This window comes from Alnus glutinosa, chromosome 11, assembly GCF_958979055.1.
Source record: "Alnus glutinosa chromosome 11, dhAlnGlut1.1, whole genome shotgun sequence".
Taxonomy (NCBI): Eukaryota; Viridiplantae; Streptophyta; class Magnoliopsida; order Fagales; family Betulaceae; genus Alnus; species Alnus glutinosa.
The window spans coordinates 23,972,604-24,099,375 of NC_084896.1; the positions used below are offsets into that span (position 1 = coordinate 23,972,604).

At 39.1% G+C, this 126,772-nt stretch overlaps 6 protein-coding genes, 1 long non-coding RNA gene and 1 pseudogene across 7 annotated transcripts in view; 4 read left to right on the forward strand and 4 right to left on the reverse strand.

The window, feature by feature from the left end:
* Positions 1 to 1,510, forward strand: part of LOC133882479 (transcription factor RSL2-like) — a 1,688-nt gene extending 178 nt beyond the window's left edge. The window contains exons 1-5 of the mRNA XM_062321667.1: positions 1 to 335; positions 422 to 625; positions 794 to 859; positions 953 to 1,018; positions 1,116 to 1,510. The exon at positions 1 to 335 is cut by the window's left edge and continues 178 nt beyond it. Of these exons, the coding sequence (XP_062177651.1) occupies positions 1 to 335; positions 422 to 625; positions 794 to 859; positions 953 to 1,018; positions 1,116 to 1,214 (770 nt within the window). The 3' untranslated portion in view covers positions 1,215 to 1,510. The remainder of the gene's footprint in view (positions 336 to 421; positions 626 to 793; positions 860 to 952; positions 1,019 to 1,115) is intronic.
* A 3,214-nt stretch (positions 1,511 to 4,724) lies between these two features.
* Positions 4,725 to 15,388, reverse strand: LOC133881581 (vacuolar-sorting receptor 3-like). The gene is made up of 12 exons (XM_062320533.1): positions 14,738 to 15,388; positions 12,559 to 13,251; positions 12,382 to 12,470; positions 12,151 to 12,220; positions 11,996 to 12,079; positions 11,809 to 11,885; positions 11,360 to 11,441; positions 9,027 to 9,109; positions 8,845 to 8,911; positions 5,950 to 6,078; positions 5,735 to 5,844; positions 4,725 to 5,298 (listed from the first exon to the last, which is right to left on the reverse strand). Exons 1-12 carry the CDS (start codon positions 15,042 to 15,044, stop codon positions 5,200 to 5,202), a joined length of 1,890 nt encoding a protein of 629 aa, XP_062176517.1. The 5' UTR covers positions 15,045 to 15,388; the 3' UTR covers positions 4,725 to 5,199.
* A 16,889-nt stretch (positions 15,389 to 32,277) lies between these two features.
* LOC133882185 (uncharacterized) lies at positions 32,278 to 45,294 on the forward strand. Its single transcript, XR_009902638.1, has 3 exons — positions 32,278 to 33,011; positions 33,721 to 34,006; positions 44,773 to 45,294. It is a non-coding gene; the product is annotated as an uncharacterized LOC133882185 (long non-coding RNA).
* LOC133882183 (uncharacterized) lies at positions 34,745 to 44,410 on the reverse strand. Its single transcript, XM_062321297.1, has 3 exons — positions 43,684 to 44,410; positions 43,485 to 43,545; positions 34,745 to 35,968 (listed from the first exon to the last, which is right to left on the reverse strand). Exon 3 carries the CDS (start codon positions 35,958 to 35,960, stop codon positions 34,905 to 34,907), a length of 1,056 nt encoding a protein of 351 aa, XP_062177281.1. The 5' UTR covers positions 35,961 to 35,968; positions 43,485 to 43,545; positions 43,684 to 44,410; the 3' UTR covers positions 34,745 to 34,904.
* Positions 45,295 to 46,421: 1,127 nt separating the features above from the next.
* On the reverse strand, positions 46,422 to 49,550 carry LOC133882182 (uncharacterized). Its single transcript, XM_062321296.1, has 3 exons — positions 49,398 to 49,550; positions 49,199 to 49,259; positions 46,422 to 47,667 (listed from the first exon to the last, which is right to left on the reverse strand). Exon 3 carries the CDS (start codon positions 47,657 to 47,659, stop codon positions 46,604 to 46,606), a length of 1,056 nt encoding a protein of 351 aa, XP_062177280.1. The 5' UTR covers positions 47,660 to 47,667; positions 49,199 to 49,259; positions 49,398 to 49,550; the 3' UTR covers positions 46,422 to 46,603.
* A 1,482-nt stretch (positions 49,551 to 51,032) lies between these two features.
* LOC133881249 (RNA polymerase II C-terminal domain phosphatase-like 4) lies at positions 51,033 to 52,068 on the forward strand (annotated as a pseudogene).
* Positions 52,069 to 88,818: 36,750 nt separating this feature from the next.
* LOC133881250 (uncharacterized) lies at positions 88,819 to 90,979 on the forward strand. The gene is made up of 2 exons (XM_062320179.1): positions 88,819 to 89,251; positions 89,394 to 90,979. Exons 1-2 carry the CDS (start codon positions 88,819 to 88,821, stop codon positions 90,977 to 90,979), a joined length of 2,019 nt encoding a protein of 672 aa, XP_062176163.1.
* Positions 90,980 to 100,306: 9,327 nt separating this feature from the next.
* Positions 100,307 to 101,140, reverse strand: LOC133881251 (uncharacterized). Its single transcript, XM_062320181.1, has one exon. The coding sequence runs from the start codon at positions 101,138 to 101,140 to the stop codon at positions 100,307 to 100,309; it is 834 nt and encodes a 277-aa protein (XP_062176165.1).
* Positions 101,141 to 126,772: the final 25,632 nt, after the last annotated feature.

Genomic DNA, 126,772 nt, shown 5'->3' on the forward strand with positions numbered 1-126,772 from the left:
GTGAAGAAGAAGGTTCATACCATTATTCAGATCTGTCCAATTCTAATCTTTACAGTTCTTCACATTTTAGTGTTGGTTGTTTGAGCCAACAAAGCTACTACATGAGTGAATCCATGTCCATGGATTTGTGTATGGCAGAAGTTGATAACAGCAGCTCGTTTCTCGTTAAAGGAAATGACTGCTTGAGCCAAGAAATGAATGATGGGAATGCAGAAGAAGAGTCTGCTGGATTTGGATACATCCCTGAAGCTGTTTTTCCTGACAAGGATTCAGACCTCATAAGATGTAACAACCCATCTGAGAAACCTAAGAAAAGATGTCGGATTTCAGAAGATGTGAGTATGATAAGCATGTGTTTACTGTTTTTTCAAGTGAAACTAGTTATTTCCTTTTCCTCATGAAATCTTGATTCATAATGCAGGTCCGAAAGAACACAAGAATTCAGCAATCAATGAAGCTTGCTTCGACTAGCAACAATGAAGACGATAGTAATGCTGACCTTAATGGGCAAAGCTCAAGCGGCTGCTCCTCGGAGGATGACTCCATTAATGCTTCTCAGAAGCTGAATGGAAAAACCAAATCCAGGAGGGGATCAGCCACTGGTCCTCAGAGCATTTATGCAAGGGTAAGTCCCTACAAATGCTAGCAAACTGGCCCAACTTTATCGAGAGTTTGTTGTTTATGAAGGATTAGGATCCACAGCAATTACCTGTCCGAATCCGGACAGGTAATTGTTGTGGATCCCAATCCGTCTAGGAATGAGGTTAATGGATCTTTCCTTTGTGTCTTGCAGAAAAGAAGGGAGCGAATAAAGGAAAGGATGATAATTCTGCAGAACCTTGTCCCTAATGGAACAAAGGTACGCAGCAAGCATGCTCTATCTGCACAATATTGTTCTGATCAGTATGAGGTGTACCTGAAATCCTCAGAAATTTGTTCTTTGGTAATACAGGTTGATATTAGCACAATGCTTGAGGAAGCTGTCAATTATGTGAAGTTTTTACAGCTCCAGATCAAGGTATTAGCCAAAGGGACTTCCTCTTTGTACACATATTGAAAGATCAGCTAACTTTAGCCCAATCTAATCCTTTTGTTTTCTTGTTGGGACTTTGTAGCTTTTAATCTCTGATGATCTATGGATGTATGCCCCCATCGCTTACAATGGATTGGACATTGGGCTTGATCTGAAAATTACCCCACTGGGAAAATTGTAGAAGATGGCATTCCATAGAGTAACAATACAACGTAGATGAAAAAGGGGCTTATTTCTATCAGCAATTCTGAAATCCTATTATCAAGGCTCTTAAGGGAAACTGTCATGAATAATCCCTCAAATCAGGCTATTTCTATCATTTTTCCTTCATAATACGACAGACTTTATGAACAGAACTTCTGTAATCCTGGCTGGTGGTTCTGGCAAGGCCAACCAATTAAGAATCCAAGCCAAATAGATGGTTGTAATTGTCAATCCAACTGCCAATATGACACAAAAAGAACATGCTTTTGCCAATGGCTGGTGACTTAAAGCTAAGATTTTGAGAGTCACTTTCTGCAAGGGTTGTATCTTTCAGTAAGAGTTACCATTTGGCAGAGTGGTATATTGGTATCTCCATCAGACGTCTCTTTCAGCAGTTGTTCCATCTATTGTGGCACTGGTTGAAAAGGAAGTGACCCTAACTAGTACTTTTTTGGTCAATACGTGATCACATGGTTTCTTTGAACAATTAGACTTTCTGAAATCGATATTGAACCATACGTGACCAAAGGGACGACAATTTGTTTTGACAAGTCGAGTTGAGATCTTGTAATGCATGAATATAAGACTATATAAGTCAACTATAACCTGACCTAATTAATCAAACGGGTTAGATCGGTCAACTCTAACCCGCTAATTTTATGTTAAGTTCATAGGTCATGTCAAAAATTGTCACCCTAAATGTCGTGTATCGAATTCAGGTCGTGTCTTGTCAAAGCATGAGTACTATAGAGGTCAACCATAAACCGACTCATTTAGTTAAACGGACAAACCCCTCAATCCTAACCCGTTATTTTTTTTTATTAGGTTCATATCAAGTTTGCAAATCATATCAAAAATTAACAACCCTACCCCAAACAAACTTGATGGATAGATAAATTGACTTCGTAAACCGCCTCTATTATATGTTACGGCAAAAAATTGTTGCCATTACACTCAAATTAGACTTCTTAAAACCCTTCGGAGATGACTGCCTATATTTGGATCAATTCTAAACAAAATGAGGAAACCCAGCTTCCTTCTAAACTTGGCAACAATTGAGATTGCTAATTTAGAGTAAGTACCAAATTCTTTCATCTCTTTATTCTGCTATCTCTATTTGTTATATCAAACCCCTTCACTTTGTTTTGCCCCCGACTTGTTCAGAATATCAAGTCTCTTGCACAACGCCAAAAGACTCTTAATCAAACCAACTGAACTTCATAAATATCACCAAAATCAAACATCACTATATATGTTACTACAAACCACAGTTGCACCCCCACCACCATAACAACTATAAGACCACCATCATTGGTGCAATAATTCCATCGCCACCCCGACACAAGCACCACACCACCATTTTCTGACCATCTTGCCGTTGCCATCATGTAGTCTGTAACAGTACCAAATTGATACTGAATTTCTAGGGTTTTGATTTAGGGAGTTTGTAATGAAATTGGAACGAAATAGAAAGGAATGATGAATTATGGAAGAAATGGAAGAACTGTAAAATCGTTTAATGGAAACTATATTAATTTGACCACATTCTAGAGGGCCAATCTCCTAGAGCATTCGAGGTGCTCAAACCTCCAAAAGTCCAAAGACCTTACAATCCAATTCGATAATCCTACTATTAGAATATTGGGCCTTATATAGACATAGCCCTAATCTAAAGACTATCAATTGGAATGGGCCAAGCCCATTCAGCCCTCTACTAAACCCAGCCTATCTACTATTAATGGGACCATTACATAGTCACTAAACATCACCTCCTCCATCAAAACCAATTCACTACCAAACATATGCCCAGTTCCTAATTAATGAAAACACCAAGAAAAAAGGCTTCTTCTAGTCTTTTGGAAACGCCCAATGAACCTAAATGAGTAAAAAAGTTGAGCTAAGAGAGGCATAAATGAGTAAAAGATTTACATTTAAGAGTAGGTGAAGTAATTATGTCACAAGGAACTAGGGTTACGAAATGCTACAGCCTAAGCATTTCTTTTTTTATTTTTATTTTTTAACAAGTACTTCAACAAAAATTACAACAAAGAAAAATATAGGGCTGTGCAACCCAACAAAAAACCCCGAAATAACCACATCAATGTAGGTAAACAAAAAATAAAAAGGAATACAACAAATAAATGATACGGCCCTATATATCCTTAATAAAAAGACGAAGAAAAGTGATCCCCATTAAAGACAATTTTGTAAGGTACATCACGAATAGCGCAACCAAAAGGCATAAGAAACAACTACAATTGCACATCCAAATGTGAGCCACCACAGCAGAGAAAACACTAATGAAGGTTAAAACAAAGCCTAAGGTAAAAATAGTTTTAACAGCCCAAAAAAAATTTACGAATAACAAATAAAAACAATGAGCAAAACATCGACATCTGGCGTGGCGGAGTAGGGAGGAGAGTGGCGGCGGGTGAAAACCAATTGTCGGCGCGTGAAGACCAAGAGCCAGCGAAGATCACTAATGGAGAGAGGACCACCACATGAAGTCGATTGTAGCGGTGAAAAACAGCGGAGGAGGAAACAAGAGGTAGCATGCACGGTGGAGGGCTATCCACACGGAGCATGTACAACACACGCCAGCAAGTGAGATCCACTTCAAGCGCGTGCAAGTTACGCTCCAGTGAGAGGAGGTCCGATGGAGGCACAGCTGGTGTTGGCGAAGGCAAAAGACAACGGGAAACACACTAATGTCACACGTGTCAAGCAAGATCTGGCGGAGGAAAGTAGAACTCACTTCAAAATATTCAGTCCAAAATCCTTGACAAATCCAACTAGAGACATGGTGAAGGAGGGAGATAACCAGTGATGATAGTAAGGAAAAGGTAATCAAAGCTTCCAAAAATGTAAACATGATCTTTGAAAGGACAGATAAAACCTCCAAAGAGGTAAATAAAGCAAAAGAAAACACTAGCATGATAAGAACCTCAAAGGAGGCGTTAGCATAGGGGAAATGGAGGGTAAAAGAGAAAAAAGGAAGAAGGAGAAGGGGGAGAGAAGCTTTGAGCTTCCCTCCTCCCATGGCTTTTGGTGCAAAGAGCTTATCAGGAAAGAGAGAGCAGAAGTTTTTAGGTTTTTTTAGCCTAAGCATTTCTTGACAATGCCCAAAAGCCCTATACCACTTAAGACTAAGGCATGACCAAAGGATCAAAGAGTGTCGGAATGAGCTGAGGACGAGATGTGGTGTCCGGTCGGATAGGGCAAATTTTTCATTAAAAAAAAAAATTCATGTACACCAATTCCACCAGAGAGAATTCAACCATGAATAAAGTATGGCAGAAGCAAAGACTTACTAACAAAAGTTTGCAATCTACGCATCTGGTAGACTTCCAGTGATACTTCGATGTTCATAGCTTCAAATACTTCTGGATGAAGCACTGTTGTCAAATTATCCAAGTGAATTTGAGAATATCTGATGACATTAATCATCTTATAATCAATCTGCACATAGATTTACTTGAGACATAACTTGGTAGTGTTAAACACCCTTGATATAAATAACAAATATGTGAGCAAAGTCAGTGATCTAATTGCTTTAGGTAAAAGGTCATTTCCTAACGAATCTGAAACTACAGGCTAAACTTGGAGAAACTTGCATGCTACACAGGAGCAAACTGAAGTGCTACATCGTAAAAACAGTGAATTATAAGACCTGCCTTAAAGGTATAAACAAATTACAGAATTGCTATTTAAATTCGGGGGCAAGATTTTTCAGGATGGGAAACGGACTTTCTAGATGCTTTGCAATCGGCTTCCAACCCGGCTCTTAGTGTTCAGCATGTTGCACTGCTAACAAATAACAGGACAATCTTTACTCTGCATTCTTTTATTATCTAGCATATTTTACAAGAATAAAAGATCCACTCCTCAAAATTCGCTAGAGGATAACGATGGGTGTAATGATGCGCTAGCACCTGAAATCCTCAAGAAAAATGAACTCCATTTTATGCACGTTCATCATTGACATGATTTGGTACTTCAGCTTGACTGTCTAGAGGCATATACTGTGCCATTATAGCTCTGATTTCTGAATCCATGTATGACTGCAGAAACAACAATAAAAACATCAACAATCTGAATATGTTAACCCAATAGAAAATAAAGCTTTATAGCCTCAAATTGTATCCCCTTGAACCATCTAAGAATTATTACACTCTAATGCTCACTTTACACCTAGTTTCTAAAAGGAATAATTGAATAATCATCATCAAGTATAAAAGAATATAAGTACAACTATTTTCGAGTTCAAATATTGAATATCAAAATTATAGAACTTTTCAAAAAGGAATAATTGAATAATCCAGAGGCCAACAACAGAACCTATTTCTCTACAACATTGCTTCCAAACATCTCCTACTATATGTAATACTAAGCATTTTACTGATCTCACGTCGTCGCAGTCAACAGAGGTAGAAACAAATGCTAACACCAAAAAGTACAGGCTCCTTAATCAACATGAATATAATGCAACAAGCTTACCCGTAATCTATATTTGTACACAAGATATGCCCCACCAGCAGCCATAGCCAAGCCTATCAATATGACCCAAACAGCAGCCCAAGCAGATTTTGTTTCCCTAGCACTCTTACCTGCAGAATAACCAAAGAGAGGTATTTATACAAGACAATAGTATTAAAATACTTCAGGTGTAATTGCAAATATTTGAGTCATAAATGATGAGTAGCTGGACTCACTAATGCAGGTATCATGGTCCCTGATATACAAAAGATCTCCACTGCAAGTGCATTCGTAGCTCCCCCAGCTATTCTGGCAGCTACACTCAGGGCACTGACAGGCTTTCTTCTCTTTACATTCATCAATATCTGTATGGAAAGAAAGAACATTAGAAAACACATATTTATTAAATAAATATAAATATATATATATATATATTCTGTTTGACGACATGCTTGACCTGGTATTAGTTTTCTTCATCCCAAACAGTGTTTCAAAACACACAAGATTAGTGAGGTAGTCACCCAATGTTTAGGTGCAATCAGGCTTTCTTAACTCGCATTTTGGTGATATCCTACAACTCACTGTTTTAAAAGGTTGATGTTCTCACCTGATTAGGGTACTGGCTCACAACGGATCAACTATTTAGTTATTCAGGTTTCCTAGGAAAACCGGTAATATTTCACTCACTCGTCAAGTAATATTTGGAAAAAAAAAAAAAAAAAAGAGAGAGAGAGAAGAAGAAGACCATACACCTAGAAATACCCTTATTTGAATCAACTGCACTGTTTTGATCCAATCAAGTAGTCTGACTACACCAGGATTCTAAATAAACCAGTGTAGAGTTTAACCCAACTAAAGAGACGTTCAAAACACTGGTTGTAAGTTTGACCACCCTTTCTCTCATAAAGTAATAAGTGATTTTATTAAAAAAATAATGATAATAATAAGTACAGGAAGCCACACAAAGTAAAACAGTTTACAATGAAAATTCAGGTGGCCTAGGAAATCTAAGAAGACGTGGACAACGCATAAGCCAGTCACAAAGATATCAAAAATACAGTTTTAGGTTCCAGAGTACATTTCAACATCATTAGAAGTACAATTATTTTTCTCTCCAAATAATCCACACGAGGCAAAGAGGAGTTGCATTTTTCATAACAAGCTACTCTTATGCTGCCCAAATAGTCCCTTCCAACCAAAATATTTTTGATAAGAAAAAAACATATATATATTTTATGCATCAATTATCTTCTTGGACATCATCCAATGAACCCCGAATAGAAAGAAGATAAAAGACCACAACTCATTAGCAACTCAGCGATGAAGCAGTAACTGATTAACTGGTTCCTTGTTGGGTTTACACATACAGCACCATGTCACTAGCGTGATGTTCCTTTTGATAAGATCATCCAAAGTTAGAATTTTGTCCCAAGGCAGCTGTCCAGACGAAAAAAGGTGACCATTTCAAGAACTCTTTTACACCATATACTCTTCCATGGAAACTCCATATCACCATACCCTCTCAAAACCTCATACAAAGATCAGGTATCAAATATACCGTTCCAGTTAGGCTTCCAAAACAATCTATTAGCCCCTTTACCCACTGGATAAGATTCCAAGAACGGATACCCATCTTCTGAGTATTCCAAATCATAATTAACGGAAGCATCCTTATCTACAACTATTATAAACAAATCAGGAAATAGTTTTTTGAGCACCACCTCCCCAACCACATGTGCCAAAATTGAACCCTCCTCACATCCCCTACCATAAATTTTACAAACCTAGAAAATCTCTCCCACCTGTCCTAATATTTTCCTAAATACTACAACCATGAGGCATCGTCAGCAAATATATTACATCTACTGGATTTGACATTACCATCAATTTCTGTTATGCAGAAATCTGCTGTCCAGTGAACCTCAGAACCCCATATTTCACCCAAATTAGATGCCTCCAAGGTGATTTCTTTCCTCCACAAAATGAAATGGCCATTTGCCCAACAAAACTTGGTTAAAAATGGTAAGCTTCCTCATCCCTAATACCCTGTTCTCCATTTTTGAAGGGAGAACAAAACAAGTTTCCAACCCACCAAATGAATTTGAACTCCACGTCCATCCCACTCCATAAGAAATCCTGCTGTAAATTTCCAATCTATTTTCTACTTTGGAAGAATTTTGAAAAGAGAAAGGAAATAAGTACGTAAACTGGATAAAGTACTCTTACTAAGAGTGAGTCTATCTCCCTTTTCCAACCTGTCAAACATCTTTCCATCTTTTCTAGAACCGAGTTCCAAACCACATTTGCCTTGTAATGGGACCCTAGAGGCAAACCAATTGTTCATAGGTATGGACCCCACTTTACAACAAAGAATTCATTCCATGTTTTCAGATCCTCCTTTAAAGCTTTCAACTTCCTTGCCAACACATAAGAGCATTCTTAGTAGCCTCATCAAATTTTACTAGCCAAAATAGCCAAAAACCACTTTTCTCTATTTTAGCTATCCATTTTTTTAGAGCACCCCCAGCAACCTCACAATTTTAGCTATCCACTATCACTATTCCATTTAAATAAAATCTTTTTCAAAAGGAAGGTTGTGTGTGATGCATGAGAGAATTTTTTTTTTAAAAAAAAAAAAAAAAAGAAGAGAGAAAATTTTAATAGTATTTTATTAATTTGGTAAGCGAACAGTGGTCACTATTGTTAATGAGTATTGTTCACCCACCAAAACTTTTTTGTTATAGTAGTGAGGCTGTTCGGGTGTAGTTTTGAATAGACCATGAAAATCATAACCCTTCCACCATCCTCGTACTCATTCCACAAATCCCTCCTCTTTTAGCCACATATTTTCATGCTTCAAATGAACTGTTGAGGTTTACCTTCGAAGTTCTTTGGTTCCAAGCACTAGTGAAGTTGTACCGTACCATGTATACGAGTCTGATATATTTTAAACTCATGCATGGCCTACTGACTACAATAAAACATAAACCATGTGTGCGCGCGCGTGTCATGTACCACTCTGTTATGGACAACTAAGGCTCTTAGACATTGAATTTCCTTCTGATTATGACTTTAGTTTTTATCATGGGAGGAAATTACAGACAACATCAACCAATATATCTGTCTCTTACCTTCACAACTTTTGACACCATCACCCTTAAATCCTGGAGGACAATGGCATTTAACCTCCCCATTATCCTGTTCACACAAATATAAAAAAATTGAGAATTTGAACCACAAGCAAGGAGGCACCCGCAGAGGGGCGGCGGGAAAGGCAACGACAAAAAACTTGCAAAACTTGCAGGTCACTAACCGAACAAGCAGAGAACGTGTGTCCATCTTTGGAGTCATGCCAACAATCTCCATTATTTATCTTGCACCTCCCAGGCCCATTTGCTGAAAGACAAAAAAAAAAAAAAAAAAAAAAATAGAATACTTTTAACAAAGAAAACTCAGAATTGTAAGATGTTTAGAAACTAAAAGAATCTTCAGACATTCTCTTGAATAGAAACTAAAATAATTAAAAAAATAAAAATAAAAAAAAAAAACTAAAATGGAAACACATGAACTGCCTCTATGTAATGTGTGACGCACAACTAACATTTGCTTCCAAGTCTCTAGCCTGAAGATGTCTGTCACAAACCCTAACTTCTCACTTGCCACAATTAAAGAACTGCTTTGTTAAATGCAAATGCTTGCTAGTTCAATATTATGATCCTATCTTATGATCCCACCATGATCCTACCAGATTGAGTTTTAGGACACATTCAGATCATTTGTTAAATTGTGATCACACAATTCTACCATCCTGTGATCCAGATCATTATTTTAACCACCATGGCCATACTAAAGAAATAAAAATACCATAGAATCACAGTTGCAGATAAAAATCAAGAAGGGCTTGTGGCATAAATGGTGCAATCTAGCCTGGAAACTTTCTGTAGCATATCTTTCCCCAAATGACTGGATTCTTATGACCAACTTTTGTGGTGTATACACACAAATATAGGTCTCAGTGAATTATATGTGAAGTATGTGAGGTGCTCTTATGGGGGGGCTGAAACTCTAAGTTGGGGAATCAAAATTTTCCCATAATTAGGGCAATACTAACAATTTTGGCTTCCACTCGTTTTCCTAGATATTTTTTCTGTAAGCAATGAATCAAGATTATCAACCCAATGTTTGAATGCAGTAAAACCCAATCAAAAAGCACTTCTAAATTACAAATGACCAAAAGGTTCACAGACAAATCAAACTGACAGTTTATCAACCATGGCATTTTGGGTTAGGCCAGCACAGGTCTGATTAGTTCCAGGCTGGGGAATCAATCAAATCATCTCCTAAAAACCAAACAGTTACAATTTCTGCAGTAGGCTAGCAGACAAGTCCTTTGGATAGTTAAGACACAGCAATTGAGAAAGGAAGTGCCTAATACAAACTTAACATAAACACCCTCCAAACAAAAGGGAAAATTGAGAGTTCAAAAATTGCCAGAAAGCAACTGGGAAGTGAGAAGCTTTCCCATACAGAAGTTTCAATTCTTAAAGTTAAACTCTGAAAGCTACTAGTCCCCAACCATTGACCATCCACAAACATTAACTGACTTAATTAGTAAAAAACTTTCTGTTTGCTTGATTCCTGTCTCCCTAGATGGGTAAAGCAACATATCTACTGATGTGGCCCTTTCTAATTGAATAAGAAACACGGACTCCCAATTCTCACCCACCCCCACCCCCTTTTATAATGTGGCCCTTTCTTCAAACCCAGTATTTCTATCAAATCCTCCCTCAACCCCCAATAAAACCTAACCCCCCCCCCCCCCCCCCCCCCCACCCAAAAAATAAAATAAAATAAAAATTATACAGCCCCAATATTATCGATATCAATATTTGAAGGTAGTAACCTTCGTCAAAAGTAATTTTTGTGGACTTGTGTATGTAAATTTAATAATAACTGACTGTTACTTATGGAACACAAAGTAAAAGCCAATTATTACTAGGACACCATTCATTCACTGATACATTATGCAATATACACAATGAAATATATAGGTTTATTACAATAAGAACAAAAGTATTAAAACGTTACAATCAATAACAACCAAATTTTCATTAAAAAGTTCCACTAAACTTGCAAAAGCATCATATATATATATATATATTTTATAAGTAAGAATTCATTAAAAAAGCGCAGAGGGGCGCAACCCTAGTACACAGGAAGTATACAAAGGAGCCCCTAAAAAGAGGACTGAAACGAACAAGAAAGTAAAAAATCAGCGTACGGCATACTACCCAAGCTATGCGCCGACACCCAAAGATATAACATATTAAGCACCTTTCTACAAAGAGCCCCAACCTGTACCTCCACATCCTCAAAAAGCCTAGAATTTCTCTCACGCCACAAGCCCCACAAGACACATAGAGGAACCTGCTTCCACATACGATGAACAGGACCACGACCCAGCAAAGTGCCCCAAGCACGCAATAAATCCAACACTACTAGGCATAACCCTCTTTATATTATTGTGTCCACACTCCACATGTTTGATAAGTCATTAGATTACCCTCTTTCCCCCACCCTGCAGTGTTCGGAAGTAGCATTCTAGTTAAGTTCTATGCAAAGAAAAGCTACAGCATATAATTTCACCTTCACAAGCGGTATAACCATCTCCTTTGAACTGCACACCATCCACCAAGGGGCATTCACACACCCTCCCACGAAATGTATCCTGAGCACATAAACACTACTGTCAATTGGAAGATAAACTTCAACCAAGAACAAAAAAGTTGGAACTGAGAATCCAAGAAACTCAACTTAAAAGAACACAATAACCCTTGCTGTATAATCTGATTTACCATGCTCATCTAAGTGAGCTTTAATTGATATATATATATATATATATATATATATAGCATATACAATATATAAGATTAACCACAACTCTACTAATACAACTCAACTTAAACTCCAATCAGAAAGGGAGGAAAAAAGAAAAACAAAACAGAGCAAATGAAACAGAAAAGTTTCTCTCTTTCAGTTTTTTCATAATAAGTATCAAGTAGACACCAGATTGGTCAGTAGATTTCGATTCATACCTTGCAGGCTGTGAGATTGGCTGCTTTGTCTTGCCAGCAACCACCATTATTGTCCAAGCACTCGTTTGTCTCCACATCTAGCACAATTTAGCTCAATCATAAAACTCATGTCCAGAATAAACAAGTCAAGACACCTAAGCGATCTACTTATTTGAAATTTAGCACCAAACTAACAAGAAAGACTTACCACTACTCAAACAAACAGCTGGTTCAGTAGTTTCCTCAAAACCAGCACAGATGGCCCTAAGAACTGCACCTTTGTCCAACTTCCCTGCAGGAACATATTTTAGAAAGGGATAACATCCAGGTTGTTGACTAAGAAATAGGAGCCCACAGACAAACCTCGATACTGTCGGTTATTAACAACAAGGGTTGGCAATATGGTTACATCACCTCTGGTTCCTTTCCCAACCTACAAAAATTATTCTTGTCAACCAGGCAAACATAACTGAACGAAGATCATCAATTTCAAAGGATTGCCTAAAGTCACTGCAAGTGCCAAAACGCAGTTAAAAGATTTCAATGAAACACTTAAAGCTGTTAAACAAGAATGTATAGATAGGGAACAAATACTTGAGCATCTTGCTCTTCTTTTAGAACAGGATTTTCAGAATCAGCATTTGGATCCCCCATGCACTTCTCAATCTTTTTAATTTCGAGACCTGTACAGAAATCACATAACATTTTAAAAATCATTCATCATTAAGTACTAGTATTCTTTAGATATATGATGATTGATAAATCCTTTACCAAGAGATTTAATAACAGCATCGGCACAGTCCTTCTTGTATTTTTTCTCTTTCATAGGACATCTAATTTGAAAATCAGTTACGTAGTCCCACCACACCCAAGGCTTTTTGGTCTCATTTGCCACTCTAAAAACACATAGCTGCCTTAAGTTCTCAAGAACCACATCTTTCCCTTCATAACCTGTGCTGAAGTCCTGTTCGGGATCAGGAGCACAATACCTTCCATGATTAATGCACTGGGACTTGCACTGTTTGCTTAAGGTGAATGCCAGGGGACAGTACCAAGTTATATAATGGGGTGTGAATTGAGTGTAACCACCTTTCTCAAGTATCTGTGCTGCACCCTTGAAATCCTTCACAAACTCCATCAACATGTCACATTTAACCCCACATTCATCATTGCTGTTGGTCCACAATTCATATTCCACACGATCATCTGGATGCGGAACAGCTTCTCTCCAGTCAAGATTCACATTGACCATTTCCCCAGCATTGAATGCTTTCTTTAATGCTTCCCCAAATCTTTTTTCAATGAGTGCAGATGGTATTGTTATGTTTTCAATGTATTTTGCGGAGGAAACATCCTCTTCAGGAGAGTCCATGGTTATCAATGCTTCCTCAACGTCATCTGCAACAAGAACTGCAGCAGCCCCAGCATTCTGGGCATTCGAGACCTTCAAAGCAAAGAAGCAATCTGGAAAATAACATAAAAAAGAGTAAAGAATAGTTTTAAAAAGAGCATGTTTGAGTCCAACCAAATTAAAAACACTAGAACTCAAGGTTTAGGACATCAATGAACAAGATATCAAACAACCAAAGGAATCAAATTTATAAAAAGGCTGCACCCTCCTCAAGCATCATAGTATAAAAAAAAAAATTATCATAATTAGCAAAGTATTCCTTCATAAAGCAAAATAATTCAAATTCTAGAAAGGTGCCTCGCCAATGAACCAGGTCGAACCAACTAAACCTCATAGCTCATTATGAAAAGTTACCTCTTGATCCACCAAAAAATATTATACCTCATCGTACCAAAATATTCTAGTTTAAATGACTACTTTCCAGACTACGCAGTTTCAAACTAATTCTACAATTTTTTTGTCAATGCATGTAATATTAGTTAACTCCCGGATTTTTTATTGCAAATTGATCCAATTTCAAGAACAACCTGAAATTACAGTTTTGATGGACTTATTCACTATGGATTTTGACCTCATAGCACAACATAGCATGCTGAGGACAGGTGCTTATGTAACTCCTTTGTCAATTAGTTATAGTGTTTTCCTTACTCTTTTTGCTTCTTCTGGTATGTGCCTTACGCTTTTAATGTTATTCTTGATTACTTGTATATATATATATATATATATATATATATATATATATGTATATATATAATATAGCATGCTGAGGGTCAGAGCATAGAACAAACAATTCTATGTGCTGAATCCATGATCAATTTAAAAGGGCTAAAAGTAAGGATATCTAAATTAACAAAAGAGCAACCTCTCAACCAACTGAAACAAACTAATTGAAGCTGAAGGCTCATAATAACAAGCGAAGTAACCATACTAACGAAAACTGTAACCGGTATCAACCCAAAAAAAAAAAAATTAGAAGGGAAATTTATCCCAGATGTACCTACTCAATCGCCAAAACAAACTACTTGAAATTCAGAACACATAATTACAATCGGTATGTATGAATAAAGGTAGCTCTCCGAATCAACCAAAAAAGGGCTCCAAAGAGCAATTGATCCGAAGTACCACAACGGCACCTCCTCAATAAAACCACAACAAAGCAATTTTTTTGATAAGTAATAAAGGTTTTATTAATAACAACACAACAAAGCAATTGAACCTCAAACCTAACAATAACAAGCAAATTAGTCGAAACTACGAAAAATTTGCCTCTCCAATCAACCAAAAAGAGCTAAAGAGGACAAATTGATCCAAATTACCAAAAGGGATACCTCCTCAATCAACCAAGACTGACCAAATTATTTCTATAACAGTAACAAGCATATTAACCAAAACAATCGAAAGGGTCTATCTGCAACAAACCAAAAAGAGCTTAAAAAACAGAAATTGATACAAATCACCAACAGAGTACCATCCAATCACAAATTGAACCTCAAACCTCACAATTAACAACCAAATTACTCAAAACCGCAAAAAGCGTACCTCCACGATCGAGCACAACGAAGGTCGGGAGAGCTCCGGGCTTGGCCTTGAACGAAATCCCAAAGTCATCGAAGACTTTACAACCCTTCTTGTTATCCTTCGGGTACACCACAACCCCAGCCATGCTGCCCCCATACTGAGGTATCCCAAAGTTCCCAATGGCACTGTCATGCGTGCCTTTGATGCTGTCCGGCGATGTCACCCTCAAGCTGTTCTTCTCCACCACAAATCTCGCCATTGATGAGGGTATCAAAGACACCACCAGAAACCCTAGTAGCAGTGCCGCTGCTGATCTCTGGAGCTTCATTTTTTGGGACTATCAAAGAAAACGAAAAAATGGGTTTTGGTTTTTCGGATCAGTCGGTCGAAAACACAGAAGAAAAAAGGTTGTTCCTTTGAAACATGAAATCCCCGGGTTCTGAAATTTTCTCTTTCGAGGAAAACAAAACAAAAACAAAAACCAAAAAGTTGGGGTTGTTTCTGTGTTTCTTTTGGAAAAAGGGTTGCTTCTGTTGTCGTTGTTGATTCCTGTTGAATCGTTGGTGGCGTTGGATCTGCGCGCGTGTGTAGGAAAGAACTTGGAAAAGGACGAAGAGATGTCTATCAGCCCTGGAGTATCAACGTCTTCATTTCCTACTGAGATGCTATAATATTTTTTTCTTTTTTCCTTAATAAATCCCCCAACAGAGATAAGGAATAAGAAAATTAGAAATAAATTATTAGTAAATAAAAATGGATAAGGCTAAATCTAGAGCATTGGGAGTTATTTTTTGTTGTGTTACTTTCCAAAATTGACCACAAGATTTGTTTTTCTTTTTCTTTTTTTTTTCTTTTTAAATATTTGAAGAGAATAATGGCTGAATATAAAATTAAGATATATTATCTAACTTTCTACGCCTAACAATATCCCAGTCAACACTTTGTACCATACATTTGTTTCTCTATTTCTTTCTCTTAATAAAGACAAGTTTTTTTCAAATTGAATGGGAATAAATTTTTATAATTTTTATTTTTAAAATATGTAATTTTTGCATATATATTTTTAATAAAATTGATAAAACATGTAATTTTTATACACATGATTAAAAATATTTTTAAAAATTGCGTGTTGTTAAAAATATATGTAAGTATTAAGAGACTTTTTAAACCCACTTTAGAAAAAATAAATAAAAATAAATAAAAAAATAAATAAAAAAGAAAGAAAAAAAAAAGAGGAAAAGAGTTTCATACTTTTAATTAAAGTGTAACAAGTGTTACATTTTTGTCTCATAAAGCTTAGACTTTTTCTTCTGTCAGAAAATAGAGGGCTTGTCAAAAGAAAGACTTTGTTGAATTTGGAACAAACTTTTGATCATTTATTAAGCATTTTAAATTGTTGAGCAACACTTAAAACCCTTGGAGTCCTCGAATTTCAAATAATTCTCGAGATTCTTATAGCTATGAGAAATTATTTTTTTCCCTTTTTTTTAAAAAAAAATAATTATTATTAAATTAATAGAATTCAAGCACCTAAAGTTTCTTGTTTCTGTAATAATATCATATATTGACTTAAAAATAATATCCATAGTCTTTTTTTTTCTTTCTTTTTTTTTTATAAACAATCTGTTATGCTAGAAGGACGTAAAAAGATACATAAATGGTCTTTTTATTGCAATAAAAAGAATTTTTTTTTTTTATTATTATTATTAATTTGTCCCCTTCCCTGCTTTGAATAGGGAAAGAAAATGGTAGTTTTGTTGCTAAATATAGAATTTATACTTGGGAATTGAAAGGAAGGACGTTAATTTCTTGGTTATATGGAGCTTAACTTGAATAATTCTAACCAAGAATCCGGAATCCCCTACAACTTGGATACAAAGAGGGCTGCAGAGCCCACCTTCCAGTAAACAAATCTCACATCTTTGGCTGCCTAAAAGTAGATAAGCCCCTCTTTAGAAACCCTAACTGTGCTAAACATTAAACATTTGAAAAAAATAAAAAATAAAAAACAATGATACTGAATTTGGTATGATTGCTCATAAAAGTTAGGTGTGGTATGTTTAAGGCCCTTCTGAGTCAATCATTCTTTTTAGTTTTTATGAGTGAATCATTCAATTCATCCAAAATTTAACCAGCTAATTTAGTACATTTTCAATAGATTATCTATCTCTCAATTTTACTTAGAATAGGTAAGCAAAATTTTATATATAAAAAAATAAAAAATAAAAGAGAGAGAGAGAGAAAAAAAAAATACAATTTAATCCTCCAAACTACCAGTCATTCTCCGGATAGTCTCTCAAACTACTAAGGTTTTGACTCTGGCCCTCTAAACTACCAAAACGTTTGAAAAATACCCATTTTGGCGAAATATCCTCATAATACCCTTGTCACGTGTCATTTTTCAATTCAAAAAAGTAAAAAATAAAAAATAAACTAAAATTTTATTTCATATTTTATTTTAAAAAAAAGATGGGTGTTTGGAGTGGCGTTATTTTCCCACCGCCACCTGATCTTCCTGATACCTCTCCGGTCACTGTCCGTTTGCAATCCCGTGATGACCGATTTTATAGCCCGGCTCGGCGAGTTCGGTTCGCAATCATCAGCTCGCTGATCTCGCCAAGGCTAAAGCTCACTCTGCTATCCATTTAAGAGAAAAGCTTGTGATCCTTAAGCCCCAGGTAGCTATTGGCCAATGTTTTGAATGCCAAAAAATCACAGAGAGGAAAATGGATATGAAAATCGACGAACAAGCTCACGACAGTTGATTTCTCCGTTAGAAACCGATCGAGGTCTTCCACAATGATGATAGCTCGTCATTTGTAACAAAAAAAATTTTAGATTGGAATCGTTCATAACCTTCGAAAGATCAATATCATAGACATCGAAGGATAGGAAATTAGCCATGTCCGTGTTCGGAGAGGCGGGGACGAGTTCGCCAAGCTGCAAGCGTGCATCGTGCCCAACGACGATGTTGGAAGAAAGCAGTACATTCTCCAATTGATCGCAACATTTTCTTAAAAATTAAAAAATAAAAAAAAAAAAAAAAAAAAAAAAAAAAAAAAAACAAAAAAAAAAAAAGAGAAAATTTTAGTTTTTTTTAGTTTTAATTTTTTTCAAGTTTTTTAAAAAAATATAAAATTTTTAAAACTTTTTTTTTAAAAAAAAGTTAACTGAAAAGTTACATGTGATAGGATATGGGCATATTTCGTCAAAAATTACATTTTTCAAAGGTTTTGGTAGTTTGTGGGACCAGAGTCCAAGCTTTGTTAGTTCGGGTGGCTATCCGGATTATAGCTGGTAGTTTGGGGGCTAAATTGTATTTTTTTTTTAAAAAAAAAAAAAAAAAAACCCTTCCATCCCACTATCTGCTAAAGATGCAAAATAAATTTGTCTTGGATTTGTGAATAGTGGAGTTACGCTATTCACAAATGCATCTTTTTTTAAATATATCTTTTGGGCCTCTCTCCTTCTCTCTCTTTCCCTTTTTTTCCCTTCTTTTTTTTTTTGTTTTTTTTTTTTTTCCTTCTTTTCTTACGGTTGCTTGTGATTATAATTAATTATTAATTATTTTCTACTTCTTCACCAAAAAAAAAACTCGTATTGGCATTAACAGCTTTTTCCAATTTTAATTTCGTTGCAAGCAAAGCGGAAACCACCACCAGAGAGTTGCCCTCCAAGATGACCCGACTTGTCCCCATTTCTCGACCAAACTCCACTGTACGCCACACTGCCATTATTTCAGCAGCAGTGGGCTCTACGATGTAAGGGATGGTCGTTGCCTTTGTTGCAACTACACGACTAGCTGCACCTAGGATAACTATTCCCACCCCCATTTTTATCGCTTCCTTAGCAATAGCCGCATCCCAATTGATCTTCCAACTGCCCTCCGGAGTTTTTTCCATACTAGGTAATGCATTGGCAAAGCTTTGGGAGATACTACTTCACTGCTAGCTGCTTAGGAAAACCCTTCCAAAGAAGACTTGGTAGCAAACATAAGCTGGGCAGGGGAAGTAAATCCTCTATTAAAGACAAAATCATTCCTCCTACTCCATATCATACGGGCCACTGTCAATGCCTCTACCAACTCCTCGGGATCGAATCGCTCCATGAAACACATAAACAACCCCTTTCCATCAGTAGGTGCACCAACCAGGTCTAGGTTCCACCAACCAGTTGCAGGATCTATCAACATGCTAACCTTGGAATCCGGCAGCAAGACTAAAGGAGGAGGGAAAAGCCGAACCTAATGGAGTGGGAGCCAAGCATCCCCCCAAATTTTAATGTTTTCTCCATTGCCTACTCTTCATCCCATTCCATTCTTCAAAAAATGCTTGGCCTTGAGAATGCTACTCCAAACAAATGATGGTCTTCTACCCAATTTAGCCTACAGAAAACCCTCCCTCGGGTGGTACTTTTCTTTCAAAATACACGCCACTAAAGAGTTCGGGTTGATGAGAAGTCGCCGTCCTTGTTTTGTGAGTAGCGCTAGGTTAAAAACATTTAGGTCTCTCAAGCCCATACCACCCCTATTTTTTGGCGCACCCAACCGTACCTAACTCATCCATGGAACACGCCCTTGATTAGATTTATGCCCCCACCAAAACCGACTCATAAAAGAGTTAAGGGTTTTACATAAAAACTGTGGCAACCTGAAGACGCTCATACAGTAGGTAGGCAATGCTTGGACAACTGCTTTTATTAACATTTCCTTTCCCGCCTGGGAAAGGAACTTTTCCTTCCACCCATCCAATTTAGCCTTTACCCGACCACAAATACTAGCAAAAGTCTGCCTTTTAGATATTCCCACCAAGGCTGGAAGGCCCAGGTACTTCTCAAAGCCTGTAGAAATAGTAACTCATGTAGTGTTGCTTATGAAGTCTCGAAAAGCAGCTCGAGTGTTTTCACTAAAAAAATGGAGGTTTTTGCGGCATTCAATTGTTGTCCGGAAGCTCTCTCATAGGTATTAAAAACCTGAAAAATATTAGTTCACTCCAAGAAAGTGGCCCTGCAAAAGAGGAGTGAATCATCCGCAAAAAAATAAGTGGCTTAATCTAAAGCCACCTGCTGCAATAAGAATACCAGAGATGCGTTTTTCAGATTCTGCCTTAGCTAATAAAGAGCTTAAACCCTCCGCCACAATTAAGAAAAGATAAGGCCGAGTCTCCTTGCCTCAAGCCACGAGAGGGGGAAATCTTCCCAGAAAGTTGGCCATTAACCAATACTGAATATGTCACACTCCTCACACAAGTCATGATAAGAGTGATCCACCTTTCTTCAAATCCCACCGTCCACATCATAGTCTCAAGAAAAGACCACTCCACCCTATCATAGGCTTTCCTCATATCAACCTTAACCGCCATAAAACCTTTCTTCCCACTCATTCTCGAATTCATAGTATGAAGGGCTTTGAAGGCAATCAAAATGTTATCCGTAATTAGCCTACCTGGCACAAAAGCACTTTGGTGTTGAGAGATAATAGAAGACAACACTACCTTCAACATGTTGGCAAGCACTTTAGCCACAAGCTTATACATCACATTACAGAAGCTAATTGGCCTAAAATCAACCACAGTAGCCACATTGGCCAGTTTTGGAATCAAGACAATAAAGGTTTCATTAATGGAGGGGATAAAGTTACACCCATTAAGAAAGTCCAGAACTGCTCCGCGTACCTTGGCACCAATAGATTCCCAGTGATGTTGATAGAAGCTGACTCCAAAACCATCTGGACCCAGGGATTTGAGGGGGTGCATTTGGGATAGGGCCAAGTTGATCTCTTCGTGTGAAAATTCGGCAGACAACATGGCATTCATCTCTGGCTTGACCCGGACGTGAACAACAAAGGCGCACTCATCTATTCCCGCAACTCCTTTAGTTTCGAACAAGGTCTAAAAATATTGAGTGAACGCACTACCAACATCTTCAGTCTAGTTCCACAAGTGTCCATCCAGGTTTCTGATTGATCCAATAAAATTGGATTTCCGGTGTTGGTTGGCCCATGCATTGAAAAATTGCGTGTTACGATCTCCATCCTTAAACTAATTCCTTTTAGCTCTCTGCCGCCATTTCACATACTCCATTTCAAGGAGTTTATTAAGTTCTCCTTGAACTTCTCTAATTGTAGCCAAGGTCCCTGATTGTTCTTCCCTCTACAATCCTTTGAGCCTTTTAGACTGTGAGTTAATAGTTCTAGTCGTACCTCCAAATTTCAGCCTACTCCATGCACTGAGAGAGGCTTTACATCGAACAAGATTTTGCAAGACTGCTCCCATCTGATCCCTCCCTATCTCACCCTCATTCCAGCTCTGTTGGATAACCGAATAACACTCCTTATCAAGGTTCCACTTGGCTTCATATCTTAACAGCCGAGAGGGCATTCTGTATTCAGCATCAAAGGTAAGCAGAAGAGGTTTGTGGTATGAGTTGCTAACAGGGAGAACTTCAACAACAGCATTCGGGAATTTTTCACACCATCTCGATGTCTCAACTGCCCAGTCCAGACGCTCATTGATGAACTCATCCGAGTCTCTCTTGTTACTCCAAGTATACTTTGATCCATGAAAGCCCATATCTCCCAAATTACATTCCTCAAGAGTGGACCTAAATCAATCCATCTGTGCTTCACTCCGTATCGCTCCCCCAACTTTTTCACTGTGATCGACAATTTCATTGAAATCGCCCATGCACAGCCATGCAACTTGACTCAGGGAACTCATATGGGAAAGGAGTGCCCATCAACCATCAGGTAAGCTCCGGTCAGGGTGACCATAAAACCCGGTAAAGGTCCATGAAAAGGGAGGCTCAATTGTATTGATGGTTGCAGAAATGTGCCTTTGAGAGAAATGCATAACCTCCACCCCTACGTTAGATTTCCAAAAGAAAGCCAAACCACTACTCCGTCCCACCGGGTCAACCTGTATCATTCCTTCAAAGCCTAGCGCACTCCTGAGTCTTTGCAAAGCTCCAGAAAACACTTTTGTTTCAATGAGAAACAAAAAGTGGGGTTTCTTAGTCTTCACTAGCTTGTGAAGCTCCTGAACTATCCAAGGATTCCCAAGCCCTCGACAGTTCCAACACAATGGATTCATGATGAGTGGCGGGGTTGCTCAGCAGCCGCTGCCGACACATAAGCACACACAGAAGAATTCAATTAATACCTTGTTGGAAAGGCAAAAAATTGAGTCTTCGTGGGTGGATAATCTTCCATCTTCACAGTCACACTTCCTTCCACTTCGTAAATAGTGGCCTTTCGAAAAAAAAGAGGAGTCCTTTCGGTCCTCTTCCTTCTACTCCTTCCTAGCATCCTTGTTACCTCAGAGTGTCGTCACATTCACATCCCCTCGAGCCATCTTCTTCCAACTCCTAACTCCCCCTCCTGAACCAGGCCTCTCCATAAGACTTAAAGATGACTTCTCCCTGTCTGCCGAAAGCTCTCTATCCTTTCTCTCCCTATACATCTAGTTTGGTGGAGGAGATGGAGTCTTCTGGAAGAGGTGCTCACATGTGGAATTGTCTGGATTTTTAGTTTTTGCATGAGAATCCAGAGCTGGGCCAATGGCGTGAGATCCCTCTCCACATGGACCTTGGGATGTCCTCAAGCTAGATTTTTCTTTGCTCACCCGATTGTCACGAACGGGCCTATAGGAATGCCTGGGCTGACCCAAAGGAATTATGGGCCTGCTCGCTTCTCCCCCTTGGCCTTTACTTGAATTTTGGGTGCCCTGTTCGAAATCCAATCCCGCTTATTCCTGACTTACTCCTTATTCTTTCCTTTAACACCCCCATTAATGTCATCTTTATTCCCTTTTTCAGGGATTTCTCCCATGTCATATTGCCTTACTTGCACATTTAAATCAGAGACAGTCATCACAGGATTTAGATGATCTTCCCCCATTTTCATATTCTTTCCACTATCTCCCCTTTATTTTTGCCTCCTTTCCATTCTAGTTGGGCATGGAGTCAGTCGTTATGCATAAAGTGCGACTTTCCAAAATGGCCCAAAAATTTGGCTCATCGTTATTCTTCGGATTTTTCGTGGTTTGCGGTCTTTCCTTTTCGGGATCAGCTTCCTTCGGAACCTCTTCCACTTGGACATGATCAGAGCAGCCAGAGAAGAGGGAGGTTCAGCCTTCTTTCCCTCGTAGCCCCCCAGACGTTTTGAAAAGTCATCAGCACACAGCCATAATCCCCAACCTTTGTACCCCTCTCTATGGTTCTGTTTTCTTGTTGTGACCTCATTATAGCCTTTGGGGCCATGAATGATACAGGCACACCGATAGCAAAAGACCGGCAACTTTTCATATTTGAAGGATACCCAGCAGGAGTTACCGGATATGAGCAGTGTTCTACCTCGCTCAAGAGGCTGATATAAGTTGATTGCTACTCGGACTCGGAGGTAGCGCCCTTAACCCACATCATCCTTTGCCACCGCAACATCTTCCACCACTCCCATAGTTTGACCTATTTGGGTGCCCACCGATCGATTCATTCAACCTAACGACATATTATAAATCTGAATCCATATAGCGGAACACGAGAAATCCATCTGGGATGGTGCAAGCCTCCCATCGAACTCATTTAGGATAAGAAGAGTACGATCATAGGACCATGGCCTTCCAACCATAATTTTCCGTTTGTTATTTTCCTCTTCAAACTCAAACAGCCACAAATTTTCATGCACCTCATTGAACAACACTCTATCGGCTGGTCGCCAAATATGCATAAGGATGGCTTTGAAAGCCTCCTTATTGAGTTTTTTAGGTACCCCCATCCGTCCCACAAGGCACTTGGACCCCTTAACCTGAAGCTCCTGGATCGTTTCCTCAACAATCTCAATTCTTTTTTGTTCCCCTTTCGTCAAGGGAAATCCATCCAAAGCATTCCCATTGCTTGCTGCCATTATCTCCTTCCTCTAGGAGAGAAGATTAGTTAGATGAATGGGACTGCACCACCAAAATTCTTACGCCAGCTACCGGAAGGAGAAAAAAGCTGATACTAGTGCAAACTACTCTTAGGTATACTATTTGTATAAAAATTGAGTAATGTTATTCTTTACACTCATTTATATATCATACATGTGGACATAACATGTATTTAGTGGTTTTTCTTTTTTTCTTTTTTTTTTTATTTTTCCAAAGTGGCTAACATGAGAAGTCATTTGAAACACGTCACAAGACATGCTAGCGGTATAGAAAGTGAAACATTCTTTCTTTTCATTCGACAAGCAAAAAGAGTCGTTACATCAATTGGTGTAAAATGAATATGGAAAATAGAATTACTCTTAAAGGATTATACTAGTCTACAGTAAGGACACTATACTAAGAAGCACAACAAATGCTAGGCTATTTTGCAAAGTGGAGATTTTGTCTTAATCTTATAAATATAGATAGATGAAAATTTTGATCATAAAGGCCTACAAATCTATGACTCAATTTCCCTTTCTTGCCAAACCGTACCACTCCTTTCATTGGCGATACCTTTAGCTACACGAGGTCACCATATTAAATTCTAGTTGGCGGCGGTGTCTGTCTGCATAGCTCTTTTGCCGGCTTTGTGCTGTCAACATCCTTCTCCGAATAATAGAGATTTTGTCCTTCATGTCTTGTATCATCTCTGGCCCGATGATGTATTTTTCTCCCACTTCATCCCAATATAGTGGGGATCTACATTTCTGTCCATACAACGCCTCATATGGTGCCATTCTAATAGTTGCTTGAAAACTATTGTTGTAGGCAAATTTGACTAAAGGTAAATATTTAATCTACTTACCTTTAAAGTCGAGTACATATAACCTCAACATGTCCTCCAAAATCTGGATGGTTCTCTCTGATTGACCGTCGGTTTGAGGATGATAGGCAGTGCTAATATTCAGCTTTGTTCCCAATGCGTCTTGTAAGCATTTCCAGAATCTGGAAGTAAAATGAGAATATCTATCATATACAATAGAAGCAGGCACTCCAAGCAATCTGACGATGTCTCTAATGTACATTTCAGTTAGCTTGGGCACAGAGTCGATGATGCAGAATGGAATGAAATGAGCACTTTTGGTAAGCCTATCAATCACGACTCAAATGGAATCTTGGCCACCGGGTGCTTTTGGCAAACCCACCACAAAGTCCATGGCAATTTGATCACACTTCCACTCAAGAATATTTAAAGTTGAAGAGGTCCCGTAGGTCTCTGATGTTCGGCCTTCACTTGCTGACAAACATGACATTGAGCCACGTATTCAGCAACATCTCGCTTCAAGTCATGCCACTAGAATTTCTTCTTCAAATCTTAGTGCATCTTAGTGCTTCCCGGATGAATTGTATATCGAGTTTTATGAGCTTCATCTAGAATATCTCTTCTTAACTCCACATCGTTAGGTATGACAATCCTAGCATCTCTCATTCTTAGCAAACCGTCATATGTGAGATGAAATCCAAGAGCATCGCCGCGATTAGCCTTCTCTATCAATTCTTGTAGTTCAAGATCATTTTCTTGGGCTATTTTGATCCTTTCAAAAATTAATGGATGGATAACTAGAGTTGCTAAAGCTACTTGTTCTTCTAATACGTTCAACTGGATCTCCTCCATATGCTGAGCAAGTTGATCTGGTGTGGTGATAGAATTTAGAACTCCACTGCGTGACTTTCTGCTTAACGCGTCTACTACGGCATTTGCCTTTCCCGAATGGTACATGGTGTAGCAATCGTAATCTTTGATCAGCTCCAGCCACCTTCGTTGTCTCATATCCAGTTCCTTTTGCGTGAATATATACTTAAGGCTCTTGTGGTCAATATAGATTTCGACTGTCTCTCGAAATAAGTAATGTCTCCAAATCTTCAAAGCATAGACAATTGCTGCAAGTTCTTAATCATGTGTAGGGTAGTTCTTGTCATGGTCCTTCAATTGTCTAGATGCGTAAGCGATTACCTTACCTTGCTGCATAAGCACACAACCTAGTCCTTGGAGGGATGCATCGCTATAGATAATGAATTTCTCCGATTCCCTGGCAAGGTTAGGACAGGTGCAGATACTAGCCTCTGCTTTAGCTATTGGAAACATTCTTCACATTCGTCACTCCAGATGAAACGAGCATTCTTCTTTGTTAGAGCGGTTAGAGGGCCTGAAAGCTTGGAAAAGCCTTCAACAAATCTTCGGTAGTATCCCACAAGTCCTAGGAGACTCCGAATCTCATTTACATTCGATCGTCGCTCCTAATTCATCACTGCTTCAATCTTGCTTGGGTCAACCACTACTCCATCTTTTGAGATTACGTGACCTAAGAATGAGACTTCCTTCAGCTAGAACTCGTACTTCTTGAGTTTGGCAAAGAGCTTCTTTTCACTTAGAATACTCAGCACTGTCTACAAATGCTCTTTGTGATTATTGTGGGTAGCAAAATAAACCAAGATGTTGTCTATAAACACCACTACGAACTGATCGAGGTACTTGTGAACTACCCGATTCATTAGATCCATGAACACAGAAGGTGCATTGGTCACTCCAAATGGCATAACCAGGAATTTGTAATGACCATAACGCGTACGTATCGCCGTTTTTGGTACGTTTGCTTCTTTCACCTTGAGCTGGTGATATCCCGATTGAAGGTCGATTTTAGAGAAGACAGTAGCTTCATCAGTTGGTCGAAGAGATCATTGATCCTTGGCAATGGGTACTTGTTCTTGATCGTCACTCAGTTCAGTTCACGATAATCAATGCACAAACGCAAAGATCCATCCTTTTTCGTTACAAACAAAACTGGTGCTCCCCATAGTGAGACACTAGTATGAATAAAACCCCAGTCTACAAAGTCTTCAAGTTGCTTCTTCAAGTTGCTTCTTCAACTCCTTCATTATAGAGGGAGCCATGCGGTATAGTGCATTATGGATGTGTTGAGTCCTTGGCATCAGATCGATAGTGAACTCAATTTCTCGATCAGGCGGTAATCCAGTTTTGTAACCTCCGCGAAAACGTCTGGATAGTCGCGCCCTACAGGTATATCTTCTAGCTTACGTTCTCTCTTTGGTTCAGCCTTGATATAAGCTAGAGATGCTTGCGCACCACTCCTAATGCTTCGTCTTACTTGAATTGCAGAAAGACGAGGTGGAGTGGCTCGTACTCGAGATCCACAAAATTTGAATTCTTCTTCACTTGGTGAACGAAAAATAACTTATTTCTTTCTACAGTCAATGTTAGCATAGTACTTTAACAACCAATCCATTCTTAAAATGATATCAAAACCTAATATTTGAAATACTGTTAAGTTTACACTCGAATCAATCGAGACACATGCAACACCTCCGAACAAAGGAAGAGGTCTTTGTCTAGGTGGCATGGCTTTGTCTAGACAGAACTATGCCATGTAAACAACACAAATCATATTAGGTGCATTACAAGAATCATGCAATGCACACAAGGAATTTTGTTTTAAGTCTTCTTATCTTTGTTGAAGCTTTTAGAATCCTAAATTGTTATCCTTAGACTCCAACACAAACCTAGACTTCTGAATTTCCTAACAATCCTAAAGCTAACTGCTCTAATACCATTTGTTGTGACAACCTTTTTTTTTTTTTAAAAAAATATATATATACAAACATAAAACGAGTCATCACAGTGGCACGACTACTTATCTCTCAGCCAATATATGGTACAAATCCCATAATATGTACCTGGTCAATCAGAGAAACGTCTATTTAACTATGCAGCGGAAACATAAACCTGAATAGCGAAAATCACATTTTATACATCTATCACAAAATAATTACAACAAGAGCCATTTAACATCTATCTGTTTAAGTCTTAATAACATAATATTTACATAACAAGAATGACTTACAAAGAATAAGTGACATAGGTGTCACAAGCCATATACCAAACCTATAAAACAGTGGACACCCGTGGTCCAGCAATTACGACCTGGACATGGAAGGAGGGACTTGGTTATTGGACAAAGTAAAAGAGCCACCAGTCAAAGGGAGATCCAGCAAACCAAGCTCACAAATAAAGTCTGAGAAATCTCCCATAGTAAGCGTGGAACGAGGAACACCAGCGAGCTCATTCATGAAGCGAACAACATTAAAGTCACCTCCAATGCACCATGGAATATCCCACAAATGTGAAATCCTAGATAATTCTTCCCAAAGCAGAGATCTCTCAAAGTTATCATTGGTGCTGTAAACCCATGTGAAAGCCCAAACAAATTGGTCCAAAACTGACTTGAACTTGCATGATAGCGAGAACGTGCCTATTGCCTTATCAATACATTCCACAACACGTTTGTCCCACATCAAGAGAATGCCACCAAAGGTTCCAAAAGCTGGAAGAACCACCCAACCAGTGAAAGGGCCATCCCATAAACTCCGAATAGTACCCACAGAAATAGACTCCATCTTCGTTTCTTGAAAACAAACCACATCCGGCTTCCAACTTTTCAGAAGATTGCTAATACTAGATCTCTTCCCTGCATCATTAATACCTCTAGCATTCCAACTAATAATTTTTAAAGACATAACGGAGATGAGGCCTTACCACGAGAGCGGGGTTTGGGATGTTTACTGCTGGAGTCGTAGTTAACTGAGCAATACAGATTGTTGAGTTCTCTAATACCTATGATAGAATTACAGAGTACTGGTGTAGCAATTTAAGACTTTCTTCATATCATTCTCAACATAATGGATTTGTAAATTATAGAATAACATTGGTTTGTCGATTGTCTGTAATGAACCATGCATATGAAATCAATATGCTTCTTGTTTGATGGATAAGATGCTAGAACTAAGTCCAAATGAGATTGTGAAATTTGAGTGATAGAAAGTGCGTGGTCCGAACACCAAATTCAACGCACAAGACCAAGCTTGAAAGGTGGATCGGGATCCAAGTTGTTAAAAATTACTAAACTACTAACTAAAGTAGTCCGCTGCAATGTCCAAGAGTACGAAGAACTACCAAGTTAATTGACAAATCAATTAAGAAAGAGCCATTAGAAGATTCAGAACTACGTCATGGGAATGATTTGAGTCAAATGCTTAACAAGTTTAGGAATTAAAATTCTAAGAAGAAATACACATGATGCCCCAAAACCAAGAAACCATATTTCTCTTAAAAAAATTACACCTGAAACCACTAAACTAAACCAGATCCAAAATTTACAAGACATGAAAATTCAGTAAGCAATCTGTCCTGCTTTCCATAAGATGCTACTTCCACTCATTTCTCTTCCACTTCTTTCTCTGAATTTCCATCACCCTGAATAAGAAACCGAAACATGTCTGTCCAGCCTTATTCATGATCAAATCCTAAACGACATGCATAAAAGCAACAATAGTTCAAGCTTGCCATAATCAAAACCATTCATGATACTTAAAACAAGGGAAAATTGCTGCTTCTAATGTAAGCATATGCATTGAGATAACCATGTTTATCACCTGAAACATATAAGATAACGTTAGGCAGTAAAAACAATTGAATATCAACTTTGCTACATAAGAGGTCCAAACAGTTGTTGTATACAACATTAAACTGACTTATTTTTTTAGTTTTCTTTGTACTTTTTTCAGGTATGCCATAGCTAAAATTAAGAACAACAAAATGAAACAAACAAGTTACAAAAAGTACAGCCAGCAATGCACAAAATCCAAAGATTAATTATCTCTTACAAAAAAATTTCCAAATTTTAAGCCAATAATTACCAAGCCAATATACCATAAAGGAAAGTTTACAAATTTCTGCTCCTATATGAGAAAACCAAAGCAATCTAGATAGCACAACTTTGCTGGAACCCAATGCCTAAAAAAGCCATCAAGCACCAGAGTATGAACTAGTTACACAAATTTAGTAATATTTCATGCATATCCTGAAAATTCCGCTTATATCAAACACCACCAGGATAAAGTTCAACTCGTTTAATTGTTGTACATAGATGTTGTCTTGAAAATTTCTGTGTCATACAACAAAGAGTTTCTATGGATGTACAAAAATGAGATAACATTGAATTTGGACAGAATGGAAGATCCTATATATTTTGTGCAAGGACAAGGAATCCAATTGAAAAATAGAGCACACACAATCTCATTGTCAACAAGCAACATAAGATCCATTACATCAAGCAAATATCAATTAAATATCAAATATTTAATTGATGAAGATAACTAATTTGACTAACTTCAATCTAAAACAAGACCTGTTTACCTAACTACTTAAAAACATGTGTCTTATCAAATCTAGTACCTTCCACAAATGAGCCAAGAATCCACAGGATATCAAGATCAATCATCACAGTCAAAATGATCCTCCAATCACCCTTGCCAAATTTCTGTAGCGCAATCAAAAATAATCTATTTTGCTAACAAAAAAAGTAAACCAGCTACCAAAGCCCGCAATAGATCCAATCAGATAATAGAAAATCAACGGAAAATTCAATACCCAATTTTCAACTCTTTTCTCCCTCCATTTTCCCACCAACCAAACTAAGGATAAAAAGAATCATTTTATAGTACCAAAGAAATCAAATAAAAAAGGGATAACAAACTAAAGTCATAAGCAAGACTCTTAAAGAGAAAAGAAAAACAGGAACATAAAAAACACAAATTCTGTGTTTTTCTTTCATCTTCCCCCATTTTCTCAACCATCTAATGAGGAGTAAAGAAAATTTTATTTCTTTAATGAAAAAAAAAAAAAAAAAATCTTTCTTAAAACCCTACCCTGTTCTTAGTTTAATTCAATTCTCATATGTAGATTTTGGCCAACCCCCTTTCACGGTTTATCCAAGGAAATGACAAAAATGCCAGCAACATTGAACAGAGTCTTGATCCTTGAAAAAAAATTCAGTACCCTTTTTTTAACCCACAAATTTACAAACGTTTAAACTTCTATAGAAACCAAGTGAAGTTGCATTTCTCCAAGTTGACCCAGATAACTTGCATAGTTGTTTAAATAAAATGTCCTTAGATACATCTGAGAAATAATACTTTGTTTCATTATCAACAGAACCACAATAGAATTATTTCAAATACTTGAGAAGAAGACAGTCACTCACTCAGTTTTCCCAGGGTGTCCAAGTCTCCAACATAAGTGACACAGAAGATTTGGTTTCTAGAAAATTTTTCATGTTACCATTTTGTCATGCAAACTTCCAAAAGAGAAAGAAATGAAGCAAACTTGATGAAAATTACGGCAGATCCATGTTCTAAATCTGCCTTACAGTAGATCCAACAGAAAATGACTCATAAACTAAAGGTAGAAACTTTGAAAAATCCAAAGGCTAAACTAAAACCCAACATATAAAAAATACAACAAAAGACTAAACTTTAGCACCAAACAACTATATATGGTGCTCTGATGGGTGGCGAAAATCATGAAAAGAGAGAAGCAGAAAACTTACAACAAGAAAACGGCGAGAGAGAGAGGGGGGGGGGGGGGGGGGGGAGGGTGCTCCGATGGCTGGCGGTCGGTGGGTCTTGGTGGCCAGCGCTTCTTCGATAGAAAAGATAAATGAAGCCGGTGCTCTGATGGGTGGGGGTAGCTACCGATGCTAGAAATGGGGGAGATTTAGGTCAGAAATGAGGGAAATGGTCACCGGAACTGTGGGAGCCCAAATCTCAGCCAACTTTGTCCTTCTAATTTTACAGAAAAAAGGCATAAACTCACACCATTATTTGCATTTTCAAAAGGTAAGATAAAAAAAATACAAAAAAAAAAAAAAAAAAAAACTAAGAAAACCTTACGGTGGATGGGCTCATCGGTGGTGGTGGTGGTTCGGCTGGGGCTGCTCGTGGCGGTACGGTGGTTGAGTCGTCGGATTCGTCGGAGCCGAACCGGAGATAGAGAACGCACGGTGACATACTGGTGGCGGGCTTGCAGTTGATTTCACGGTGGGGTTAAGGAGAGGAGATGGAGAGAGGCAGGGAAATATTTGGAAGGAAAATGATTTGGGGAAGAAAATGAGTATAAACATCGGACGCTGGATAGTTTTCAAAATTGTGATTTTTTTTATTATTAAAAGCCAAGAAGCCCTTTCCACGTAGGAAAGGGCCGGGCAGGGAACGGTTAAACGTCCCCTGCCTATCATTACTCCAACGGATTAGGCTTAGTTAAGCGAGTAATGATAGGCAGGGGATTCTTACGTGGAAAGGGCCTTTTGGCTTTTAATAAAAAAATGTCGAGAAGGAGGAGTCCGAACTTAGGAGAGCCTGGGATTCGAGAACTTGCGGGCCAGCGTCACTAGAAGGACGGGCCTATTCCAGGATGGAAGGACAGCTCTGAAGAGGGGAAGAAGCAGGAATAAAACCCAAAGCAGAAGGCTGGCCCAAAGAAGAAGAGCCAGTTCTAAAATCAGTGGGAGCCCAAAGTTGTGCCTGGCCCAAGGAGAGGCCACGGTTTGATCCAGAAGAAACCACCGAAGCCCTCTTATCAAACCCACGCGCCTTTTTTCTCCAGATTTGGGTTACACGTGGTGTTTTCCAGCTCACGTCTCTCACACCCCGCCCATCCACAATAATGCGTAAATTGCTACCAAGGAGAGGTCGACAGCTGTCCTTGAGGGACTTGAGGATTTTCCAAGCAGGAAAAAAGACTGCCCCAACCTTTTTGCTACCTCCCCAATTGTCTCTATGCCGACGCTGGTTCCAGCGAATGTGTGATATGGGCGAGAATGAGAATTTGAACGGTAAGCCACGTTCTTCTTGCTCATACCGAATTGTGTACGTTGATTTGTCCTCACGTCTGGTGCTGGTTTTGTCCTGTTCTGGCCATCCTCCATAGAGGCTGCATACGAGCTTGGCATCGCACCAGAACCAGTAGCAAGAGCTGCCGGAGGGAACTGAGTTCCGGTGCTAAGAGTTAGCACTGCCGCTACTGTTTTATACTTGGAAAGCTTTCCAACCGCCATAGACGCTGTAACTGAGCTCGTAGTAGAACCAAGGGCAGAAGTGCATGTGGTTTAACCGCCGGAATAATCTGAGAGACTGACTTGCCAATGCAGGGATCTCCATGAAACGTCGGAGGAATCTATTTCACGGTGAGATATGGTGCCAACAGGAAACGAAGCACCTTCCCAAAGCCACACCATCCCCACTTCTCTTTGCCTTCAGGGAGTAGAATAAACCCCCGCCTCCCTCCTCCACTGCACTCTTCGATAGCCAAGTCCCATGGATGTTGAAGCTACTTTGACAGAGGAAGACACTGCATGCGGTCCTGATTTTCCGAAAGAAGCCCTTGCTATTAACTGAGCTTGCCACCTCCTCTATCGTCAACAGGAGCCAGAAAATGCCTTCATGACCCAAACGAACAGAGCGGACAGAGCCTAACCTGAGTATGTTTAAGGAAATTTTTGTGCTTTCAATTTGTCAATGGGATATTCTGATTTCTATTGAAAGGTTAAATTGTTGAAAGAAATTGAAAGGATGTAATTAGCTGCTTGTGCTTGAGACGAGCTTATGCAGTCTTATGTTGTTTTATCACCATAGCTTGAAAGTTTTGTGGAATGTGGTGAGGGAAGTTTTTGATTTGCCAGTAGAATGTCGTGGCTTCTAATTAAAGCTAGGCTTTGTGTGTATGGGGTTTGGCTTTCTCTCTCTCCCTCTCTACAAGAAGACTGGTAGAAGTTATATGATGTGCTAATGGCGAGCTTTGTTTCACAATGAAATATTTTTTCGTGAACTGCAGATATGATAGTTTTGGAAGTTGTCAGGCAAAATTTGTATCATGGGATTTATTTTGTGTAATGTAGAATATTCAGAACCTATCATATAAAAGCAAATATTTAAGAATAATGACTGTCTTACTGTTTGCATCCCTGTCCCCATTGGACCTTGCAAACTAAATAGAGTCCCTTATTAATTTTGATTGGTTATGAGTTGGCTTTTGCTTTATCCCAATAGATGAGTGATAATTTTTTTAAATTATCATCTAATACTTTTGATTTTGTTGCACCAGTTAATTTTCTGATATTCTTCACACCTTTAGTGACTGACTAAACGTTTTTGTTGCCTTTTTGTGTTTAAAAATTATGAAATGGATAGATGTCTCAAGAGGCAGCCTCTTCATGCTGGAATGGATTTTATGCATATGATGACCAAGTTAAGGCCCATTGTTCACACATTTTTAAAAGAAGCAAGTGAGATGTATATTTATACAATGGGTGACCGGGCCTATGCGTTGGAAATGGCTAAGCTGCTTGATCCTCAAAGAGAGTACTTCAGTGCTAGAGTGATTTCACGAGATGATGGCACCCATAGACATCAAAAGGGTCTTGATGTCGTGCTGGGGCAAGAAAGTTCAGTTCTGATTCTTGATGATACAGAAAATGTAAGTACATTTGCAATCAGCTTACCTTTATATTTGCTTAACCAGACTACTTATAGTTGTTTATGGTCAACGATGCACTGTTAAAGAAATCAGCTGTTAGAGGGTTTTAGGGACCGAAAAGTGGTATGTTAACCTCGATGAGGTAGTATGATTTTAGTTGAAGAGTGTTGCACACAAAATTCACTGTCCAAAGATAAAAAGTAAAAGTTTTAACAAAGATAAGGAAAACTACTTATCTGCATATGAGCAGCTATACCATATTGATCTTCCTTTTCTGAATGAGGACAGCTATGCCTTGCGCTGCAATCGTGAGCTGTAGCTTTGAATGCCCCATTGTGATCTTTCCTTTCCTTTCTTGATAGTGAACTAGCTGTGCAATCACAGATTGATGTATCACAATCTGTGATTGCGTAATTGCTGGAGTGTTGCTGTACCAGTGTATGATATGGACTAGTGTCATGAGCTATCATGTTGGCTGGAATACATGTGGCCGTGTCTCTTGTCTTTAACTCTAAGTCAGTGACACGGGGAGCACATGTGGCAGCATCTAATTGAATCTAGACTTTAACTCCTTTTCATGCCTTACTAATTGAGCTCTATAAAATAATTAAAGGATTAACTTAGCTCAGATAGTACTTAATGGGTGGCACAGTAATTACTTTCTTTTTTTTTTTTTTTAAAAAAAAACTATTTTTTTACTAGCCAAGATTTGATGAAAGAATCAGTCTTCTCTTTGTTTATTATAGAAGTAAGAAATCAAGTCTATTACAGAGTCGAGTTTATATGACTATCTGCTCTATCTTCCGTATTAGAAATCAAAAATCAAGTCTATTACAAAATTGAGCTTATAACTATCTGCGCTATCTTCCTTCTTGTAAAACTCGAATCAAGTACTCTATTACAGAGTTGAGCTTCCCAGGATCCCCTTTCCTTTATCCTTCATTCTCCCCTGCAGTGCATTATGGCCTGCCCTTGAACTTTTAAGACAGACAGACAGCTCGTCCTTCCCCACTAGCTCCATTACGTCACCCATCTTCGTGAAAAGATTTCTGAGCGTGAATACACCATACTCTTCTACATTAAGAGACCGCTCGAAACGCTTCTGGTACTCAGACTTAACTTGTTTCAGGGACAGGCGTCCTTCTGAGCCTTCCAGCATTTTTACTAACTGCCCCTTTAGACCATTTAGGTCTCCCGGTTGTACCCGCATAGTAGATTCCATCTGATCATCAGAAGAAACAGTATCGACCCTCGGGTTCAAAAAGATTTGTGACATCCCCCTCTCCCTAAATGAAAGTGCATCCTTATCATTCAAACCTGCAACGTCGGCTGCTCCTCCAACCTTGGTGGGGCTAACGAGGCCTCGCCCACAAGCCACACTAGGCCAGTCCCAAACAAACTTAGCAGCATTAGTGAGGGCAGCTGAAGCACCTTCTGGTGTAACAAGGATTATATTATATCCACGTTGATCAAGTATGTGAAGAGCCGCAGAAAAATCTACATCCCCAGAGATCAACATGATCGAAGAAGGTGGAGGGTTGTCAAGGGCAAAAAGAAACATGTCGACCAAAATAGCTCTGTCAGCAGCATCCTTTCCCACATTTGGAACATCTATGAGTGTGACACCACTTTTCTGAAGGCCCTTTGTGTGTCGCTGGGGTAATTCACTAAAATTCCCATAGGCAGAAAACGTTATAACTTTTTTAATTTGAGGGTTAGTCCGCAAAGCTGCCCTCTTAATATTAACTGCTACGGCTTCAGAGGAGAGTCTTCTAGGAAGACAACAATTCTCAATGTCCCAAAGGATAGAGACAGGACCATATGAGGTGATTAGACTTTGATGGCTTAGAGAAAGTTCAGACATATTCATGTTTAAATCCGCTATATGTGTGGCCTTTTCTTCAGAGGATTCTGAAGAGACTATCGATGTTGATGAGTTTGGATTAGCCATCATTAAGGTTCCTGCACATGGTGGAAAGCAGAAAATGTAAGTGAATACATATGGAAGTATCTCAAAACAACTCTAGGCAGCACTAGTGCACATGTCAGGGGAAAAAATCGATGTGGCCATTCAAACATCTAAAAATCAGTGCTGCTGAACCAGTCACTTGACAAGGCTTACACCGAATGGCTGAGCTCAATTCTACTACACAACACCACAGAAAAATCTGGCAAAAAAAAAGAAAGCTACTTGCTTTACTGCAGATATAGCAACTACGTTACCAACATAAGAAGATCAAGGCTTAGATACTTTTATATCACTCCGGACAAATACTTATACGTCCCTAATTCAATTAATTGCCTCGATCCTCAATAAGCACACCAACAACTTCAGAATGAAGGAAAAAGATATCAACATGTGATTTATTCACAGAATCCCAATTGACATAGATTTGATGTCACAGCCCAAGTGTTTTTTTTTTATTGTTTTATTTTATTGAGATTCCTTGCATTTGCTTACCAAATTTAGTTAAGTTTAATGGGTTGGGTTACCAAAGTAGATAAGAGAAGCATAATTATTCAATTCACTAAAATTCATGTTTCTCCACCACAATAAACTTTTAACCAAATTAGAAAATCTCAAATCACTGTATAATTGGAAACAAGGATGCTGAATACCTGGAAATTTCAAGCCATTAAAAAAATTAGATAAATAAATACTACAAAGAGATTCAAAGATGGCATTTTCAACCCAAACAATACGTAGACAACTAGCTTTTATTCTTTGATACTAAATTGAAAACTAGGAAATAAAGTCCAATTAAGAAATTATTATTCAGCAAATACCTTAGAATAAAAGAACATACAAATTTAGGCTCGTGGCTAAAGGGCATTTCAAGAACCTCAGAAATTGTTTGTTCCTTGTTTCTAGATGAAATCTGCATAATTTGTTGTAATGTGTTCTGTTTTGTTTGATTGGTTGAGTTACTGATCTGTAGCTGATGTCCTGTGTTCGAGTGCTTGGTTTTATTTTGCTGAGACTTGGGCCTTGGTTGGTTTGTTGGTTGGTCTTTTTTGTTTTCTGCCCCTTTTGAGGTTGCAGGTTGGTTGTTGGGGTTTGCCTTGTATTCTGGCCTTAGGTGTTGTTTTCTGGTTGGGATGGTGTTCCAGTTTTGTTTTCTGGAGTGTAGCTTGATTGTTGGTGGATGAAAGCTTTTATTCATCGAAAAAACAAAAAAAATTATGTAATAGTTCATGTCGATTTCACCAAAAATATTGGTAAAAAAACCTATTTATTTATTAAACCCAATTCGTCAATTACTCAAACTACACAACACAAGTCTAGATTCTAAAACTTCTCTTTTTCTTATTGCGTTTTCTCAGCAAACAAAACAATCCCACAAAACAACAAGATAGGATACAGTCCTTCCCTCTACGCGTTTTCTCTCTGAAAACCTACGGGTGAAGTTGTTGACCTCTAGTCCAGTTTCGTGACTGAATTTAGAGTTTTTCTGGTTTCTCGGTGTCATATTGGGTAAGGAATACAGTTGTTTGACGATAGATGGCGGAGGAGTTGTCGGAAAGGTGGGGAAAGTTCTCTCTTATTGAGATAGAGAATGAAGGGGTATCAATGCAGATCTCGGAAACTGCACCTATGGTGCATAGAGGGAAGGTGTGTTTGGTAGGCAAACTGTTGGCGGATCGTATAGTTCCTAAATATTATTTTCGGGCTCCGTTGATAAGGATATGGTGTCCAGTGGGCGCTATAACTTTTCAGATTATTGGTGGTAACATGTTCATTGCAGAATTTGAGGAAGAGGGTGATAAAATAAGAATCCTGGGGGTAGACCATGGATCTTTGATGGAAATTGGTTGCTTTGGCTGAGTTTGATGGTTTCACTCCCCCGGCGGAGATGCAGTTCGAGCATGCGTCATTTTGGGTGCGTATGTATAACCTTCCATTGGCGTGCATGGGAAAGGAAGCCGGGGAGAAAATTGGGGCCTTGGTGGGAGTCGTGGAGGAAGTTGACGTCCATGACACGGAGCCGGGATGGGGAGAATATCTCAAAGTCAAAATCCGAGTGAATCTTACTACTCCATTGGCTCGTGGAAGCATGCTGCATGTCACCGGGAGGTCAATATGGATAGCGTTCAAATATGAAAAGTTACCCAATTTTTGCTTCAGGTGCGGGGTTATTTTGCATGGACGGAGAGGATGTGATAATGAAGGAAACCGTCGTAGCCCTGGACCGGAGGGGGATCCTTATGGGCCCTGGTTACGAGTTTCTTTTCCTATTCGACGAGGGAGCTGGAGGGATGCATGGTCTGATAGAAACCGTTGGGGAGGTGATGACGGCGATAGTCAGAAAGTAAGCTGCCAGGAATATTGGGATGGAGAACCTGGTGGAGGAAGGGTCGACGGGAGGCGGTGCATCCGGTAGTACGGGCGAAAACCCTAGCATACAGGGGGAGAAGCCGCTCATGAATTCAGAGCAAAAATCACGGAATGGAGTTAATGACAAAGGTAATTCCCATGTAGAGCCATTGAAGTCGGCTAACGGATCCCATATGGTGCGGCATGAGTTAAGGGAGCCGTTTCCTTTGGAAGGTTGGGATGAGACGGACCCGTTGGGAATCAAAACATTAAATGGCCCGGTCTCGAGTGAAAATGGAAATTTGGCTATAAATGGAAGTGTCGCTGAGAAGGAACGGAAGTTGGGGAGTGGGTCCGGAATGGAGATTTTCTATTTTGGAAAGTCAGTGTTTGGGGGATATGGTGAGTCGACAAAGTCTAAATCGGGTAAGTTACCCCAAAAGTACATGGGCCAATGGGATTCGGGCTTGAACAAGATGGTATGGACTAGCCTGCAGGTGAGTGAAGCTATCCAGCTTGAGAAGGACCCGATTACAAACACGTACTTCCCACTGTCGAAAAAGAAGACATGCAGAGTGAGAATGTGGAGGATTATCATCCACAGAAGGGAGCATTGACAAAACATGCACGACTGAGGGCAAAGAAGAATCAAATTCAGATTTCTGAAATTAAGAAGCCGGTAACTAAACGTACTCGGGCTTCACCGGGACTGGGAAAAGCTACTGAATCCCGTAGCGGGGTGATTGGAAAGCGGAAGTTGGGGGATGAAGATGAAGATGTTATGGAGGAGCAGACAAAGAAGGGTAGGAAAGCTATTCTCCATATCCAAGATGATCATATGGTCCAGGCGGAGGTTGGTTGCCAGCCCCGCCGTCCGCAATGATAGCCCTAAGCTGGAACTGCCGGGGGCTTGGGAACCTCCGGACAGTTCGGTCCCTTCGCCATTTGGTGAAGATAAAGCGTCCAAACTTGGTTTTTCTTATGGAAACCAAGATTATGTAGGGGAAGGCTGATGCTATTCGAATAAAGCTTGGGTTTGATCACTGTTTTGTGGTGGATTGCCACGGCAAGAGTGGGGGATTAATGCTGTTATGGAAGAAATCTTCGATGGTGGAAATTCAAAACTTCAGCCGTAGACACATTAATGCTGTGATACGAAGCATGACTGATTCCTCCCAGTGGAAATTTACTGGTTTCTACGGTCACCCGGAGACTGCTAAGCGGGGGGAGTCGTGGGCGTTGCTTCGACATTTGGCCAAGCTTGATCCAGTTCCTTGGATGTGCTTAGGTGATTTCGATGAAATCACCTTAGCTGCCGAAAAAACTAGTCAGACAATCAGACCTCGAGCCCAGATGAGGGCTTTCTAGAGTGCCTTGACAGATAGCAGGTTGGCTGATTTGGGGTATGTGGGGCCAAAATATACGTGGAGGAACGGGAGGCAGGGCAATGAATTCTCTAGAGAACGGCTAGATAGGGCGGTGGCAAACGTGGAGTGGTGCACTATGTTTAACATGGTACAGGTGGAAGTACTGGTGCAACCTGTCTCAGACCACAATCCGGTCACGGTTACTATGTCTCATTCCAATGATCGAATATGGAAGAAAAATAAGGTGTTCCGTTATGAAGCTGGTTGGGCCAAGAATAAGGAGAGGGAGGCGTTATCAAACAAGTTTGGAGAGCAAAGCAAATTACAGAATGTCCACGGCAAACTGTTAAAGGTAACCTTAACGGTTGTAGGAGGGCTCTAAAACAGTGGGTGCGCAAACAAACGAATTCAGGGGATCTTTTGATTCAGGAAAAGTTGCAGGAGCTCCACCATCTACAAATGTTTGGGAACACCGAGTCCCTGGAAGCTGGACATCCACTAAAAGAGGAGTTGCACGCTCTCCTTGAACAAGAAGATATGAAGTGGAGACAAAGGGCAAAAGAAACTTGGTAGCAGTTGGGCGACAGAAACACAAAATACTTCCATTCCTGTGCCACTCAGAGAAATCAAAGGGCTCAAATAATGAAAATAAAGATAAGGCTGGGAGGTGGTGCTACTCCCAGGAGGACATTGAGGCTGCCTTTATAGGCTACTTTACGGAGCTTTTCATAGCAGGGAAAGATATGGATATGGATGACTGCTAGCAGCTATTGACAAGAAGGTGACTCAGGAGATGAACCAGACCCTAATGGCAGAATTCACAGTTGAAGAGATTTCCTCTGCCATGAATTAGATGCCCCCGGGACCAGACGGATTCTCAGCATGCTTCTACCAATCCAACTCGGCCACGATCCATGTTGATGTATGCTCGGCTGTACTTAAATTTTTGAACACTGGAGTGATGGATACCATGATCAATTCTACTCATATTGCACTTATTCCTAAGGTGCAAAGCCCGGTTAGTGTGATTGAGTTTAGGCCAATAAGTTTGTGTAATGTGATTTACAAACTGATCTCAAAAGTGCTAGCTAACCGGCTCAAGGTATTTTTGCCAAATATTATTTCATGTGCGCAGAGTGCATTCATTCCGGGTAGGCTAATTACTGATAACAACATTGCTGCCTTTGAAACTATGCATACGATGCAGACAAAAATGTGGAGCAAGGCGGGGTATATGGGCGTTAAGTTGGACATGAGCAAAGCCTACGACAAGATTGAATTCCAATTCTTGGAGGCAGCAATGATCAAATTGGGCTTTGAAGCACGTTGGGTTCATTTGGTGATGAAATGTGTTACATCTGTGCGGTATTCTGTGATAGTTAATGGCCATCCAGTGGGGAATATAACACCGTCAAGAGGCATAAGACAAGGGGACCTGATATCACCGTACCTCTTCTTATTGTGTGCAGAAGGCCTTAGTGCTTTGCTTGGTAAAGCTGAGGAGAAAGGTGTTATTTCGGGAGTGCCAACCTCCCCAAAAGGCCTAAAGATAAGTCATCTTCTATTTGCGAATGACAGCATCCTTTTCTGTAAGTCAAACTTAGTGGAATGGCGAAGGCTAATGCAGCTTCTCGGGAGATATGAACAAGCATCGGGGCAGAAAATAAATATTCAGAAAACGTCAATTTTCTTTAGCCGGAATACAAGCCAAGATCGAAGGCAGGAAATCCTCTAACTTTCGGGCTTAACAGAAACTCACCGTATTGATGCATATTTGGGACTGCCTACTTTTGTGGGAAAATCACGAAACCAAGCCTTCTGTTATATTAAGGATCAGGTACAGAAACGTTTGACAAACTGGAAGGTAAACTTCATTTCTCAGGCAGGCAAAGAAGTCTTGTTGAAGGCGGTAGTGCAAGCCATCCCTACATATTGTACGGGTGTCTTCTAGTTACCCGTGGCGCTTTGTAAGGAGATCAATGCTATGATGCAAGGCTTTTGGTGGAGTCACATGTCCAAGACGTCCAAAATTCATTGGATGAGCTGGGAAAGGATGGGACGGTCGAAATCAAATGGCAGATTAGGCTTTGGAGACTTGGTTATTTTTAACCAAGCTCTTTTAGCAAAACAAGGGTGGCGCCTTATTCAGCACCCTAATTCGTTAATTGCTAGGATCATTCAAGCAAAATACCATCCAAACTCCTCTTTTTTGGAAGTCCAGGTGGGTTCTCGAGCCTTTTTTGTCTGGAGAAGGCTCTGTAATGCCAGGGAATTGCTAAATCAGGGCCTAATATGGAGAGTTGGAGATGGTCGATCGATTACAATGTGGAACACTCGCTGGTTGCCAACCCCTATAACGCATTCTGTACAATCTCTCCCGCGGTTGCTAGACAAAAACTCTATGGTAGTGGAGTTAATAGATTACAGACATGGAGTTTGGAAGAGGGAGATTATCTCGGAGATTTTCATGCCCGAAGAAGCTCAGGTCATCGAGAATATTCCTCTGAGTCCATGCCTCCCCCCGGATAGACTGATATGGGAGGAGACCAAAGATGGCCAATTTTCCGTTCAAAGCGCTTATCACCTGGGAATACAAATGCGCGGAGTATATGGAGGGCAGAGTTCAATAAAGGCCAAGGATACGGGTCTGTGGAAGTTCATGTGGTCATTGAATGTTCCAAATCAGGCAAAAATTTTCACTTGGCGAGCATGTCATGACATTTTACCTACCAGAGTGAACCTTCACAAGCGGAAAGTGGTGGAGGACAACCTATGTCCTTGCTGTAAGATAGAGACTGAAACGGTCATCCATGCTCTTTGGTCCTGCCCGGCAGCCCAGGATGTGTGGGGGAACGCGGGGTCAAGGTTCCAGAAATGTAGCAATGCATCTAATTCTTTTGCTATGTTACTAGATGAATTTATGTATCGATTTTCCAAGGAAGAGGTGGAGGTTTTAGTCGTTACTGCTAGACGAATTTGGCTCAGAAGAAATGCTTTGATTTTCGAAGGGATCTTTCGGCATCCTGCAGAAGTATTTATAGGGGCCGTGTCAACTTTGGAGGAGTTTAAAAGATGTAATCGTATGGAGTTGACGGCGATGGATAGTAATAATCTGCCCTCTATGGCAATACAACAAAAATGGCAACCCCCTCCATCTGGTATCATCAAGATAAATTGGGATGCAGCTATCAATGTTAAGGAGGGCTGTATTGGCTTGGGAGTTGTAGCAAGAGACTGTAGGGGTGTGTTCCTTGGAGCGCAATGTGGCAAACCATAGTTGTGGATGCAAAGACTGCTGAAGTAATGGCAGCCCTTTGGGCGGTTCTGTTTAGCAAAGCAGAGGGCTTCCAAGAGGTTATTTTTGAGGGGGACTCAGCACAGGTGGTTGCAAAAATCTCCTCCTCCCCCCCATACTTATCCAAGAATGGCCAATTTACGGAAAGCATATACCAGGAAATCCAAGGGTTCCGGATGGCTAAGATTGTCCATGTCAACCGGGAATGCAATAGTGCGGCGCATGTGATAGCAAAGGAGGCAGCAAACCACAAACTGGCAGAGATTTGGTTACAGGAAAGTCCAGAATGTATTTCTAGTATCATTGTTTGAGAACGCCTGTGTCCCTAGATTCCAGTTTTTTGGGTTCAAGTTTATGTTTGTTTTGACCATGTCAATGAGATGATAAGTACTCAATCCCACAAAACAAAAGCGTCTAAAATCCCAAGAACCAATTTCCCAGTTGGAAATTTTGATTCGAAATATAACATCAAAGAGAAATAAACAATCGAACGAAAGGTACCCAATATGAATCCAGCGCTAGCTCCTCCGCTCCAGTCCCAGAACACCACGACACTTAGATCCTGAAGAACAAGCAAAAGGGTTAGTGATCTAATCAAAGAGAGATCTAATTTAACAAAAGAGAATAGAAAATAATTTAATGGTGCGAGACACACACCCACAGAGAGAGAGAGAGAGAGAGAGAGAGAGAGAGAGAGAACCTGGGCAACAAAGGAAGAAGCTTTTGATTACGGTGTATCTGGGAATTTTCCAGACAAAAAAGTGAGTCTTTGGAACTGAGCGATTTTACTAGATTAGGGACTAAACTTTGAAGCTGAAGCCCGAGAAGAGAGAAAGAGAGAGAGACAGAGACAGAGAGAGAGAAATATGCGCGTATGTATAATTTCAAAACGAATGAGTCGACCGTTGCTTGTTTTAAATTTTAGAGTTTTAGGACAGAGTTTACCAATATGCGCTTACCTAAGCCTAATCCGTTGAATGGAACTAATTTATAAGCAAAGCCAAACACAGCCGTGAGCATATTCTACCAATCCTTTACAAACTATCCATCCCTACACTCGTGAATATTTCATAACATATTGCGACCCAATCACGTATCGCCATGTCGCTGGAAAGAATAGGCCAAGAAAAGCAAATATTTAAGAATAATGACAATTTGTCAATGGGATATTCTGATTTGAAGTGATTTCTATTGAAAGGTAAAATTGTTCATAGAAACTGAAAGGATGTAATTAGCTGCTTGCCCCTTTTTTCTTTTTGAGGTTAGTTTTTGATTTGCCAGCAGAATGTCGTGGCTTCTGATTAAAGCTAGGCTTTGTGTCTCTGGGGTTTGGCTTTCTCTCTCTCCCTCTCTACAAGAAGACTGGTAGAAGTTATATGATGTGCTAATGGCGAGCTTTGTTTCACAATGAAATATATTTTCGTGAACTGCAGATATGATAGTTTTGGAAGTTGTCAGGCAAAATTTGTATCATGGGATTTATTTTGTGTAATGTAGAATATTCAGAACCTATCATATAAAAGCAAATATTTAAGAATAATGACTGTCTTACTGTTTGCATCCCTGTCCCCATTGGACCTTGCAAACTAAATAGAGGCCCTTATTAATTTTGATTGGTTATGAGTTGGCTTTTGCTTTATCCCAATAGATGAGTGATAATTTTTCTAAATTATCATCTAATACTTTTGATTTTGTTGCACCAGTTAATTTTCTGATATTCTTCACACCTTTAGTGACTGACTAAACGTTCTTGTTGCCTTTTTGTGTTTAAAAATTATGAAATGGATAGATGTCTCAAGAGGCAGCCTCTTCATGCTGGAATGGATTTTATGCATATGATGACCAAGTTAAGGCCCATTGTTCACACATTTTTAAAAGAAGCAAGTGAGATGTATATTTATACAATGGGTGACCGGGCCTATGCGTTGGAAATGGCTAAGCTGCTTGATCCTCAAAGAGAGTACTTCAGTGCTAGAGTGATTTCACGAGATGATGGCACCCATAGACATCAAAAGGGTCTTGATGTCGTGCTGGGGCAAGAAAGTGCAGTTCTGATTCTTGATGATACAGAAAATATTTGCAATCAGCTTACCTTTATATTTGCTTAATCAGACTACTTATAGTTGTTTATGGTTCTTGATTTGAGTTGAAGAGTGTTGCACACAAAAGTCCAAAGATAAAAAGAAAAAGTTTTAACAAAGATAAAGAAAACTACTTATCTGCATATGAGCAGCTATACCATATTGATCTTCCTTTTCTAAATGAGGACAGCTATGCCTTGCGCTGCAATTGTGAGCTGTAGCTTTGAATGCCCCATTGTGATCTTTCCTTTTCTTTCTTGATAGTGAACCAGCTGTGCAATAACATACTGATGTATCACAATCTGTGATTGTGTAATTGCTGGAGTGTTGCTGTACCAGTGTATGATATGGACTAGTGTCATGAGCTATCATGTTGGCTGGAGTACATGTGGCCGTGTCTCTTGTCTTTAACTCTAAGTCAGTGACACGGGGAGCACATGTGGCAGCATCTAATTGAATCTAGACTTTAACTCTTTTTCATGCTTTACTAATTGAGCGCTATAAAATAATTAAATGATTAACTTAGCTCAGATGGTATTTAATTATTTAATGGGTGGCACAGTAATTACTTTCTTTTTTTTTTTTTTTTTAAAAAAAAAAACTATTTTTTTACTAGCCAAGATTTGATTAAAGAATCAGACCTCGTTTGGTTTGCGGAATGGTCATTCCATAAGGAAATGTAATAGTTATTCCTGGGAATAGAAGGTAGCGGAATGGAATAACTGTTCCTATTCTTTTGTTTGGTAATAACTCACATATTTTAAACGGGATTAAAAGAAAATTACTAAAAAAACCCTACATTATTTATTTATTTTTTTTAAAAAATCAAACTAAAAAAACTAAAAAAAAAAATTGAAATAAATTGGTGGGTGGCCGGCCACCCATCGTTGAACCGCGGCCACCCCCAAAAGCTCATCGGGGGTGGCCAGCTACCTCCAACGAGAACTGGGAGTGGCCTGTGCCACCCCTAATTGCTCCGGGGGTGGTCGCACCACCCCGTGAAATGCTTGGGGGGGGGGGGGGGGGGGGGGGTGCGACCACCCCTGGCCAACCACTTGGGGTGTAGTTTTTCTCTTTCCTTTTCTTCTTCTTCTTATTTATTTTTTTTTTTTTAAAAAAAAAAACAAAAGATTTGAAAGAAAATAAAAAATAATTTTTTTTTGAGAAATTGTATTCTTTACCCCAAGGAATACCTATTCCTCTAATTTTTTAGAGGAATAGATATTCATCTTCGTAAGGGAATAGCTATTCCATTGAGAATAGCTATTCCATAGAATAGGCCCCTACCAAACAAAAGAATGGCTATTCCATATGAATAACCATTCCAATTTCAGGGGTGTATTATGCAAACCAAACGGAGCCTAAGTTTTCTTTTTGTTTATTATAGAAGTAAGAAATCAAGTCTATTACAGAGTCGAGTTTATATGACTATATGCTCTATCTTCCGTATTAGAAGTAAAAAATCAAGTCTATTACAAAATTAAGCTTATAACTATCTGCGCTATCTTCCTTCTTGTAAAACTCCAATCAAGTACTCTATTACAGAGTTGAGCTTCTCAAGATCCCCTTTCCTTTATCCTTCATTCTCCCCTGCCGTGCACTATGGCCTGCCCTCAAACTTTTAAGACAGACAAACAGCTCGTCCTTCCCCACTAGCTCCATTACGTCACACATCTTCGTGAAAAGATTTCTGAGCGTGAATACACCATACTCTTCTACATTAAGAGACCGCCCGAAACGCTTCTGGTACTCGGACTTAACTTGCTTCAGGGACAGGTGTCCTTCTGAGCCTTCGAGCATTTTTACTAACTGCCCCTTTAGACCATTTAGGTCTCCAGGTTGTACCCGCATAGTAGATTCCATCTGATCATCAAAAGAAACAGTACCAACCCTCGGGTTCAAAAAGATTTGTGACATCCCCCTCTCCCTAAATGAAAGTGCATCCTTATCATTCAAACCTGCAACGTCGGCTGCTCCTCCAACCTTGGTGGGGCTAACGAGGCCTCGCCCACAAGCCACACTAGGCCAGTCCCAAAGAAACTTAGCAGTGTTAGTGAGGACAGCTGAAGTATCTTCTGGTGTAACAAGGATTATATTATATCCACGTTGACCAAGTATGTGAAGAGCTTTAGAAAAATCTACATCTCCAGAGATCAACATGATCGAAGAAGGTGGAGGGTTGTCGAGGGCAAAAAGAAACATGTCGACCAAAATAGCTCTGTCAGCAGCATCCTTTCCCACATTTGGAACATCTATGAGTGTGACACCACTTTTCTGAAGGTCCTCTGTGTGTTGCTGGGGGAATTCTCTAAAATCTGCATAGGCAGAAAACATTTTAACTCCTCCTTTAATTAGAGGGTTAGTTCGCAAAGCGTTCCTAATATTAACTGTTACGAGTTCAGTGGAGACATTTCTAGGAACACAGCAATTCTCAATGTCCCAAAAGATAGAGATAGGACCATATGAAGTGATTAGACTTTGATGGCTTAAAGAAAGTTCAGACATGTTCATGTTTAAATCCGCTATATGCGTGGCCTTTTTTTCAGAGGATTTTGAAGAGACTATTGATGTTGATGCGTTTGGATTAGCCATCATTAAGGTTCCTGCACATGGTGGAAAGCAGAAAATGTAAGTGAATACATATGGAAGTATCTCAAAACATCTCTAGGCAGCACTAGTGCACATGACATGGGAAAATCGATGTGGCCATTCAAACATCTAAAAATTAGTGCTGCTGAACCAGTCACTTGACAAGGCTTACACCGAATGGCTGAGCTCAATTCTACTACACAACACCACAGAAAATCTGGCCAAAAAAGAAAAAAAGAAAAAGAAAGCTACTTGCTTTACTGCAGATATAGCAACTACGTTACCAACATAAGAAGATCAAGGCTTAGATACTTTTATATCACTCCGGACAAATACTTATACGTCCCTAATTCAATTAATTGCCTCGATCCTCAATAAGCACACCAACAACTTCAGAATGAAGGAAAAAGATATTAACATGTGATTTATTCACAGAATCCCAATTGACATAGATTTGATGTCACAGCCCAAGTGTTTTTTTTTTATTGTCTTTTTATTTTATTGAAGATTCCTTGCATTTGCTTACCAAATTTAGTTAAGTTCAATGGGTTGGATTACCATCATTACAGCAGAATGTTGAGTATAAGAAATTTGATACAAAGTAGATAAGAGAAGAATAATTATTCAATTCACTAAAATTCATGTTTCTTCACCACAATAAACTATTAACCAAATTAGAAAATCTCAAATCACTGTATAATTGGAAACAAGGATGCTGAATACCTGGAAATCTCAAGCCATTAAAAAAATTAGATAAATAAATACTACAAAGAGATTCAAAGATGGCATTTTCAACCCAAACAATACGTAGACAACTAGCTTTTATTCTTTGATACTAAATTGAAAACTAGGAAATAAAGTCCAATTAAGAAATTATTATTCAGCAAATACCTTAGAATCAAAAAGAACATACAAATTTAGGCTCGTGGCTAAAGGGCATTTCAAGAACCTCAGAAATTGTTTGTTCCTTGTTTCTAGATGAAATCTGCATAATTTGTTGTAATGTGTTCTGTTTTGTTTGAGTGGTTGAGTTACTGATCTGTAGCTGATGTCCTGTGTTCGAGTGCTTGGTTTTATTTTGCTGAGACTTGGGCCTTGGTTGGTTTGTTGGTTGGTCTTTTTTGTTTTCTGCTCCTTTTGAGGTTGCAGGTTGGTTGTTGGGGTTTGGCTTGTATTCTGGCCTTAGGTGTTGTTTTCCGGTTGGGATAGTGTTCCAGTTTTGTTTTCTGGAGTGTAGCTTGATTGTTGGTGGATGAAAGCTTTTATTCATCGAAAAAAAATAAATTGTGTAATAGTTCATGTCGATTTCACCAAAAATATTGGTAAAAAAACCTATTTATTTATTAAACCCAATTCATCAATTACTCAAACTACACAATACAAGTCTAGATTCTAAAACTTTTCTTTTTCTTATTGCGTTTTCTCAGCAATCAAAACAATCCCACAAAACAAAAGCGTCTAAAATCCCAAGAACCAATTTCCCAGTTGGAAATTTTGATTCGAAATATAACATCAAAGAGAAATAAACAATTGAACAAAAGGTACCCAATATGAATCCAGCGGTAGCTCCTCCGCTCCAGTCCCAGAACACCACGACACTTAGATCCTGAAGAACAAGCAAAAGGGTTAGCGATCTAATCAAAGGGAGATCTAATTTAACAAACGAGAAAAGAAAATAATTTAATGGTGCGAGACACACACCCACACAGAGAGAGAGAGAGAGAGAGAGAGAGAGAGAGAGAACCTGGGCAACAAAGGAAGAAGCTTTTGATTATGGTGTATCTGGGAATTTTCCAGACCAAAAGGTGAGAGTCTTTGGAACTGTGCGATTTTACTAGATTAGGGACTAAACTTTGAAGCTGAAGCCCGAGAACAGAGATACAGAGAGAGAGAAATATGCGCGTATATATAATTTCAAAACGAATGAGTCGGTTAGGGAATATTAGGTTAAGGGATATTACGTTAGGCCTTTGGGCTGAGTTGTTAGGAACTTAGGGTTGTTAAAATCAGTTCTGGGCTAGTGGATTGGGTTTGTTTAGTAGTTGAGAATGCAAGCCACTATATAACCCGAAGCCCATGAGTTCTTTTCAGTTTAGTCTTGATCAATTTTGTTAAGGGTCCGTTTGAGCTTGCGATTTCAAAATGTGCGATTTAAAAAAAGTAATTTTTAAAAACGCAGTTAAGTGTTTGGCAAAATTGCAGTTTAGCGTTTAAAATCGCAAATTAGCCTTTAAAATCCGGCGTTTTAAAAAAAATACAATTTTACCTGCGATTTAAAAAAAAACAGATTTTCTGCGTTTTCAAATCGCAATTTTTAAAAACGCAGTTCCTAAACGATTTATGTTTTGCGATTTGGTTTAAAATCGCACTTATTGTCTACGAAATTACAATTCTAAACGCACCCTAAACAGTTCTTGAATTTAAACTTTCTCTAATGAAGCGTGGAGGTCCTGGAATCCTTGAAGGTCCATCTTGCCTTTCTTCTTCCATTTCTATTATCTTCCATATTTCTATCCATTCTTTACATTTAGCATTACAGAATCCATTACAGAAAATATAAGTACATTACAAGTGGTATCAGAAGTCTACGGTCCTCTAATGGCGGATGGAACCCGAGTTTTACAATTGGCGGAGTCGGTGAAGGCAACTCAGGAGCAGTTGAAGTCTACTCAGCGCTAGTTTCAGGATGTTCATGAGGCTACGTTGGAGTTGCGGAAGGAGCTTCAGACTTCTCAGTCTCAGTTGGAATCACGGTTGGAAGCTCGGTTTGCAGAGGTTTGCTTGTGCTTGAGACAAGCTTATGCAGTCTTATGTTGTTTTATCACCATAACTTGAAAGTTTTGTGGAACGTGGTGAGGGAAGTTTTTGATTTGCCAGTAGAATGTCGTGGCTTCTAATTAAAGCTAGGCTTTGTGTGTATGGGGCTTGGCTTTCTCTCTCTCTCCCTCTCTACAAGAAGACTGGTAGAAGTTATATGATGTGCTAATGGCGAGCTTTGTTTCACAATGAAATATTTTTTCGTGAACTGCAGATATGATAGTTTTGGAAGTTGTCAGGCAAAATTTGTATCATGGGATTTCTTTTGTGTAATGTAGAATATTCAGAACCTATCATATAAAAGCAAATATTTAAGAATAATGACTGTCTTACTATTTGCATCCCTGTCCCCGTTGGACCTTGCAAACTAAATAGAGGCCCTTATTAATTTTGATTGGTTATGAGTTGGCTTTTGCTTTATCCCAATAGATGAGTGATAATTTTTTTAAATTATCATCTAATACTTTTGATTTTGTTGCACCAGTTAATTTTCTGATATTCTTCACACCTTTAGTGACTGACTAAACGTTCTTGTTGCCTTTTTGTGTTTAAAAATTATGAAATGGATAGATGTCTCAAGAGGCAACCTCTTCATGCTCGAATGGATTTTATGCATATGATGACCAAGTTGAAAAGAAATGAGTTTGAGAAACTTGTACTTGAAAGTGAGACTGAAGGAGCACTTGCTACTGTTCTTAAAGTTCTCAAGCAAATCCACAAAATGTTTTTTGATGTATGTCCCTCTTCGTTCCGCTCAATTGATAATAGTTAATATAGTTTGTTGTGTTATAAATTCTAATGTAGGGGGACCTTCTTGCAGGTACTGGAGGACAATCTTGTTGACAGAGATGTGAGGCAGGTAATCATTTTCTTGACAACTGAAACATGACTAAAACTTTTATTCTAAGCTTTGTTTCACGTGTTCTACTTTTGTCGTCCTGACCTGGTCCCCCAGTGGCAAGCGCCTATACATTTTGTAGTGACAAGGATGATTTCAAGTTTTTCCTATATTATGGGTTGGAAAAACTGTGCAAAAAATGATTTTTTTTGTTTTGTTAATATATTAAACCATGAATCAGTTTTAAACTGCTGTATGTTAACTTCAGTAATGTATGTTTTCTGGTTCCTTCATCCTTGTAATAAATTGTTGAATGCCTTCCCATTAATTCTTCCTGGTAAAATCTGAGGAGGAGAATTTTTGCATAGTTGGTTTTCCTATATGGAGATTTGTATTAATCAAGATTTTTTGTGTATGTCATTTTCTGCAGGTTCTGAAAACGATTAGGAAAGAAGTCCTGAAAGGGTGTAAAATTGTCTTTAGCTGTTTGTTTCCCACAAAATTCCCTGCAGATAATCACCATCTCTGGAGGATGGCAGAGAATTTGGGAGCTACTTGTGCAACAGAGCTCGATTCATCCGTCACGCACTTGGTCTCTATGGATGCTGCAACAGAGAAATCTCGTTGGGCATTGAAACAGAACAAGTTTTTGGTCCACACAGGTTACGTGGCTAGAAGCTGCAAATTATTTTTGGCAAAAGCAACCTGAAGAGAACTTTCCTGTCAACCAAACGAAGAGCCAATAACACTAACCTTTGTATGTCAAAAGGTTAGTACTTGGCTACTCTCCAGCACTGTAGACCAAAGAGGATCTAAACCTACCATTTTGTAAAACCTCTGACTGGTTATATTGTTTCATAGAAAAGGTAGATTTGGGTTTGATGTTTTTAAATCAACTAATAGGTTGAAAAAATTAGTCAATTTTTTTTTTTTTTTTTTTTTTTTTTGTATATAAATTTTCCCGACGCTGGTAGAGAGATTTGACGTAATAAGTCGGCCTTAAATTACTGGAGTTCAGTTATTTTCTTGTTTGGAATTGGATGTTCTTTTATTTATCTTCGTTTTCTTTAATTAATTTTTAGTTTTTATTCTTAAATATATAGTTGGCTGTGGTTATGTTATGCTCCTAGCTAATTTTTTAGAGAAATGTTTGGTTCTCACCTTTTTTTTTTTTTTTTCATATCTCTTGTCCATCTCCATATAAGTGATAGACAAATTACTCTCTCTCTCTTATTAGGGAGTTTCTGCACGAAAAGGGGAATTCGAAACTGGATATGACAGAGGTGGACAGACCCGTGAACATGTTCAGCTTGCAAAAACCCTGGGCGTGTCTAAGCTGCTTGTAGTTCTGAATAAGATGGATGAGCCTGCCGTCAATTGGTCAAAGCAAATGTGCTTCTCCTCTCTCTCTCTCTCTCTCTCTCTGTGTTTGTGTTTTCTGCTGTACGCTCGTGTTCTCCAGTAGTTTCTTCATGTTGCATTTCTCCCAGGTATGATTACATTGAGTCGAAGATGATACCATTTTTAAGGTCTTCAGGATACAATGTCAAGAAAGGTATTGGAAGACTTTTCATGCCTTACATGGTTTTTGGCTTTCATAAACCTTATTATTATATTGCATTTTCTATTAGCTTATAGAGAATGAGTATGAATGTTACAAGTTTCTTCTACCTTTACATTAACAACTATAAATCATCTTGTAACTCTCGTCTCTTGAGTGCTTGTAACTCGTCTCTTGAGTGCCTGTAACTCTTGTGACATTGTCTTTTGAGTTCTTGTAACTCTTGTCTCAATAGAGAGATCTTGGGAATCATACCCAAGTGTAAACTTTTCTTTAAGGAGTATTTGAGGTTTATCTGATATGGGTGGATACACGAAGTGATTCTCCTTTAGAGGGGTTCCTTTTTTTTTTTTTTTTTTTTTTTTTTCTTTTTTTTATAAGTAAAATATATTCAAAAGGACGTATACATGAAGCCCCTAATTCAAAGAAAAAAGAAAACACCTATCTATAAATTCAAAATAAGAACACTCATGTATAAACTGAAATTTCTCTCTCCACACAAACAACGTTTGTAGCATCATTTTCTTCAATTTCATCAAATCGGTCTCACAATTTTTGACGACCTTTATATATATATATATATATATATATATAAAACGTAAAATGAGTCATCGCAGTGGCACGACTACATTTTGCTCAGCCAACATATGTCACATGCCTCATAACATGCACCAGATTATCAGAGTTACATCTAACAGCAGAATATAATAATCAATGTGTAGCGGAATACATATCATAAGCGAAAATACATTTAATACATAACAGTTGATTACAACAAGAGCCAATTACATGTCTAACTGGTTAAAGCTTATAAAACATATTACTATAATTACATACTCAAAATACAGGCTCAGCAAATATATGTCCAATAGGATACGAGCTATAACAAAATACCCAAACTGCGGACTACCCATAAGTCCGACGTATGACTGTCGCGATATGCTCCAATCATAACATTCCATATGCTAAGCAAACTGTTCATCATCTACATCCGTAGTACCTGCAACCAAGAAACCTCATCTATACGGTTGTGGTGGTATCCACATTCGCATAGGTGAAAGAATAAATCCACCGTCTCAGTATAAAACATACTAAGACCTCAGTGATATTAAACTAACTGAGTTTTCACAAAGAACCAACCTTTATTTTATTTTTAGTCACGCGAGCACTATATCAGCCACAATTTACCAATAGCTAATACAGCAAACACCGATTATTCAAAAAACATTTAAGACATACTATATAGCTCTGAACATATGTAGAAGTTTCAATCTACCGCTTGGAAGATTCTACATTATAATAATACTTTTCAACGGTGGCTCAGACATATGTGCACACGATTACTCCATCACAGATATCACGCCTACACATAGGTCTTAAGTAATAAAACATGACATCTTACTCTTCCATACTAGGATATCATCCTTCAACATAATACTCGCAACACCATCTCTAATCATATTTCAGCTTCATGCCTTAAACGTCAGTAGATCATGTGAGCAATAGAGTTAAACTCAATTATGTTAACACGTTTTTCCTGAAGAACAATAACAGTCAACATTCTTACTCATAGACATGTTATTACTCGCACCTGGGCAGTCATGAATCCATGTATATTCAAGTTCAATATATGGCATCTTACTCTTCCATACTAGGATATCTTCAACATAATACCCGCATCACCATCTCTAATCGTATTTCAGTTGCATGCCTTGAATGTCAGTAGATCATGTGAGCACTAGAGTAAAACTCAGTTATGCTAACACGTCTTTCTTGAAGAACAATAACAATCAACCTTCTTACTCAGAGACATGTCATTACTCACACCTGAGCAGTCATGAATCCATGTACATTCAAGTTCAATGTTTTTTAACACATACAACTATTCGATAGAAATATACATAAATGCTTTTCATTTAAGACACTTATGCATACCAACACGTCTAGTAAAAGCTACTTATAACATAAAAACATCACTCATGTAACAATGCTATACATGATATGCATGAAATTGGGTCTACTAGGGTTTAGGTCGCCCACGATGCTGATAACTGTTGTTTAACTGTGTTTACTGCGTTCTGTTACTGCTGTACTGTTGTTGTATGTATGCTCTATACTACATGCTCTATGCTCTGTGCTTGACTAGTATATGTTTCAATACTGTATCATGCTGTAAAATCATATTGTTACTAAATCATGTTATTTTAAAACTAAACAAATCCAATATTTCGTCAAACACTTTGAAATCATTAAAAACATAGTTTCTTCATAAAACATAAACAGTTTCAACATGACATGTTCTTGAACAATTTTGCATAATTTAAATCCCAACCGCAGCACACACTTAAACATTTTAAATCAATTTAACACTCTTCGCTCATGCATCAATTCTTAAACATCATTGATGTAATTGACACAATCAAACTAATCAAATTATCCAAAACATATATTTCATCATATGGTCAATTCGGTTGCATAAACAATATATATATTTTTATCAATCTATTACATATAAAAATATATATTTTCTCAGTGAGTAGAATACTCACCTTGGCTGCATTAGACTCTTGACTCGAACTTCCACTGGATTCTAGTTACTTGAACTCTACATTGAAGAACCAATTAAAGTCTCCAATCCGAACACGATATTGAAAACATTGGTAACATTAGACTATGCTATTGAACTCTATACTTTATGACACAAAAGCTACCCGTTTGCTCACACGTCGCGTCACTCGCTTCTAAAGCTAGTTGGTCCCCTCTATACACCGGAGCCCTTATCTTTCATTTAATCAAGGCTATTGTTAACTTGTACAGTTCACACTCTTTGGCTCTACCCATGAATTATCCAGTAATCAGTCTTTCACAACGAGATCCACCTATACAGTAACGATATTTAATTATGAAGATTAGCTGTGTAGCTGACCCTGTTAGTCCGTTGTCGCAAGAGTAAGGGCATAATCTTTGTGCCTTTTAATTTAAATAGTACCTTAAGCTATTATTAGATTAGTCATTGGTTATAGGTTTGTATCTTATCTTGTTTATTTATTATTATTATTATATCCTATTGTCATTGTTAACTCATTAATGGTTAGTTACTTATTTATTAAGTTAACAATATATATTTAACCTATTTACATGCATATGTATATATACATTTATATATATATATATATATATATACACATACATACAATGCTTAACCTAATCCGAGGACACATAAATATCATGTGTGCATGTATAGGTGGATTAGTTATTACGTTGCCATATAATGGATTCATATTACATTTATACGTTCCTATAAACTTACTAACTTATACTTATTAACTTAGGGTTATTTGGGTAATCTATAACTCTTTGACATTCTTACTAGATTGTTCCCTTTGATATAAACCTTAGGCTCTAGATTTACAACTACTAATATACTTAGTACTTAATCTTTATTAACTACTAACCATCTAGGTAATTTAAATTAGAGGACATTAATCTTATATAACATATTAATCTAATAACTCTTATTGAACTAACTTATAATCACATTTTGTAATATCCATTATTTTATTATACTTTGTCAATTTATTTATTAAAGCTTGAGGCATATATATAGATTTTTTTTTATCAAAATTACATAAACACATACATTCCCCAAAACTACATGCTCCATTGACTTTATACACAAACCCAAATAAAATGCTCTCAACCAAAACTACATATAATCGACCACTACAAGGAATAACCAAATCCATCTTATAAAATACAATCCCATATACCATTGAACTCAATTAATTACATAATGACAATGGTATATTTTTCCTCCTAAAACCTCCACATAACTAACCAACATCCTCAAATTACTAACCCAAAATCAAATTTGGGTTCCACTTAAAACACCCATCAAAATCGCTCATTAACTCGATCAAAGCCGGTAGCCATAAACTCCATCAAAGTCCCTCCAAATCAGCCCATCCAAATTACTCCAAAATAGACCCTAAGATGCCACTCTTAAGCCCATCAAAACAACACTAATCAGCCCACCAACCACCAAAAATCACCAATACTCAAGAATCCAACCAATCCAAACAAACCCAAATACTCATAAAAACAACACAAATAGAACATCAACTTAACAACATAGCAAAAGCCCCAAAATTCCCAAACAAAACCCTAGATTTAGACTCAACTAGAAACCCCGCAAAGTAATATGATTTCAAGCTATAAATCTAATGGGTATGATGGAATATCAACAATAATCTCTCTAAAATCGGAACCCATTACTATTCACATGATTTCTATGCTCTATAAACAATGGGTAACAAGAAAGTACCAAGAAAGGTTAGGGATTTACCATTTTGTTCCCAAATACCGAACCCCCGTGGACCAAAATCTCAGTTTTCTTCTCCTCCAGTCCACAGGTCCCTGCATCTCTCACAATCTCAGTGTCTGACCCTCTCGGTAGCGCTCTCTCTCTCTCGATCTCTCACGGCTGGATGGGTGTGCGTGCGTGGCAGTGAGACGAAGAGAGGAAGAAAATGGAAGAGAAGGAAAAAGGGAGAGGGAGTCGGGTGCTGGAACAGGGGAGGGGCGGCAGTGTGCGTGCGTGGGAAGAGAGGAGAGGAGAGAAGGAAGAAAAGAAGAAGAAAGAAGAGAAGGAGTCATGGAAGAGAAAAAAGAAAGAAAAGAAAAGGAAGAGGGAAAGAGATAAGGGACACGTGGCAAGCTGTGAGTGGGTGGGAAGAGATTATAAAATCCTCCACAGCCAACCGAGTTGTGACATGTGGCAAGGATGAGATCCCCTTCATTTAAAGCCTCCAACTTATATAAATTAAAGAAAGACCCTGTTTTATTAAAATCATATCGTTTATTAATTAACATTTGATCCCCGCATATATTTAAACTAAACTTTAATCAGTGTATTTAATTAGGACCTACTATAATAGTTATCAATCTTAACCCTATTGTATTTTATTTTCATAACATGATTATTATTACCTAGCTAGAATATAATTACTAATCTCATCCATTTAATAAACATAATTTATTAAATTGCTAAATTCCCTATTTATTTTCTTGGTCTTTACACAATCTTTAAAACAATATGCATTTCGTTCTCTCCATACATACCACATCAAACACAATTAATGGAGCCATGCACCAAATCCATATCAACGTCCGATTGCCCTTTTGCCCCCTCCAACTCCCCAACATATCTTTCACCAACCGCAGCATTACCCACTCCACCCCAAACATTTGCAGTATTGTTCTCCACAATTCTGTAGCAACCATATAATGCAGAAACAAATGGTCAGTGGAGTCTCTAAAAATCTTACACATATAGCACCATTCTATCACAATAATGAGAGGGGTCCCTAATCATTAAAAATGAGAGTATTTTAGTGAAGGATCACTAGTGGCATTTAATTAATTAATTTATATTTTATTTTTTAATTTTATTTTTTTCTGAGTTGGTTTTACGCCGAAATCTTTTAAGCTTTCAATTGAAGAGGGGCATTTTGTGTTGTGTATCGTCGAGAGAAGGAGAGGGGTCTCCTGAGCATGGTCATAGGCAAGGTTAGCGTGGAGTGGCTGTTGGCTACTGTGGAGGTGGAGGCACTGGTCCAAGGGGAGGGGTTGAGGGAGTTTTTCAAATATTCTAGGGTCGGTACTCGGTAGCAAAGCTTTTCTCGCACAAAGGTGCTTGAATAATCATGGTCGGTTCTTAGTGCTGGTGGAGTACGGGGATGGTAGCTGGAGGGGCTTCATTGCCATCCCGAAGGGTCGTGAAGAGAGGGGACAGAAATACCGTGCCGCCAGGTTGCGAAAGGTGGTAACTTTTCTCGAGTTGTCTTTCAGCGAAGGAAGGTCGCAGTCCCATAAGTGCCTCGGTGGTCCTTAGTCAGTCGTTTTGGATGGCTCTCCCTCGGTGCCTGTGTTTAAGGCTCTTGTGACGACCCATTTTTTTTTTTTTTTTGTATAAAATATTTATAAAACATAAAAGGGTCATCACAGTGGCACGACTACGTGTCGCTCAGCCAACATACATACATGCTCCATATTATGTACCTGATATTCAGAGTAATATCTAACAGCGGAATAATCATAACATTACATCTCATAACGGAAAGCACATCTAAATATACATGTGATCCATACAAAAGAGCCATATATCTGTCTAACTGTTTAAGGCTTACAATTCCACTAATACAAAAGAATGGCTACACAAAAAAATATGTGACACCTACGTCACTAGCCATATACAAAATACCCCAAAAGAGTGAACTCCATAGTCCAACTCAATACGACTGTCGCGGTGTGCTTCAATCGTAATATCCCAAATACGCAGCTACGAGGTCCTCCTCTAAGTCAGGTGTACCTGCAGTCAAATGGACATCATCTATACGGTTGTGGGGGTTTGCCACATCCGTATAGGTGAAATGATGAGTTCACCGCCTCAGAGATATTAAACTAACTGAGTTTTCGCAAAGAACCAACTTTTCTTTTTAGTCTCACGTACACTATAACAGCTACCAATTTATAAAATTTTGTTTGAAAACCCCCATAGCTGATATAGCGAACACCGACTATCAGAACACATTTAAAACATACTATGTAGTTGGACCCATACGTAGAAGTTCCATTAGCTTGGAAGCAACCACGTATAAACCCACCTACAATAATACTTTTATGATGGTAGCTCAAATGCACATAGGTCTAACGTTATTAACTGTGATAACACTGTGCCTCAGGGCATTACAACTTCATGTCAAAGCACATAGTTGTCCATGCGGTTACTAAAGTAAGACTCTAATATCCAAACACTTCTTACTGATGTGCAACGACAATCCATCTACCTACTCCCAAGCCACACTGATATTGCAACCAATAGCGTCAAAACCAAGCACACTAAGCTTAAAATATGCCATCTCACTCTTTAGTACAAGCTTACTATCATTTTCAGAACATGGTTAACACGGAATCCTAGGGCATTACAACTTCATGTCGAGCACATAGTTGTCCATGCGGTTACTAGAGTAAAACTCGGGTATCCAAGCACTTCTTACTGATGTGCCACGACAATTCATCTACCTACTCCTAGGACGCTGTATTACTCATACCGAACCATGACAATATTCTTGTTTGTCCAAGCTCAATGTTCTAAAATTATGCAACTAGACGATAGCAGTATACATAAGCTCTTTTGCCATTAAAACTCTCAGGCATACTAAAACGTCTAGCATCAAAACTACAGTATTCTATATCATGAAAACACCATATAATTTAAATCATGCTATGTATGCTATGCATGCTGATGTGCTGCTGATAAACTGCTGAACTGAACTGTTACTGGGCTGCTGCTGGGTTACTGCTGGGTTACTGTATGCTCATGCTCTATACTACATGCTCTATACTCTTTGCTTGACTAGTAAATATTGCCTTACTGTACCATGCTGATAAATCATACTTTTAAACATTTTAATATTTCATCCAAGACATGCAACACACTATACTTTACTCTGAAACTATCCTTGATATATTTGAACATACTCTAAAGTACTCAAATCAAACAAAACAGATATATTTAACATACAGTTGGTTCGGGTTTATGAAACAACATATATATTTTGCAATTCTATAATATATAAAAATAACAGTTTCTCAGTGAGTAAAATATCACCTGACTGCTTGCACACCAACACTAATCAGTCCTAGGCTCAATCCACAAAGTGCTGCTGTTCATAACATATTGCATCTATTTAGTTTCCATCCAATAATTACACTAATTTTCACTTTGAATCGCTCAATAACTATTTTACCCATCAATTGCCTAAGCTCATACCTAATAATAGTTCTAGGCTTATAAAATCCTCAATTTATACAAATTACTAACATTAAAACCTAACCCCACAAATATTTATTTATTTTATAATACTCATGGTTAATTTAGGGTTAATCATCACTACCACCACAATTAGCCCATAAATTAACAATTTAATTTTAAATAATTAAAAACCTCAAATTAATTTCATCCATTAAATTAGGGTTTTCCCAAACTTAACCCCAATAACAATATTTATTAACACAATGACATTTACTAAATGTTAATCTCCTAAAATCCTACAAATATCAAATACCCAAAAATTAAGGCTTGAGGAAAACTTACCCAAATTCACCAAACTTCAACCCAAAGTTTGAGTAGCCTCTAGTAAGCTCCAATAAGCTCAAATACCTAAAGAATATAGAGGATTAAACTCATATTTAGGATTTTACCCAAAAATCACGAAATTATGAGTTTAGTGTTTTACCTTAAAGACAATCGGTAAGAACGTAGATCCGAGTGCAAGGATCACGTTTCCGAAAACAGATTGAAGATCCAACCGTTGGATCTTTGTAGATCTAGACTTTTGTATGAAAACCCTTAAGAAAGTCTCCTTCCTATTCCCTTTTCTCTTTGCTGGGCAGAAGGGAATGAGGCACTACCTCATTCCCGTTTTCACATAAGTGAGGCGCATGTGCGCCTCACGTATTTTTTTTTTTTTTTTTTTTTTTTTTTTTTTTTTTTTTTTTTTTAAACTGAAGGGCTGAATGCCCTTCAGTTCATGAAATGGCCATTTCATGCAATTGGCCGTACGACCTTTCAAATGAAAGGCCGTGCGGCCCACTATATATATATATATATATATATATATATATATATTTAATTAATTAATTATTTCACTTCTTTTCTTTTATTTCTTATTTCTTTGTAATTCCTAATTCTTTTTAGACTTTTAAAATGTTCTCTTGCATTTTATTTTATTGACTACCAATTTCAAATCGGTAGAATCATTTTGTTTTATTTAATACACCATATAGATTTATTTTTATTTTTATCCTAATAAATCTATTAAATATTTTCTAGAACATTACAGCTCTAGTGGGGGTGGTGGTAGAAGTTCTGATGCAGAGGTAGTGGTAGGGGTGGTGCAAACTCTGGATTTTGCCACGTCGACTTGGGGCAAAGTGGGTAACCCGAAGGATAGACATGAGGGACATGCATGGGTGGTACTGGTAGAGGTTGTTTGAGTTATGCTTTGGCAACCCTGGTGTTTCCACCAAAGGACGTGAAGTACGAAAGACATGAAGGACTTGGAGGGTGATAATACAAACTAACAATTAGAGAAATTCCGATTTAGTCCTCTCCTTGATTTGGTTGAACATACCCACATCCTCTAGGTCTTCTCAAAGTGTACTTTCTTTCACCTTAAAGCTATTGTTTTCTCTCAATGACCTGCAAAATACTAAAATACCAAAACTAACAAAAAACATTAGAAAATAACAAAACTAAAGGTTTAGTAAATGCAAATTAAGGGGTCCACATATGCAATATTTGACACTCATCAAATACCCCCAAACTTACATTTTGCTAGTCCCTTAGCAAAACAAAACAAAACAAAATAGAAAATGAAAGCTTGAAACATAAATCCTCTTTCGTGGGAAAAATGATTGCATTTAGCGTATGAAACAAGCCTTTTAAACCCCTAGGACTCCCTAGTGGACGAGTGAAGTCTCGTGAGGGTTCGCCAGGAATGATACCCACAAACATTTTATAGCACTATGTTGTTGAAAAACAAGAATCCATACAAACACATGGTTCAGACATCGTGAGTAAGTTTAACAAACTGAACAACATACTCACATCATCAGGACATCAAAAATCATTTAACTCATAGTTGAAAAATTGAGACAACTCAGGTTCAAATGAGTGCAAAGTGAGATTAACAAAGATTCATGAGGTTTCAATTTTCTTCAAAGGTTGTGTACCTCAAAATTCATAGGAATCTCATCAGTGAAACAACCAAGGCTTAAATCATTATGTGCATTTTTTTTTTATTTCCTTTCTTTTTTTTTTTTTTTTTTTTTTTTTTTTTTTTTTTTGTGTAGTCTGTGCAATTCCTGACTCCCTTAAGCTTTCTAATTGACCTATGTAATGAGTGTTGGGCCAATGACTCCCAAACCAGATGGTTTTAGGGCACTAGATGTAGAAACATCCCTAAGGGCTTAATTACTCAAGTAAAAAAGGCTACGAAGTCAAACTAGCCATACGATCAACCAAATTGAATTTTTCATCTTTTTACGCGAACACTCAATGCTTAGTGAGGCAAGAGGCCCGATTACTCAATGAGAACTCATATTATTGATTTTTTTTTTTTTTTTTTTTAATTTAAGCCAAGGTTTCATCAACAAATCATCCTACAAATCTCAAGATACACATTCCTTAATTCAAATCTCATACCTCACAGAACCAATGCTAATGTGCTTATGAGAAATAATTCAAACAAGTGAAGTCTCTTTTGAATCCAACATGTGAGTCAAAAGATTCAGAATTCTAAAGACATGCAGTGTTCACATGTTAAACAAACCAATGACATATAAACCACAGTTGTGATGTAATCATGCTCAAACAAAACACAATTTATTTATTTATTTTTTTAACTATTTCTAGAATAAAAAGACAAATAAGCAATATTTTAGCAATTTTTTTTAGATAAAAAAGACAAATAAACAAACAAACAAACAAACAAACAAATAGACAGAGTGTTTTTCCATACCCCCAAACTTGAATTACACATTGCCCTCAATGTGTAGTATAGAAATACATTACCAGAAGTAAGGAAACATCAAGGTGTGAAAAAGGCCAGGGCGTCCCCCAAACTTAAACACTAAAACACCTGTCAACAAAACTAACAACAATATTTTCTAATAGAAACAAACATCAAAATGTTAAATGCTGTCAGAAACAAAAATAAAATAACAAGAAATTTAATGAAAAAGTAAAAAGAACTCAGAAATTTAATGCAGAAAATAAAATAACAAAAGGAATTACCATACCTGCCCCGATCATGTGGATGTCCAACCAATCCCTTCCACCCTTTCTTCTTTAAAATTTGATAGCACTCTGGGAGGATGTTTCCCCATCGTAGGTAGCCAACTTGCTTGCTTGAAAATATTTTCTTGGGACGATGATTCCTAGATTTATGCCATTGTCTGCATAAATCCTTGAGAATCTTGGCATACGATGGCACTTTGAGACATTGAAGAATTAAAGCTTTGGATTCATGATGTGTCTCAAGAGGGACAATGATGAAGGAATGAGCGTCAGTACTCACTTCCTTGTCATTGGACAGACTTGTATCTGCTGGGGGCTCAATTTTTTCTTTATGTTCAACTTGCTCCTCTTGTTCAATTTGGTCTCTGTGTTCAATTTGCTCCTCTTTTCCTTCTTCCACTATGTGCTCAATTTGCTCATCTTTTCCTTCCTCCTCATTGTTATCCACAATTTCCTTACTCTCGAGTATGGTGGTGTCAGGGACATGCTCATGACAAGAATGGCTAGCATCATCCTCATCAATCATGTAGTGCCCTTCAGCCATCAACTGACTTTGAAGCTTTTCTTCCTCCATTCTGTTGAATTCAGCAACCAGATAATCAATATGTCCTTCTATCTTGGCAAGATTCTGTATATTCTCGTTATCGCTTATAGAGGCGGTCTTAAGCTCTTGCATAGCCTGGTTATTGCTCATAGTGGCATTCTTCAGCTCTTCTCTACTCTGTTTAAGCTCTTGCATAGTCTGGTCGTTGCTCATGGTGACACTCTTAAGCTCTTGCATCATCTGGTTGTTGCTCATGGTTACCTTCTTAAGCTCTTGTATATTTCAGTTGCTTGTCTGAATGAATGCTTGGAGTGTTTCTTACAATGATAATCTTTGAGGAAGGCGATCATATGATGAAGGGTTGTTGGAAGATTTGTGATCGAACTGCGGATATGCAGGATTGTGCAGTTCATGGTATTGGGGAACACAATTTTCCTTGGCTTGAGCTTGCCACGAGAAATTAGGATGGTTCTTCCAGTCCGAATTGTAAACATTGGAATTTGAATCGAAACCCGGATTGGAGAAATTTGTGTTCATCTGCTCATAAGAAGGATTGTAGAATTGTCCCCATGATGGACAATTACTAGAACTATGATAAGGATTGGAGCAATATGAACATGGTTTATGTGGGTAAAAATTGTGAGTGTAGTTGATAGAAGCAGATGTCCTACCACTAGGGGAAGCATATTGGGCAGAAAAATTGTTATAATTATCATAAGAAAAATCCATGCTTCACTCTCACTTTTTAACATGCAAATCTCCCACATAAAACATCAACCAAATTTTTATTTTTATTTTTTTTAAAAAAATAACAATAAAAGAAAATAAAAACAAACAAAACAAAGAAAAGATAATTTTTTTTTTATTTTTTTTTAGAAATAGGAATAACAAAAACAAATTGCAAATAAATAAATAAATCTTAATTATAACTAGTAGAAAGATAAAATCAATTTAGAAATAAACAGTTTTCAAAAATTCAAACAATTCCCCGGCAACGGCGCCAAAAACTTGATGTGAATTTTAATTGTACTCGCAAGTGCACTAATCGTTTGCAATAAAGGGTTTTGCAAGTGCGAGGTCGGTCCCACAGGGAATTGTGTTCTTGAAAAACAATTTCGTTTCTAAACTAATTGAATCTTAACCTAGTTCCAAAAAAGGTTTGATTTTTGATAAAAAGAAAACAAACTAAATAAAGTAAAATAAAACAAAAGAAAAGGTACTAAGGTTTTGGAATCCACACCCACCAAATCATAGCAACATATTCTCATGTTCATCAATACACATCCGAAGTTCTCACCATACAAATCTTATGTATGTTCTACTATGCTTTAAAAAATCATTAAATCATTCAATGAATCCGTTCTTTGCACAAATCACAAAAGATATCCGGTTTAAACCAAATCATCAAATGTATCCGTAGAACGAAACACAATGAATATCCAACGTTTTGATACATAAAAACCGAAGCAATCAATTATGTGAAATTATCTCAAATCATCAAATGTATCCTTGAATCACAAAAGATATCCAAGAATCATCCCACAAATTGAAAAGAAGTAAAACATTGAAAAAATTAAACCAAATAAAATCGGATAGTATAAACTTACATGAAAATATTATTGCTCTTCAATGGTGAGGTTTCATCCTCAACCTTAGTTGAAAAATTAACTACACATGACTATGAAAAATAAATTCTAAACTAAAGAAAAACTAAACTAAAAAGAAAAGAATAGATTTGGTCTCTAGCTTCTTCCCTTTTTATCTTGAGGCTTAGAGGTCTATTTATAGGGAGAAAACAAATCCTAAAAGCCCTAGAATTTCTAGAAAAATCGGAGGTTAGTCTCCTAGTTTGAGTAGGAAACTCAAAACACAATCCAAGAAGGAAAAGGACTCCAAATCCGTCCAGATTTGTGGCCTTTTATTGCGGGGCACTTTTGGTATAGCAGACGTCCGAATTAGGGAAATTTTATTTCATAAGAATTTGTAGAAAATTGAGTTAGCTTTCCAACGTCTCTTGATTCACTTCAATATGATATTTGAGCTGAAAGTTATGGCCAAAATACTATGACATGTGCAGAATTTGAATTCTAATCCGATTTTGACTCCAATTAGAGAAATTCCGATTTAGTCATCTCCTTGATTTGGTTGAACATACCCACATCCTCTAGGTCTTCTCAAAGTGTACTTTCTTTCACCTTAAAGCTATTGTTTTATCTCAATGACCTCCAAAATACTAAAATACCAAAACTAACCAAAAACATTAGAAAATAACAAAACTAAAGGTTTAGTAAATGCAAATTAAGGGGTCCACATATGCAATATTTGACACTCATCAGTAGGGGCGGTGCAAACTCTGGATTTTGCCACGTCGACTTGGGGCAAAGTGGGTAACCCGAAGGACAGACATGAGGGACATGCATGGGTGGTAGTGGTAGAGGGCGTTTGAGCTATGCTTTGGCAACCCTGGTGTTTCCACCAAAGGACGTGAAGTACGAAAGACATGAAGGACTTGGAGGGTGATAATACAAACTAACAAATTTGGAGACATCTTTTGGTTTCTCTAAAAGTCGTAATAAAACGTTGTCTTACATGTCTAGAGGTGTGTAGGCTTACAATGGGCTTGTTGGTAGATGGGGGCGTTGCAAAGAACACTGAGCCGCTGCCAGGGGCGGAGCTAGAATTTAGGATTTGGGGGAGTCAAATTGAAAGAAAAAAAATTTGGGAGGGCCAAAACCATAAAAATAACAAAATTTAGGGGTATGTATATATATATATATATATATATATATATATATATATATATTAGGAATTTTTTTTTTGGGAGAAACCCCTGGCCTTGGGGGGGGGGGGGGGGGGGGGGGAGGGCAGGCCCTCTCAAGGCCAGGGGTAGCTCCGCCCCTGGCCGCTGCCCAAGTTGAAGGGAAAGGCCCCGCTCATTTCACCTACATTCTTTGGTGATTTATTCCGGGCACAAGCGGTTTAAGCTTCTCTAGGCCTAGGCATTTCGGAGGGGGGCCTCTATTGTGGGTTTGGGCGCAGGAACTGGCCTAAGTTCTCATCAGCCCGGTTTTACTCAAGAGTTGAAGCCTAATTCTGAAGAGAGGGCCCATTGAGCCACATGCTTTGGTGTGCTCAACTCCAACCCAATCTTATTGGCCAAACATTTTGTGGCACGACCTAAAGGCCCAAATTGGCTTATGTCTCAGGTTATAACCCATGGCCATCCTATGTTTTTTTTTTTTTTTTTTTTTTGACAAGTAATAAATATTTTATAAAAAAAGCGTAAGGTGCCTTTAAGTACACAGAAAGTATACATAGGAACAATCAAAGCAACCTACAACAAGAAAAGAAAATCCAACAACCCTAAAAAACCCAAGCCCTCAATCCTAAAACCTTCCGGAGACCCCAATCCTACACCGAGTACGCCTTACCTTTCCTAAGCCGAGAGGACGCGCTAGAATCATTGTAGTTGATGGAGCTTACCAGATTCAATACTTTCCTCATACTTTTGGTCTTTGGACGTACTGCCACAACTCTCCAATGGAAGTCCTCTTCAACGGCTTTCAAAATCACCAAGGACGGATCCATATCCTCGTCACTATCCAACTCACAATCCAAGGCCAATTTGGGAGGTAAAACACCCAAAGGGTAAGGGGAGTCGCCCTTCTCCCCATACCATACCTTGCTGCCCTGCTCCCACGCAACCACCTCCCCAGACGGACCAAAACCTACTGGCCACTTTTAATGTTGGGTCAAACCATTCACCCTGAAATCCTCTTCCTTTATGCGGTAGGAGAATCCAGAGTCAACGCACCTTCCTTAGCAACTAGAGTCGACACAGAGAACCTATAATCAATAGGACTTACGAACTTCTGAAAATACCCCAACTGCCGAATAGCAGAGTCCTCGGAGACGGAAAGGAAAGCCACCGAAGATGTCTCAGGTTGAGCAAGAAGACCAGGATCAGAGTCCACTGAAGACGACCCAAAGCCTGCAGAAATTTTCTTCACCATGGGCTTAGTCCTAGCTCGGTTGCCACGTTTGGGCTTCAAACCTAGCCCAACACACTAGAACCCGGAAGCTGAAACCCGGTCCAAAGTAGCCCAAAGCCACTATAGAAGCTTCTTCTAGGAACAAGAAAGCCCTAGCTTCTCCCTAGCCTCGCCACCACCATGGAAGCAAACTTGATTCCTCTTCTTCTCTGTCGACGCCGGCAGTTGCTCCTCCAAAGCATAGCAATTCACCGACATTCTCCCATCTTAAACAACCCAACACCACAGCTTCGGAAGCAGGTCCAACCCACACAGTTCTAACTTCGAAACCCGCAGCCCTGGATGCTTGATAAGAAAAACAGCTTCCCCATGAACCACTTCCACAAATGATGGAGAGCCCCACCTATACGATTGGACAAAGCACACCCCCTTTTGTATCCCTTCAAATGTAGGCGCCTGATAAGTCTTGAATTATTCGATTCAAGACCCCTTAATTTACATTTGTTATACCTAGTTTGTGTTGTAAATATAACGTTTTGTTGTAGTTTTATGTTTTGTCTTATTTTCAGGTCTTAATTGAAATCTAGTTCAAAACACTTGAATTAGACCTGAAAATACACCAGGGCAATTTGGTCATTTCCAGAGTTCAAAGTTGCTCCTGCCAAGTGAAGAATCGGCCAAGGCAAATCGATCGATCGACTTTATAATCGATTGATCGAATTTGGATATTTTCGGAACAATGTTGGCATGTCACTCTTCCTTGATATTTTAAATATCTTAGAAATTTTCTAGATATTTTTAGATATTTTATAGATATTTTTAGATATTTTCTAGATATTTTTTAGATATTTCTAGATATTTCCAAAATATCTTAGATATTTCAGAAATATCTCTTATCCTATCTTATCTTATCTCTTATCTTATCTTATCATATCTCTTATCTTATCTTATCTCTTCTTTAGATATTATTTTGTAAATCTCATCCTCTATGTATATGAGGCATGGGTGAGAGAGGTAGATATACATCTTTTAGGGGTTCCATTTTCTCAGGTGTATCTTCTTAGTTAATTTCAATGATTTTCATTTCATTTTGTAATCTGAATCTTCTTAGATTAATATATTATTTTTAGTTCATTTTAATCTTGTTTCTTTTCTATTTTTATTAGTTTGATTATGTCTAGCTAAATCTCATTTTAGGGTTTGATCGAATTCTTTTCCGAAAACCATGGAGTGTTCTTGAGTTTTTCTTGATATGTTTGATGATTGTGTAAGACTAGAGGATTTCAAAACTCATGCTAAAAAGTTTTGTCTTCAATATTCCAATCAATTTATTCATGAAAAAGAAATATACTTGTCTATGAGTTTTCTTGATTTCTTGAATAAAACTAACGTTCTTGAAAGAGAACGATGTCTTTTGCAATGGTTTTATTTGACATGATATGTGTTTACTTATTAGAGTTACCTTATAGGGTATGCCAGGGAGCATTGGTCATTTCATACCTTTGGTAATGTAAAATGTCTTTCCATTGCAGTTTAATCTTTTCATGGAATAGATAGGTGTGAAACTAAGATACCTTATCATTGTGGCCTAACTAGAGTGTTCATGTATTGAGTATGCTTATTATGATGTTTTATAGAGTAGTAAGTTAGGGAGCATCAATCCCCTACACCTTTGGTAGTATAAATGTTTTTTAATTATAGATTAATCTTTACGTGGTAAGTGTTTGATGTGAAACTAGGTGCTTTATAACTACGTCCTAACGAAAGTATTTTCATGTCGAGGTCATTGTAATGGTTGAAGCCCATTACGTGCTCATATCATGCATGTTAGGAAGATCCATATAAACTTTAAGCATTTCATTGGTTGAGGATTAGATGAGATCAATACCCTAAGTTTCTTTTAAGTTTGCTTTCATTTTCCGCTTTCCTTTACTTTACTTATTGTAGCTTCAATTCTACAACCTTTACTTTTAAGTTAATTTAAATACGCTCTTTAAGTTTCCCGTTACGCAAAACAGCCCCCAATCTTTGTGGTTTGATAACCCTTACTATAGTACAATTGATTCGTACTATTGCGAAGTGGTAAAACTTATAAATTTAAAATCCACGTAGCCGGTTTGCGGCTACCAGCGCCTTAGAAACCAGCGACCGAGCCTTTGATCCAGGAAAAGTAAGCATCTTCCACAACTCACCCACAAACCGAGACCAACCCCATCCTTCATGGCCTTTGAGGAGCCAAATGAACCCCTTTATGACCACACTCAGCATAGGAAGCCACCTCAAGGTTATGATCGGCCTTATTACCACCCCCACGAACAATCAAGGCTTTCACATCTTCGCGGTAGGACGTTACAAAATCCTTCTTCACTGATTCCTTCAGTGCCTCCTTTACTGTGGCTAACATCATGTAGAACACTGGAGACCCAGAAAAATAAAACCACCTTTCCTCCAAGCAAATCTTAGACACATCTACATTCACCGAAAAGTAGAAAGCTTTGGCTTCCACACAGAAGCAACGCTCCAAAGCACTGACATGGTTTGAGTTGTTTCCATTTTTTAAAAAAAAACCATGGTCATCCTAGGCTCAAGACAACCTCCTACTGGAAAATCAAACCAAGGGCCATGGATCCTCGCACGGGCAAAAGAGTGGGTTAGGGCCCTTCCTCTTTGAAGCTTGCTGGTAGTTCGGGTGCCTCACCACCATCTCCAGAACTCAATGCCAATTGTACTGGTGGCTATTGGTAGGGTAGTCATGAAGGAATGAGAGTTAGGGTTTTGTGACCTATGCCGACGCCTCTTCATCAACTGTGGATCCCTTATTCTTTCTTCTGACGAAGCCATTATTACGAACCTCCATAATGAGGGATGAACAATGATAAATTGGATAGATTTGAGTAGGATAATTCGAGGTATTATGGGCCTCCTAATGTTAGGATTATTCGAGGAACCCTAAAACTCCTAAACAACTGTTAGAGTTGAATTATACTTTTCTTCTTTATATTATTTCATTCTTCAATACCTTATTTATAGGGTTACAAAGCTGAAAATACAGAAATGATAAATAAATAAATATTACATAAATATTACTAAACCTAATGGGATAATTAATTCCCTTATTTCCTTCCTAATAGACAACCTAACATAATGAGATATAATTTCCTTAAATTAGGGGTTCTTGCTTTATAAGCAAGAATCCAAATCCCTAAATATATTTTATTTAATCATTGAGGCATAATATATAATTCTATGAATGCCCTTCTCACATAACCCTAGCCCCTAGGTATGTAAAACTCCTACCCTCTTCAAATGGACCTTGTCCTCAAGGTCCTAGAATTATTGCTCCAATAGTTGCTGACTTGGAGGGTAGCATTGGAGACAAAAAAAATAAAAAAAATACTATATTCAGCCAGTGCCGCACGCGTTTTTATTTTTCCCCAAATCGTGGCTTCCTTATTTCTCTCATCCACAATCTTTTAGTCAGGGCAAAGCAGGTTGGGCTATTTTCCTTGTCTGGCCCTGATTTCACGCTGCCAGCTGCTCCACACGCATGTGTCCCTTCTTTTTCAGCTGCAACTTCTTTCAATTTTCCTCTAACAGTGGATTCCGGTTTGAATTCTCCTTTAGCAAAAAAATTGGAATTCTCGGGTACATACTCTTCAATTTTCCACAAGCAGCAAATTCCGGTTTCCCTTCTCCGTTAACAGAAAACAAGAAGATCTTGGACGACCCAATCTTCGGTCTTCTCTGCCAGTCAAGCCAGAAACTACTTCTGTAAAGACCAAGAAAATAAATAGGGGGTTTAGTAGTTAATAAATAGTGTTTATAAATTGATGGGATTAATAATTAGATTCTAAGTGATATTTATATTATTTAAATTAAAGAAGTGTATGGATAGGGAGTAATTAAATTAAATATTGGATTGAATATTAATTGGTAAAAGATAGAAGTAAACTTAGATGGGGTCCTACTGTAATTAATAGAAGTAGGGGGGCTTTAAATAAAAGGAAATCCCTCCCAGCCATTCACAACTTGCCACATGTCCCTTATCCCTTTCACTTTTCCTCTTCTTTTCTTTCTTTTCCTTTTTCTTTTTCTCTTCTCGGTGGACAGCAGTCCACGATTGCTTCTTCTCTTCTTATTATTCTTCTTTCTACTTCTTCTTCTCTGATCTTCATTTCTTCTCCTTTCTTCTTCTCTTCACCGAATGAGAGAGTGAGATCGAGAGATTGAGAGAGTTGAGAGACAGAGAGATGAGACCGAGAGAGAGACAAGAGATTGAGGGAGAGATCGGGAGAGAAGGAGGGATCGGAGCCCGATCCTCCGGTGGATGACGCCAGTGAAGCTACGATGGCCGATCTTCCAGGCGCGATTTTCGGCGAGCTCGTTGACCCAAGAACCCATGGAAACCCGAGTGAGACCCGTGACCCGAACGACCCAAAGACCCGGTTTTCCAAGTGCAGTTTCCGGCAGAAATCAGAGGCGATTTTTAATGGATTTTTGAGGAAAATCCTAAAGGTATATAAATTCTATAATTTTGTGGATTGATTTGATTATGGTGGAATTAGGGTTTTATGTTTTTGGGGGTTTTGTTCGGTCGTGTGTGATGCTTGTGTTTTCTGGATTTAGTTCTTGTTTTGGCCAAATGATTTGGAGTTCTGTGATGTTGGGTTTTCTTGGTGATAAATTCTGGAGTATTTTGTGTTGATTAATGATGGATTTATGGGTATGTAATTATTGTGAATTTCTTGTGGATTTTCAGTGTGTGTCGACAGTGTGTATGTGGGCTATGAGAGTTTGTTCTATGTCCTGAAAAGTGTAAATGAGTGTTGAAATTGGGTGTGATAATAGTAGATAATTTCTGGGTGTTTTCTGAGGGAAAGATTCATGAGTGATTTGGGGACTGTTTGAGTATTATGGCCAAGTCCTTTTCTGGCCAGTTACTGTGATGTTGGGTTGATTTGGAGTATTTAGTTATTAGTGGTTTTAGGTCCATGTTTTAGATTATGTTAAATCCTAGAGTTTGGTTGATTAGCTTTTATGAAAGGATGGACCTAATGGTGTTTTTATCTTGGGACTTTAGTTTTAGTAATGCTGGAATCGTGTTTAATGTTTTAACATAGGTTGTTGAATTTGAGGTTAGACTTCCATAATGTTTTTAGTGGAATCCGAATTTGGTTTTGGGGATTTGTAAATTGGGTGATGATGTGGTTATTAATTATGTGGGGGGTTTTGGAAAGAAATGTACCATTTCCATTTATGTAATGAATTGAGTTCAATGGTCTATGAGATTGTATTTTAGAAGTTAGATTTGGTAATTCCTTTTAGTGGCCGATTATATGTAGTTTTGGGTTGAGAGGATATTACTTGGATTTGTGTATAAAGTCATTGGAGAATGTAGTTTCGGGGAAAATAAGTGTATGTAATTTTATAGAAAAACTATGTATGTGCCTCGACCTAATCTAATATAATCTAACAAGCTTATAGGAACACATAAATTAATATGAATCCAATATGGGGTAATTAAGTAGCTAATCCATCTATCCATGTACACCAAGTGTTTTAGTGTATTATTGGATTAGGTTTAAATGTTGAAGGTATATGTTGTGCAAATTATAATATTCTCGCAAGTGCACGAATCGTTTGCAATATAGCGTTATGCAAGTGCGAGGTTGATCCCACGAGGAATTGTGTTGTGAAAATTAATCCCTATTCAAACTAATCCTATTTTAACCTAGTTCCAAATTTAGGTTTTTTAATAAAAGAAAACTTAAACAAAAATAATGAAAATAAAGGGGTCTAGGGTTTTGGAATCCACACCCACCAAATCACAACAACCTAATCTCATGCTCATCACACATATTTCGAATTCTTTCAAACCAATCTTAGGTATGTCTTACTTTTGCTTCAAAAATAGTTTAAATCATTCAATGAATCCATTCTTCCACAAATCACAAAAGATATCTAGTTTCAACTAAATCATCAAATGTATCCGTAGAATGAAACACAATGAATATCCAACATACATGAAAACCCAAGCCATCAATTTAATGAAACTATATCAAATCATCACTTGTATCCAGAAATCACAAGAGATATCAAAAAATAATCTCAAAAACCGAAATAGAACAATGGGAAATCAAGCCCATAAACTCAAATAGCATAAACAAGCATGAAACTCAGTTTCTATTCACTGGTGAGGTTTCATCTTCAACCCTAGATGAAAGTATTAGCTAGACATAACTAAGGAAAGCATAAATAAACTATAAGAATGTATTAAAATCAAAGAAAACTTACAAAGGAAGGATGTTCTAGGTGAAAATCACCCAAGAACCCTAAACTAGAGCAAAATCGGCCCCTGGGGGCGCCCAAACGGTCTCTGCCGCGGCTCCTCGTTTTGAGAAAATGAGAAAAATATGTATTTATAGAGTTAGTTAGGGTTTCTGTCCCGCAAAAATTTGATTGATCTACTTTAAATTCGATTGATCTACTTTTCGATCGATCTACTTTAAATTCGATCGATCTACTTTTTCAGCACTTCCGAAAATCCAGCTTTTCTATGTATTTTGCCTTGAAAATTGTCATTTTTCTCTTATTGTCCTGCAAAAACGCAAAAACACTAAAACTAACCAAAATATCAAAAAGTAACAAAGCTAAAGGTTTAACTAATGTAAATTAAGGGGTCCAAATATACACTTTTTGGCACTCATCAGTATATATATATATATTGAACTTAGTAAATAAGCAACAAGCTATAAAAATGTTTAGGAATAATAATGTGACACAACAATAACAAATGAGCTAATGAAATAATAGATGCGTCTTCTAGTTAATAAATAAGATAAGACGCAAACCTATAACGAACGACTAATCTAATAATAGCTTAAGGTGTTTAGCTAGCTTTAGAAGCGAGTGACGTGACGTGTGAGCATGCGGGTAGCTTTTGTGTCATAGAGTATAGCATTCAATAGCATAGTCTAATGTTACCAATGTTTGCAGGATTGTGTTATAATTGGAGACTTCAATGAGTTCTCTAATGTAGAGTTCGAGTTGGAGTCCAATGTAGCCAAGGTGGGTATTCCACTCACTGAGAAAATATATATTTTTATATGTATTGGATTGATAAAAATATATATATATTGTTTATGAAACCGAACCGACCATATGATGAAATGTATATGCTTTGAGACGATTTGATTAGTTTCGATTATGTTTAAACTATATCAATGATGTTTAAGAGATAGTGCAAGAGTGAAAAGTATTGAATAGATTTAAAGTGTTAAGTTATGCGGTTGAGATTTAAATTATGCAAATTGTTTGAGAACATGTCATGTTGAAACTGTCTAGATTTTATAAAGAAACTAAGTTTTGAATGATTTCAAAGTGTTGGATAAAATGCTGGATTTGTTTAGTTTTAAGAGGACGTGATTTAACAACTGCATGATTTCAGCGTGATACAGTGAAATATATACTAGTCAAGCACGGAACATTGAGCATGTAGTATAGAGCATACATACCAGCAGTATTAGTATATCAGCAGCATATCAGTATCAGCAGCATAATAGTATCAGCAGCATATCAGTATCAGCAGCATTATTAGCCCCAGTTCATGCATAGCATATATAGCATTGTTTTATGAGTGATGTTTTTATGCTATGAGTAGTTTTACTAGACGTATTGGTATTCATAAGAGTCTTCATGAAAAAGATCTTATGTATATTTCTATCGGATAGTCATGTGTTAAGATCATACATTGAACTTGAAAGTACATGGATACATGATTGCCCGGGTGCGAGTAATGGCATGTCTATGAGTAGAAAGGTTGACTGTTCTTGTTCTTCAGGAAAGACTTGTTAGCATGATGAGTTTAACTTTAGTGCTCTCATGATCTACTGACGTTCAAGGCACGAAGCTGAAATACAATTAGAGATGGTGTTGCGAGTGGTTTGTTGACAGATGTTATCCTAGTATGGAAGAGTAAGATGCCATGTTCCTTGCTTATGACCTATGTGTATGCGTGATATCTGTGATGGAGTGATCGTATGCACAAATGTCTGAGCGACCGATGAAAAGTATTATTATAGAGGGGTCTATATGTAGAAACTTCCAAGGAGGGATGATTGGAACTTTTACATATGTTCACAGCTATATAGTATGTTTTAAATGTTTTTTGGAAGTCGGTGTTTGCTGCATTAGCTATTGGTAAATTGTGGCTAATATAGTGCTCGCACGACTAAAAATAAAATAAAGGTTGGTTCTTTGTGAAAACTCAGTTAGTATTATATCACTGAGGTCTTAGTATGTTTCATGCTAAGGTGGTGAACTCATTCTTTCACCTATGTGGATGTGGATACCACCACAACCGTGTATATGATGTTTCTTTGGCTGCAGGTACTTCAGTATAGTTGATGGGTTGGTAGCAGTGTACTTGAGATATTATGATTGAAGCTCGCCGAGACAGTTGTAATTGTCGGACCACGGGTTGTCCACTATTTTATAGGTTTGGTATGGCTTGTGACATTTGTGTCACTTATTCTTTGTTAAGCCATTATTGTTATGTAAATATTGTGTTAATAAGACTCAAACAGATAGATGTTAAATGGCTCAATGTTGTAATTAATTTGTGATAGATGTATAGGTTGTAATTTCCTCTATTCAGATTTATGTTTTCCGCTGCATAGATAGATATATGTTATACTCTGATTATCTGGTGCATGTTATGGGACATGTGCCATATGTTGGCTGAGCGACACGTTGTCGTGCCACTGCGATGACTCGTTTATGTTTGTATAAAAAAGAAAAAGAAAAAAAAAGGGTCGTCACAGCTTCTCTGTCCACCTCTCCCCAAGAAAACTCCATGTTTCGGACGGGAAGGTTTGGGCTACCGCTATTCAAGCCGAAATCTTTGTTCTTCGCGCAATCACTGTCTGGGGGTAGTTTGGGTGGCCGCCAGTGACCGAAAAATTCGTCCGGAGGGGAAGCTCGCTCTGTCGGACCTCCACCTATCCCCTTCCATCTCCTGTTCCTTGCCGATGGCCAGGGGATGACACTCTGGGCCACGGCCCAACCTGCGTTTCTGTCTGCTCCCGACCCTTTTCCTTGCTAAACACCGAATCGCCGGAACAGTGAAGCCTCGGATGTTGTCCCGAAGCACCTGCCTCTTCTTCTTTGGTCCTCCGTAGTCCAAGCCCTTGTCTCCCTTCCCACGACCCGACCACTTCGTGCCCAACTCAGACACGACAAGGACCTCTTTCTGTCCACAAAATTTCTTGGTTTGTACCTTGCCCTTTTCTTTCTTCTAAACTAGTCACAAGCTCGTCTTTTCTTTCCTCTTGCAGCCGAAAATAGAGCAACATCCAGAGATGGAGTGTTGCGGCCTAGCATGAAGAAACGACTATGTGGCCTTACATTGTGATTGGTAGGTTTTGTTTGCTTTTTGGGTGGGATTTTGGGTGGTGATGGTTTGATCCATGGTGTTGAGGCTTTATGTGGGTTGATGGTGTGGTGGATATTGGGCGATGGTGTGGCTAACAGATGTGGTTTGTGGCGGGTTTGAGGGCTTGCAACGGTGGGAGTGGCTGGGCTTGGAGGTTTATGGAGTTGGTACTGTGGGTTATGGTTTGACGTATTGTTGGGTAAGCTAGGTGGGAGTTTTGGAAAGGAACTGAGTGGGGATGTGTGTTTGTGGAGATGGTGAGGGTTGGTCTTTCGGTTTTGGCGAAGAGGTGTCTTTTTGCTGGGTTTTGGCTGGAATTTTGGGTAGGGGTGGTGGTGAGATTTTATGTGGGTTGATGGCGTTGTGGGTATTGGGCTATGGTGCGGCTAACAAATGTGGTTGGGGGCTGTTTTGAGGTTCCGCGATGGTGGATACGGTTAGTGGGGTTGTCTTTGGAGTGGGGTTGGGTTTTGGGTCCTTGCATGGTGGTGGGGTTGGTGTTTCCTTGGTGGGTTGTTGTTCGGGTAGATTTTCTAAGGGTGATGGTGATGGTGGGGTTTCCTTTGTGGGTTGCTCTTCTGCACGGGTGACTTCTGGGCAAGATGAGTCTTCTGCATGGGATGATTGGAGCTTGATGACAAAGGCAAGCAGCATCTCCTCCGTTCTTTTGGCAAGTCTATCCTCCATAAGTTGCCAGCTGACGTTGATAGAACTCCACTCGTTCGCTATATGCTCTAGTCTTTGTTCCGCCATGTCACAAGTTGGCTATTGGGGGTGGCCGCGCGCTTTCTTTTTTTTTTTTTTTTTGTTTTTTTTTTAAAAATAAGTTTGTTTATTTATTAATAAATTTATATTTTTTTATTAAAATGGACACGTGTTGCCATCTTATTGGCGACATGTGGCGCTAACGTGTAGGGTTAACAGATTCCGTCAAAATGGTGGACGAAAAATCGACCCATGAAGTAAAACATAATTATTCCATACCACAAGGACCTCCCATGAACTTTTTAAACCATAGAGAGTGAAAAATAATTATGGCATACCACAGGGACCAACGGTGCAATTATCTCAGATAATTATCTATGACTGTTTTTGTCTATTTATATAATGAATTCAATTCTCAATTTCCATTCCTATAATTTCGAGAATCCCTTTTTTTATTTTTATTTTATAATTTTTTGTATGATATTTTCAAGTTTAGAGCATATATTAACTCATATATCCTTCTTCGGTTGTTTCAATTGTAATTTCAATTCGTTTGATAATCTTATTAATTAATGAAAGCGCAGGGCTATATGATTCATTAGAAAAGGGCATAAAAACTACTTTTTAACTGAAACGCATCAATCCGTAATATCAGTACCCGCTCTACAATCTCATTGGTTAATGATGCACGTAAGTATGATGGTATTGGGCTCTGCAGCTCTTTTATGTGGATCATTATTATCAGTAGCTCTTATAGTCATTACATTTCAAAAAGTCATAAGGGCTTTTGAGAAAGAATAATGATTCATTTTCATTTGATGAGATCCAATACATCAATGAAAGAAACAACGTTTTTTTGAACATTTCTCTCTCTCTCTCTCTTAGTGGTTTGTTATTTGATCTGTATCTTCCTCTTGTTACTGTTGATAAATTATGTATGTAATATCTGAAGTACTGTGAATGTTGCTTCTGTCCATGCAATTTTTACAGCTGGCTATAAGGCTGTCTTGCACATTCACGCTATTGTTGAAGAATGTGAGATTGTTGAATTGTTACAGCAAATTGATCCGAAGACAAAGAAACCTATGAAGAAGAAAGCTCTTTTTGTGAAAAATAGTGCTGTTGTTGTATGCCGCATTCAGGTTGGCTTTGCTGCTTTATTAGTAATGAAGTTCACAGAACATTTTCTTTTGGAAGTGTTGAAACTATCACGAAAGTTGCAAATATTCTCAAATAGAAAACCGCAACCTTTTTCTGCATGCTCTGGCAAATGTCACAATTTTTTTTTGGGTTAAATACCCCAGAGGTACCTGAGTTTTACGTGTTTTTAAATTTAGTACCTCAGTTTCATTTCGTATCACAGGTAGTACCTGAATTTGAAAGAAAAAAGCCCTAGGTAGTACCTGTCAGATTTCTCGTCCAAATTTCAACTTCTCGCCATGTGTCAACCGCTGAGGTTGATACGTGGCACCACATAAAAAAAAATTAAAAATTAAAAAAATGATTAAAATTAAAAAAATGAAAAAAAAAAAGAAAAAAAAAAAGAAAAAAAAAAGAGGGGTGGCTGAGCCACCCCCTTGGCCGGTCTGGCCAGTCTGGGGTGGCGGAACCACCCCATAGGGGGTGGTTCGGCCACCCCACAGTTGAAAAAAAAAAAAAAAATTGAAGGGTTTTGGCCCACGGGGGTGGCCAGCCACCCTTTTTTTTTTTTTTTTTTTTTTTTTTTTTTTTTTTTAATTCTGACAGGTACTACCTAGGGCTTTTTTCTTCCAAATTCAGGTACTACCTGTGATACAAAATGAAACTTAGGTACTAAATTTAAAAACACGTAAAACTCAGGTACCTCTAGGGTATTTAACCCTTTTTTTTTAGTAACTTACAAATAGAGTTTTGTGGCTCTGCTAGAGTTTTGTGCTCTCATCCTCTTATCATTCCTTCCAGATATGAAAAGCGTCTATAGTTTTCGCTATACAGTTCTTGATCAAAGTCACTGTCAAATAATTTCTGATTCTTCGTCATAATTTGTTGATATTGATCCCTTGTGGACTTGCGGTTCTTAGGTAAATAATTTTATATGCATAGAGACCTTCTCAGATTTTCCTCAAATTTGAAGGTTCACTCTTCGTACTGAAGGTGAGAAAATGATATTGGCCTTGTATTCGTGCGGCATTCATGATGTTAGTATTGGTTGTCACATGGATTACTCTGTTCTACAGAAAAAACAGTTGCAATGGGAAAGGCATCCATGATGTTAGGGGCATTCATGATGTCCCTAATGGTCTGAAAATTTGATTTTGGCATTATTTTAACGGGTTGGAGATGAAAACATTACAAGTAAAACTTTGAACTTTGTTGCTTCTGAAGAGATGAAATTTTGAAATGGTAAAATGACTTGTCAAAATTTGGAATCTGGGATTGACCCTGTAATTTTATTTTGATTTTAGTCGAGTCTCATTTTACTTGTTTTTGACCCATTACTCTGCGAGAACTGATTGGTGCACAATAGTTGTGCAACTGTCGTGCAAAAGTCTTTTCTCTTACTCCACACTTAGGATGCACCTATACCGAGGTACAAGTACACTACGGGTATGGGGATAGGATAATTTCTTCAGCTAATCACTGAAAGAGCTGGGTACTTGGCTCCTTCGATGATTAGCTTTAATGATTTTTTTCATTTTTTTTTCTTATCCTAATTAGATGTTTTTCTTGTATACTTTTCTTGTACTTGGGTTGTGCTTTGCTCTTTTAATGATAATTCGCTTACTTATAAAAAAAAATAGTATATAAAAAACACTTTCTTGAGAGAGTAGGACATGCTCAATTAATTAATTGATAAATATATATTTTTAGGTATATTTAATGTTAATTTTAGGTTTAAGAAATAGATAACAAGTATTAGATTGTTTAAAAACATATGCTAAACAAAATAACATATACCGAAAAAGCACATTCAAACTTTATAAAATGATAAGCTTAGAGCATCTGTATCAAGTTCTCCAAAATTTTCTCCAAATTTAAGCCAAATAATTTACTTTTCTTATTTTATCCATTACTTTTAAAGTAATTCCTACATCAAACTCTCTAAATATTTTTCTATTTTAACCATATATTGTTTTTAAATGGTTTTGAGAATAACCACTTTAACTACCTACTTTCATGAATATCAAAAAAGAATCAACGGATTTTGAACCCTGAAAGTTGATAGATGAATCTGGATTTAACAATTGAACATTATCTGAAAGCTCTAACTCCCCATCATCCATGGTTTCTGTCAAGACTGTCATGACTTTAAATGAAAATTATGTGCAGTCAAACAACTCCATATCTGTAACATCCAATTTTCAATTTTTGAAAAGGATAAGCACTAGAACTCCAACAAAGCAATAATCATTATGAAAATTCAGAATAATTTAAGTAGACTTGAAGCAAAATCACAAAGATTTCACTTAAAAGAAGGAATCTGTGACATCAGATACACAATTCAAGTACATACGCAAAGAAGCACAGCCTTCAGAGCAAAATATCTTGGTTACACCCAGCATCAATTGTCCTAATCAACAAATATTTCTAGCAAAACAACTTGATTTTCATTTACCAATAAGGAGAGAAAGCTTGAGCTGAATTCAGAGTTGAAAGTTTCAAGTATTTCAACCAAAACCAACCAAAACAAAACCGTATTAGGATTTGCTTGAGCCCAGTATTAGGATCTGCTTCGTCTCCACCGGCACCATAATGTCCACTCAGGAAATCGACCAAAACTCCAAGCAAGAGAACAAAAATAACGATGTTTATGCAAACGACGAAGGTAATCCCGAGTTTGAGCTTGGATTCAGCTCATCTATCTCCGGGTCAGGTCTAGGTTTCAATTCGAGCTCTAACGGGGTTTAATTGGGATGAAATGCTAACCGGTGTCATTAACGGTGGTGACAAAAACAATGATGGTGAGAACAATTTCTTGGGGGTCATGAGGGGGGGGGGGGAGAGAGCGGAAAGGACGAGATTGGATAAGGGGAAGAGAGTGAAACAGTAAGGGTTTGTGGGTGAGAGTGATGTGGGAGTGTTTGAGAAGCACAAGGGATTGGGATGAAGTTGCAGAGTGTTGAAATAAATATATGAAATAGAGAATATATGTGAAAGAGAGAGAGCGGAAGAGAAAGAGCGAAAATATATTAAAGACTACATTGTATTGAGTAGTATATTCATAACATATTACAAGATACCTCTATATATATAGAGGCTATGAGTAGTGACCAAGAAACTCTATAATATTTAAGGTAGGAAAGAAGACTAATTAAGGTAAGAAATAAATCATAATAGGAAAGACAATAATATATTCTAACATCCCCTTTCAAACTCAAGGTGGAAGATTCTGAAATCTTGAGTTTGAAATTAGAAGCCGGATTTAAATGCAGCCGAAGTACTTGATGGTTGGATCAAAACGGTGTCGACGAGAAAGGCTGAAAGTAACGGCTGGAGAACGGAGACTAACCGTTAATCCCGTGAGGGGCCGCAACTGACAATGATGGTCGGAGAACGGAAACTAGCTGTCAATCTTGTGAAGGGCCTAACCACATTGTGTCAAAAGGCTGAAGGAGACGGCTGGAGAACGGAGGATATCCGTTAATCCCATGAGGGGCCAAATCGTAACTTACAATGATGGTCGGAAACAGAAATTAGCTGTTAATCCTGTTAAAGGCCAAACCATATTGTGCCAAGTTTCACCTAAGAATTGAGTCGTACATCACAACAAAATAGGCAAACAAAAATCCAAAAGAAGGGTTTTCTTTTTCTTTCCCTTTTTTTTTTTTTTTTTTGGAAGGGTTCGAATCTGGTGCATGCAGGAGCACTGTAAGCTTGTAAGCCCTCAGGGCTGCAATCCGGTGTGGCACAATTCAGGTGGAACTGCGGGCTGGGATCTGGTGTAGCGCATGTGCAGTGGAATTGCGGGCAAGGATCCGGTGTGGCGCACGGAGGCTGTACATGTGAGCCTTGGCGTGTGTAGGACACGCGCAGACAATAGAGGTGGCGCATGGAGGCGCGTAAAAAATAAAAGAGGCACGTGGTAGATGCGGTTAGGTAGAGCAGTGGATTCTGATCCCGGATCTGGTCTTCTATGCAAAATATGACTGACAAAAGTGGCGCGTGGTGGCTAGCGGTGGCACGTGGAGCACGTGAGAGACCTGCAGGAACTTCTGGTGGCACGTGAGAGCGCTTGCAACATCATATGGCGTCGATTTCTGCGGTGTTGAACTGCTCTCTGGATGGGCTTTCCAACTGTGGTGTCACCTCGGTGTAATAGTGATCGGAACAGTGCAAAGTTGGAAAAGGCAGAGAGAGGTGGCGGTGTGTGTGGTAGGGAACGGCGGAGTTTCTTTCACGGGAGGGAAGTCCCATACCTTGCGAATCTGTTTCTGGACTGATTGTTCTAGATTGGACTGCAAAAAGTCTTAAAAGATCTCTAAACAACGACTACCATCACAAGAAAAAGCGCTGTCACAAGAAAGAGCGCCGAAAAATCGATTGAAGAACGTCGGAAATTCATCGGAAGGACACCGAAAAAACTCCTACAGACCATAGGTATGTAGCTCTGATACCATGTTGCAATTTGTGGATGAATCTAAAGAGACAAAGAATAGCGGAAGCATGGGAGAGAGAAAAGAGACAGAGATTTTATGTGGTTCAGTCTATGACTTACATTCACAAGGTAAAGCCCACAGGGCTACATTGTGCTCTTATTAACTTGATTGTTTACAATACAAAGATCCCTATTTATAGGGTTTAGAGTAAACACTAATATGGTAATCAAATCATGGTGATTTGATTACAATTCATCGTAAATAGAGAATATTAGAATATCAACCAAATATGGAATATACGGAAAATATAATATATTTTCCATATATTCTAACACAGAGAAAATGGGGTACAAGAATGGTGGGCTTGGGAAGAGTGCGACAGAAAGAGATGAACGAAGTGAGGAAGACGGAAGGCGCGGGAAGTGAAAAAGAAATGGTATTTTATTGAATAGTGTAAGAGAAATATGGGGTAGATTTGGAGAGAGTTTCTGACAAGAGGTAGTTTAGGAAAATTATAGAGAGCTCAATGCATGAGATTTTTTGAGAACTTTCTCTAATATTTGGTGAAAAGTTCAAATTGGAGAGTTTGATGTGGATGCTCTTACATGAGGTAACAAATCTCAACACACGTAATACACTAATTTATATCTCCAAGTTCCAAGTACATGTGAAAGAAAAAGATGAGAAGTCTCTATTGACGTAAACTAACCGCAATTATTCAAACCTACTTGCATAAATATAGTATGTGGTCCGGTCAGACTGTCAACATCTCAAAGTCAAATATTCTTTTCAGTAAGAAAATTGTCTCATCAACTATTTTCGGTATTCAGAATATTCTTCCACATGCTATCTCTTCTGCTACGGCAAAGCATTTGGGTCTTCTTATGGTTTTTGGTAGATCCAAAAATGCTTCTTTTCTTGATATTTTAGAAAATGTTCAAAGGAAAATAGAAGGCTGGAGATCTAAAATGCTTTCACAGGCAAGCAAAACAATTCTGGTGAAGGTAGTAGCGTCTGCTATCCCTTCTTATGCGATGAGCACTTTCTTATTGTTTGATGATATTTGCCACAGATTGGATACAAATTTTAAAAAAAATTTGGTGGGGGCTTTTCTAAGTATAAATCTCGCAATTTGTCCCTTAATCTTGGAGCTCGTTATGTTTACCAAAGGACCAAAGAGGTTTGGGTTTTCACCTTATGAAAGATGTTAATCTTTCTCTCATTACAAAATTGGGTTGGAAGCTACTTTCTAATCATGATAGTCTTTGGGTTTCACTCTTCTAGACTAAATATATCAAGTATGGTAATCTTCTCTCTGCTCCTCTAAGTTCTGGCTCTTACATTTGGAATGGTATAAAATCTATCGTTCCTCTTTTAGCTTCAGGTGCCTGTTTTATACCTCATTCATTCAGGCAATTACCTACTTGGACTTCTCCTTGGATCCCTACCCTCTCACAATTTAAATCTCAACAAAACACCTCATTCATTCAGTCAATTACCTGCTTGGACTTCTCCTTGGATCCCTACCCTCTCACAATTTAAACCTCAACCTCGTCTCCCAAATTTCCCTGATATTTACCCTTTGGCTATAGAGGATCTTGTTTGTCCTACTACAAACACTTGGAATTTTAATCTTATTTGTTTTTTGTTTCATTCTGCTAAGTTTCTGAAATACTTAAGATTTAGCAACTCTGAAAAGGATTCTCTTATTTGGACCCCTACTAGCTCTGGGGCTTTCACCACCAAATCAGCTCATCATCTCCACACAATCTTTCGCACCCTTGTCATGTCTCCTTAATCTAAGTCTAGTTGGAAATCACTTTGGAAACTCAAGCTGAATCATCGTCTTCGTCTTTTTTTTTTTTTAATGGAAAATGGTCAGAAATATTATACCAACAAAGACCCGCATCTCTTATTCCATTGTTTCTTCTTCACAGGATACTTCATGTTCTCTATGTTCTTTTTTGACAGATTCACGTTTACATTTGGTTTTTTCTTGTCCTATTGCTCGTGTGATTTGGAGAAATTCTTTTTGGCCATCGGATATTCTTGCTTTGCATATTACTTCACTAACAGATTGGTTTTCTATTATCTTGCATCCAGAGAAAATTGGTATTCCTTTATTAGATTCACATTTATTTCAGATCTTCGCAGCAGTGGCTTGTGATCAAATCTGGTTTGCTAGGAATAAAGCTTATCATGAGGATCTGGTTCCTAATGCTATGGATATTTCTTCTACTATCAACAGCATTGTTAAGGAACATCATTCAGCTTGGAATGCAATATTGAATCCTAAGCCAGCTATTTGGATGAAACTGAGTCAACCATTCTATAAGATTAATTATGATATTGCTCTTCAAAATTCTTTTTCAGCTCAATCGGCAGTATGTCAAGATTCTACAGGTACTATTATCCATTATTCTACAATTGTCAGCTCCCCTTGTTTCCCTGTTTATGGTGAAACTATTGCAGCTTTATTGGCGGTCCGTTTAGCTCTCCCCTTGAAGCTTCATTCTTTCATATTGGAAGGAGATTCACTAATAGTTACTCTAGCTCTCAAAAATCCAACAATTACACAAGACTGGAGAATCTCTTCTACCATCTCTCAGATTCTTTCCATCATCCCTTCAACAACTAGCTGGACTACTAGTCATGTTAACTGAAGTGTAAATTTCTGTGCCCATTATGTGGCAGATTGAGCCGCAGCTGGATTCAACTCTAGCTGCATTCCCAATTCTTTTCCTTTATTCGGTTCCTTTCCTTCCTATTTTGGAAAATGAATTTCTTTTTGCTTTTTAGTTCATTAATGTTTTTGTCCTTGTTTTCTGTTGTACTAATAAAATAAAAAAATTAAAATAAAAAAATAAAATTTACCTTTTAAGACTTTCAATTTTACATTAGGATGCTAGTTACAAGTTTTATTGTCATGGAAATTGGAAATGCATTTATTTGAGGTTGAAAAATAGGGAAAAATGCAAAATCAGCCCATGTGGCTTACTGATTTGCAATAAGCTTTTTGTCGTATCAAAATGTCCTTAGAGCTCCCTGAGGTATACAAAAATAACAAATCACTCCTTATTATCAAATTGCGTCCATTAACTTATCGATTCCGTTAGTGTGCCACATCATAGCTAATAGAATCCTATTTAATTATTGACTCTAAAAAAGACATCTAAATCTTTTCCCATGATAGTACTTAGCAACCTACAAGTTACCATGTTGATGACGTGGCATAAAATATGACATGGGATATATAGGTGGCTTAGTAATAAGACCTAGAAAATTTTAGGTGTGTTTTTTTAAAGTTAGTAATTAAGTAGGACACGTGTCCCAATTCTATTGGCTTTGATGTGTCACACTAACTAAGAGAAACCGTTAAGTTATTGGACGAAATTTGATAGTAAAGAGTGATTGTTATTTTTGCATACTCCAAGGAACTCTCAGGACATTTTGATACCATAGGGAGCTTATTGCAAATCAGTTAAATCACATGGATTGATTTTGCATTTTTTTTTTCCCCTAAAAAATATCCCATATGGTGTTCAAAAAAAAAAGAAAAGAAAAGAAAAAAGAACCACATGAGAGGAGAGAGAACATCTCAAACCCAAATCAGAAAAATGGGATGGACCCTCTACCTATAGTTGGGTCAAGGACACCAGCCTGTCAAGCTCAGTTATTGCATTTAACAGATCGTGGGCTGGCATGTCCTTCGCTCCTCTTTAGACTTGTATGGGCCGTGATATTTTGGAGCTGGAGCCACTACGCAGTACTGATATTGATTCCAAAGCAAGTCCACAATCTGAATTCAGAAAATCTCTTTTAATTCTGCACATCTATGTACGAGAAGCCATTCGTGTCCTGTGCAGATAGAGATCCTTAATCCTTACCCCAACAAAGTACATAGAAGTACGATGGTGCTTGACCCGAACAAAACCACTCATGACGAGCCAAGGGCCACGATTGATTTTGAGAGACTCTTGGGGAGAATTGGTGGCACAACTGAGATGAGAAAGAGAAACAAAGAGCATGAGAGAGATCTAGGGTCTGACTTATGTATTAAATGGTTCACATGTCATGAATTTGGGCCATGTCTGAAATTCGAAATTGTTTTTTAAATATAGGAAATGTATTAGATACGTATTTGGCCATGTCCAAGTCATATCATGTTCGATACATATTGGACATTGACACACCAGTGTTTTTGGAGTATCTGTGTGTTAAGGAATTTCCTGCCATAAATTAAAATGGTAAAGAGATGAGCTGGAGTCTACAGCTACGAGCAGAGCTATTTGAATGAAGTGGGAGACTTCTCTCTAATTAATATTTTTGTCTTATTAATCGATGATCATTCGCCGCCGATCAGAGAAAGTAGGGATGAGTCGGCATAAACACCTGGGTTCGTGGGCTCAAATTAATTAAGGAAAAGAAAGGCATCTTCAGGTAATAAATGTTGACGTGAAGGATATTTAAGAGGGGCAGACATATAAAAGGTTTTTCTGATATAATAAGAGAGGTATCTTTTTCTTAAAATATATATACGCTTCTTCTTTCAGACTAGACTACTTCACCAATTCTAACTTGATCGTCGGAGGAGGCGTTGCCGGGACACCCCGACGACCCCTTTTATTTTGCAGAAACTTGAAGAACCCTTACTTGATTCTCACCGACCTTGTGAGCTTTGCTACATCGTGTCAATCCGGGATTCCAAGTCATCAACTCCAGAAAATTCATCAACACTTTGGCGCCGTCTGTGGGAACGACGTGGTCACGTGTTCCTGTGAATACGAGAATACTTGGAATCTTCTATGGTAAGTACGCGGTTAACTCGAAGAAGTATGGCTGAAGAAAATGTGCGTGAGGGACCAGGGACTTCACATGACCCCCAGGCGGAGATAGTCCGCTTAAATGAGAAAGTGGCGCAACTCGAGAGGGAGCTGCAGGAGCGAGATCGAACGGAGCGGCCAAAAACTCAAGAAGACCTGCCACAGGGTGATCAGGTGAATCTCGAGTGTGAAGATGGGCGTTCGGAAGAGGTGGTTGAAGATGAGGGCGAGTCTGACAGTGATGCCGAACTTGTTGACCTTATGGGAAAGAATAAGAAGGTGAAAAAGGAGTGGGCTCGAAAATTGACTAAATTGGAGCGACAGTGTGATTACTTGATGGGATCCACGCAAGCGGGAGCTAAGGGGAAAGCTCTGTTGATTGATAGCTTGTTTTCTACCACAGTGTCCCCCTTTACTGATCATATAATGTCATGCCAACTCCCAAGTAAGTTCAAAATGCCTGAAATACCCCGTATATACAGGATTGGGGGACCCTATTGAACATTTGGCAAGTTTCCGTGCGCACGTGGTGCTGCATGCCACTCCGCACGAGGTTGCGTGCTGAGCTTTTCCCTTTACTTTGGCAGGGGGTGCTCGGGAGTGGTTCAGAACTTTGTCCCCTCGTTCAGTCTCGAGTTTTGAAGGCCTCGCCAGGAAGTTTGCGTCTCAATTTATGGCAGGCGTTGTCCGGAAAAAGCCTGCTCAACAATTGATGACCATTAAGCAAGGCCCCCAGGAGTCATTGAGAAGTTACTTGCTCCGCTTCAACCAGGAGAGATTGGCCGCGGAGACTCAGAATGAGCAATTCATCCATTGTGCTATTTATCAAGGAATCAGGAAGGATGGTGCCCTCATGGCGGACCTAGCAAGAAGACCGGCAGACAGTTTGCAGGAATTTTATGATCGAGCAGAAGAGTTCGTGAACCAGGAAGAAACCCTCCGTGCGTTCCGAGGGGCCGAGGGGCCGACGAAGGAAAACCCCATGCCGGACAGGAGGTCGAAGCCGAGGACAGCCCCGACAGGAAGGGAGGTTGCCGAGCGGGGACCCGCTAGGAGAGTTGAAAGTTATCACTGGACGCCCGTGAATGCTCCGGCGAAGGAGATTCTCATGGAGATCAGAAAGGATCCGAACTATAAGGATCCCTCGCCAATAAAAGGCCAGCCGCCTCATTACAACCGGCATAAGTACTGCCACTACCATGACTCTTTTGGTCACTATACAGACAATTGCATTTCTCTGAAAGAGGTGATCGAAAAGTATATAGCTGATGGCAAGTTGAAGCGTTTCATGGAGAGACGTGAGAGCTCCCCGGACAAGCGCCCTGCGTATAAGTTTGCCGGGAACCAGGGATCGTCCGGGCGCGATGCGCGCCCAGGAAAGCAGCAGTACTATCGGGAAAGAAAACCGCCTCAACAGCCCCGCAGGGATGTCCGGGCAGAGAAGTCGCCTCGGCCTGAGCGGAGCAGAAGCCGCGGGAGGCCACAGGATTCAGGGTGTTTCCCCGAAATCCAGACTATAGCTGGAGGCTTTGGAGGTGGAGGCGAGACTTATTCGGCTCACAAGTCTTATGCGAAGGAAATGCGAGAGGTGTCCATTTACGCGGTCGCGAGGCCGGAAAAAGTTGCGAGGCGCGAGAAGTTAACCATCACCTTCTCGGATGAAGATTACGAGGGGGTATACTTACCCCATTCGGATGCCCTGGTGGTAACCATGGTTATAGGAAATCACAGGATTCATCGGGTCTTGGTGGATAATGGTAGTTCAGCGGACATCCTATATAAATCGGCCTTCGACTTGATGAAAATTAGTAAGGATAAGCTCTCTGCTTTCAGATTTCCTCTGGTGGGGTTCGCAGGAGAACAGGTGATGCCACTGGGGTCGATTGAGCTTCAAGTTACGGTGGGCAGCTCCCCAACACAGAAGACAATTCCGGTAAGATTTCTTATTGTCGATCAACCCTCCGCTTATAACGCTATATTCGGGAGGACAGCTCAAGTGGAGTTGAAAGCAGTAACATCGATACCCCATCTTAAAATGAAATTTCCAACGGATGAAGGGGTGGGAGAAGTCCGAGGAGAGCAAAAGGCAGCCCGTAAGTGTTACAATGTTTCCCTGGGGGGTCCCTCTCGCCAGGCACACCCTAGTCAGGAGACAGGTCCTGTGGCTAAATAGCAGCTACAGGCAGGGAGTCCGACCAGGGACCTCGAGGATGTGGAGGTCGGACCCCAAGGTAGGAAGCTCCGAGTAGGCGCACAGCTTCCAGCAGACGAAAAAGAGAAGTTGGTGAAATTTTTGCGGGACCATCTTGATGTCTTTGCTTGGGAGCACGACGAGATGCCATGAATAGACCCCTCGATTATTGAGCACCGGCTGAATGTTGACCGGAATTGCAGACCAGTGAAGCAGCGGAGGAGATCTTTTGCCCCAGAGCGCAATCAAGCAATTGCAGACGAAGTGCAAAGTTGATTAAAGCTGAATTTATCCGGGAAGTTGATTATCCGGAATGGAAGCAAATGGGAAGTGGAGGATGTGTGTAGACTTCACCGACCTCAACAAAGCTTGTCCGAAAGACAGCTTTCCTCTCCCCAGGATAGACCAGCTCGTCGACTCGACGGCCGGTCACGAGGTGTTAAGCTTTATGGATGCATTTTCCGGCTACAATCAAATACGCATGGCGGAGTCCGACCAGGAGAAGACGTTGTTCACGACTGATCGAGGACTGTATTGTTATACGGTAATGCCCTTCGGATTAAAAAATGCTGGTGTTACATACCAGAGCCTGGTGAATAAAATGTTCCAAATGCAAATCGGGCGGAATATGGAGGTTTACGTTGACGACATGCTTGTCAAAAGCCTGACTACTGGAGGTCATATTGCCGATCTGGCGGAAGCATTTGAAAATCTGTGGAGGTACCGAATGAAGCTGAACCCGCAGAAGTGTGCTTTTGGGGTCGACTCCGGAAAGTTCTTGGGGTTCATGGTGTCGTATAGGGGAATCGAAGCGAATCCCGATAAAGTCAAGGCTATTTTGGAAATGCCATCCCCCCGGACAATGAAGCAGCTGCAACGATTGACGGGAAGGTTAGCCACTTTGAATCGCTTTGTTTCCCGGTCGTCGGACAAGTGCTTGCCCTTCTTTAGGGTGTTAAAGAAGGCTTTCAGTTGGACGGAAGAATGTGAGAGGGCCTTTGCGGAGTTGAAGACCTATTTAGCCAACCCACCACTCTTAAGTCGCCCAATGGCGGGGGAGATCCTCTATTTGTATCTTGCGGTGTCCCGAACCAGATTCAGCTCAGTATTAGTAAGGGAGGAATCAGTCAAGCAGAGGCCAGTGTACTTTACTAGTAAGGTATTACACGGGGCTGAAGAACGATATCCTCGTATCGAGAAGTTGGCGTATGCTCTGGTGATCTCAGCGCGAAGGTTAAGGCCCTACTTTCAGGCCCACGCAGTACGGGTCCTCACAGAATACGCCCTTCGAAAGGTGCTGCAGAAACCAGATTTATCGGGAAGGCTAGTCAATTGGGAAATCGAGTTAGGGGAGTTTGATATCGAGTACCATCCCCGGACAGCAACAAAGGCACAAGCCTTGGCGGATTTCGTAGTGGAGATGGGTGAAAGTCCGGATGAGGAAGGGTCGTCGATAGCGTCCACGTGGGTTGCCTATGTTGATGGTTCCTCAGCAGGGGGAGGAAGCGGAGCTGGAGTGGTGTTCCGAGGGCCCGACCGAGAAGAACTCAGGTATGCCCTTAAATTTGATTTCCCTGCCACTAATAACGAAGCTGAGTATGAGGCTGTGCTGTCGGCCATGGAGATCGCACGGCAAATGGGAATAACGGACATAGAGATTCGGAGCGATTCGCGAGTAATTGTCGAGCAGATAAATGGAAGTTACGCCACGCAGGAAACGAGGATGTCGGAGTGCCTCGAAAAAGTACACCAGTTCTATTCGTACTTTGACAGGATCGTCGTAGTTAAAATCCCCCGGGAGAAGAATGGGTTGGCAGACGCTCTCTCACGAATCGGATCAGGATCGGACCCTGTGGCGTCAGTAAGTGGCTGCAGACTCCTGATCAAAATTCACCCCACGGTATTGGCGATAGAAGAGCTGATGCAAGTAAACGAGGCGGACCCCGAGTGGGCTACTGAAATCGTACAGTATCTGAGAACAGGTGAGCTCCCGCCGGCCAAGGAGGATGCCCAGAGAATCGTCCGCCACTCAGTGCGTTATGTTCTAGTTGGAGGAACTTTGTACCGACGAGGGTATTCTTTGCCCTTATTAAAATGCTTGCCGAGTGAGGATGCGGATTACGTGTTGAGGGAAGTGCACCACGGAGTATGCGGAAACCATTCAGGAGCTAAGGCTCTTGTGAACAAGGTTATCAGGGCAGGATATTACTGGCCGACGATGAGTAAGGACGCAGCGGAGTTAGTGAGAGTTTGTGATGCTTGCCAGAGATTCTGTCGTATCCCCAGAAGCTCCCCGGAATACCTTCATTCAATTACCTCTCCCTGGCCATTCGCCAAATGGGGGGTCGACATAGTCGGTCCCCTGTCGACGGGAAAAGGTAACAAGAAGTTTGTACTGGTTGCAGTGGACTATTTCACTAAGTGGGCGGAGGCCGAGGCGCTGGCGACGATCACGACCGAGAATGTCATTAAGTTCCTATGGAAGTCGATAGTGTGCAGATTTGGGATACCCTATGCCATGGTGACCGATAATGGCAAACAGTTCGATTGTGGCCGTTTCCGTGAATGGTGTTCCGAGCTGGGCATACGGAAGAGTTTCTCCACTCCTGTCTTCCCTAAGTCGAACGGCCAGGTAGAGGCTACTAACAAAACGTTGATTCAAATGTTGAAGAAAAAACTCGGCCAGAAGAAGGGAGCCCGCCCCCACGAGGGGAGGAACGGGTGGACCCCCTGTCTCCGGATAGGGGGGTAAAGGGAGCCCGCCCCTACGAGGGGAGGAACGGGTGGACCCCCTGTCTCCGGACAGGGGGGTAAAGGGAGCCCGCCCCCACGAGGGGAGGAACGGGTGGACCCCCTGTCTCCGGACAGGGGAGTAAGGGGAGCCCGCCCCCACGAGGGGAGGAACGGGTGGACCCCCTGTCTCCGGACAGGGGAGTAAAGGGAGCCCGCCCCCACGAGGGGAGGAACGGGTGGACCCTCTGTCTCCGGACAGGGGGGTAAAGGGAGCCCACCCCCACGAAGGGAGGAATGGGTGGACCACCCGTCTCCGGACAAGGGGGTAAGGGGAGACCGCCCCCACGAGGGGAATAATGGGAGAACCCCCTGTCTCTGGACGGGGAGGTTAAAGGTAAAATACCCTAACGACGAGAATAACGGGTCCTCGGACGAGTTGCAAACTTGACCCCGTTCTTAACAATGAATTAATGATTGGGATCACTAAGGTTTACCTCTTTCAAATACCAAATCCCTCCGTTCCTACTCAGTAGCAACGCACGGATTTGGGGGGGAGAAGTGAGGTAAGTGATCCCGCTCCCTCTGACGTTTGTACATTTTTATTTGGTTGTGTTAGATAAAAGTGGAAATAAGTGCTCGGAAATAACATCTAAGGGAGATATTTTAGAGCAAAAAAGAGCATGTTTATTGATAAGATACACAATTACATGTAAAATATTTGGGCTGGCGTACATGAAGGCAAGTCGTGCGCCAACAGGTCACCGGCCTTTTCCAGCTCCACCACGTGCCCTGCATCCCACTCCCCCTCCGCCGCTTCCTCCCCATGGAGACGCCGTCAGAAGGCGACACCCTAGCAGACGGGAACCCAGCTGTTCAAAGGCACAGGTGGCCAATGCAAAGTTGGAGAGTGGCAAGGAGTCGGACGATGGGGTCCACTGGACGCCAAGGCTGGCGATTCTCGACTGGGCGTGATAAGCAATGGAATATCTCCGGCGTAAAGCCGGAGATCGCGCCTCCCTTTCTAGATAAAGCCGAAGATCGCGCATCCAAGTGGGTCAAGATGCCGGAATTGGGACACTCCTAACTTCATGCCTAAGTGCTGGAACCGCAAACACATCGCGACTCCAAATGAGAAAAGGCAAGTGCGAGAACTTGAAATGAAGATGTGATGGACGGGGAAGTCCAGAGGTACATATATATATAGGTGCGAAATTGTTTAATGCATTCGCTATTCCCATAATGGCAGGTATACCTAACGCTGAAAAGTTAGATTGAAAATCAATTCGGGCCGGTAGCCATTAATGGAGTAAGACCAGACAAGATGTTCATTAATGGCAGCAATAAATGAAATATACAGATCCCCTTTTCATTGAAATGATAAAGTAAAGCAATACATTGATATTTTCAAAAAGAAAGAAAGGAGTTATCAGGGGTTACCGGGGGCGCGACTGGAGGAAGGAGCCCCTTCTCCGGACGGAGAGGAAGTGGACCCCGACTCTGAGTTTCCTGCAGGAGCGGGTTCAGAGGTTTTCGGACTCCAGTCGGCTACATGAGGGAATTGGTCGACTCCTAGCTTGGCCATGGTCTCCAAGGCCTCGTCCGGGATCTGGATGGTACTGATGTCGAGATCCTTGAAGGACTCGTCACCGGGAGGGGCACTTCTGGCAACACCTCTGTAGTGTTCAAAGCCCCAATTGAAGCCCACGGCCCATGATGTATCTCGGAGCTCTGGAACCCGAGAAAGCTCCTTTGTGAGCTCAACCACTTGGAGATAGAGCTCTTCAATTCTCTCCACTGCTTCTCTCCTTTCCTCGAACGCACTGATCTGATCGTCGAGAGCTTGCTTTTTATCAGCAATGGCTTGTTCGAGCTCCGACGTAACCCGGTCCCTAGCGGTGAGTGCTATGCCCTTCTCGGACAACGCTTGATCCCTTTCCTCAGCAAGCTTCTCCTTGTCAAGCAGGGCTCGGTCTTTGGCCGCCTGGGTTGATTGCAGTTCTGATTTCAGTGCCAAATTTTCGGCTTGCAAGGATTGGATGGCCGTCCGCAAAGAGCCGGAAGATTGATGCTCGACCTCCAGTGTAGCCTCAAGTTTAGTCTTCTCGGAAAGTGCGTCCTTTAGGCGAGCTTGGGCAGCAGATAGGTTATTCTCTAGGGCTTCCATGTCATTGACCATTCTCTCGCAGCTGCTCAAGGTGCTCTGTAGAGTGCTTTCTCGGAGCTCGGACAGTTTTTGAAGTCTTAGCCGATGCTTCTCTGACTCGGCCAGAGCCCTCCTTTGCCCCTTGGACTCCTCTTCCAACTCCTTTACGCGAGCCTCTAACGACCGAATGGATTCGCTCTGGTCTTGATCGGGGTCGCGAAGGCTCCTCCAGGATGTGGCAACGTCCACGGCGAACTAAACAAGAATAAGGCATCGGCACGTGAATGGAAGTGGGAGATAAAGTATAGACCAAGTAAAGATTGTCAGAATCACGTACCTGAAGGATCTTTTCAGTAAGCTGTTCGGCGTAACCTTCCACTGGGAGCTGCCCGAACTGGGGACTGTAGTCCGGAGTGACCAAGGAGCTCAGAGCTTCCAGGGGACATCCCGCCAGCCTGTCGGTTTGGAAGTCCTGCAGTCGCCCGGCAGCCGCAGGGGCGGCTGGAAGAACGGAGGTTGAAGCTTCGGGAACTGCGTGGACCGGAGCTGGGGCAGGAGACTCGGGCCTAATGGACGAAGCAGGTGTCGGTGAGACCTATTCGAGTGCCTCCCTTTCAGAGGCCACTTCCTCTTGTAATTTGTTAAACTCCTGAGAGAAGGTGTCTGGCTCTTCCCTCAGTAGTGAGTGAACTGGTGATCCACTAGGAGGAACTTTGTCCCCCACAACGACATCAACTCCGGAGGTTGGTCCGGCCTCCGGACAGGCAACGGGGTCGACCGGAGGGGACACCGGCGCGGTAGGCGCAGGAAGGGACGTAGTGGTCGGAGGGTCCTGGCTGCTTGGGGGAGCGTAGACCTTAGCCATGGCTAGAATCCGGCCGACCATGAACCCGCTATCCCATTGGGCTCGAAGTTTTTTGGGCTCAGGCCCCTCATCGGCCCCCGGAGCAGCCCTCTTTTCCTTCTGCTGAAGCAGGGGCACCTCATGTCGCATAACCGAGCCCTCTGCAGGTCGTGAAGGAAGGTTGGAATCAGTCGGAGAAACGGTAGAGCGCCTGGTCACTTCGATGGGAGCAGCAGCAGTGGCCACGTCTTCGACGACCTCCTCGAAAGAAATGGGGGGGGAGCGGGCGCTTAAGTCGAGGGAGGAGGGACCCGCCCGAGGGTCTTGGGGAAGGATCAGTACGACTGGGGAGGAATCCCCCTCCTCTCCCTCGGACGAGGCCTCGGCTACTTCGTCGATCTCCCTCATAATAGAGTCGTCGGAACCGATTGATGAATCAGAAGACGGCCTGTCCGGAAGGGCCTTAGGAGCTCGGGAGGCCGGGGCCTGTGGTTGCTGAACCTTCGAGGAGCGTGTTCTTCGGGGAGACTGATCGGCCTGCCTCCCTGACGTACTCCCTTTTTGGGCGACCTTCTTTGGAACCTTGCCCGGAATGGGCCTACTGGTCGTTACGGACTACCCAACTATCGAGGTCCCCCGCTTGTCCAAAATTACTTTTTGCTCTGGGATTTGGTACCCAAAGCACTCGTTCAGGCTCTGAACTGAAACGAGATTTTCGTAGTCGATCGACGACTAAACTGCCCTGGCCGAGAAGGAGAGCATGGTGTTGACCTCTTTGATTTTAACGACACTCAGTGTGGGTAGGATCCGTAAGTCGTCGACCAATGGCCTCCATTCTCTGGGCACCCGTTGGGAGTCCGAAATAACCGACTGGGAGGGGCATTCCCATTCCCCGGAGACCCGAAAAAACTGCTCTCTCCAACCTTTGTTGTTCCCGTACTTACGCTGATCGAGGTAGATGAATATCGGATCTTGGCGCACTCGCAACTCGACGGCCCCGTCCTTGGTAGACGGAAGGTATATACTGAAGAATTGGGCGGCGTCCATCTCATTTCCGAGGACCTGCCGCCACAAGATGGATGACGCCACCACGTACCTCCAGCCATTCGGAGCGATCTGGCCGGGGGCCACCCTGAGGAACGCGCACACCTCGCGAACGATTTTTGGGAACGGGAGTCGAACCCCTGCCATGAACATACGCTCCGTCAAGGTAACTTCGCCCCCGGCTATTCCCCGCGATTCAGGCTCTTGGAAGAAGATGTTGACAGATGGGCCGATGTCGTAAGCCCTCCGAAGAGTCGCCTCGTGGCACGCCAACCAGGTCGACTCTAACCGGTCTTCCGGCGGCACCAAACGCACGACCCTAGGTCTGACAGTAGAAGGGGAGACGACGGCCAAGGGAACAGGCTCTTCAGGAGCGTCCACATGACTCCTGGATGCTGGGTCTCTGCGAGTGATGGCCATGTAGAGTTCGGAGGAGGTAATGAAGAGAAGGAGCCGAGAAAAGAAGAAGACGAAGACAGAATGAGCGATGGAAGAAATGACCAGAGCTGAGGCCGAAGGGAGATATTTATAATGAGGCCGACAGCCTCTGAAAAACGGAGAGGTGCGCGACTGTTTGATTGATGGCGGCGAATTAATTCTGTAACCGGCGCGGAAGTCAAAAGGCCTTCTTGTCATCATCATTGCGCCGCACGTTAAGGCCCCTGATCCATGAAAAAATGCGCCTGTTCGGTGTAGGAACGTTTCAAGTTCCCTCCACTGCAAACTGGCCACGCTGGTGAAAGGAGAAATCGAATGTCCTTTCCCTGGGGCCCACCGTGGAGGCCTGGACACCCTCGAATTAAATGGCGGAAAGAGACAATCCCGAAAAAAGTGCTAGAATTCTCTTCCCCTTCGTCAGGAATGGAGAAAGAATTCGGGGGGTAAGTGTTAAGGAATTTCCCGCCATAAATTAAAATGGTAAAGAGATGAGCTGGAGTCTACAGCTACGAGCAGAGCTATTTGAATGAAGTGGGAGACTTCTCTCTAATTAATATTTTTGTCTTATTAATCGATGATCATTCGCCGCCGATTAGAGAAAGTAGGGATGAGTCGGCATAAACACCTGGGTTCGTGGGCTCAAATTAATTAAGGAAAAGAAAGGCATCTTCAGGTAATAAATGTTGACGTGAAGGATATTTAAGAGGGGCAGACATATAAAAGGTTTTTCTGATATAATAAGAGAGGTATCTTTTTCTTAAAATATATATACGCTTCTTCTTTCAGACTAGACTACTTCACCAATTCTAACTTGATCGTCGGAGGAGGCGTTGCCGGGACACCTCGACGACCCCTTTTATTTTGCAGAAACTTGAAGAACCCTTACTTGATTCTCACCGACCTTGTGAGCTTTGCTACATCGTGTCAATCCGGGATTCCAAGTCATCAACTCCAGAAAATTCATCAACACTGTGCTTTATGGCTCCACTTTATAGCCAGGCCTTCTATAGCACCTTCTGTTGCATGTTATTTGCCATAGTTTCATTTGAAATTTCTCTAGTCTCTGTTTAGTTTCTTTTGACCCCTTACTCTTGATTTCTTGGCACTTGTTCCAGCATTCTCGATTTGAATTTATTTATATTATCCTTCTTTAGCTGCATTTTCATTCCCATATATACTAATAGAAATGATGCTATTGATTGTTAACATCTTTTGGAGGAGTCTAGGTTGTTTCAGTAGGATGTAATTAATGCTAGTGTTTATGTTGATTCTTTTTTCCTTGTGAATACAAATTTATGTTTTTTTCCCAAACCCCAACTTAGTTAAGTCAGCATTCTGTTCTATGCAGTTTGTTCTTTCACAAATTTGTCAATTTGTTTTTTTGGGAGGCTTGGCTTCAAATTGTTAGATAATATATTTTCCATACAAGTGTGATTAGATATGGTAGGAGAATATATTATCCAACACAAATTATCATATCTTGATCAAAGGTGCATGATTATCTATGATTGTTGTCGCATAGTCGGAAATTTGTTTGCGAAACCAAACCAAATGGCTTAATTGACTGTCCTGTATGACTTTGACGAATGATTCACTGATTAGGAAAGAGGTGTCTTTTTCTGTTTCAAGTTTTTTGTGATATCATGATTATTTTTTTGACAGGCAACCTGAACAGTGGGACATAAATGTTGCATTTCATGGCAGCTTGAAGGGGTCCTAATTGCAGCATCACATGCAATTCATCATGTCTAAACAAATCTGGTACATTGCATTATAGAGCGAGTAGTTTTATGAACATTTAATATTCGACTTGATTCACCAATTGCCCTATTTTAGCTTCATATGATCATGAATAATGGTTTTGAATCAGTCTTATCTGATTAATCTGGTCTTTATTTTTAATTTTTGGTGCTTTGATATCCCCTCAAAAGGCCCCTCTAAATTGATTATTGGTTTCTATTTTTGATTTAGAGTAATTTATTAAATTGATTTCTGAATTCCATTCTTCTTTCAGTCAACAAAAATTACTTGTTGTATGCCTTTGGAGCCTATTAATATAGCCACGAATGGAGGAGGTAGTTTTTTTTTAGAACAAACATAGAATTCATTAAACGAGGGAAAGCCTCCCTTGTTCAACACTAACACAGTTTTGAACTAAGTCCGGTACCGACTCAATCCAAACTTGAAAAAGACATTGAGTTACAGCCATACGGGCTAAACTGAGGGCCACCGAATTACATTCACGCCTTACAAACAAAACCCTCCATGAAGAAAAAGATTGCAAGATGTCACGAGTATTGGCAATGATACTGGCATATCTCGCCGAACATGCACCCGCAGAATTGATTGCCTGCACTATCACCTGTACATCCCCCTCCAAGAGAATCTTGCGGAACCCCATATCACGCAAAAGCTCTGCCCCGTGCCGGGCTGCATAAGCTTCCGCCACTGCTGCATCAGTCAGGTAGGGGAGAAAGTTACACATAGAGGCCCGAACTTTACCCGTTGAATCCCTGGCGACCAAACCAACCCCCATGAGTTTTTGTTCTTCATCAATAGCCTCGTCCCAATTCAGTTTGATCCACCCAACTAGGGGTTTCTCCCAACTAACCCGAACCCGTGGACAATCGCCCCTAGCCGGATGCAATGCTGCATGAGCCTCCTTAAACTCAGATAGCGTTTCTCTTGCACCTTCCATCAAACATATAGGGGGCAGAATCATCCCTCCAAACACCAACTGATTTCGACGTGTCCACAGCTTATAAGCCGTAACTGCCATCAATTCCAAATCCTCCACCTCTACCCGAATACTGATGTGATGAAAAATGCTCAAAAAATCACCCTCAGAAATAACACTTTTTTGTAAACTCCTTGAGCATTCCGCCCACACCGCAGTCGAGGAAGTACATCGCCAGAGAAAATGACCTGCTACACCCCACATTGCGGACAGAAAGGTTCAGTAACAATTTTACGTTGAAACAGTTTCTCTTTTATGGGCAAAATATTATTGCAGCCACTCCAAAGAAATAACTGAGCTGCACAAGGGACTCTCAGCTTCCATATTACCTTCCAAAATGGGTTATCTGACACGCTCCTGGAACCACTTCCCAGACTCCTGTTCCTCCTTTCAACCTCTAAATGATACGCACTGCGGACCGTAAAGGCTCCATTCTTTGTACCCAATTAGATGAGTTTGTCCTATTGAGAGCGGGGAGAAATAGCAATGCTACAGATTCGAGCTACAACCGAAGTTGGGAAAATACTTTCAACAACAGGTATGTTCCACCAATTTGTCTTTTGATTGATGATTACATTAACTGTTGAATTACTATCTACGATCCCCGTGGGGGGATAAAGTTCGTGGGAATCGGTAGGTAGCCAACGATCACCCCAAATCCGAATTCTGTCTCCATTCCCCACCTTCCACAGTAGGCCTTCCTTGATAAGTGATCCAGAATTCCATATACTGCGCCATGCAAAAGATGGCCTCCTTCCCAATTGGGAATCTAAAAAACTCCCCCCAGGGAAGTATTTTTCTTGATAAACTCTACTTACCAAGGTCTCAGGGTGCTGTATGAAACGCCAACCCTGCTTGGCCAACAAAGCCAAATTGAATGCTTCCAAATCCCTATAACCCAGACCTCCAGAATTTCTGTTTCTGCCGAGTTTATTCCAGCTTAACCATGGAATTTTGGAGGTATTCTCCTTGTGTCCCCACCAGAATTTAGCCATCAACGAATTGATCTCTCGACATAGTATTTTTGGCAACTGAAAAACACTTATAGAATAAGTCGGTATAGCTTGCAAAACTGCCTTAAGGAGAATTTCTTTCCCTGTATGAGAAAGAAATTTCTCTTTCCAACCGTTCATCCTAGACCAAATTCTGCCCTTGATCCCAATAAAAGTACTAACCTTAGACCTTCCAATGAGAGCTGGAAGACCAAGATAGCGTTCATATTGTTGAGTTGAGGGTACTGCATTGGAAATTAACACCCGGATATCGACATTTGTATTTCTGCTAAAGAAAAGCGAGGTTTTTTCACGATTTATCTTCTGCCCCGAAGCCATTTCATAACACTCCAGAACCTCTTGTCTCTTACCCCAGTCTCGTAGGTTCACACGACAGAAGGTAAGCTATCATATGCGAAAAAAAGATGGTTAATAGTGGTACCCCCACGAGAAATAGGAACACCAGAAATAACCCCATCTCTTGCGGTTTGATGCAGTAGCGAACTCATAGCCTCCGCACAAATGATGAAAAAATACGGAGAAAGAGGATCTCCTTGCTGAACCCCCCTAGTCGGGACAATGTGGCCGTCCGGTTGTCCATTGATAAGAATGGAATAAGAAACAGTCCGCACACAAGACATAAGGAGATGGATCCACCGACTAGCAAAACCCATTTTCTTCATAACCTCTTCCAAAAAATTCCATTCCAACTGATCGTACACTTTGTTCATATCAAGTTTAAGAGCCATATACCCCTCTTTCCCGTGAAATCGAGTGTCCATGGTGTACAACATCTCAAAAGCAACAAGAATGTTGTCGGTAATAAGTGCGTAAAGGATATCTTTATTTATTTATTATTATTATTATTTTTAACAGGAAAAACCTGCACACATTATAAAAGGGACCAAAAGCTCCAGTTATATTGATTAAGGGTACAAAAACTCATTAAACACAAAATTAGAACTAATTCCTAACACGAAAGCAAGCTGCCTACAAATAAATAAAGATTACAAAGACAAACAATGTAAGCCACTCTTAACACATAAGCATTGGTAACAAAAAAAATAGGGTTAAACACCTTTTTAGTCCTTGAGTTTTGACAACTTTATTTTTTAGTCCCTGAGTTTCAATTCGTATCACAGATGATACATCAATTTTGGGAAATGACCAAATTAGTACCTCGGTTAACTTCTCCGTCCAAAAACTAACGGTCCGCCACGTGTCAACCTCAGAAGTTGACACGTGGCACTATATAAAAAAATAAAAAATAAAAAATAAAAAATCTTTAAAAATCAATTAAAAAATTAAAAAAAAAATTGAAAAAACTAAAAAAAAAAAGGGGGTGGCTCTCAGCCACCCCCTTGGCCACCATGGGGGTGGCTGGCCACCCCCATTTTGGCCAGGGAGGTGGCTGGCCTGTCTGGGGTGGCCGAACCACCCCCATGCGGTGGTTCGGCCACCCCCTGGACAGAAAGAAAAAAAAAAAAAAAATTCGGGTTTTCCGTTTTGCCCTTAGGGGTGGTCGAACCACCCCCAAGGGGCACGGGGGTGGTTCAGCCACCCCCAGATCGGTCGGTTTGGGGGTGGCCGAACCACCCCCGTGCCCTTTGGGGGTGGTTCGGCCACCCCCAAGGGCAAAAAAAAAAAAAAAAACCCTAAAAAGAATGTTTCTGTTTTGCCCTTGGGGTGGCCGAACCACCCCCAAGGGCCACGGGGGTGGTTCGGCCACCTCAAGGGCAAAACGGAAAAATTCTTTTTAGGGTTTATTTTTCCCGTTTTGCCCTTGGGTAGGGGTGTAAACGAGCCGATCCTGAGCGGGTATTGGCTGTTCGGGATCGGCTCGTTTATGTAACAGTGAAGCTCGAGCTCGAGACGAGCCTAATTTTGGTGTGCGAGATCGGCTCGCTAAGAAAGAATTACTGATCGAGCTCGAGCTCGAGCTCGATCATTTTGGTCGATTCCGAGCTCGAGTACTCGGCTCGAGCTCGACTGAAGTGAAAAAAATCCTAGCACAAACAAGTAGATCGAGAACCTTAAAATCAAAACCAATCTACCAACAAATCCGACTTAAAAAAATAAAAAATAAAAAATTAACCAACAAATTCCACACACAAAATCCAGAAAAGCAAATGACAGGAAAGTAGAAAACAAACCAGTTGGAACGGAGTTGAAGCTAGAAGCGCCATTCTCAATCTTAAAAGCTTGGAAATAAATGATTTTGGAGCAAGTCCTTTTTCAGAGTTGTGGATCGTTGTAGCTGAGATTCATGAGTCATACCGAGATTTTGTTAGTTTTTCAGGTGATTTTGTCAAATCGTTAAAACTTGAAAGCAAAAAAATAAGCAAGAGAGGTTGAAGAAGATGCACCTTGAACTTGAAGGAAAGATGAGACAATGTCGACCATTATAAAATTTTTCGTTGAAGGGTAAATGTGAAGAGTCAGTAGAGAGAAAAGGCGAGATTTGTTGAGGAGAAATTTGGAATAAAAGTGGCTGATGGAGTTTGGAGGGAAATGTTTACGTTAGGCATCATTATTACAAGTGATAGGCGCACTGCTCAAAACATATCTTCACGTTTTTTTCCTTGACACGCGGATGATTGTGTACAAAAGACTGTCCAACGCCCAGACTTTTTGACAGATAGCCTGTCCTTTTTTTGAGCGTGTTGAACAAGCTTGGAGAACTTGCTTGTTCTCGTGTTTTCACTTCCCATTTTACCACTGCAATGATGAAAAATCATCCGCCTTTACCCTTAAAGACCTGCAGCTTTGATTTTTATGTTTGCCAGGGGTAAAATGGAAAGTGAAAATAAGAGAACAAGCAACCTTGTTCAACACGCTTAAACCGAGAGACTGGCCGAGCCTGCTGCCTGGGCGCTGGACAGTCTTCGTACAAGATGCAGGAGAGATCTTGGGGGAGGGAGGGGGAAAAGACAAGACAGCCAAAAAATTCATTCAAGAAGCTTCCCCACTTTTGCACTCTGCCCTATCAGTACGGTGAAGCCGATGTTGGCTTCTTCAAGAAGCTTCAGTTGATTGAATTCCCATTTTACCCTCAACTCAAAAACAACACTCCTGCAAAAAAAAAAAAAAAATTCATGCACAGTGCCTAGACCCCTTACCCCCCAAAAAATCCGAAATCTCTCGTACCTGACTGTGCATGAAATATTTTTTTGAAGCGTTGCTTTTGGATATTTTTATTATTTTTTATTTTTTCCTGGGTTGTATTTAATGTTTTGACAATGAAACCGTGAATTAAAAGTTAGTCCAGATTTGAGGTTAGATGTCAAAAATCATCATTATTATTATTATTTTATAAATTTAACTATAATTCAATTGAATTATTATTTTTCATAATTTCAGACAACTATAATTATATATAAAAACTATATATATTTATAAACAATTAAATATAAAATATCTACGGATATAAATAAAGAATAAATAATCATATTTACAGTGTATTTGAAAAGTCATTAATTAAAATAGAAAAATAATTTTTAATTAACTATTTTAAATAAAAATATATAAAGGTCATTTGAAATTTTAAAATAATATAACAATAAATTCACCATTTATAGGCACTGTGCATGGAATAGTTTTTTTGCAGGAGTGCTGTTTTTGGGTTGGGGGCAAAATGGGAATTCAATAATTTGAAGCTTTTTGAAGAAGCCAACAGCTGCTGCACCGTACTGACAGGGCAGAGTGCGAAAGTGGGGGAGGGGAGGAGAAGTGGGTTAGTAAACAGACTACACCCAACCGGCAAAGGACAAAGTTTTTGTTTGACTTGACAAAGGACAAACTTTTTATCATTCATCATAGAAAAAAAAAAAAAACAAAACAAAACAAAAAATAAAAAAACAAAACCAAAAAAACAAAAGAAGAAACACGTTTTCCTTTAAGAGCATCCCCATCAGATGATCTAAATCTCAATCTATTTTACATGATCAAAACCCACTTTTTGCTAGTTTACATAACCACCAATAAAACTATCATTCATCCGATTATCTAAATTTATATCTATTTTATTAAAATAATCATTTTTAATATATATATTTTTATTTTTATTAAAACCTCGTATCCATTATCCACTCCTCTCCCAAACACGAAATCATCTCACAGGCATTTCATCAACCAAATGAACTGCACTTTCAAGATCAAAATCAACCCACGGCATCACCACCGTAATCAACCAAAATAATCAGAATTATCACATGGACACACCACAGACTACACCCAACCGGCAACCATCACGGCACACCACCGCACCAGACCATCGGAAAACTCCAGAAGATCGGAGTTTATCTAGTTTAACTAATAACTTTTAAAAGCACCATACATCCGATTATCTATTTTTAATTTTATTTATTTCTTTATTCTTTTTTTATAATGATAATACTTTTTTTTAAAGTCGATTGATAATACTAATTAGATCATATCTAACGACTAACAGTTATATAGCACAATGTTAAATAATATGATCTAAATTATAATGAATAATTCATAACTTGTGAATTGTGATTATAATTAATATACAAGTAATTCCAATTCTAATAACTTAATTTGGAATTGTATAAATCACATTATTATTATATATGAATAATATGATTAAGTTTCATAAGTGTCATTATATTATATGAATAATGTGAATTCATACTTGCCGTAACTTACATATGTAATTTATATACATAGTCACTGCAACTAAATATTACTAATAATTATTAAATATTTAAAATCATAAATCATACTTATTAAGTGTATGAGTGTATCTAAATACTAAACTATTATATTAATATGAATTTGTATACTATACTCAATATCATATATGACACTATGTAGCTATAATTATATATGTTACTAATATTTATATATATTTATGATTATGAATTATGAATCGTATCATATCATTTGATTTATGAGATTATCTATGAATCTATAATAAGTAATTAAGTATGATCATTATAAATTTATGACGCATAAATTATAATTATCAAATTTATCATAATTCATAACTACCTACTAATAATACTAATATTATATGATCATATGATTTAAGTATTATCATATGATAGTATATTTAACATATTAACATGATCTAACAATCCGTATGTAATGATTATTAAATATTTAATGATAATACTCATAACATATAATAAGGTGATTGCATATTTTATATTTACATGTCATATGGTAGTATGGAACAATGTTATATTATTATATGATCATATAGTCTTATAAATTATAATCCTATTATATTACATGAATAATTTGATTAAGTATTTGGATTGTCATTATATCCTGACTAACAATTAATTATTGATATTATTAACTTTTACTATTTATATACATATGACCAATTAATATATATTGATTAATAACTATTGTTATTTATTACTTAATTTATGCTTACATAATACACATAGTATATTATTCATTAATATATATATATATATTAACGAGTCGAGCCTTAATAAACGAGTCGATCCTTATACGAGCGAGTTCACGAGCTTTAGTCGAGTCGAGCCGAGTTTATACGAGTTTGCATCGTTTAATAATCGAGTTTGATTTTCGTGTTCACGAATAGCTCATTTAATAATCGATTCGAGCACGAGTCGAGTTTATTCGAGCCGATCTCGAGTAAGCTCACGAGTAGCTCAGCTCATTTACACCCCTACCCTTGGGGGTGGCCGAACCACCCCCAAGGGGCACGGGGGTGGTTCGGCCACCCCAAGGGCAAAACGGAAAAATTCTTTTTAGGGTTTTTTTTTTTTTTTTTGCCCTTGGGGGTGGCCGAACCACCCCCCGTGCCCCTTGGGGGTGGTTCGGCCACCCCCAAGGGCAAAACGGAAAACCCGATTTTTTTTTTCTTTCTGTCCAGGGGGTGGCCGAACCACCGCATGGGGGTGGTTCGGCCACCCCAGACCGGCCGGCCACCTCCCTAGCCAAAATGGGGGTGGCTGGCCACCCCCATGGTGGCCAAGGGGGTGGCTCTCAGCCATCCCCTTTTTTTTTTAGTTTTTTCAATTTTTTTTAATTTTTTAATTGACTTTTAAAGATTTTTATTTTTTATTTTTAATTTTTTTATATAGTGCCATGTGTCAACTTCTGAGGTTGACACGTGGCAGACCGTTAGTTTTTTGACGGAGAAGTTAACCGAGGTACTAATTTGGTCATTTCCCAAAATTGATGTATCATCTGTGATGCGAATTGAAACTCAGGGACTAAAAAATAAAGTTGTTAAAACTCAGGGACTAAAAAGGTGTTTAACCCAAAAAAATAAAAAGGGCTGATCTGAGTTAAAAAGTCATTAAGTCCAGTAAAATCTGAACATCTAAGAGACAGACTGCAAATCTAATCAAAATAAAAAAACAACAAAATAAAATAAAAAAACACAACTGGCATCGTGTCTAACAGAAACTAGTGGGAGAACACAGAACTGGTGTCGACAAACGGTTGGAGAAGAAGGCACTGCCAGAACGCCGGGGACACAAAAGGATGGCCAAAAACCGCATCAGGAAGCTAAAAAACAACAAAACAAGGCAAAAATAAAAAACCAACAACAAAGGCCCGGTGAGAGGAGGGGAGGATGAGCCGCCAGCAGGAAAATATCGGATCCACCGGAAGCCGCCGCAAACTGGAGTGGGGAGAAGGAGTTTCAAGGAAGCGTGGTCACCATACGCCAGAACGGATCTTGGCGCGAGTATGCCACGCACAGGTGCACGTGGGGCGGTGGGGTGCATGTCAGGTATCGGAAGACTCGGAGGATGCCGATGAATCCACTGGTGAAGCTCGTGTTGTGCAATGATAAAGAGGGAAACGTAAATCTAGATCCATTAGCAGACTGAAAAGATTCCGATGACCAATAGATGGTAAAAAGACAAAGGAAAATAGCTAAAGGCAAACGACTTTTGTTATTATTAAAAAAAATATAAATTAATATTTTTAATTAGTTAAAATAACAAACGTAGGAACAAAGTCCCAAATGAGCCTTTCGTAAGTTTGTTGGAAGGGAAATGCTTGGATACCCACTACGATCTCACTCTTATCCCACCCTTATATACGTGGACCAATGATCTAAGAAATAATAGAGAGAGTGTTGTGGGACCATCTCCTAACCTATTTCATTTCATTCAATTGGACCATTGGTAACTAAGGAAAGTGGCTGTTAAAGCAAACCGCCTCAAATCATAGTACTTAAATTTGGTCTTCCTCATTTACCTACGCAATGGAAGCATAGGGCATCCATGAAAAATACTGTCACATATTTCTATTGGCATATAATTAATATAAGGTAAATAAGATGTATACTTCAGCGTTATTCTGATGCGACCTAATAAAATATGTTGAAGTAAAATGTGTATTGATTGACATGCTTTAATTATTTGGACAAATGGATTACAATGAAATGTCAATTACTTGAAAATAAAAAAATATATATATATAAATCACTTCAAATACGATCCGCTGTTTGCATATGTAGATATGGTTATAAAAATTATTATCCGTATATGTAGATGCGACTAATCGTTTTAGGGTATGCAGATGCAGTTAATAACGGTATCCACATACCTTTTATATATAATATATATTTGATATATATATTTTATTTAATAAATTCACGAAAACAAGTTTTGGTGATTAATAATAAAATGACGTCATTTTGGAAAATGTATAAGTTATGTATATATTGGTTTGGTTTTGTAGTGTTTCTTTCTTGTGTAATACTTTGGCAAAAAGGCAAAAATAATATAAAATCAACATATTTTCAAAAGATTTAGGCTTAAAAAAATTTAAACAAGCTCAAAATACAAAAAATAAAAAAAAAATAAAAAAATCTAAATTATATTCAAAATCGTTTAAAATATGGCATAATAAAGATTTAAGGAATACTCAAAAGACTAAAAGATGCCCCAAAGGACAATTATCTAACATGCGGATAGTAAATAATAATCACAATAACCATATAAATGTGGTTAGTAAAATTATAATGTATATACAATTATCTAAATTTTATAAATATTACTGCGTATATTACAATTGATAGCCTCTTCTGTCCGGTCTGGGCAGAAAACAGTGGTTTTATGCTCAGCAATAAAAGATTGACACATCAGCCTATAACAAGGAAAACAATTGTTTGCAAAACACGGAATTTAATCACTTTTTTTTTTTTTTCAACTTTTTTAGTCTTAAAAAAATATAAAAAAAATCCCAACCATCGCCCACCCCAGACACTGCCTTCGTCGCCACTGCCACTGCTCCGTGCTGGACGCCGCCGGGAAATTTTCAAATTTCGTCGGATACATGCAGACGTTGCCGAAATCACCACAAAAGGTCGCGCGGCCACTTCTCAGTGGCCGCACGGCCCGATGGCAACCACCCTTAATTCCGACGAGGGGCAGTACCGGTGGCGGCGTTGGCTTCTCGGCTAGGATGGTTTTTTGTTTTGGTTTTTTTTTTTTTTAAGTTAAACATATTTTTGGTCCCTGAGTTTTGGAAACTTTATTTTTTAGTCCATGAGTTTCAATTCGCATCACAGATGATACTTCAGTTTTGAAAAATGACCGAATTAGTACATCCGTTAAGTTCTCCGTCCAAAAACTAATGGTCCGCCACGTGTCAACCCCTGATGGTTGACACATGTTGTAGTATAAAAAAATAAAAAAAAAAAATCTTTAAAAATTAATTAAAAAAAATATTAAAAACTTAAAAAAAAAAATTGAAAAAAAAAAAAACAAAAAGAAGAGGGAGCCACCCCTTGGCCACCACCACCCCCATTTTGACCCACCCTCTTGACCGATCTGGGGTGGTCGAACCACCCCCACCCCATGGCAGAAAAAAAAAAAAAAAAAAAAAAAAAATTGAAGCGTTTTGGCCCTTGGCCCTTGGGGGTGGTTCGGCCACCCCTAAACTGGCCGACCTGGGGTCGGTCAGCCCTAATGGCCAAAACCCTTGATTTTTTTAATTTTTAATTTTTTTAATAATTTTTTTTAGTTTTATTGTTATTTTTTTAATTAATTTTTAAAGATTTTTTTTTTTTTATTATTATTTTTTATATTGTGACATGTGTCAACCCTCAAGGGTTGACATGTGGCGGACCGTTAGTTTTTGGAAGGAGAACTTAACCAAGGTACTAATTCGGTCATTTCCTAAAACTGAGATATCAATTGTGATGTGAATTAAAACTCAGGGACTAAAAAATAAAGTTTCTAAAACTCAGGGATCAGAGGTGTATTTAACCCTTTTTTTTTAAGACTAAAAGAGTGAAACAGAGGATTTAGATCCAATGTTTTGCTAGGTTTTGCTAATATTTACTTTTCTTGTTTAATGTGGAGGTGTCATTCTGACAATTTTTATTGGAGGGCAAAAATCTCTTGATTTTTGCCATTACCCATTACAATTTATAAATAATCAAATTAAAATTCACATTTACAGGCGTCATTAGCTAGAGCCTATCTGGCTAGTAGGGTGCAAAAATTTTCAATTGTTTGTTTGTTTTTTTTATTTTTTTATAAATTTTTGTTTTTAAGTTTTTAAATTGCATTAATTACTTTAATTCCCTTGTTGTTATGAAGGTAGTCTACCTTACACTCTTTTCTCAAATGAAACACATTTGGATAACATTGATGCATAAAAAAAAAGATTATGAAAAATCGCAAAGAGGGATTTAAGACAAAATCATTTATTCTTAATTAATTCTTACAAGTTTTTCATCATAGTTAATCAATATGTACATTTTCTTCAATAAATGCAAAGGGTAGATTTTTCAAGATACAAAATTTAAAATTCACTCAATCCTTATTCTCTCTTACAAGTTTAAACCATATAGTCTATAGGGTATCGAGAGAGGAAATAGGGGGTTTTTTTTTTTTTTAGCTCATTTGAGTGTGTAATATTTTAAAAAATTATGAATATTGAGAAAATTTATTTTTTTGAAATTACGTTTGGATATATTAGAAAATCTGAGACAAAATTAAAAAAAAAAAAAATCAATAAAATATGAGTAGAATTTAAATTCTAAAAAACAGTATTTGAAAAATCAAGGATACCCAAACATGCCATTTATATTAAAATAATGTTAAAGGAATCAATTTTGTTTTCCTAGATGTATGATACAATTTTTGGTTCCTTTGTTATTTGATTAGTTTAGGAACAACAAGAAAAATTGATTTAAGTGGTTTTTTATGAATTTTTTAGCATTACCCCCCTTGGGAATTGCTGGGGTACCCACCAGCATCCCACCAAAGCCTAAATAAAAAAACTGAAAATAAATTTACTAAATAAAAAACCAAAGTCACCTAGACTTTGGTGGGATGCTGGTGGCTAGTGGCTACCCCAACATTTCCTAAGGGTAAAATGGAGTAATTCTACCCGTCTAGCATTTGTCCAGCATTCGTCCATCACTGTTGACGTGGCACCAGACCACATCAGCCCTCATTTGAAAAAAAAAAACAAAAAAATTTGAAAACCATGGATGAAATCCAAAGAACCTAGCCATTTTCTTCCCCGAAATAATTATATCATTGGTCCCTGTGGTATGCCATAATTATTTTTCACTCCCTATGGTTTAAAAAGTTCATATGAGGTCCTCGTAGTATGCAATAATTACAAATCGATCACTGGCGTCAAATTCTGTTAAAATTTTTAATAGATTCCGTTAAATGCCACATCAGCGACACGTGTCACCAATAAGATGGTGACACGTGTCCATCTTAATAAAAAAATTATTAAAAAATAAATAAAAATACTTATTTTTTTAAAAAAAAATTAAAATTAAAATTAAAATTAAAATAAAATAAAATAAAAAAAAAAAAGCAGAAAGGTTGGCTGGGCCACCCCTTTGGGGGTGGCCTGGCCGCCCCCAGGCCACCCTTACTAATTTTTTTTTTTTGGTTGAATTTTAATTTTATTTTATCTCTTTAGTTGTAAATTTGTAATTCAGAATTGTAATTTCTTATATTTCTGTTTGTATTTGTTTAAATGTAATTTTATTTTATTTCTATAGTTGTAATTGTATTCAGATTTTAAATTCATTGGCAATTTGCCTTCATGTAAAATCCTAATATGTGCAAGTTGCACGTTATTTGAAATTTTGTGGTTTAATTTTTTTTTTTTCATGCTAAAGTCAATAACTTTGAATTGTAATACGGGCCGAGCTCGAGCTGAGTACTCGAGCTCAGGATCAACCAAAAGGACCGAGCTCGAGCTCGGACAGTATTTTTTCCTACACGAGCCGATCTCGCACAAGATTTTTCAGCTCGTGTTGACTGTTTTGAGAAAATGGTACTGAACTATCAGAAGTCTCAAACTAGGGTTTCCAAGTTTTCAAACGTCTCACTTAAAAATACTCCGTTAAGATTTACTGTTAAATTCTGCCAAAATTCTCAAAACACCTTTTTTTTTTTTTAGAAAAAAAAAATGCTAGGATTTAGGCGTTAGTAAGAATTTAACGAAATTTGCAAAAATACCTATGCCCAAATCTTTGAAAAATTTTATAATTAAAAAAAAAACATAGGTATTTTGGAAATTTTTGCAGGATTTAATAGCAAAGCCTAACGGAGTACCCTTAAGTGAGATGTTTGAAAACTTGGACCCCTTAGTTTGAGACGTTTGATAATTGAACACCATTTTTTCAAAACGCTCGATAGTTCGATACCCTTTTATGAAGTTATTCCATAAAAAATTGTCCATCTTTTAACTCGTTTTCCCATTCCCCCTTACTACTACCTCTTGCTATAAAACATCCTAAAAATGAGGCCTCAATGAGGGACATCTACTTGTCCGAGGATCATGAAATAAACTGATTCAGTGTTGTTATCCTCCTGGTTAGTTGTTGTAATTGCTTCATCGTCTTGTGGGGTTGCATTTCTAAAATTGCCTTCACCTTCTCGAGGTTTGCTTCAATTCCCCTTTGCGACACTACGAACCCCAAAAACTTCCCAGAGGAGACTCTGAAGGCGCATTTCACCGGGTTCAACTTCATCTGGTAGTTCCTCAAAGTATCGAACGTTTCCTCCAAATCGGTGATGTGATTACTGGCATGCAAACTCTTAACAAGCATGTCATCGACGTAGACTTCCACGTTCCTACCAATCTGAGCTCGAAACATCTTATTCACAAGCCTTTCATAGGTCGCCCTAGCATTATTCAATCCAAACGGCATCATCCAATAGCAATAGAGCCCACGATTCGTGATAAAGGAGGTTTTCTCTTGGTTGAACTCATCCATGTAAATCTGGTTGTATCCAGAGAATGCGTCCATAAAACTTAGCAACTCATGCCCCAAGGTTGAGTCAACAAGTAAGTCTATCTGAGGAAAACGGAAACAATCTTTCGGACAAGCCTTATTCAAATCAGTGAAATCCACACACATTCTCCATTTCCCATTCGCCTTTTTTACTAGCACCACATTCACCAACCATTTCGGATAATTCACCTCCCTTATGAATCCGACTTTCAATAGCTTTTGTACCTCGTCTGTGATGGCCTGATTTCGTTCGGGGGCAAAGACTCTCTGTCTCTACTTCACTAGCCGGTGGTTCAGATCTACATTCAATCGATAGACTATGACCAAGGGATCGATCCCGGACATGTCGTCATGTCCCCATGCGAAGACATCAGTGTTGTGCCGTAAAAACGCGATCAACCCCTCTTTTTCCTCCTTGGGGAGTTGCAATCCGACTCGGACTTTTCAATTTAGGCCTCCGACTTCAAACTCTTCTCTAAGTCTCTGACCAACTCCCCCATCTGTAATTGCTATTTGCCATCTGACTTCAATCTCTCTCCGAGGTGCGTCAGCTCGGAGAGTCTCTTCAAAGAGGTGTTATAATACTCCCTAGCCACCTTCTGTTCTCCTCGGACTACCCCAATTTCGTCATCCATCGGGAACTTCATACAGAGATGGGGTATTGACGTTACAGCCTTCAAATCCGCCTAGGCGGTTCTCCCAAAAATGGTGTTATATGCCGAGGACCCGTGGAAAACAAGAAACTTCAACCAATTTTCTTCTGGGCCGGTGGGGTGCCGGCTGTAACTTGGAGTTCTATTGATGCAATTGGCATCACCTGTTCACCGGCGAAGCCTACCAGTGGGTGCTGAACTGGCACCAATCTTTCTTTGTCAATCTTCATCAGGTCGAAAGGGGATTTGTATAGAATATCGACGGAGCTGCCGTTATCTACTAAGGCTCGATGTATCTTGTGGTTCGCTATCGCCAATGTTATAACGAGTGCATCAGAGTGGGGGAAATAAATACCTTCGCAATCCTCATCCGTGAAACTTATAATAAACTTTTCTCTCCTCCTTGTCTTCAGAGGCCTCCTTACCGCATAGATGGATTCTGCTCCCATCTCTTTTGCATAAGACCTCCGAGCCGACCGAGATTCTCCTCCCCCACCAAAGCAGCCGGCTATAGTTTGGATTTCAGGGAAACTCCTCGGGTCGTCTACCCAACCTCGACTCCTGCTCCTGTCTCTTCGGTCTACTTCGTCCACACGCTTACAATAACAAAATACAATCAATCTTGTCATATATACAATCATTCAGTCTCTACTCAAAAAATAAAACTATTTTAAAAAAAAAAAAATACTACTATTTTTGAGGGATGGTTTGGTCACAACTATCTACATCAGCAACTGTCGTCTGACTCGTACTAGCAGCACCATGGTTTGGAACTGTATCAGGCTGAATCGCAGCACCTATGAATGATAAAAAGAAAAAAAAAAAAAACAAATAAACAAAGTTAACAAACAATATGATGTAATACCCACAGACGATCTCACAAGCTGGCAAGGTATATTACTTGTGACAGGTGGGAGGGTAACCTGAGAGGATGCAGCCGTCGAGGTATTGTGTCTCAAATGAGACAGTAACTCAACCTCGTGGTTTGCCAACAAAACAACAAACCGTCCCTTTGCAGCCTTGCGCTCTGTCTCTAAAACCGACTGAATCTCAGTGCGTACCTTTCCTGTTGAGCCCGAAGAGTAGCCTCGATCGCAGCTGCGCTCGATATCCGTTTAGCCTCAATGATTAAAGCGCAAGCTCGATTGATTTCTACTTGCGCGAACTGTGTGGAATGTCTAGGACGCTGAGATCTTCCTGTGTAGGGGTATAGTATGTTTGTGTCGTCCCTGGGACAAGCCTAACATTTTTTCCAACCCTTCTAACCCTGCCCGAGTACTCGGGCTTATTCCCAAACGCGATGGCATACGCATCGAGCAAAAGCCAGCGCACCGTCCCTTCAGTGATGGTATCTAATGCGGCAGGGTCATTGGGGATCAGCTGCTCCATTATTTGTTGTATTAAATTAGTGACGTCAGACAAATTTCAATTGTAAATAAATAAATAATAAACAAAACAACATTTTACACACACATCTCTCCTGTGTTACGTCGTTTGGATAGGTTCCATCCTTTTTTGTGTGTGCTTTAACAAAAAACTTTGTACAGGTCGGAGGAGTGCCACCAAACTTTTATGCCTGCCAGGAAAAAACATATATCATTAATTAGTTATTGAATATATATATATATATATATGTAAATTAAATTTGGTATACATACATCATCATGTGACACCTTGGCAAAATTAAATTTGGTATACATACATCCTTGTGTGACACCCTAGCAAAGCTCTTGGTCCCGCAACAATGCGGTGTATCGTTCAGACATCGCAAACCCTTCATATGAGCGGCGTACTCCTACACAATTAACATTTCCAATATGTTAGTTATATGATATGCACAATGACATGAAATTAGGGAAAGTACAGAAAATAGTAATATAAGTATTCGATTAGTAACCCACGCACCTGCCACGCCTCGTCACACCATCTGGCCATTAAAACTGTCACGTCTTCGGGGTCCCACCCCGTGAAAGGCGCATCCCATGCTCTGGTTCGTACCATCTCGGGTGTTTCGCCCGGTTGAATTTCAAATTTTTTCTTTTTTTGGCATCTCCAAGTCCGCATCTTCCGGTTGATGTCCTTGAAGACTTCCTTTTTTACGTCATCAGGATCAAATCGAGGCGGGATGTAGAACTTTGTCTGCACAATATAAAATTTGACATATTAAATTCTAGGAATATTAAAAAAAAATTACAAAAAACAAAAATAAAAAAAAAAATAAATAAATATAGATTAATAATGTGTTACGGATACGACAAACCATCAACACCTCCCATAAACGCTGCCTCTTGCTAGGGTCTACATTCCCCCATTTGTCCTGCTTATGGACGAATGATGATGAGTGCCAAATATTGTATATTTGGACCCCTTAATTTGCATTTGTTAAACCTTTAGCTTTGTTATTTTCTAATTTTTTTAGTTAGTTTTGATGTTTAAGTGTTTTGCAGGACCTTGAGAATAAATTGTAGTATTTCTATGGATCTTGCAAAGAAACAGGAGAAGAAGTTGTTAGAACCATTCAAAGCACGGGTGTTAGGGCTAACGTGGTAGTATCTTTAGAGAATCAAGCACCTGGAAGGAGCAGCACAGAAAAACAGGATGTCGATCAATTGACCAATATGGTCGATCGAACGCAATGTCGCTCGATCGGTCGATCGATCGATTTTATAATCGATTGATCAACTTGTAGGGCTGACGTGGGGTGCGCGAATCCCAATGATCTAACGATTGCTGACAAGCCTATTAGGGTTTTCTAGGGGTAGAGGCGCCATTTTGTAAAAGTTTGCCTAAACCCTAGCATTCTTTTCTCCTATTAGGGTTTAGAGGGGTAGACGTGCCAATTTGTAAAAGATAGGTTTAACCTAATCTTCTGCTATAAATACCCACTGCTAGGCACCACTTAGAGTATCCTGTACCGTGTACAAATCAATTTTTCTTCAGAGCATTGTTTTAGCTCTCATCTTGTTCCTTCTTTTGTAAGTGTTACTTTGTTCTTATTTATTTTAATTCAAAGTTATTTGGTTTTTGTTAGTTCTTCTTTTTAGATTAATCTCTTTATTTTTATGATATTTAAATTTTTAGTTCCTCTTCTTTTTCCTTGTCATTTTAATTCATAGCACTTTTTGTTTATTTTTATTTAATTTTTCGTTCTTTCTTTCTTTCCCATTGTTTTAGTTTATTGTTTTCTTTTATTTCTGTTCTTTTGTTCTTCCTTTTTCTTTTTCGTTTTTTTTTTTTTTTTTTTTTTTTTTTATGATTTCATTTCAAGATTGCTCGGTGTTTTTAGTCATGAGAGGCTAAAATCCTCAACTAAGGTTGAGAATGAAACCTCATCAATGATGACACCTACGCTCTTGTCATGATATTCATAAATTCAATATTTATATATTCAAATTCCATATCAATCTCTTTAGATTGATGATTTATATATATGTGTGTGTGTGTGTGTGTGTGTGTGTGTGTGTGTGTAATTCAATTGATGGATACATCGATTGATTTCTTTAAAATTTGGGTATCTATTGTGATTTCCGGATACAGTAGATGATTTCAATTAAAAAAGGGATAATCGTTGTGATTTGTTGAGTTGAATTATTCAAATATTTTCATGTTTTGAATTTGAATATCGAGCCTATTAAATTGAATTTATGAATAAAATGCAAGAGTAGGGTGTTTGATTTGATTTGATTTGGTGAATTCCGATACCTTAGTGTTTTTTTTATAAATTATTCTTATTTATTTTATTTTTGTTTATTATTTTTTTACCAAAATTCCAAATCTTTGGCTCTAGGTTGAAATAGAATTAATCTAAATAAAATTGATTTTCTTTTCTTTGCACACACCTCTTTGCGGATTTGACCTCGCATTTGCATGTACTATGCTACATAGGATTCGTGCGCTTGCGAGTTATAAAATTTGCACATCAAGTTTTTGGCGCCGTTGCCGGGGAGGTGCTGATTTGTAAGAAAGAAATCGAGTTTTGTTTATTTTAATTTTGTCTTTCTACTAATTTTTTTTTTCAATCCTTTTATTTTATTTTATTTTTTTTAAAAAAAAAAAGATAAAAGAAAAGAGCAAGGGTTTCTGTTCTGTTATTATTTCAAGTTTTGCGAAATTTTGTGAAGTCGATCGAGTGCTTTATCGATCGATCGACTAAAAAAATCGATCGATCGAATCAAGACAGGAGGCGTTACCTGGGTGGAGAAGTTCAGTAGCAGAAATTTTTTGCCAAAAATTATTTTTGGTCCAAATTTACTGGAGCAACCATTTTGATTTCTCATGGCAAGCTCAAGCCATGAGAAATTGTGTTCCCCAATTTCAGGAACTGCATCATTCTGAATATCTGCAGTTCAATGACCAATCTTCCCATCATTCATCCTATAATTATCCAGCTTCATCTTCACAATTAACTTTGGAAGACACTCTCAAAGTCTTCATGTAGCTCATAGGCCAGGCTATTAGTGAAGTGAAGAATGCTGCTATGGAAAACACTCAAGCAATTGCCAGAGTGTTCATACCCTTGTCAAGGATCTATGCACGCAAACGCGCAAATCTAGGAACCATATTCCTAAGAAGATCCTGCTAAGCATGCAAGTAGGCTACCTGATATGAAGAAACATTCTTCTAGAGGGCTATCAAGTTTTAAAGAAGAAATGGTGGAAGGGATTGGTTGGACATCCATGTGATCGGAGAAGGCACTGTAAATTTTCTTTTCCCTTTTACTTTCTGTACATTTAATTTCTTTCATTTTTCATTTGATTTCTTGTTATTTTGTTTTTATTTCTGACAGCAATTAACCTTTTGATGTGTGTTTCTGTAAGAAATATTGTTGTTAGTTTGTGACAGGTGTGCTCGTGTTTAAGTTTGGGGGATGCCCTGGCCTTTTCACACCATGATATTTCCTTACTCCTGGTAATATATTTCTATATTACACATTGAGGACAATGTGTAATTCAAGTTTGGGGGTATGAACACTCTGTCTGTTTGTTTATTTGTCCTTTTGTTCTATAAATTTTATCATTGGTTTGTTTAACATGTTGAACACTGTATGTAATCAGAAGTAGGACTGAGCAAAAACCGCACATCCCCGCACCAACCCGCATGAACCGCACCGCCCCTACCGGTTTTTACGTTGATGTTTGCGGGCACAGGTTCGATTTTTGCCAAACCGTGCGGGGAGGGGAGGGGCACGGGTTTAGGATTTTTTCAACACCGGATCCCCACACCGCCCCACACCTCCCCGCACGGTCCTAAAACACCTAAAAATAAAAAATCCTAACCCCCCTGTCCGGCGACTCCAGCAACTCTGGCTGTCCCTCACTAGTCACCCTTTCTTCATCTTTATTAGTAATACTAACTTTGGATTCTTTGGCTCTGAAGATTGAGGAGGACTGGAGGAGGATGGGTCTGGACAGCGGCTGAGATTTGCGAAGAGATCAACAGAAGACGAAACCTAAAACTGAAAGTTTGAAACAATGAAAGTGAAACACACTGAAACCTGAAAAGGAAAAGAAAGAGACGAAGCTACGTGGGTAAAATCTAAAGGCTGAGATAGTGAGTGTTTTACAGGCATGCTACAACTGTTAACAACTCACCCTCCAAACGGTGCGTTTGGTCGTTTGATGAAAATTATGAGGCTGCATATTGATACGGTGCATTTAGGAAAGGGCGGAGATAAACAAGTAAAGAACAAATTGAGAACAACTACCACGGGCCACGCATACGATGCGTTTAGGCTAGCTCTCGGTCTCTCTCTAGAATCTTCTTTCATTTTCCTCATCTTCTTCGTCCTTCTCTCTACAGACACCGGCTCTTGGTCTTTCTCACTTGCTCCTCCACTTCTTCTTCTTCTTCTTCTGGTTCTTCATTTTTTCTAGGATTTGCGGAATGGCGACCATGGAGAGCAACGGGCGTGGCATCACCGTTCCGACTGGTCGATTGCGATTGCATCCTCCATTCCTCGCCGGACCGTAGGTTGGTGTTTCTCTGTTGCTTAAATTTCACTATGTTTTGTTTGGTTCATGAGAAAATCATTAATTTGTTTGGTTGCTTGCTTGTTTTTGAGAAACCCCCCCCACCCCCCCCCCCCCCCCCCCCCCCCCCCCCGCACAACCCGCATATCCCCGCCCCGCATCACCCCGTACGACATGGGTTCTTCATTTTCTGTGCGGTTTACGGGTCCACTTTAAGGAACCCGCAGGGGTGCGGGGCGGGGCCGAAAAGTTTGACTAGTTTGACTTCATAACCTTTTTGACTTGAGTAATTAAGCCCTTAGGGATGTCTGTACATCTAGTACCTTAAAACTATCTGGTTTGGGAGTCATTGGCCCAACATTCGTTACATAGGTCAATTAGAAAACTTAAGGTAGTTAAGCATTGCATGGCCTACAAAAAAAAAAAAAAAAGATTTAAGCCTTGGTTGTTTTCATTTGATAAAATTCCTATGAATTTTGAGGTACACAAACTTTGAGAAAAAATTTCACCTCATGAGTCTATGTTAATCTCACTTTGCACTTATTGGAACATGTGTTGCTCAATTTTCCAGCTATGAGTTGAATGATTTTTAATGTTCTAATGATTTGATTGTGATGTTCACCTTGTTAAACCTACTCATGATGTATGAACCATGTGTTTGTGTGGAAGTCATTGTTTGACAACAACATAGTGCTTTCAATGTTTGTGGGTATCATTTCTGGTAAACCCTCACGAGACTTCACTCGTCCTTTAGGGAGTCCTAGGGGTTTAAAAGGCTTGTTGCATACGTTAAATGCAATCGTCCCTCCCACAAAAGCGGATTTATGTTTCTTGCTTTGATTTTATTTTTCATTTTGTTTTGCTAAGGGACTAGTAAAATGTAAGTTTGGGGGTATTTAATGAGTGCCAAATATTGTATATTCGGACCCCTTAATTTGCATTTGTTAAACCTTTAGCTTTGTTATTTTCTAATTTTTTTTGTTAGTTTTGGTGTTTAAGTGTTTTGCAGGACCTTGAGAATTAATTGCAGTATTTCTATGGATCTTGCAAAGAAACAGGAGAAGAAGTCGTTAGAACCATTCAAAGCACGGGTGTTAGGGCTAACGTGGCAGTATCTTTGGAGAATCAAACACCTGGAAGGAGCAGCACAGAAAAGCACGATGTCGATTGATCGACCAATATGGTCGATCGAGCGCAGTGTCGCTCGATCAATTTTATAATCGATTGATCGACTTGTAGGGCTGACGTGGGGTGCGCGAATCCCAATGATCTGACGACTGCTGACAAGTTTGCCTAAACCCTAGCATTCTTTTCTCCTATTAGGGTTTAGAGGGGTAGATGTGCCATTTTGTAAAAGATAGGTTTAACCTAATCTTCTGCTATAAATACCCCCTACTAGGCACCACTTAGAGTATCTTGTACAGTGTACAAATCAATTTTTCTTCAGAGCATTGTTTTAGCTCTCGTATTGTTCCTTCTTTTGTAAGTGTTACTTTGTTCTTATTTATTTTAATTCAAAGTTATTTGGTTTTTGTTTGTTCTTCTTTTTATATTAATCGCTTTATTTTTATGATATTTAAATTTTCAGTTCTTCTTCTTTTTCATTGCCATTTTAATTCATAGCACTTTTTGTTTATTGTTATTTAAATGATAACACCTACGCTCTTGTCATGATATTCATAAATTCAATATTTATATATTCAAATTCCATATCAATCTCTTTAGATTGATGATTTTATATATATATATTTGTGTAATTCAATCGATGGATACATCGATTGATTTCTTTAAAATTTGGGTATCTATTGTGATTTCCGGATACAGTAGATGATTTCGATTAAAAAATGGATAATCGTTGTGATTTGTTAAGTTGAATTATTCAAATATTTTCATGTTTTGAATTTGAATATGAGAAATGCTTGGTTGTACACTCTCATCCCACTCTTATCCCACCCTTATCTAGGTGGACCAATAATGTGAGAGATAGAAGAGAAAGTGTTGTGGGACCCTGATTTTTTTAACAACATTACTGGTCCACCTAGACAAGGGTGGGATAGGAGTGGGATGAGAGTGTACAACCAAGCATTTCTCTTTGAATATTGAGCCTATTAAATTGAATCTATGAATAAAATACAAGAAAAGGGTGTTTGATTTGATTTGATGAATTCTGATACCTTAGTGTTTGTTTGTTTTTTTTTTTTTTTTTTTTTTTTTTTTTTTTTTTTTTTAATATAAATTGTTCTTATTTTTTTTATTTTTGTTTATTATTTTTTTACCAAAATTTCAAATCTTTGGCTCTAGATTTAAATAAAATTAATCTAAATAAAAATTAATTTTCTTTTCTTTGCACACATCTCCCTGCGGATTCGACCTCGCATTTGCATGTACTATGCTACATACGATTTGATGTGCAAATTTTAATACTCGCAAGCGCACGAATCGTTTGCAATATAGTGTATGTGCAAGTGCGAGATCGTATCCACTGGGAATTGTGTTGCAAAAATTAATTTCTATTTAAACTAATTCTATTTTAACCTAGTTCCAAATTTTGGGAATAAAATAAAACAAACGAAAAAAGTACTTAGGTTTTGGAATCCACACCTACCAAATCATAGTAACATATTCTCATGGTTGTCAATACATATCCGAAGTTCTCATCATAAAATTTTTTTTATGTATGTCCTACTATGCTTCAAAAATTAATTGAATCATTTACTGAATCCGTTCTTTGCACAAATCACAAAAGATATCCGGTTTAACCAAATCATCAAATGTATCCGTAGAACAAAACACAATGAATATCCAATGTTTTGATAAATTAAAAATCCAAACAATCAATTAAATGAGACTTATCTCAAATCATCACATGCATCCGGAAATCACAATAGATATCCAAGAAATCATCTCAATAATTGAAAAGAAGTAGAACATTGAAAATATTAAACTCAATAAAATCGGATAGTTTAAACTCTCATAAAAATATTGTTGCTCTTCAAAGATGAGGTTTCATCCTCAACTTTAGTTGGAAAAAAAACTAACTTCTCATGGATAAAAATAAAATACTAAATTTTATTAAGAAAATAAAATAAAAACTTACAAACTACTACATGTCTTGGTGTAGCTGCATGCTTGCGCCTCTCACCCTCCACACTTTTAAGAGAAAATAAAACGCATATATATAGAATAAGTCCCTAGGGTATTTCGGTGCAGGCCAATTCTGAAGAGAGTCCTCTTTCGGAAAGAATTAATGCTTGGCGTTGCCTCTTCGGTCAGATATGGAAAGACAAATAAAAAATATTGCAATGCTTCAGGTCCGTGTCTCCAATATAATTGGCAAGTATAGCCTGATGTGGAAGGAAATAAATTAACGTGCATGGGAAGAATTTGGTGTTGCAAGAACGGTGTAAGGCTCGAGTTGCTGCCATTAATTCAGATACATGTTGCTGCCAGGTATGGAGAGAAGATTATTCTTTCCAATTTTCCGCACGATGTGTCTTCCTTATTGCTGCCAATTCACGTGCATGGGGATTTCGGTGCTGCCCAGCTTTCCTTGTGTGTCTAAGGCTGGTTCTTCTTTAGGAAAGAAAATCAATTGAAGAGCTGCTGCAGGTGGAAAGAAATCATGTCCATGCATGGTTACAGGTATAAACAACTCTTGTTCGGTCCACATATGGAGAGAAATCACGTGCTGCGCCCCTTCCTGTAGCCCAAGTATGGAAAACTCTCTTTGCTGGCAAGCCTAGACCTGTTATGGGAAGCACGTAAGTCAGTGCTGTTCTTGGACATGGTTCGGTGTGCTGCCAGGTCACGTCTTACGTTGAAGCCAGCCTTTAGAAGCCTTTTCATAGCATTCTTTCCTTATACGTGTGTCTCGGCTGCTGCTGTCCAGTTTTTGAATTCAGTTCATTAATTAAGGAAAGAATCTTGCTGCCAGATATTGCATGGATTCGACTGCTCTCTAAGGAAGGACGTGTACATGTAGCTGTTGTTCTTTTATGGAAAGACATGATCCTATTCGGTGCTTCTAGCTTGGAAAATACGTGTTCTCGGTTGCTGCTTATTTTGGAGAGAATCTTGTATAAGGAGACGTTGCACAAGCTTAGGAAAAAAAATCTGGTATAAGAATCTGCCTCCACTCACGGACGTGTCTTCTTCGATTGATGCAAGTCAGTGCTAGCTTCTCGGCTCTTAAGTAGGCAAACTAAAAATTCCCTTGCGCAGCACACACGTGTCTTTTAATAAAAGAAAAATATCATTATTTCCAAAAAAAAATTTTGGATGAATTAAGACCTTTTATAACCAAACACAACGAAAAAATACACTCCAGCAGAGCTGGATCTCTTTAGCTATTTACAATAGCTACAAACCAACAAATGAAACAACAAACAGAATTACACAGAAAGTAATTGCTGTAAATTCCATTTTCTAACCAACAACATGCTATTAACAATCTTCTTAGCCGAGCATCTAGCAATCAGTCTAGATCTAACCTCCCATTTAACTTGCTGAACCAAGAGCTCCTCTGAACGAGGAGTATTACCATGCAACAAGTCATTTTGGTGCCTCCAAAGATGATATATAGTAGCCCCAAAACAAAGCCTACAAATGGTAGCATGTAAACTTCTCCCCTTCAAATGAACTTCACTCCAATTACCAATAGCTTCCCAATCCACAGGAGGGTCAAATATCAAACATTCAGCCATAACACTCCTCCAAACACGCCAGTTGAAGCTACACCTAAAAAAGAGGTGGTCTCGATTTTCCTGACAAGCAAAACAAAAGAGGCACAAGGTAGGACCCGAGTAACCCCAAGTGGACATATTTTCTTTGGTAATAAGAGCATCCCTAAACACCAACCATAGAATGAACGAATGTTTAGGAATTGCCAAAGCAAACCAGACAAACTTATACCATTGAACCTCCGGCATTCTACGTCAAAGTTGATCCCAGGTTTGAGCACAAGAGTATTTTTCCAGTTGAAGACCTCCAAACAGGAATATCCTCTATGCCAATATGGATTTCAGGAAGTCTACTATGTACATGCACCAAACTGTCCGATCTGGCACTAGGCCAATACCATGCTCCTTCTCGAATAATGGAAGACACTTTAGGACCAATTGCACTGCCAGCATCATAAATCATCCTATAACCATATCTATCAAAGAGACAACCCTCAGGATGCCACACATCATACCACAGAAATATCTTTCAGCCATCTCCAACTTTGAAGCTAAGAAATTGTTTAGCTATACCTCTAAGCTTCAACAATTTTCTCCAACTCTAAGAGCAATTTTGGGGGATGGATACTTGCCAAAAGCTCCTCCCCTTCAACAAATTATTCTCAATCCAAGCCACCCATAAGGATCCAGACCTAGCAAAAAGAGTCCAGACATGATGAAGCATGGAAGCTTGGTTCCAAATATCAAGTTTTTTAATACCTAACCCACCTTCCTTCTTGGGAACACACACCTTATACCAAGCCACTTTTGCTTTGGCTCTAGCATCCTTCCCACACCAAAGAAACTGATTTAGCTTTTGTTCCAACAGCTTAACAGTTTTCTTAGGAAGGATAAACACCCAAGACCAAAAAACTTGGAAGCTACATAAAACAGAAGTGATAAGCTGGAGACGGCCAGCAAAGGATAGGTTCTTTACAAGCCAAGACTCAATCCGGTTCACAACCTTAGCCACAAGGATGTCACAATCTATTGCAGAAAGTTGCTTGGAGATAAGAGGGACTCCAAGATACCGAACAGGAAGAGTACCTTCACTCATCCTTAACAAGCTTAACACTTCAGCTCTATCATTGTCAGAAAGACCAACACAAAAAACAGTGCTCTTAGCTGGATTAGCTGGATATTTCCAAATTTGCTCTAAAGCTTTTAAATTCTAGGTAAGAATTAACCAGACTGTGGAAAATAATTCCGCTTCTTTGCAATTCCACGTAAAAACCATCATTTTCTTTCAATCAACTGTAAAAT

Coding starts and splice junctions, on each gene's coding strand:
- LOC133881250 (XM_062320179.1), top strand. CDS start 88,819: ATGGCTGAAGAAAATGTGCGTGAGGGACCAGGGACTTCACATGACCCC. Junction 89,252..89,393: donor AATGTCATGCCAACTCCCAA/GTAAGTTCAAAA, acceptor TTACTTTGGCAG/GGGGTGCTCGGGAGTGGTTC.
- LOC133882183 (XM_062321297.1), bottom strand. CDS start 35,960: ATGATGGCTAATCCAAACTCATCAACATCGATAGTCTCTTCAGAATCC.
- LOC133881581 (XM_062320533.1), bottom strand. CDS start 15,044: ATGAAGCTCCAGAGATCAGCAGCGGCACTGCTACTAGGGTTTCTGGTG. Junction 12,080..12,150: donor TAATAACCGACAGTATCGAG/GTTTGTCTGTGG, acceptor ATGTTCCTGCAG/GGAAGTTGGACAAAGGTGCA. Junction 8,912..9,026: donor ACACGTTCTCTGCTTGTTCG/GTTAGTGACCTG, acceptor TTGTGTGAACAG/GATAATGGGGAGGTTAAATG.
- LOC133882182 (XM_062321296.1), bottom strand. CDS start 47,659: ATGATGGCTAATCCAAACGCATCAACATCAATAGTCTCTTCAAAATCC.
- LOC133881251 (XM_062320181.1), bottom strand. CDS start 101,140: ATGTGGGGTGTAGCAGGTCATTTTCTCTGGCGATGTACTTCCTCGACT.